Source organism: Sinohyriopsis cumingii, chromosome 5, assembly GCF_028554795.1.
Source record: "Sinohyriopsis cumingii isolate HCF-2022 chromosome 5, ASM2855479v2, whole genome shotgun sequence".
NCBI lineage: Eukaryota > Metazoa > Mollusca > Bivalvia > Unionida > Unionidae > Sinohyriopsis > Sinohyriopsis cumingii.
Window position 1 is genome coordinate 120,726,595 of NC_142965.1, and position 126,072 is coordinate 120,852,666.

At 38.1% G+C, this 126,072-nt stretch overlaps 1 protein-coding gene across 3 annotated transcripts; it reads right to left on the reverse strand.

Moving 5' to 3' along the window:
- Window positions 1-4,260: 4,260 nt before the first annotated feature.
- Window positions 4,261-78,489, reverse strand: LOC149800078 (transcription factor Dp-1-like). 3 transcript variants are annotated; one of them, XR_016421317.1, is made up of 13 exons: window positions 78,086-78,489; window positions 72,208-72,326; window positions 51,677-51,779; window positions 46,410-46,510; window positions 43,724-43,875; window positions 38,145-38,310; window positions 36,737-36,880; window positions 33,682-33,750; window positions 31,304-31,452; window positions 27,463-27,629; window positions 25,020-25,098; window positions 14,632-20,781; window positions 4,261-14,591 (listed from the first exon to the last, which is right to left on the reverse strand). XR_016421317.1 is itself a non-coding variant. In XM_089959638.1 (12 exons), exons 1-12 carry the CDS (start codon window positions 78,126-78,128, stop codon window positions 20,538-20,540), a joined length of 1,503 nt encoding a protein of 500 aa, XP_089815764.1. In that variant the 5' UTR covers window positions 78,129-78,489; the 3' UTR covers window positions 4,261-20,537. The 3 variants fall into 3 exon arrangements, 2 of the variants coding, with proteins under 2 accessions (XP_089815764.1, XP_089815763.1); XM_089959638.1 differs by having other exon boundaries at window positions 4,261-20,781; window positions 51,710-51,779; XM_089959637.1 differs by having other exon boundaries at window positions 4,261-20,781.
- Between the last annotated feature and the right edge of the window lie 47,583 nt (window positions 78,490-126,072).

Below are 126,072 nucleotides of genomic sequence, written 5' to 3' on the forward strand. Positions count from 1 at the left end.
ATTATCTTCACACCAGGCCAACCAGTCCTAACACTAACCTCTTAATGCTGAGTGCCAAGCTGTAGTACCATTATCGTAAGTCTTTGGTATGATTCGGTCGGGGATCTAACCCATGACCTCCTGCATGAGGTGGACGCTCTAACCACTAGGCCACCATAGCGGTTCAAAATGGATTTTGAACAGTAAGTTTACTTCAAAACTATGATTTGACCATTGGTCAAAGTATCTGAAACGAGCTGGTAAAAATCGATTAAGTCTATTAGTGCCTACATAGAGATGCTTAAACACAGGACAGGTATACATTGTGCTGTTTACAGTAGCATAAAAGGAATTGAGTGTTAACAAATATGGCTTGCATAAACATGGAATAAGTTGCATTTATGTAGTTTTTGATGTATGCTGACCTTGAGGGCAATTATGACTTCTCGGGCCTATTGACCAGTGTCCATTATCACATTACTTGTAAGACAATGGTTCAAGTAAGTATTCATGATCATGATACAATTTGGTATATAGTTGGGTCATTGTAGTATCCCGAACTTAAGATTGATAACCACTCTCCATGACTTTGTTGTTGTTGTTGTTGTGGGGTTTAACGCCATTTTTCAGCATACGATAGGCTACGCATGGCGGCCAGTATTAATGGTGGAGGAAGAACCCTGGAAAACCCCGGGAAGTACCACCGACCCACGAGAAGCTACAGGCAAGCTTTTTCACATACCCACATTAGCCGAATCCGTGACTCGAACTCACGCAGACAGAGGTGAGATGGCAGTGACCCGTAACTGAGAGCGCTTTAGACCACTCGGCCACTCGGGGCCCCCTCCATGACTAAGGTCAAGGTAAAGATCATGGTGTAGTTTCCACTGCATGAAGATTGTGAATAAGATCATTTCAAAATATAAGTAGATCTCGGTGAAAATTGGTATTTGAATATGCCTGAATTGTAAAATTAAGCAGGCATCAACTTGCTAATATGTTTTGCCCTCAAAAGTAAGTCATATTCAAAATAGGTTGCCAGAGATATTTAAAGCACAGTATCACTATTTGTGGAAAAATTGAATTCTTTTAAAACAAATTATCTTGTGGTACATCATCAAAAAGCATCTTATTTGATTTCAAGACAAAAAGCTTCTGATCACTAGATTGAAGTCAATACACTGAACAAGAATGCGTTCCACTCTCAGTGAACACTAGCAAGATATAGTGTGGTCGACCTTCACCCCTCAACAAGTATTTGGATTAGTTAGGTATGTCAATCCACCACTCTGGTGGCCTAGTGGTTAGAACGTCCGCCTCGGATGCGGGAGGTCGTGGGTTCGATCCCCGGCCGAGTCATACCAGAGACTTACAAAAATGGTACTAACAGCTGCCTTGCTTGGCGTTCAGCATTAAGAGGTTAGTGTTAGGACTGGTCGGCCTGGTGTCAGGATAATGTGACTGGGTGGGACATCATGCTACATGTCTGCAGCATGATGCCCCAGTGCTAGACATCACTATAAACTGCCACATTGCAGACATCGTAGCGACATGGCTGAAAAATTGTTAAAGCTACGTTAAAAATCAAAATCACACTCACAGGTATGTCAATCCTATATAGGAGAGACCTGGCACTACCTCAACTAACAGATTAGTTCTATATGAAGGAAGCCACTATATGGAATCTTCCATTACACAACGGGTGACTGCAGGATATATTTGGCTGCTTAATCTGCTGATGTGACTATGCGGCCAGCAAAATCCGGGTTCTGTACAACTTGAGATATTAACGGGTAGTCATATTTCCCATGCTTCCATTGGAAAGCGAGATGGACAATATGAAGAAAAATTTATATTCCGATATTCTTCATGGAAAAAGTGTTTCAAATTAGTTGCTATGGTGGACATGCTCAATGTCGGTTTGGTACCATTTTCAATTGGACAAAGTAGACATCACTACAAGTCTTTTTGGTGAAAACCATGTTATCATGATCACAAATTGGAGGGGGGGGGGCAGTAGTGATAACAAGATTTTCAAACAGCTGTCTTGGCAGCAATACTGGATGTACAATTGGCACCATTTTCCCTAAAGATCAACTATGTATCATAACAAGTTAAGAAGTCTATTAGTGAAAATTCCATGTTGATATAGCCATCCATTTGACAGGAGTAGAGCTGACACTATTTTCAAGATAGCCACCATAGTGTCCACATCGAAGGTTAGTCCTTTTATTTCGGACCAAAGAGACACGATAAGAACTCTTCCGATAATAATCCTATGTCAAAATGGCTTTCCATTCAAGAGTAGAAGTATAAACAAGATATTCAAGCTCGCCAGATATTGCGCGTCTGATCAACACAATCTTAATTTAGGATCAACAAAAGATAAGAATTCGCTTACTAAAAATTCCTTGCTGATCTGACCATTTATTCAGGAGATAGGAGTAATGATAACCACATTTTGAAACCAGCTGCAGTGGAAGCTATATTAAGACTTCAGATCGACACCATTTTCGTTTAAGACTTCATATGATAAGAAGTCTACCAACGGAATCCCCATGTCAATACTTCCAACGAAATCCCCATGCCAATACTTCCAATGAAATCCCCATGCCAATACTTCCAATGAAATCCCCATGCCAATACTACCAACGAAATCTCCATGCCAATACTACCAACGAAATCCCCATGCCCCATGCCAATACTACCAACAAAATATCTATGCCCCATGTCAATACTTCCAACGAAATCCCCATGCCCCATGCCAATACTACCAACGAAATCTCCATGCCAATACTACCAACGGAAATCCCCATGTCAATACTTCCAATGAAATCCCCATGCCAATACTACCAACGAAATCCCCATGTCAATACTACCAACGAAATCCCCATGCCAATACTTCCAACGAAATCCCCATGCCAATACTTCCAACGAAATCCCCATGCTAATACTACCAACGAAATCTCCATGCCAATACTACCAACCAAATCCCCATGCCAATACTTCCAACGAAATCCCCATGCCAGTACTACCAATGAAATCTCCATGCCCCATGCCAATACTACCAACGAAATCTCCATGCCAATACTACCAACGAAATCCCCATGCCAATACTTCCAACGAAATCCCTATGCTAATATCACCTTCTGCACAAGATTTTCCAGACTGTTGTGGTGGCAACCATATTATAGGTTAGGTCGACGAGTTAAAATAACAAGATATTCAAGAATGTCACTGTTTCGCGGTCAAATTGCACGTCAGATAGGCACCATCTTCATTTAAGACCAACATTATATCGACATCAGTCATTTGATGAAAACATTACGTCAATATCACGTTCTCTTCCGTTGAAGCGGTGTTGACGTTATTTGTTAAGTCGAGTCTGCGTGGCCAATGTGCGTTTGTGAGAACGCTTGCCTGTTGCTTCCCCTCGGTAGGTGGTTCTTCTGCCACTATGCATAACCAATAATACATCTTAAACCCTCAAAAACAAAATGGCTGCTGTGAGGGGCCATACTGGACGCCAGATAGACTCCTATTTTACTTATACCAACTAAACATCATAAGTTTCTTATAGTGAAAATCCCATGTTGATCTGACCATCCATTCAAGAAGAGTAGTGACAAGATCTTACAGATGGCCATTTTGGTTGCTATAGTGTCCGAGCAGCACCGATTTCATTTAGAAACAACTAGACTATGGGATGAATGTGTGCAATGTTTCACTGCAATCATCCAAGTAGTTATGAAGTAGTGATAATAACATGAGCTAACAGACAGATGGACAAAAGACCGCCCCATAAGCTCTTCTTGTCTATGACAAGCTTAAAATGCCTCAACAGTGATTCCCAACAGCATTTATATGATCTTTCCTGGCATCAGCCTACGAGAAGCAAAGTTAACCTTATTGATTTTCAACATTAATGTGTTTCAAAGAGGAGGTCAAATACTATTTGATACAGAGTCTATTCAGAAAAAGGAACTAAATGAAACTTTGCAGGAGTATTTTCCCTCCAGCTGAAAAAAAGATGGGATTTCTGAATGTAGGTGGGATTCCATAAGAAACAAATGTAGCTGTTGGTTTTAAGTGTCTGTAATTTTACTTACATCTGTTTCAAGAAACATTTCACCACTCAAGTCAAATGCACCCTGATAGTCTAGTGCTTATGAGGTGGGTGTGGGACACATTGACTTACTGGGTTACTGAGTTAGCTAATGTGAAACAAGCCATCTAACTCCAGATCAGGTTGTGGGGATTTACAAAAGATACAACAAAATATGCAACTGCATGTATTCTAATTTGAACACACATTTATTCTACAGCTGAAAACAAGTCTTTTCTATCCATATTAGGTGATGAATGGTATAGTGAAGTAAATTACAGATGACCTAGATGAAAGTTGAATGTGGTGTATGGATTAAGACAAACATGTTTTAATGCTTGTCCAATGGTTGGGACTTTACAACATTTTCCTTATGACAGACTAAACATACTTGCGCTAATGTCCTCCATCACTGGAACCTTGTTGGTACACTTCTTGAGAAATCAGTTCTTCATTCAAAATTACAACACATAATGGTAATCAAACAGTCAAAAATATGTTTATTTTGGAAGCTGCTATCTGTACTTGATTTATTTTTTATACCAAATCAAATCTTTCAAGGACGATTTGTACCGATGAGGTCGTTTTAAAAGAATTTGAGAATAGAAATATATTAAATGAATCATATTTTAACAATATTACAAAAATGGCCTCTATTGGAGTATCAGCTGCAAAAAGTATACACCCCTGCTATATCCATTAAGTGAATAACAATTATGTTATAAAGAAATCATTTTCCATGGTAACAACAGACCTGCAGATAAAATAATTTTTTTTCTAAACTGCTTCCCAAATCAAACACAAATCTGCCAACAGACTGGAAATGAGGGAATAACTAATGCGAATGATGAGAAAATTAAAAAATTTCTATATAAAAGCCCAATTTTACTTTTCTCACTACAATTCTCATACATAATCAGAAAATGACAAGTTGATTTGACATTTCACCAAAAAAAATAAGAAAGTGGTAACAATCCCTTAGTACAAAATAAACCATAAAGCTTGGTGCATAAAAAATGGAATTTTTGGAAAGTACAGTATCCACTCTTTATAATACGAGTTCAACTGCAAACAGCACAGAACCAGATCTGCTGACACATAATATCTGGGTCTGTGCAGTTTGTTAGGAGTAATCAATAGAATAGGAGTAATCATTAGAACAAACAACACAGACCCGTATCTGCAGGCACATTATGCCACAGCAGATCTGGATCTTTGTTCTTTGCAGCAACTGTAATCATGCATATACAGAACATTTTCTTACACTTTATGACTGAACTTTTTCACAAATATTTTAATAACAACAATATTAAAAATCAATCAGCTAAACTTTGATGTGAAGGAAATATACAACATCCAAGCATAACCTAAATATTGCCCTTTCTCTTTCACTGATGTGAATACAGTTAACCCAATAAACATTTCAGGAAAATGAAGAAATTACATCAAAATTTCTCTTCCCGTACAGTCCAGAGTACAGTGTGACTACATACCCCCATTTAGTTCCAAGAAGGTTAAATTTGTTCAGAACATATTAGTCGGCATCATATAAAATTCTGTACAAACGAAGATATTCCTTTACAAAAGGATTTGGAGAATGGATAAAGACCCATTATATTAGGTCATTTGTGAATATGTATTTACATATAATGAAAATGATGACATAGATACACCGGCAAAAACTCAGACTTTACAAAATTTTGGTGTGAATTTTACATCAATTGTGGTAAATATTCCATTTTGTGATTAAAGTGCATTCCATTCCTGCAGCTGATGCAGTTTAGGATGTGAAGTTTATTTGCTGCACCTTGACCAGTCATAAAAATTAAAATATCATGGAAATCACACAATTTTAAAAAAAATTACAAATCCTATTCGAGTTGAATCATTTGTACAAGCTATGGCATGTGCATTTTTTTCAAATAGAATTTTAAGCTTAAAAATGTTTTCTGTTAACATAATTTATATCTTTTACATATTTCCGTCTTATATGTTTTTTTCACACATAAGGGATAGATTCAAATCAAGCAGGTTTTGACACCTGTGACCATACATATGGTTCAGGCATGAAAACGACTAAGATATTTTGAAGACATTGAATGAATTGTAAACATGAACCCCTTTTTTCCAGTATAACCAAGGTTTCAACATATGCCAGTAACAAACTAATGGTGAACCAATTTTCTAGTCAAAGACCCAAAGCATGATTCCAAGTATTATGCATACATACAATACAGCTGTAATAACCATGTGCCCACTGCGAATGAATCGGTGCAACAGAAAGGAAAGCAATACAGTCCCATGTAAATCAAGACTAGTTAATCATGTGTAGTAAATAATTATATCTCCTGCTCCTATTAAATTTACTGAGTCATAATTCCTTTTAAATGGTAGTTTGTCAACTATACGATCATCTGAAAAGAAATGTATAGCTAAACTGTATGAAATTCTTGAAAATGATGTCTATGAATAAGTAATAATTTTTGTGGCTAACAATCATCTGGGAATATAAAATTGGAACAGAATTTAATTTTATGACCAGACATGGGACAATATGATGGATCTACAACATTTCAGTAAAATGTTGATTCAATTCTAATGTTCTAATGAGGAGTCCACCACAGCCTATACCAAGGAGTCCACCACAGCCTATAACAAGAAGTCCACCACAGCCAAAGATCATTCACCTGTCTGACATCTACCTAACAACCAAATACAAAAGCAGTTTGTTCAAGAATTCTGGGTCAGCAGGATGCTTTGTGCTGAAATTTATCCAGTGTTATTGATTCCATATGTGATAACAAACATTTCAGGTTTCTGTAATTTTTATATCTTTATCTACATCTGATTGCAGCTCAGCATCATTTTTCCAATACTGAAGGAAATCAGCATCACGATGCTTTGCATCCATGTTGGTCAAATTCTATCCACCCAACTATTCTTTTGACAAAGTCATGAAAATGTTTCTTCAACTCCAAACGTTGGCATAAATCCAAAAAATCTCAGTAAAGCCATCATGCATGAGCAAAGACAGAAGGATGGACAGAAAGGGACATAACCCATATACGGTCCTCTATGTGCACAACATAAATAATATGCCTGCAGAAACCATTTTCTCTTTCAGTCACAGGCTTTTTGACCATTTGCTCCCAAATCAATAGGCTTCTTCCTCAAGTGCATCCTCAATGTTTGGCTGAGGTGTGACACTGACCTTTAGGTTCCAACTAAATTGGGTTACATTGGCTTTTAGGTTCCAACTAAACTGAGTTTTTCCTTATCCCAAGTGGAGGCCAGACACAAAGACTGTTACTTGCTGATGAACTATATTACTGTGAGAATCCAACATTCCTTCAGTCTGAGTGACATTGACTTTTGTGATCTTTAGTCACAAATGATTCTTGCATACACTATGATAGTTTGCATCTGTATATAGTAATGGACTTCAGGTATTGTGTGGAGGGAATTTATCTTCTATCTTCAGTGACCTTGACCTTGGATATGTAAAGCCACATATCAACAGTGTTCTTTCTTATCCCACTTGCAAGCCATCCATAGTTACAGATGGACAAACTCAAGTTATTGTGGAGAAACAAAACTGGCAACAGATGAAAACAGATGGGTAGAAAGATAGACCAACAGATAACAACACTTCACCTTATCAACTGCCAATCTTGCTCTATGTGCCCCCCTCACCCCATCCTTTCTAGGCGTTGTAGATGAAACTGAACTAAAAATTGTCAACAAAAATTCTTAACATTCAAAACAATGATGCCATCGCATCCATAATGAGATACATATGTCTCACTTGGCAAGTCAAACAAAAATGTAGCTAGGAAATGATTATTCTCTTTATGGCTATGTTATAATCAATCAATCTACAAATTATACAATTGATTAATTAGTTACAAAAAGATTGAAAATATAGTAAGCTTTAAAGTAATGCAATTTTATGTTCAACTGTGTAGAAGATATAATTATATTTATATTATGTACCCTTATCTTCTATATACAACCAAAATAAAACTGAGACTGTACTTTGATAAAATGTGCTTTACAATGAAAGTTGACCCTATACTTTTTGAGTGAATACTGAGGAAAGTCCAGTATAAACTTTACCTAACAAAGTATTTCCTCATAAAACAGAATTAAACTTTACAGGTAAAGAGGTATTTGTGGCCATTCACCAAATATCAGTTTCCTAACCTCTTCATTTTAACTGCTGGCTATAAATGTCATCTGAGATCATTTTCAGAAACCACAAACAAACCAAAATTTACAAAAATCCATGACCACATGTTCAACCTAAAATATGTATAAAATAATGTTAATCCAATTTATGACCTTTGACATTAAGCCTAATGTCTTGGACAGTAGATCAATGAGCTAGGTCAGATCTTTTTTATAGTTCATCCATGTACCGAGTTTTCTACAAAATCAAATTATTACATTAAAAAGCCACTGCAACTCATCCCCACACCAAATTAGTATCTCTGACCTTGAATCTAAGGTTATATGAAGCATTGTTGCTTGTTGCAACTGTTCAAGGAATTCTTCAGTCATAACCTGGTTTCAAAAACAAACATATCAATTCAGACTTATCTGCACATTTATCTTCACCTGCTATTAAGATCCCTGACCTTTTAACTTGAACAAATATTACCAAAAGATGCCTATCAAACTAGTCAAACACCTTGATGAAATGTATGTACAAAGTCAGTCAAAATAAAATGTTTTGGTACAATTATTTTCACATGAAAGTAAAATAAAAAAAAATTATGACCTTTGCCCTTCACCCCAAAAATCTAAAGCAGCTGATATAAAAACCAATGCAAGTTACTGAGGTGCAAATGATAACATACATTATCTAAATCCATCCCTAATTATTAATGTCAGGGTGCTGACAAGACTTCGTAGTTGCAAACCCCCGTCACCAGCACTGACCTTGAACTCAAGGACACGCAGCTGGTGCATGAACAAAGTTGAGATGTTCTGTCATGTAAAGATCCATATTTAACTGGTTATAAGTCTACTGTAATGCAAACATTTAACATGTGACCTTTGACCTTGACCGTAACTGGTTATAAAATATATTCAAGATATTGGTTAAATACAGAAAGATACCATGTTTGATAAAAATCTGTTCTTTTGTGTTTAAATGATGGTATTTAAAGCCTGTTACAGTTTAAAGAACCACATCACAATCACTGACCTTGGACTAAAAGGTGACCCAATGCTGATTATGACTGTCACCCGAGATCCACCTGTATTTTAGTTAAGGGCAAAAAAACTACTGGTCGCATGGTCCAGAAAGGCTTGTTGTTCAGATCATTGAAGATTTACAACCATTACAGAATAAAACATGAATTGCAAATCACTGACCTTGACCCAAAGTCTTACAATGTTATTTGATACATTCAAGACTAGCTTGAGTTGAATGCACATACCAAGTTTTGTAGAGATCCATCATTCTCTGTCTTTGTTCTAAGAAACCAAGTTTGATCAAAACAGGTATATGTATCCATTTGTTCAAGTTATGATGAGCGTTCTTTAATCGATACAGCGTAAAATTTCGCGGTTGTGAACTTCTATCTTGATCCAGAGGTCACATCATGATGCAACTCATCTAAAATGTGGATCAAAATATCCCTTTTAACTTGTTTGTCAGTTTTGTTCCGCTTATCTTTAAGGTTGACTTTTGAAATAGTCTTAATTTTGAGTTAAAATACCCAGAGGGGACAATGGTTTCCAAGCATCTAAAATTACTAATGTATATCACAAATGTTAAAGAATTTAAACTTTTAGATGGAACATTAATAGAGAATAATAATATTTTTGTTTACTGAAACACAATTTTACATCAGAATCTTACAGAATTTAGAATGTTTCATGTATAATTAACTGTTTCTCCTTCTCCCTACACACTGACATAAGATGTACTAAACATCTCTGGCAACCTATTTTCAATATGACTTATTTTGAGGGCAAAACATATTAGCAAGTTGATGCCTGCTTAATTTTACAATTCAGGCATATTCAAATACCAATTTTCACCGAGATCTACTTATATTTTAAAATTATCTCAATCTTCATGCAGTGGAAACTACACCTTCACCTCAAAGTCATGGAGACTGGTTATCAATCTTAAGTTCGGGATACTAAAATGACCCAACTGTATACCAAATTGTATCATGATCATGAATACTTACTTGAATCATTGTCTTACAAGTATTGTACCAATGGACACTGGACAATAGGCCAGAGAAGTCATAATTGCCCTCAAGGTCAGCATACATTAAAAACTACATAAATTCAACTTATTCCAAGTTTATGCAAGCCACATTTGTTAATTATCAATTCCTTTTAAACTACTGTAAGAAGAACACTGTATACCTGTCCTGTGTTTAAGCATCTCTATGTAGACACTAATAGACTTAATAGATTTTTACCAGTGGGTTTCAAATACTTTGACCAAAGGTCAAAACATGTAGATTTGAAGTAAACGTACTGTTGAAAATCCATTTTGAACCGATCTGGTGGCCTAGTGGTTACAGCATCTGCCTTGGATGCAGGAGGTCGTGGGTTCAATCCCCGACCGAGTCATACCAAAGACTTACAAAAATGGTACTAACAGCTCTTTACGTGGCACTCAGTATTAAGAGGTTTGTGTTAGGACTGGTCAGACTGGTGTCAGGATAATGTGACTGGGTGGGACATCATGCCACATGTTTGCAGCACTGCAGACATCGTAGCAATATAACTGAAAAACTGTTAAAGCTATGTTAAAAATCCAAATCACACACACAGACAAAATCCCTTTTATTTCTTATTAACTTGCTATCACTGTGACTTGTGACCTAAAAATAAACAGGTTTTTATATGACCTAAGAGCAAGCCATCAACAATGTTTGGTCAAGGAAATTGCTCTAGAACAGTAGTTATAAGTTTGTTAGTGTCACAATGACCTTCATGTTTGACCTTTTGACCAAAAAAATCAATAGGACTCTTTGTACCCCAATTGAATGTCCTAATTAGCCTTTGGTCAAAGTACACGGTCTAAAACCAAGGCTACTGCACACATAAAACATTTTTCTTTCAGTCATTAACCTTGACCTTTGACTCCACAATAAACAAACTTTCTTACCCAAAGTGTAGGGCATCTACAACTTTTGGTTAAAGTATATGGTTGGTGAACGACTAAAAAAGTTTTGTTCAAAAACCATTTTTAATGTTTCAGTCACAATGACCTTGACCATTTAACTTTTGACACCAGCTTCAATAGGTTTCTAACTTATTCCAAATTCCATCCAGATATGTGATGCATAACAATAATTACTCCATGGAAACAATTTACTTATTTCAGTCAACGACCTCAGCCTTTTACCTATTCTGACTTCATAATAAAAAGGTTTGTTCTTTACCCAAATACAAGCCAGCCACAAAGTTTGGTCCAGGTCTGTGATGTTTTTGTTTCAGTCACAGTGACCTCAAACTCACCCCAAATGCAAGCTGTTTACAAAGATTGACAATCGTAAATGGTGAGGAACCTAATCATTATGTAAAAATCAAATGTTTTAACATGATATGCTCCATTTCTTGCAGGCATAATAAAGTTGATTAAATTATCCACTAGCTGTTAAATGAATTCAATATTTTCTTTTTAAAAAATGTTCTCAGATGTGACTTAGAAGAAACATTGAAGTAATGATGATAATGTAATCGTGGATAAAAACTAACATGGGGAAAAATGATGGTCAATCTCAACTCCTTGTGAGATCATAGTCTTATCACCTGAACACGAGAAAACACTCCCTCTAGATAAAATACCAGGAATATCTTAAACAAAAACAACTGTTTACCTCATCTGTTTTAATTGTTCCACAACAATCTTTTCACTGGGAAAATGCTCCCTTCAAGGGATCACTGTTAAAAAAATCATCATGTTAAACAAGCATTAGTAATTTAAACTAAAATTTATGTCAACATCTATGGATGCAACTTTTTTATTTTGAAAGAAAAGAGATTCATTTTTTAAAGGGCGATTTTATAACTGAAACTACTATTTTCATCAAACAATCAGAGTTCATTTTACAAACGTTTTTGATTACACAGCCATCAAAGTTCAACAGAATATTTTTTCAGCATTCTATCAAACATGAGAATCTGTATATTATAAAGTGGGTTACATTACACTACTGGCTACTGAGAAGGAGACCGAGTCACTCTAACTCACTGTAGGCATGACATGGAGTAAATCTGTGATTAAAACGTAAAGGAATAAATATATTAGGCCTTGCGGAATACACTGTCACTGCCAGGCATATCTTTAGCACAGTAATAACACCAAGTGGAACTTCTATCTTCCTGTCAATAAATTGTTTTTTAATTACCTCCTAGTCTTTTTCTTCCTGGCAGAACTTTGAGATTTAAAACACACCTTCACCGTCTCTTTGTAAACCTTATGTTTAAAAATTTGCATTGTTTACTTCACACACATTAAAATTATGATACAGCATCCATGCTTGGGTTAAGGTCCATTTGCATATTGCAAAAGTTCTTAGCATAGTAAAGATAAAATGGTGACAAAAAAATGTTGAACACATATCACAGCTCAAGTTTGTTTAATCAAATGACTGGTTCAGAACCCAAATCTTAGCATATCTCGTACAGACCTCCTCTCATGCCTATAAAATCTACATTTAAAATTACACTGCATGATTTGGAAGTCAAAGCTGTTCAGATTGGATGATCAATGACTGCTTCATGATATTTAATAAAATAAAGCAAAAACTACAAGTTTAATTTCTGATGCAAAACTTATATTCAATTCTGTTTTAGTGACATCATCTGAGATTAAGTTGTGATCCATGTAAATGACATGTCATGGAGTGAAAATCAAAAAGTCATTGTTGCTAATCATAAGCTAGCCATGGGCAGCATGTCAAAACTGCCATGAGCTTCAATAACAAGGGAATTTATTTAGTGTGAAAAAATTTAGAAACAAGAGTCACCTGAAAGAACTGATGCTCAACTGGGCAAAAGGAATTTCCAGAATTCAAGACAAGTGTTGAAACCATCTCTGATGTTCTTCAGCAATAACAAGATTTTCAAATTAGCTGGATGTCAGACTAGCACCATTTTTATTTATGACAAAGCGTCTCTGAGTGACAACCAATTGTCACAATGATATATTCAGGTTAAGTAGTGACACAAAATTTTTCACAAAAGCATGGCAGTCATACTGGGTTTATGACTGGCACCATTTTCATTTAAAAACAAACTGATCATAAGAAGCACTTTCGTGAAAAATGTTGAATTAAGCATCTATTTTGCAGTAGAGAATTGCAAGATGGCCACTATGGTGGCCATTTTGAGGGTTAGTCATTTTCATTTGGGGTCAAGTAGACAACAAAAGACTCTGTCTGCATGGGTTCAAGTCAAAGACTCGGCTAGCATGGGTACGTGGGAAAGCCTGCCAGTAACTTCTCGTGGGTCGGTGTTTCTTCCCAGAGTTCTCCAGGGTTCTTTCTCCACCATTTATACTGGCAGCTATGAATAGCCTATCTTGTGCTCAAAAATGGTGTTAAACCCTAGAACAACAACAACAACAAATCATTCTAGTTGAGCAGCAATAACAAGATTTTAAAAGTGGCCACTGTGTGGTGATGTACATATGCACCATGTTCACTGACGACCAACAGGACACCATAAAAGTCTTTTGGCAAAAGATTTGCCGAGACATAATTTGCAACAATTTCAAACACCAGAAACTGGCAGTTGTGCTAGAAACGTTTCCTAAAAAAGACGAAGAAAAAAAAATTGTGGAAGTTTTGATCATCAGCAAATAGCAAACAAATAACATTACTAAAATGACCTTAGCACTACTATATCTCTTACTAGGTTTATATACCTCTTGCAAGGCTTGTATACCTCTTGCTAGGTTTATATACCTCTTGCAAGGCTTGTATACCTCTTGCTAGGCTTGTACACCTCTTGCTAGGTTTATATACCTCTTGCAAGGCTTGTATACCTCTTGCTAGGTTTGTATACCTCTTGCAAGGCTTGTATACCGCTTGCTAGGCTTGTATACTTCTTGCTAGGTTTGTATACCTCTTGCTAGGCTTGAACACCTCTTGCAAGGCTTATATACCTCTTGCTAGGCTTGTATACCTCTTGCAAGGCTTGTATACCTCTTGCTAGGCTTGTATACCTCTTGCTAGGTTTATATACCTCTTGCAAGGCTTGTATACTTCTTGCTAGGCTTGTGTACATCTTGCTAGGCTTGTATACCTCTTGCTAGGTTTATATACCTCTTGCAAGGCTTGTATACCTCTTGCTAGGCTTGTATACCTCTTGCTAGGTTTGTATACCTCTTGCTAGGCTTGTATACCTCTTGCAAGGCTTATATACCTCTTGCTAGGCTTGTATACCTCTTGTTAGGTTTATGTACCTTTTGCAATGCTTGTATACCTCCTGCAAGGCTTGTATACCTCTTGCTAGGCTTGTATACCTCTTGCAAGGCTTGTATACCTATTGCAAGGCTTGTATACCTCTTGCAAGGCTTGTATACCTATTGCACTGGTTGATATACCTCATGCAATATACCTCCTGTAAAGGTTTATACACCTCTTGCAGACTTGCCAACTTGAGTGGCACGAAAATCATGATGCCAAAGTATAACAAAATTGGGATTTGAGGGGAAAATCCAGGATCAGTGTTTGCAACCATAGATCTACAAAATCTTTACAATGAAATTGACATCTCTACTGTCTTGTGCTATTTACTTGATGTAAAAATGTATGCTACAATCATACCATAAAAATGCATCATTTTTCCATTCTCAACCTTTATGCTGATATTTAGTGTCAATTCAATTAATGAACTAAATATCAGCACAAAAGATGAAAATGGAACGTGATAGATATTCATGGTACAACTGTAGTGAATTCCTCATGGAATTTCTGCATCATTTTTGCCCTCTTTCTACAGCCATCATGAATCATAAGAAGGGGGGGGAATGGCTATTTTAAATTTCAGGATTTTTTAAAACAAAAGTTAGGGATCATACCAAGTGGCAGGTCTACTCATGCAAAGGCTTTAATTGTCACCAAGTGGCCCAGAGGTCACAGTAACTTTTATTTATATCTAACAAGCAACATTGTATTTAGAAATTTTTGAATCACATCTTAGTAACTGCATCCATGACAAAAATTCCACATGGTGGAGTAAAGCTCCAGACCCAGACTACCACTGGGTATAAAATGTATGCCAATACAGGCTGTATACACATTAACAACAACAACAACACATCTGTGAGGTGCAGATCCATAAATCAGTAGTGTGCAGACATTTTTTGCAATGATAAATTAACATTTCATAATTTTGTATTTTGTCATTTCTAAACACCTCTCAATCTATTTCAATGAGAATTATGGAAAATTGCAATGAAGCTATTAACAGCTAATGCCGATACAGCTTGTTCCACTCCAACCTACCCACTTGTGCATCTTGTGAAAACACAATAGAATTTTTTTCGTCTAGTTTGATTTACATTCAAAATGCAATTTTTTTTAAAAAATGTGACCTCTGAATCAGGTAGAATGGTAATGATATTTTGCAAAATCTGTTTAAGAAAATGGAATACAAATATTCAACATGTTTGCAGAGACAGAAGCACACAAAATTAGTTTTCAATTTCACGTGTATAGGATGGACATGAAATTAATGGATATTTACAAATTTAAAAACTACAAGCAAAGTCATTTGGAAATTTATATTGTACTATGAAAGCGATACTTGACTTTATGTCCACTACCTACAGAGATCACTTATTAAATGGGAATGCAGTTGTTTCCGATCTGGATGGTATCTGAGACAAAAATGTACAAAACTGATGACAAAAAGTGAAAAGTGTACAACATTCACATCAAACTGCATGACCTTCATATAAAGATGGCAATCAGTTTTTAATAACAATGATGAGGACTTCTGTGACCAACTTGAACAGAACTATCAAAAATTGGGGGAAATTTTCAAATGCTTACGATCTTCATCGACTTTCTCATCTTGCATATATTACTGATGCAGACACCAAAATGGTCCACTGAAAACAATATCCTCCTTTTCAATTAATTGTACGTTGCAATTAAGAAATGAGGCTTAGCACAAAAATTCTCCTGTAAAGATTTCAACAGCACTTTAGAAACATTCTTTGGAAATGCTGCATATACAGTGAACAACATACATTTTTTGCTCTCAGCTGGCAAGAAAGAACAAGCCTAACATACCACAGGGATGTATTTTTGTGTCACATCAAAGCCTTCATTTTTTTTCCCTTGACTTGGAACAAAACACAAATGTGGTTTGCAATTATTGCATTCTCTCTCTTTACAGTGTGAATGAAATTCAAAATAATTTAGATTTATGAAAAATTCATTTTGGTGCTCGATTTGGAGACAGATTTAACAGATTCAGCCATACAAGACGTAATAAGAATCCAAACGAAATAGCCCAATTCAAACTATGTTGTCCAGTGAAAATATTCTAGTTGTAGAAGTCTCTTTTATCATGGCTATGTTCAGGTGTGAATTGGCAGAGATCAATGGCTTTATCAGTATGCAGTTCTGTCAGCTTGTTGTTTACACTGCAAAGTTATTTGCTGCCCGATGCAAATTCACACACTAATGCCCCTCTAAAGAGTCCAGATTATTAGATTTTAAACCTTTAATTCAAGAGTCACTGCAATGAACCCTTTCAATTAAGATATATGATTTATAAGTTTTTTGGCCCTGAATTTATGTAATATTCAAACAAGATGGAATTTTTTTTACACAAAAATAGATACATAATATTCCAAAGCTACTAATACAGTCATTAATTTTTTTTTATCTTTTCAGCCATTTTTCTCTCACAAAATATTCACGAAAATTTTAAAAGTTTTTGTTTAACACTTTGGATTCACATCAGTTACGTTTTGAGAAAAAAGTCATCCCTTTAAAATACTATAAATTCCACACCCAAATGCAAGTTTAACTGCTTGTATACAAAAGTATGCTAGCCATGAAATTATCTTTCTCTTGGATATTTTATGCCATGATCAATGCTATGAAGTAGTTTTCATATGTATGCAGTAGTTCTTTTTTTTTTTTTGGGGGGGGATAAATCAATCTTGACCAAACTAGAAGCAATAAAATTCTTACATTGTTTGTACAGCAATGTTGCATTCTTTGTGCAAGTTGTAAACATGGTACTTGTGTTGCCTAGCATGCTACTTTGTGTGAATATGTTGCTCTATGTTGAAAAACATTATATGAAAGACAAGTCATTTTGGTTTGGCTGGTGTTTTACAGCACAGCAACACAAGTAGGTTATCTGGTGTGAAGGCAATTTAAGTACAGTGCCTTGCTCAAAGATACATCAGAAATAACTGACCTGGACTGATCTAATGGCAGGATTCTTACCTGCATACTTTTGGTTCTAAGATTGGCATGCCAACCACTGTGCCACTTCAGCACATACCCCAGACTGACCTCTCTTACATGTTAGAAAATGTATCCAACATGAAATGCAGTACATGTTCATGTTACATACTATTTTGCAAATGGATTTAAAAGACTACTTTTTTGAAAAACTGAACACATTTTGTCTACTCACATTCAAGTCTAGAAAATGCAATGAATAAAAATTTGAGCATTCAATTTATCTCATATCTGTGAATGTTTTTGTTTATCTTCTGAATTGGAATCTATAAAATGATTACAAATTACACCAGCCACATGGGAAAGTCAAATATATTTAACAATGATAAAAAACGAATTGTTGTCGTAAGTGGGGGAATTTCAACAGACTGCATTTTAAAGCAGAAATGACTTTAAGGTGAAAATCCTTCTATAAATCCTGTTTAAATTTTCTTCAAGAAGCATACTTTGATTAATTTCTGCTAATTCTGGTCAGGTTTTTTCCCCCTAAGTTTTTTCACTTTAAACTTAGACCTGCCTTAGTGGTTTTGCTTGCATAGTATTCAGAAACAATCTCTTGCTTCTTAAATGACATACTTTCCACTTTTTCTCCAAATCTGATGCAGACGAGTACTTGTAAGCTCTCACCCATTGAGAATTTTTTGGGTCTCAACATTTGTTACAATATCATGCCATATTGTTCTTTCAACATGACAATTTTGATGCTGTAATGTAAACACAATGTCATAATCTTCTGTATGCCTTCATTTTTGTATTCAAAGCAAGTCAGCAATGTAATGCAATACAGAGAAAAATTTACTTCTCTTTTGTCTATAACCACATATGAGACAATCAGTTTAGGAGTGGCAATCAAACAAGGAAATCCTCCTTAATGCCAACCCCAATACAGATTATATCCAAGAACCATGTTATCGCCATGACATGTATCAAATCAATGCAGCACTAACAACTTTATTTCATGGCATTACCTAAATAGCTCATGTGATTAAATGTATTTGGATAAAAAATACCTCAGCCATCTGATATACTTGGATGAAAGTACCTCTAAGAAAAAAACACCTTTCTATATACAGTACAAATACTAACAATCAGTCCTAAGCTGCCTTGTATATTTTACACACAACAATTTAGAGAATTGGATATTGGTTGTTAGACTCTAGTCTTGTTAATCCCACCTTTGTTTCAACAATTATCCACTCTGATTTTAATTACCAAATTACATGCCCCTCATGAAATATTCTAGCATACACTTAGCAAATATCAAGAACTAATGTGATCCACCTAAAAGTTTATACTTTAATGACATGATTAATAATACTCTGAACATGGCAGTAACAAGAGGCATGCTTTACAAGTCATTGCCCATGGTGTCACTTCATCGAGTTGAGGTATTTTTTTTCCAAGAGTAGGTTGCAACAACAAAAAAGCAATGCTCTCCTAGGTGGGTGGGTGGGTGGTGTCTTTTCATCTAGTGAGAAGTTGCAATGGCCCCCGACTCTTAACATACCATGGGGTAAGGACATGCCATTTCCAATGGCAAAAGAGGTCATGTTGAGCAAATAAACAAATTTTTTCATGCAATTTCAGGATGTGTAACCTTAAAGTTATGGTCTGCTGTACCTGCATATTTGGGGAAAATAATGATTCTCAAAGATACAGAATTAAGTCTGGGTTGTTCCATTAAAACATATATGGGACCCAGGGAAGGCACTTTTAAAGTGGGGTACTCATCCATAGATGCAATTCAGAATTTTCTTACCATTTTAATTTGAACTCTGTAAAATAAAGTACCCTGGCATAAATTTTTTTAAAAAAAATGCCTTCCCTGGATAACATGTATGTTTAAATGGAACAACAAGCGGGACAACAACTGACATACATAGCCAGTGCACAAAGCCAAATTTATGGCCAACCATCTCTCCACTTCCAGCACAATCCTACTGTCAATTAACAGGGAAGTTGCCATTTGTAAAATAAGGATGACTGGGAAAGATTTTAGAAGATTACTATGAACGGTAGTTTTTATCAATGTGATTTTTGGGGGAGAAAATTCAGCTTTAATTTGATGAAAATATCATTTGGCAGGATATAGCTTTTTCGATTCATCTGTGGGCGGGATACAACTTTTCTAGCAACAATTTTGGCCAGATTAACAAGACACTGGCCTAACTTTATACCAATGGAACTTAAGTCACATGGAAAAGTTCAGAATTCAGTGATCTGATTGGCTGAAATATAAGTCCAACTCAAAACTGATCTATCAAGTGTTACAAGTGTAACTTAAGTTACAACCGAGGATGGTGAAATTACAGCTAGATTATAGGATGTGAATCGTGACATAACAGTTACCAGCTTTATCTGCCATGTGTACTAAAACTTAATGTCTTTAAAAAAAATGAAATATCACTCAAGTTGTATATTTGAGAAAAGAAAAATGCAAAAATGACTATCACATTTTCAACAAAACATGAATCAATCTCAACTGCTTCCAAAGAGTATGCATGTGGCTTTCTGATATCAATCATTCACATGTACACAATGTAAAATGATAGGATGATAAAATGACAGAACACATGTATATATAGATCTATATATAAAACTCAAAATGGTCCATCTTGAAGAAAAATATTTCGTACATCTTCTTACATGTAGTCTGTACATCCAACAACCCTGCCCTTATAAATAGCTCATCTTTGTCATTACAAAATAAATGCATCTATGCTTTCCCCGAGTTGAAGACCTCATTATAAAGTCAATTTATACCATAACTCAGCAGCAGCTTCCTTGTATCTCTCCTCTGAACAAATATTTTATCCACTACCATTTGCTCTAAAAGAAACATCCCGAAGTTCAGTTTTCCCTTGAAAACAGCTTTCTCCAGTCATTCTTACCAACAGTTCTTCTTCAAGGCAAATATGATCAACAGCCGACACTTAAACGTGTGGCACAGACACTTTTTGGAAAGAAAAAGTATAATTTCACACATTGTCCAATGGACTTGACCCATCATCATCACTGTCATCTGAAAAGTCCTCTGATGGAGTTTCAGTTGCTGCCCTTGAGTGCATGTCTGAAGATGAGCCCAAACTAGACTCTCGTGAAAGGCCTATTGCCATGGCAACCTCCATATCCATGGCATCAGCACTGTTGGAGGTCCCTGGCTGACCAGGCATATGCACTGCTAGAGGAGAGTGTGGGGCCACAGCCAAAGGCCTGTATTGGCTGAAAAAGGTGGATATATGTATGTATTGGGCTATATGACATGTAAGCACAACAATGACTAAAATTGTAGAGATAAAGAAATTAATAAACTTTATGAGAATAAAGCCTCTAAAATTAATGTAACACATACCACTACAAGACAAAACAAAGATTAGATAAAGGCAAAAAGTATAAAATCCTTAAAATGTAGTTTTAAAATAATTTTTGTAAACCACATTCTCTCAAAAAGTCCCAAGGTTTTCTCCAATGCTAGATATCAGTGTTCATCTTAGCTGCATCATTACACCACTGACCCTTTTTCTATCATTTTTGGGTGCAAGAGATTTCCTCTATGTTGCCCACAGGCTGAAGAAAAATGGCTACATAAAATAAAGATTCAAAATTGTTGCTGCTGATTTTTAATTCAATTAAGTACACCCAAAGCTGACTTAGTGAAAAGTGTACTACTTGCCCAAAAACATGATATCATAAATTTCATTGGATAACTGTTTACTGATACCTTTAAAGATCAGAAGAGGAAATCTTTATCAAAACAGTGCTGCATTATTTCTGAAGATAAAATTCTTGACAGAGATGTTTATTTTCACACACTGTTGAAGGTTTTAGTATGGAAGGCCTGCAGCAGAAACAGCTGCTGATGAAATGCACCAGAATTTTCTCAATAACAAGAGGGAGATAAAGATATTTGCGACTTTTTGTCTAAATGAACCAATGTCATTTTACTTAAAAGGGGGCTTTGGTCAACTTTATCTAATTCAAGACTAACCTTTGTAACCATAATGTTTCTTAATCAAGTTCACATAAAAACAACTTCCATTTCACAGGGTGGAAGCTGATGCACTTCACAGTATGTTCCAATGTCAGTTGACACTGGTATGGTGTTCACTCTGGTCCAAGTTTACCCTTTAGGAGCCTGGTATCCATACCCTACCATATATACTTGCTTATAAGACGAGTCTAACTGCAAACTGCATGAACCCAGATTTGCTGTCACAATGTGCCGACAAATCTGGGTCTGTGCAGTTTGCTAGGAGTAATCATAGATCCTGGTCTGCAGGTGAATTATATGGCAGATCAAGATGCTGCCAATGCTCCATTGGCCTAAGTGGACAGAACATCTGCCATGGATGCGAGGGTCGCAGGCTTGAACCCCCACTAAGTCACACCAAATACTCATAAAAATGGTACAGCAGCTGCCTTGCCTGGAACTTGGCATTAATAGGTTAATATCAGGACTGGTCGGCCTGGTGTCAGGATAATGTGAATGGGTGGGACATCATGCTACATGTCTCTGTCATGATACTTCAGTGCTAGACATAACTATAAACTGCCACACTGCAGACATTACTGATATGACCAGAATTTTTTTAAAGCTACATTAAAAATCCAAATCACACACACACAAGATGCCACTCCCCAATGATGGGTTACTTGATCCAATGCTTGTTTACAGAGTTTTCATTCCACATATTTTGCCATGTTTACAGGAGAATCCAGTTTCTATATTGTAAGTTAGTATTAGGAAATTTCCATACATGGGTGACTGCAGGGCACCTTTGGCTGCTTTATGTACCTTTTATTAATCATCAATACCAATGTGATGATAGAGCTAACAGTACAAAATACATTTTCCAGATTGAATAAGCAAATCACGTATCTTCAAGATTCTGGAATATTAACAGGTCGTCAAATTTTGTAGTTTTGCAAGGCTCTTTTTCTTTTAGAGTGCTCAGTTTAGTGCAAAGTTTTGAGTATGGTTGTAATTTTTCCAGTACAAATGGAGTTTGGATTTTCAAGGGGGGTTACCATTCAAAGGGAATAAAAGATAGTTACCACCCTTTATTTTGATTTAGCTAGATAGAACTGTAAAACTCGAACTGGGCAAAGAGGTTTATATTGATTATCTCCAGCAAAGAAACAATTGAGACAGGGGATTTTAGTAGGAACAGAAACTATCAAAGGTAGCAGATTGTTGGCCAGAAACTCAGTTGGCAAAGAGATAAGACTAAATCATAGATACAAAGCACATTTTCATGGACAACTCATGCCTGCTTGCTGATAGTAGTGAGGAGGAAGACTTTTAGGGACAAGATTCTCAAATGAAACTTGACTCAGGTGTTCATCAAGACATTTATAAAATGATCAAAGAATACACAACAGGTTCAACTTCTGCATTAATGAGTGTGACTGGTCTCTGGAGCTCAAAGTACCTAATCAGTTCTAATGACGTGCTAAGAATTTAGTGAAATCCTCCAAAAACTAAGGAGTAAGAGAGAGGTCTGTTCTAAAGCCTTTAATGATGGACAATGAGTAATCTTTATCTTCAAAGAGAAAAATAAGAAAATCTGCAACTGCAGTGAATACATTTCCTATTGGACCAATTAAAAACTTTCCACTTAGTACCATAAACCTTGCATTCTGGCATTTGGCAACCTTTCACGAAAACTTGACCTGGCAGACGGATCGTTTGATAGGAGAGAGATGATAAGGTAGAAAAGTTTAGGAGTGCTGTGCACATGGGACCCTCAAAAAGCCGATTCTTCATCAGCAGTAATTCCTTGGGATTGTCTACCAAAAGATCAAGGAGACTGCTGAACCACCATCTCCAAGGACACAGGGGAACTACCAGTGTGATCCATGACTTGAAAAGTCTCGTTCTGTGAAATAAAAAAATTATTCCAGAAGGGAGAATGCAGGAAAAGTGTAATCCCGTAGAACAACTTCCTTCCTCCTTAGGGAATGGGGAAGATCCAAAGACTTCCTTCCAGACCCCATCTGCCACCTTGATGTGAGAATGATGGGCAAAAGAGGCTTAGGAAAGAAATGGTCATTACAGAATAGAGGCATAGCTGCAAACCTTCCTGGCTCACAATTAGTGAAAAATACCATGTCAATAACTCCATCCACTCTGACCGTCAATACTACACTATATCAACATCGCAATATAAAACTAAAACACTATATATATGCAGAAATGTTTATTTATCAAGACACGATATTGTGGCAGACTTTAACTTCCTCAACTGCTTGATCGTAAATTTGTTTTCTAAACAATTCGGCCTTCTTGCCTGCTGGTTGATCTTGGTGACTAAAATTGCTGACAAATCTTCTGAACCTAAAGTGGCCCTAAAGTCTGTCTTATTTTTCCTCACTAGAGAAAATACTCTTTCGCTGTCACTGTTGCTGTGAGGAATGCACAGGAGCTGCAGCACTTCTGGCTCTTCCACAGGAAAATTTGGAAGCAATTTTCAAGTCCGGGAACATTTGTCAGAACAAATGTTTAGCATGGTCTCCAGCTGATAAAGGTAGATTGTGTTCGACAAGAAAACGCACAAATAATGCTACCGTGTTGGTAGCTTGCAGGTCTTCCGCCGATGGCTTAAACTGTTCCAGAGCTGAAATCTGTGAATTCTTAATTTTCCCAACTTCTATGTGTTTTTTGCAACTGATGTGCTTCCTCGGCAACTGATGTGCTTCCTCACATCGTCTCTGCGATGGCACATTGAGTGCAAAATGCACGATGAATATTAATGTTTAATGGCAGATTGCATGTCCAATTTTTTATATATTCCAAATTAAACTTCACTTTTTGAGCAATACGTTTCTTTTTCCTTGGTGGTGAAGACATTTTCATGATCTTACATGCAATGCTGAACGGTAACTCAAATCTGTGTTGGTGATGCATGCACGGAACAAAATTCCGGTTAGGCCCCACTTTCTCTCAAAAGCATTTGTAAAACTACTCTTATACATATTGATTAAAATAGGCTAAAATGCTTGCTACCATGCCAACTGTACTAATCGGCTGTAGATCTACTAATATCGCAACCAGCACTACTGGACCATTTCGGCAACTGCAAATATCACGACTAGCGCTTAACAGGAAATTGGTTATTTTATTAAAGATTTAAAATAATTGAGAATTCGTTAATTTTGGCTTGCAGCGTGAATCCCTGAAAAAGTTGTGAAATTCATGCCAAATTCGTGAGGGTTGGCAGCTATGTAGAGGCATTTCATTGCCTCTGCTGATATCTTAAATCCTGAGAAACCATTGGACAATGGACAAAAGACCATACCACAAGTTTTCCAGTCAATAACCAGGTAGAGTTAAAAAATGGCCAGAAGATGGTCAAAAATTTAACTTCACCCAGGTCTTCTGAACCTAAAACCTCAATATGGTGCTGTGCAGAAAAAACTCCAACTGAGATAAAAAAATATTGTAACCATTTTGTACATACCTGGGAATAGCAGGGATTCCTGAGGTAATTGGTCTAATTCCACTTGGGCCAGCATTTGCCAAGCTGCCTTTGGCTAAATCTGAAGCAAAAATGCTTACATATTACCTGCCAATCAAAGTATTTAGCAGACTCATGTCCTAGAAAGTCAAAATGATAGTAATTTTACTATTTCATTTAACAGATGGAAGAACGCATCTCCGATTATACCGTTATTTGTGGTCGTTTTGACTATATTATTCATGGTCTTTTGGACAATATTATTCAGTCTTTTGGACTATATTATTCACGGTTGTTTTGACTACATTATTCATGGTTGTTTTGACTATATTATTCACGATCATTTTTACTCTATTATTCATTGTTGTTTTGACTATTATTCATGGTCATTTTGACAATATTAGTCATGATGATTTTGACTATTATTCATGGTCATTTTGACTATATTAGTTGTGCTCAATTTGACTATTATTCATGGTCATTTTGACTATATTAGTTGTGCTCAATTTGACTATTATTCTTGGTCATTTTGACTATATTAGTCATGATCATGATCATTTTGACTACTATTCTTGGTCATTTTGACTATATTAGTCATGATCATTTTGACTATTATTCATGGTCATTTTGACTATATTAGTCATGATCATTTTGATTATTAGTCATGTTCATTTTGACTATTTTTCTTGGTCATTTTGACTATTATTTGAATATTTTAAACAATGGTTCAAATTATCATTAAAATATTTCTAATTTTCTTTTCTTTGTATCTGACAAGAGAATTTATATTAACATTTTCTTCAAGTACTCTGAGAATAATATCAAAAAGATCAGGTTTCATCTTTCACACAGCTGTACAGTACTAAATTTGAGTTGCCTCCCTTCAAATAAAATTGACCTTAAAAGACCAAAGGATGCTTTGTTACTAATTTTCAAGTTAGTCTTATTATACATATAAACGAAACTTGAACACTAATCAAGATTTCAGCCCATACAAATGTGACATGACCATACCGGATGACAAATTATTGCTTTCATTCATTTCAGTTTAAGTGGCTAATGATAATCAGGAACAAAATGAAGACGTAACCAATATAAATGAGTGATGACGAGTCCCTCTCCGTCCTGTATACATATTCTTCTTGAACATTAGATTTAAAAGCTTCAAATATTAAAGCCTTGTGTGTATCAAGAAAAGGTTAACAATACCAATGCATGAAAAATGGATCATCTTAGCATATACGCAGTATACCTTGAGAAAATAAATTGTTACCTGCATAAATAAATAAATTGTTACCTGTTGAATTTCCAATTGATGTATCCGTATCCTGTGTTTAAACTTTTTTTTTTAAAGAAAAAAAATCTCTTTAATAAAATCATTATACAAGTGATATCAACAGGTGCTATTTTAGGAATGAGAGTGCTCATACCAACTGGCCCACATGCTTTATCAAAGGGTGAAGTAACACAATGCCTTTATAAAAACAACACAAACTATCTTTACCTTTAAAATCTGAACATAGCAAACATTGTGTTTAAAGATCTTTCAAATATGTACATCCTGAGAGAAGTAGTGAACAGACCAGACACTAATGCTAATATGACTTGGCACACAGCCAACTGAGTGGACCTGGCACATCATTTCTCAAATGTTGCTGATGCTTGCTTAAGACATCCTTGTTGAGAACGGACTTCAAAGGAATGTCAATATGTAAAAAACTTAATGCACACACGCCACTTCATCTCTATTACTATTCGCAATATTTGCATGAAACTGCATTAAAAATATTCCTGCTCTTTTTAAAATAATATGTTTAAAAGTAAATTTAATGCCTGAATTGAGGGGCCCCGAGGGGCCGAGTGGCCTAAAGCGCTCTCCGTTACGGATCACTGCCATCTCACCTCTGTCTGCGTGGGTTCGAGTCTCAGATTCGGCTAATGTGAGTATGTGAGAAAGCTTGCCAGTAGCTTCTTGTGGTTCGGTGGTTCTTTCCCAGGTTTTCCTGGGTTCTTCTTCCACCATTAATACTGGCCACCATGTATAGCCTATCGTGTGCTGAAAAATGGCATTAAACCCTACAGCAACAACAATGCCTGAATTGACATTTTCCCTATATTATGGTCAATATGCATTTCAAGCATTCAGATAAACAAACAACTGTCCCAAAAACAACAAAAAATGAAATTTTTCTCATCAACAACTTGTAAGCAATCTACAAAGTCCAATTTTGTTAGCAGTTAGTAATACTTCTTTCGATTCTAGATCCACCTTATTTAAGTTTAATGTGAGCAGAAAGCCACATAATTTTATTCCACTGACACAAAAGTCAAATACAGTACTCAGCAAGATGATGCCTATCCTCATCAAACTAAAAAAAAGGCAAAACATTTGTGACATAATATGCATTAACCCGTCTGTATATAATAACTTGTATAAACAACTCACCTAAAACATAATGTTCCAATGACTTGGGCACCAGTTTGAGACACTTTTGTAATTCTAATGTTGAACACTGTCCCTTTTCCAACCCGTATGCCATACCCATCCTCTTCAGAACCTCTATATCATCATGAATCTCAAACGTGTTATCAAAATTGAATAAATATTCATCCCTAAAAAAGAAACAAACATCTAGTTCTAGAAGATAGGTTAAAGGTGATTAAAACTAAGTAGGTAGGTAGGTATGCATTAATGTTTATCTGTGTAGGTATAATGGTATCCAAGACAACTTATTCAATACTGAGGTCATATTTCCTGGAGTACAGTCAAAACTGGATGTAACAAACCTGACTGCATTTTTTTTTCTTCTTACAAAAAACATTTCATCCTTTAATGTCTGTGGTCTGAAAGTACACATGCAGGGACCGGGAAAACTACTTGTCCCAGGGCTTGTGTTTTGTAAAATGCAGGAGATCTGTGAACATCTCTTTTAGAAGTGTTGTGGAGAGTTATTTCACTCTTCAAAATTATTTGCAACATCAATGTTTATGGCACAAGATGTTCTGAAAGCAATTTTAGGAGCACAATGGAGTGTGAGAGTAATCGTGCTCCTCCAAACACTAGCCCTTTTGTCCTCTCATCCCGTTTATCTATATTTTTGTGTAACCTCTGGTAAATGATTGTATCTCTAACTTCTGTTCATGAGTGTAAATTGTAGATCATTTATAGACAAAAAAAATGTGCAGCAAATTTATTGTCCACAGGTATAGATTTCATTTTAAAGATACTGAGCTATAAATAGGCATTTACAAATTTAATTCAACATATATTTTGGACCTATTAACAAGTTCAGAGTTATTTCTCATTGGCTAGTTAGGTCAGGTGGGTTCTTTGAAAAAAAAACTCCAGTTATTTCCTACTGGATAGATCGGTCAAGTGTGATATTGTAAAATGTGTGGGAGAAAATGGCATGTTAGGCCTGTATGTGTGTATACAAAAAGAGAACAGAGCACTTTTTCCCATTTTAGATTCTTATTTCGTATGTTGTTAGGGTTCAGTAGGATTCACAGTTGCTGGGACCACACTGTCTGGAGCAGGAGTAGCTTATGTATCAATATCTCCAGGAGATAATGCAATGAATAGACATCTCCAGGAGATAATGCAATGAATAGACATCTCCAGGAGATAATGCAATGAATAGACATCTCCAGGAGATAATGCAATGAATAGACATCTCCAGGAGATAATGCAATGAATAGACATCTCCAGGAGATAATCCAATGAAGAGACATCTCCAGGAGATAATCCAATCAATTGACATCTCCAGGAGATAATCCAATGAATAGATATCTCCAGGAGATAATCCAATGAATAGACATCTCCAGGAGATAATCCACTGAATAGACATCTCCACGAGATAATCCACTGAATAGACATCTCCAGGAGATAATCCAATGAATAGTTTGTTGATCTTGTTCTCAATTCCCTGCACTTCTTTTGAGTTTGTAAAGTGTTCAATTAGTGAGTTTGTACAGTGTTCAGTTAGTGCAACGACACCTTTGCCTCTATAACTTATTATGCCTTCACAATGTGATATCAATGAATTTTGTGCAGAAGTTCTAAATGCTCTAAGACAAAGTTCAAGTCGCTAATTATTAGTCAGAGCAAGTATATGCAGGTAAGATACAATCAAACCATATTCATGTTTAGATCTAAGACCTATATAACTGTATCAACACCATCTGATTTGCTTCTCAATCTTTATCTGCTATGCCTCTCAATTAATGCTATTCAATCCTGTCCTTTTTTTACATTTGTCACTGAGGTATCAAGTATACTAAAGGAAGGTTAGATAATGGTAAATTAAAAAAAAAAAAACAAAGAGCTTAAAGTTAGGTCTCCTTCACAACTATTGCTTACATTTAAAGGCCAGAGTATATGCCTCTTAAGTTCTTCCTCTGAGCTTCAACTTTGAACTTTGAAAGTTAATAGTAACAAATGGCAAATGCATACAATGTACACTGGATGAAGAATCATAGCATAAACTCACTAATATGTATCTTAGAGGCACAGAAAACTACCATGGACATTAAAGAAACATGAAACATATATTCTCCTATTTATCCCTCCATTCAGCATTTATACATTCAGTGATGCCAACCCTTATGAATAGGAAACAGGAATCAGGAATATGAACATTGCACAAGCATCAATCGAAGGGACCGATGATCTAATGGGCAAAATAAATGTTTCCAGGAGTTCAAGACAAGACCCTCTCTCCTTTCAACTGCTAAATGGTGAAGTCATCTCTGATATTCTAGCAATAACAAGATTTTCAATTAGCTGATGTGGCACCATTTTCAATTAGGACAAATCAGACACCTTGGGAAGTGTTTTGGTGAATCTTCTATGTCAATTGATCAACTATTTAGAGGGTGTAGAAAAAGCAAGATTTTCAAGACAGATGTCATGGCAGAAATACTGAATTTATGATTGGCACTATTTTCACTCTGGATCAAAAACATATGAAAAGTCTACCAATGAAAATCTCATGGTAATATAACTTTCCATTTGGAAAGAAGTAATATGACAATATTTTCAAGGTAGCCACCATGCTGACACTATTGAGTCATACTGCATCATTTTTTATTTAGAACCAACACCAGGAAATCTCTTCCGATGAAAACCTGTTGTCAAAATGACTTTCTGTTTAAGAGTAGCAGAAATAAGATTTTCAAGATGACTACCATGGTAGCCATAACGGACACAGATAAGCACCGATTTCGTTTACAACCAACAAGATACTATAAACGTCTTCTCTGAAAACCTCTTGTTGACACGAGTTACCATTTTGTAAAAGAAACAATAACATTTTCGTTAAGGACCAACTAGACGTCATAAAAAGTCATTTAGTAAAAAACCCATGTCCATCCATTCAGGAGCAACAATAACAAGATTCTCAAGGTGGCAACAGCGACAGACACATTAGCTGTGAAAGCACTTTTCACTTCGACATCAGAAGGATGCTAGACATTATAAACCTCGTGTCAGAAAGTTTTAAGGAGGAGCAACAATAACAAGATTTTCAATATAGCTGCCATGGCATCTATAATAGATGTCAGATTGATAATATTTTCATTTAGAACCAACTAGACGTCACAAGATGTCTTGTAATGAAACCCGCATGCTAATATGACCATCCAATTGGAGGAGTTGCAATCAGTATTTCAAGATGGAGAATAGGGCAACCATACTGGATGTCCAAGTGGCACAATTTTCATTTAGGACCATCTAGATCATGCTATAAATATCTAGTTTCAGGTCAATTCTCCAAACTGTTAGGGAGACGTAGCAACAGCAAACATGTGCTAACAGACTGAAGGATGATAGAAGACAACATATGAAAAACCATCCAATAAGTTCATCTGGTCTATGACAACATAAGAATCCAATTCTGAACACTAAAATACAGGAATACTTGAAATTTTTATCTAACAATTAATTTAAGGCATTAAACCGTACTGATTTTTTGTTGAAATATCTTTTTATTCAACCACTATATGGTAAGACCATCAAGAAAAGAATGCAAAAGCATGGTAGTCTTCCAATGTTGATGCCTTGCACAGCATTTTTTCCCATCTAAGTATATCTTTATTGGTCATCTACCATCTAAGCCTTTTGATTGGTCAATATTCAATTGCTTTTGTGGCATGAACATGTAGGTAAGCATTCACAAATGAATTTACAATCTGACATAACAAGATATAAAAAATACTATTAGACCAGAAAATCTTATGCTGTATCATTCATTAATAAAGAAACAATGGCCTCAGCATGCTTTACTTACTTATCTTTTGATATACTGCAGTCTATCACAGTCTTTTTGCTTGTGTTTACAATGATAAAAGGTAGCTGGATGGCAGAGTTTGGTGCTGGTGGGCCCTGAGATTTTTCCAAGTCTCGATTCCTTTGTACCAGGTTCTTGAATGCAATTTGCTGCATAAAAATAAAACAAGAGACATAAAAAAATATTTTTTAAAAAATATTATCACTTGCATATATAAACAGTTCAACAATTAATTTAAAGATAAAACTGAAGGTATGATTATTACACACAGTGCAGTACATTACAACCAATTTTGTCGCATAAATAACAGCATCAATAACATTTAAATATGGATTTAACATGGATCTTTACAAAATCCAAATCAAAGTACTGGGAATAATGATGGCTCAGAGGGATAAGTGCTACAAATTTACACAAGATCTTGTTCTTTTTTGTTTTTGTGGGGACTAATGCCAATTTTCAGCACAAGACACATGGTAGCCAATACAGTTTGGTGGACGAAGAACCCCTGGAAGCTTTCTCTCGTACAGTGAAAATGAAAGATTTTTTATTTAAAAAAATTAAACAAAAAAAAAAATCAGATTTTCACGCTTTCTACAAACACATTACAGAAAACAGTGGGTACCAGTCTCCTAGGGACCAGGAATGTTACACTAGTGCAGTGATGTGTAGTCAAGGAATCATTGCCATGATGGTCGTATCAACATGGGATTTTCAATACATGACTTATGATGTCTAGTTGGTCCTAAATAAAATTGTACCAATGTGGCATCTAATATGGTCACCCTGGCACCCATATTAAAAATTGTCACAACTCAACTTCAAAAGAAAGTCATCTTGACATGGGGTTTTCACCAAAAACTTGCTATGCTGTCCAGTCGATCGAAAGCGAAAATGGTACCAATCTGACATCAAGTATGGCTGTCTGAGCAGCCATCTTGAAACTCTTGTTACTGTAAAGTAACAGCTTGAAAATATTACCCCTATTACTCTCCAAATGAAGGACTTTATCAAAATGGGGTTATCACAAATATTCTATGATACCAAGCTGGTCCTAAATGAAAATGGTGTAAGTCAACATCCAATATGGCTGCCACAATGAGCATCTAAAATACTAGCTGTCACTACTCCCTCTGAATAGATACGATCAATATGACACCAAAAGACTTCTAATGATATTTTTTTGAAAATATGCTAAGCTGTACCACAAAAGCTAATCTGAAAATTTTTTTTTATCGCTAAAGAATATTAGAGATGGTTTCAACAAAAAGTTTAGATATTCTTATCACAAACTTCTGGAAAATTCTTCTCTCCCAGTAGTGTCAGTCTTTTTAAGAGACTCTTATTTCTTAAAGCTAAGATTTTCTAATTACACCAGTATGACAGCAAGATCTGAAGAAAAAACCACGTGAATTTAGTATATCTTCATTTTCTTTTTTAAACCAGTATTAGTAGGCAAATTTAAATGCACAAACACCACGAAGTGAATAAATGTCCTGCTGATTTCTACCTCTCCTGCCCACCTCCTTCCAAAGAACCTTCAATCATTCTCATTATACTGCAGTATAGTGCATAAGTGGTTGGCAGTTTTTGACTCCAGCTACCACATTATAATGAAGACGAGCTACATAATGAGGTATAACTAAAATTAATGCAGTTAAAATAAGGATGAAGGTTTTCTTTAAAAGTCAAATAGTTTTTTGTGCACTAAAATGCACATTTATGTACAGATATGGCTGAACTATAAAAACTGTCTCCTATGAAACATAACCCTGAATTTCTTTTATGAAAGGAAATTGCTTTCTTGGAAATGAGATCACTTCCTGGACAGATCTTTTCTCCAAATAATGATAGTGTTGGATAGATATTTCCAAACCTGTGAATGAAATGTTGAGCCATATACCATTTCCCCTTGAAAATGTTTGTCCTAGTCTGCTGATTATTATTATATATACCCATAGTATTACAGTAGTATACACTAAATGAAATAAATCAGTGCCAAAATTAAGATTTGTTCGCAATTATGCATGTGTAAATTTGGCAGTCATGCACTTTTAAAGGAGTTTAAGTAATGATTTGCTGTTTATCACTGTACAATTTGGCACTTGCAAAAGCTTATAATCTCAACTTGCATGTTCCCAAATTAAATTGCATTTTGCAAATATGCAAGCATTTAACTTGAGCCATAATAGTTTCCAAGCTGACATTGCATATCTTTATTGAAAACATATTATTCAACAAAGTCAATGAAGTCAGTATCCTGTGTTGGCTATGAAACTAATATCAACATCTCACATTTTTCTAAACATGTGCCCAATATAATTCATCATCCTGTCAAATGACCAAGCAGAAAACTTGCTTGTAAAGCGAAATCATACCTGCAGTATTAATTCCTGCAACTGTTGCTTTTTATGTCGTATCCTTTCCAATCTCTTCTGTTTCTCTATCTGAAAAATAAAGTGTTACTAATAATGAAAGAACAATAATGCCACGTTGGTTTATAGCAAATATAACAACCTACAGAAGCCAATTTACACAATCCTAACCTTTGCTCTTTAAGTACAGCAACCATTTAACCTTCTTATTCCTGTGTTCACCCCTCAAGTGAGCATGATTCATTACTGGCTTAAGGTATGAAAGCAATCCCTCAACAACTAAAAAGCTTACTGATCATACTGAAAAACATATGATGAATCGTACACCGGATAACCTGCCCCATAATAGTGCTCTATGTCAAGCTTACACACACAGAGATGCTGCCAGGGTTTTTAACAAAAGGAGGTTGTCTACCTCATCACACAAAAAAATAAGCATGCAAAAAAAGAAGGAAGCAGGGTGGGAAAGGAAACAGTCATAGTTCAATAGTTACCTAACATTTCAATATCTCTCTTCCTTTCTTCCTGCTCCACTCTGTTTGCTGTTTGAGCTTTATTGAAATCAAAGTCTTTTCAAGAAATTTCTTCTGGTTGTATAAGGATTAAACTTCATTGCTTGTGAACTTTATTCTGTGCCTTATCTGTAAGAATACTGTTCTGAGCTAAGACCTACCACATTTTCAGTCATAGCTTGGGAAACTATTCTTTATGGTTGTTATGTACAATTTTCCACAGCTCATAGATATTGTCTTATGGATACTTCTGCTCCAAAATAACAAACTCTGGCCATGTTTTACTTCTTATATCACTGTTTTGCTGATTATTATACCAGATTCCTTATCCACTCCATAATGCTATATTAGGGTTTTATGTTCATCAATGCCAGTGTCCTTTGTAAGATGGATATATTTTGTTCAAATAAACATCTTGACATTTTAATTTCATTTTGCATTTTTATCTTAAAAATTAAAGGGCAATGTAGTTTTGTAGCACAAGATCCCACAGGATTAAAATGTGGAGAAAAAAAATAGAAATTAGATTTTACTTTTATATTGTTGGTATTTTAATTAAGCTTGGTATTCCGACTTTTCAACATTTAATATCAAAATAATACTGAAAGAGGTGTTGACCTGCATACGTTTTTCTCCATCCAGCAGGTACATTGGACATGTATTCGACATCATTTTTTGGGTTCAAAATCACTTGTATCTTCATTGAAACTTTCCCAGCCCCAATAATCTGACAGCTTTAAAAATCACTGTTAACAACCATTCATGTCAAAGCCATAGATGTGTAAACAGTTGCCTACCTCAAAAGAGATGTCGCAAAAAGCGCTATGACATACTGGAGGTATGGCTCATGTCCTGACATAGATGTGTAAACAGAAGCCTACCTCAAAAGAGATGTCGCAAAAAGCGTTATGACATACTCGAGGTATGGCCCATGTCCTGACATAGATGTGTAAACAGAAGCCTACCTCAAAAGAGATGTCGCAAAAAGCGTTATGACATACTCGAGGTATGGCCCATGTCCTGACATAGATGTGTAAACAGAAGCCTACCTCAAAAGAGATGTCGCAAAAAGCGCTATGACATACTGGAGGTATGGCTCATATCCTGACAAGCACTTTAAGAGTTAACAGTTAACTAAAAATTGTATGCTGCACAGAGTACATTTTTATATGCACAGCTTAAAAAATGGGTGCAGGACTACTCATGCATCATTGCTCTCTAAGTGTGCAAACTTGTACAATTTTTGTATGATTCCCACAACCTGGCAGCATCTCTGCACAGGTAAATTGCATCATTTTCAGCTTTATGAAGTAAAAAAAGTACACAATCAATAAAGTTGGTGCCTTATGCTGTTAAAAGGGTTTGGAATGTTGGTACAATCAAAATTGCTGACCAAAAATGAGCGATCTACAGTTTGCAAATATTTTGTTTGAAAACAGTGAAAAATATAACATGAAATGCAGCTTACGTGCAGCTCACTCAGGTGAAGTACTGGCAAAATGTAAAATCATCTAAAGCACAAATACAAATCCCTTTATTCAAGTTGATCGAAAAAAGGTCATCCCAACAACCAACTGCAGCCTTTAAAAATCCCATACTCTCTTCAATGTAAATCTAGTCATGATTTGTGCCATGTGACCCAAAACCTCTCAGCTTAGTGGAGTATCCACATATCTCACCTATGCTAAAGCTGGGAGACAAAAAATGTGATGACATTAAAGTGCTAAAAGTAGATCACAATGACCAATATCTAGTATGGTGCTGTACAATTCCTCCGACCATATGCACATATCAAATTTATGACTGTACAGGCAACATTTAAGAAACTGACACAATTGTGAATTTGTACACTGGTCAATGGTATTGCCAAAAAAAATTCCAATTAGTGTACAAAAGCTCCAGCATAAATTTATAGATCCCTCGGTATGATACACCAAATTTACTACAAACCTCTGTGATTTTAATGGTTTTAGTCCATTTGAGGTCATTGCTCTTGTGTCCTTTTACAAGTTATCTGATTTAGCTCTAGTCAAGTTAGTGGATACAAGCAACTAATGGGAGGATGAACTGCACCCCATCTTGGAGGAGTCTTGTATTCTCAGTCACTTCACACTGTTGAAAGCAAGTCAAGTACTGCTCTTGCGGTTCCACTTATTTCATGAAGACATTAACACTGAGCTTAATGCATAATCTCTCTTATAAAAGGTTATAAATAAACGTTATAGTAGCAATAATGGCAAAACCTAAGTCATCCGATAGTAACACATTGCCTTAGTCCCCTACTTTTAATAACACAATTTACGTATTACTTATGACGAATTCATTTCCATGATAGCTTAGAAAATGCTGAATGCCTTAACGGCTTGAAAGTCCTGCTCTGGAAACAAAAATGATTTCTGAAAGACAAACCATAGCTATATTCCATTCAAACATGCTGGGGAGGAGGTAGAGTGATGAAAATTTACCACTTATGGTGCTAATAAATAAACAGAAATCCATACAAAGACATGTCAATATCCATCAAACAGTAACAGAAGGCTTATTACCTCTAAATTTTGACATTCCTGAGCTGAATTTGTGGGCAGACCAATCCACCGAATTTCTTTCTTTTCTTTTGAAATAATGTTCATAGCCATAAGCACATTTAATGCATCATAAACCCGCCGCCGTATGTTTTTCTGGTCGTATGCCTGAAGAATAAAATGCAAAATCAATAAACGCTGCCAAGACAAGAAATAAACCATTGTTCAAGATCATACTAAATCTGCAGACTACTACTCCTAAACTAAGAATTGTTAAGACAGCAACTCAAATTTTTCATTCCAAGGTGGGTCTGAAAATTGCTGAAATAACATGTAAAAAATTTATAATCTTCATTTATATGGTAGTGTTGGTGTCGGTGTGAAGAAATGGGAATCAATAAACTACATTTCTGATATTATGAGCATTATAGATAAATCATATGCTTATAATGTCGATCAGTTGACAGTGATGCACCCTTTTGGTCTCGTGTCTCCCAAATCTTGACTCCTAGGTGCCCCTTGGGTGCAGTCATTGACCATTACTTCTAACTGGATCAAATAATTGTTCCTTTGAAACTGTTTGTGTCACCCAGATTTGGAAGGCATGGGAAAACATTTCCCCCCAAGTCATTAAAGCCTAGGTGCAACCCTCAACAGGTGTTAACTGAGTTAATAGCCATCATAGAAAGGCCTTAATTAGACACCAAAGAAGTAGAAATAAGCTTGCCTTGCATTAGTTACTGTGTTTTCAAGCATTTAACATCTATTAAAACAGAGTTTATGATTATTTTCCTTCATTAGCAAAACACACCTAGCATATCTTGAAAATGTTTTAAAACAATATACAAGAACAAAGAACCAATATTTAAATACTCATTTTATATTCTCTTAAATTTAAAAGCGCTTAAATAACAATCTTTAAATGATTTGATTGATGAAACTCGTGTAGTATAAAATGCAATACTTCACAAGTCCGAAGTAATAGACGCTAACCAGAAACATTGTCAACATGCCTTGTTGAGAAAAGAAGGCAGCTGGTTTGGTTTGGTGTTTTATGGCACATCAACACTTTCAAGGTTATGTTGTGCCGAGACAAACAGAGTACAGTGCCTTGATCAAAGACAAAACAATAGCCAGTTTGGGCTAACAGAGTACAGTGCCTTGATCAAAGACAGAACAATAGCCAGTTTGGGCTAATAGAGTACAGTGCCTTGATCAAAGACACAACAATAGCCAGTCTGAGCTAATGTGATGGTGGAAATCAAACCTGTATACTTCTGGTCACAAGTAAATGCCTTAACCATTGAGCCACCACAACTTATTTTAACTAAAAGTGCTACATAGGAGGGCTGGTTGTGCCAGGTAGTAGTAGTTCTCCTAAGGTATTATGATTAGGTAACATATTTAAAGAATTCAGTTCCTACTGTTTTACCTGATCTGAAGGTGAACTCAAGTTCCGTGGATCACTAAACTCTGCCACAAGTTCATCAGCCACTTCATTGTAAGATGTAACTCCTTTTTTCTGTACCTTTTCACATACTTTCATAGAGAAGTGCCTCAACCCCTTTCCCCCTTTGTCTCCTTTCTTAGACCTTTTCCTGCCAAACGAAAACCAATTATGATATATACTTGCTGCTTACTATGAACATACGAGTACACTTCAATCACACTAGATGCGATAATATAACTTCATAAAAATTCCCCAACTAAATGTATATTATTCATAATGGTAATGACAAGTTTTTCATTATGTGTGTGTGTGTGTGTGGATAAATATAAATATATATATATGGTGAAACAATACACCTCTGCCACATATTGACATGATTCGTGATACAGTGTACAATATGATACACGAATGATCTTGACCGTCTTTTCATCTTTAGCTGGTCGCCAAGCGGTAGGGTAGTGCCATTTTTTTGTGTTGAGATATTTGTGTGTTCTAGCATGCAGATTACAGACAGTCATAGACTAATTATCTGTTTGTATGCCATTCTCATCCTTGACAAGACAAAAATATAAATAAAAAATTCATCATGTTTTTTGTTTTGCATTGCATAAATGATTTACCAATGATAAGTCTTCACTTAATTTGGAAGGTATTATGGTACACTTACACATTTTTTATTTCCTTATGTAAACTGCTGACCTTTTGAAAAAAACATCTTTATTTTCTTGCCTTAATAATGATCAAGGTAAATAAGAAACAACTTGCAAGGTGTTGTAGAGTTTCTCATGCGTGAGGATGAATAATTATAGGTATGGGAAAATATGAACGGGTTTTTGGATGGAATACTGCATGACCCAGATAAATTTGAACTTAGTCGCGTGCTCGAGATAACTTTCAAAAGAAAATGGCATGTCTACTTAAAATTGAAATTTGCAACTTTTCCATTTGATCTGGAATGAATATATTTTGGTATTTTGTTTTGATTCGACGACAGTTTGTGATTTTGGACTAGATTCATCTGTGCAAATTATACATGAAATACATCGGATTGAAGTGGCGCGGGAGAAGCGTGTTTACGTCTGCAAATGTGTTTCTGTTTCTGTCACTGAATTAACGTGGGGAAAAATATGAAGTCTTTCAATTGCAATTATCAAAAAGACGCTATGGAATTTAATGCTTATTTCATTTTGAGTGCAGTAAAGAGGATGCAATTGCACTTATCATCGAAATTACTGCACAATTTTGAAATGTGTAATCCAGACTGAAAAACTGTGACATGGCTCATGTAATTCGGATTTGCAGAATTAAGAAAAAACATTCTGAGGAAATTCAGGATGTAAAACTAAGTATATTTTATTTTGCCATTCTTACCACCAGATAAAGAAGACAGTATATGCCTTGTCACTTGTATGTTATTTGTAAGGGCCTAACCTTCCGTCTTTTATATAATGTAGCTAGTCAAAATCCGTAACATTGTATCAACGCGGAATGTGCCAAAACAGCTGGGGTTTTTTGCAGTCCACGAAACATGTTTTAGTTCATTCAGAAACAAATTTAAACAACCACAATGTAAAGGGCCTCTTACGCGAGTGTATATGATTTGTTTACAAATCAAAAGTGCTGGCGTATGCGTCATTGTTTGTTTACAATAGAAAGTAGTTCCTTTATTCACGTGAATGCTATATGTGTATTGTCGCGCGCATTCAGTATCGGGGAATATTGAACGATTCTGACAATGTAAAGTTAACGGGGAAAAAAATGAGCATATAATAAAGTATGGTACATAATTTATACTCATTCACTTTTAAATTCTGGACTAGAAAGAGTCTTAAAAGAGCAATAATCCATTTGTTGTCCTTGACTAACCATAAAATTCTATTTTCTCAGAAAATCTGATGTCCCGGAAATTATAAAACTGATATTTTTAAGTTTATTCTTGGGCTTGTGCAATTTTTACCAGAGTTTTTAAAGACCTTGTCCAGATTTTCGCTCTATACATCAAATAGTTCTCAACATGCACTCTGAGGGTATTATTATTATTATCACATTGATGTTGCTGCTCAACAGAACAAGGATAAGATGAGATTGGTGGTTGTACTACAGGGATCAATTTAGCCACAAGCCTGCCCGCCCATGAATTGTAGGTTTTAAAGAGGGTTAGTTCATATTGACAGCCAGCTGCAGGGCTAATTAAATTTTCGAAGTCACAATTACTTAAATTATATCATGAAGTTTCATCTGAAAAATATTTTGCAATGCCAAGTACATTCCATTGTTTAGTCAAACATGTTTTCAGAATACACCATTTGAATATATTATTGAAATTAAAAACTTTTATTGAGAAGGACAGTTGTTTTAATGTAGGACCAGCTGATTTCCACGCAAGCTTGTCCAATACGCCAATGGGAAAATCTGCAAAGCTGACTCCTGGAATAGTTTAACTCAGGGTGGTCCAAGATCTTTAACACCATTTGCCACATGGACCAAAATGTAAAGTTCATGGGCCATACATACATTTTATTTGTAATAATAACAACGGAACTTAATTTCTGTATGTGTGGGCCACATTGGGGCTGTAGACCCGTAGTTGGACAGCTCTGGTCAATCCTGTAATGCTGTGCATGGTAGTGTAGCACTAGTAGCCATGAGATCAATTCACCCAAATAAAGTGCATGGTTTCTAACTTGCATTGTTTACACTAGATGATCCACATGGCCATTTCTTCTGTATGGCCAGTTGTGATAGAGTAATATGAAAATGATGATAACATGGAACAAATATTAGCTTTCCAAAAATCTTAAAGGCTCCACTATACTTAATTCATTGTTTGGTCTGGAAAGAAAGAAAAAATCTTTAAAATAACAATTGGCTGAAGAAATAGATTATCTGTCCTTTTCATGCTGAGCTGGTGTGGGATAATTTTAGGGTGGGCTTTTCTATCTCATTATTGTTTCAAATATCATATTTTGCAAAGTTCATGCAGGCTAACTCGTATACAAGCACTTCTGGTTTTTGATGCAACAAATGTAATGTGGGTTCCTGGTGACCTTTAAAGCATCACAGAAAACATTACAGAAAATAGTAGATGTTTTATGTATGGGGAGGGGAAGGGTTAAAGCAAGCCAACCAGCCCAGAATGATGCTGTCCATCCAATTCTTATCCTGTACTGGCAATTGTTACTACTATTAAGCCACTATAATGTGGCGCTGGTACCTGACAGGCTATTAAACTAATGGATATAGATTTTCTAAAGGGATGTGCAAAAAAAACCCAGCACTTCTAGTACCATGCTTACATGCATTTTTCACAGTGCACTATTTCAAGAAGTTATAATTTCATTTAAGTACTTCACAACATGCATTTTATTTTTCTGCCATTTTATGTGTCAATGAAAAATTTGCAAACTGATGTACAGGATGACTTATTTAAAATCTTTTTTTATTTATGATAAAGGTGTAAAATTGCTGTACACGATCTGTAAATGGATCGGCTAGTACTATCACAAGTTCCCTCCCTTATATGTTTATTCTAGTAATATGTCGCTTTTGCATACATATTAGGGGCAGGCAATATCTGGGCTAAATGACAATAGAAATTTATTACAAGGAATAGGTATTTTAAGTATGGAAGATTAAAAAAGAAAGCTGAAACAGAAACCTACATAGCTGACCATTAAAAAAATAAGGAGAACTAGTTCAACCAACTTCGGCATTCGTTAGTTACCACTGGTCTTCAACCAAGTGAAATGGCAGTCAATATATTTTGAAAAACATAATCATCTGACTAAAGGTATTGGCTTTTCTTCAATCAGGAAAAAAACAACAAAGTACAGTCATGATTTTGGTCTTCCATAAAAAAGAAAAAACCTGAAAAAAATGTTAAGGGGGTTTGGGGATCCTCCCCCAATGGGGTGTTGAGGTTCAGCACCCCCTATCAGGGGGTCCAGGGGACTGAAGTCCCCTTGCCAAAAATAAATTTTACACTCATAAAAAATTGTTCCTGGTGCAACTTATGATCACAAAATAAACCAAAATAATCATCTGAAAAATTAATAAACTTACCAAAAATGTTCAACTTTACTTCAATAATTTCACAATATTTATAGTCACATGAATTTGTTCTCCAATACTATTGATGCTGAAGTTATTTCATGTGCATGTCAGTGTTCACATCATAATTAAGTCATAATAATTTGTCAATTTTTGCAGCAAATATATTATGCTCCTCTCTTTTCATAACAAATCTGTAAACTAAACACCCAAGTACATTAACTATATACAAATCATCCCATACATTCACTTGTCTTTTTCTCCAATGGACACAATCTGTTGATATGCCAGTCGAGCTCTTTTTGTGACTTTGGCAAAGAGTTTTTAGCCTTCCTTTTTGTCACCACTGAATTTTTTGGCTCAATGTGCAATCTTTTCTTTTCTTTTCTTTCTCAATAAGAGCCTTTTAGCTTTCAAGCTGCTGCTTGTATTGACGACATGCAGTGCACATATACCAACAGAAGGCTACATCTGTTCTCACGTGCAAAAAATCTTTCTTCTTATAGTAATTAACTGTACTTTTCCCAGATGCCTTCTGAGCTTCAAATATTTTTTCATGCTTCTTTTCAAGGTGCTGTTCCAAACTCTTGCAACTGTGATGACCGTAATTCATATCTTTCTTGCAGAGGTCAAAAAATGCCAGTCCTTTTCACTCCAGCCATTCCTATTTCCATACGTTTTTTAAAACTTTATCGAAATGTTTCGTGTCATGCTCTCTCTCAACAACTTGGGATGCCATGTTTTACAAGCATGCTTCTTCTTTCCATTGCCATCAGTTTCCATTACATGAAGATGCACTGGATGAACTTAAAAAATTTGACTGATCAGAATACTCTTTACAAGAGTCATGTGCTAGCTAATATATGGAACTAATAATTTACAAGGGTCGTTGCAGAATCGTACTGGACAGACCGTTAAAAAAAAAAAAAAACAGATCATAGATGATAAAAAATGGTTTATATTAAGAAAAATCAGATTCAAGTCAAGAGAAAAGCGTATAGTACAACTAGTGCAGTTAGACACTAAGCTGTGCAACAGTGTTAATATGGGCAGCCATCTATGAGATATTCTTGAAAATCTAGTCTCCTGTTCCCCCAGTGACACGAGCTAAAGGGGCCCCGAGTGGCCGAGTGGTCTAAAGCGCTCTTCGTTACGGATCACTGCCATCTCACCTCTGTCTGCGGCGGTTCGAGTCTAAGATTCAGCCAATGTGGGTATGTGAGAAAGCTTGCCAGTAGCTTCTCGAGGGTCGGTGGTTCTTTCCGGGGTTTTCCCGGGTTCTTCCTCCACCATTAATACTGGCCGCCATGTATAGCCTATCGTTTGCTGAAAAATGGCGTTAAACCCCACAACAACAACAACAACACGAGCTAAATGGTACCAAATATTACACAAACACGATGTCCATCCTTAAATTCCACATATCTGGGTTTATGTCTTCCATTTTATGCCATGATGTTACAGCATCAATTATGTTAACCGAAAATAACAAATCCCTCATAATTACATACCCTTCAGAAAAATCAGGATCAACCATGAGTTCTTGTGACTGCCGTTTCCGCACTGTCCATTGTGAGTCTGTTGTGAGGATAGGCGTACGAGGGCTAGCTGCTGTAATAATCTGTGGAGAACCTGCCATTCTTGGACTTGCTGTTGATATGATCTGTATGATGAATCATTATACAGGTAAACAAAAATTCTGTTTAAAAAAAAATAATACATTTGTGATATGTATGCCGCCCCCCCATGTCCACTGCAACAAGACTAATCTTTGTCTCAAATATTATAAATTTGCATTCAACTTTACAGAATAAAAATATTAAGTTTACTCTGCTTAATATGCTGGTGTGAAAAAACAACTTTTAGAAATGGGTTGTTCTAACTTGACAAGACGCCCTTAAAATGAAAATAAAAATTCATTTTAGTCTGCTTGGTGACCTAACCTCTCCTGATGCAATCATTGTCAAGTAAGCACTGAGCATGGGATTCTGCACTGAATACTGCCAAGTAGATTTTTTACAAGGTCTCATAAAATCCATTACATTGACAAGCTGGGTACAGGAGTAATGGCAAATTTTTCTACTGACAATAACGCACTATATTCCCAACGTGAACTACCAAATAATAAGCAATGATACTTCACATTTTTAGCAACTTTACATATCAAATGGGGAAGTGAGGAAAATAAGCTTTGTTATTTTTGTTATTTTTCTCTTAAACTTATCAAGTTGTATATTGCAGACAATATGCTGGCACAATGTAGTGCCAGACTGATCTTCATACCTTGCATTTAAGCAAACCAATCTAATCACCTAAGAGCAAGGATTGATCATCCAGCAATTGTATTGCAACAGACACATGCCTTACAAAATAATAAATTTGCTAGGCCTTACATCTTTGTACCGTTTAAGCCAATATGTAAAAGCTTTTAAGTTGCTTTTCTGATTCTTTATTTTTTTGGTTTTTTTGTTTTAGTTGTCCCCAGTTGCCTTCTACTATGTCACTGATTTGTGTTTTCTTGATGTGTCTGGTTCCCGTAGTGGTGTTTAATATTATCCTGCCCAATCGGGAGTCCCAAGAGCAGGGAACTAGACTAACTGCTGATACACCACAAAACAAGATTCCTTTTCTTCAAAAACATGTGACATTTATTTCTTGAGACAATCGTCTACATCGAAACTTTTGTATTATTCAATTAGTACACTAATGATGCTGAGATTTCATTGGAAGTAATAATGAAACTTCTTATCATCCTTGAGGATATCTGTAAGTGCCAGTTCAAGAATTCTCTGAAACTTGCTTGCCCACAATGGTCCATATCTGTAAAATCAAGCTCATTATTTTACAAAGTATTCATTTCGCTTGGCTGCCTTGTTATCTTTGATCACAGTAGATTTTAAGTTTGTAGGATTTTCATGCCTTTTAACTTTTCTTGTATTCCACCTCCTTTATTTGATTCAAAAGACATAATTAACTTGATAATACAAAGGAGGCCAGCTTTCAATTCAGTACACCAATACAATAAATACTTCCGGAAGTCAGTTATCAAAACATTGTCTGCACTTAATTAGGTTCTCACATAAACACTCACAGACATAGCTATTACGGTAGAATGACACATTTTACATTTAATTACATAAGGAGTGTGTGTGATTTGGATTTTAAAAGTAGCTTTTAACAATTTTTCAGTCATATCGCTACGATGTCTGCAGTGTGGCAGTTTATAGTGATGTCTAGCACTTGGGCATCATGCCACAGACATGTGGCATGATGTCCCACCCAGTCACATTATCCTGACTCTGGGCTGACCAGTCATAACACTAACCGGTTAGTGCTGAGTGCCAAGCGAGGCAGCTGTTAGTACCATTTTTGTAAGTCTTTGGTATGACCCGGCCGGGGATCAAACCCCCGATCTCCGGCCAATTACAAGATGACACATTGCATTTATGACGATTACACTTAAAAGGAACTAGAACACAAATTTCAACTGATGAAAAAAATTATTTCATTGGTATTTATTTATTAAAGTACTGCCTCCACTCTGCATAAATGAAATTTTCATTGATCAAAATTTCTTTACATATCGTTAAATGTGGTGTACAAGGAAAGTCGTTTGGAAAGAAAATGTAAAATATTGTATGACCTATTTTTAAATTTGATATTTCATAGTGTTGATTAAAATTTCCAGATCATATCTACCATTTTCAACGATAAAAACAAGCAATATATCAAAGTTTCCATTACCAATTTTGATCACGATTTTCTTCAAGTTCAATAAATAGGAATAAATTTTTGGGGGTAGTTTCTGGTTTAAAAAGTGGGATCCATGCCTGACCCCGCGTTATAAGCGGATTTGCGACTTATCAAGGGTGTGGTGTAGTTATCATCCTTCTAAAGTTAGTCTGGTTCCCTTATTAACTCCACTAACTCTAATATGAAACCCGGATCCAAATCAATTACGGACAAGCCAATTATCTGGATTGTACTGCAACAACCTTGTTCCATAGTTTTACTGTCATTTCCCCAAGTCCACATTTTAAATGTCATTTTTGTAAGTCTTATGGCACAATTTTAAGGGTTGGCAGGTCTGCATTGTATCAGTACAGCAGTATGGTAAAAATACTGTACAATGCCATCAACTAAATTTTTTTTAAAAAGGCACTCAATGACAAGTGTACCAAGTGTAAAGCAATTTACCTGATTTGTATGCATGGATCTTGGCAACAACTGCTGATCCACCTTGTAGGGTGACATCTTTGCTGGGGAATTGGATATTGGTACAGCTACCAACTGGATGGCTGGAAGAAGTAGAGTGTCCGTTATTTAATTTTCTTAGGCAAAAATAAAAAGTGTTTATGGAAAGCTGACCATTCCTGTTATTCATTGCTGACCCTACATGTTACTTCTGATTTTCGACTGAATCGAGCAAATCCCATGCTCACTGAGTAGACTGCATTCCTTTCCAATGCAGCACAAAACTCAGAACATGATGATCACTAACAGAAAATGCAGAGAAGAAAAGACGAAATCTTAAGCAAAAACACTACTTCATTTCGAAAGCAGCAACGTAGCACACTGGGACAAAACAGACTCAAATTCTCAATATATACTAGAAGGGAAAATCTACTTGAGCATCAGGAATTCAAACCACATAAGACCTATGGAAGGCACACGACAAGCAAGGCTAATAACTTTCACTGGTATGTGGGTAGAAGAATTATTATTTTCTGCAATAAATATTAATGTTTCCAGCATTGTATGTTCTATATTCAGTTGCTGTCGAGTCTATCTATAGCAGTCTCCTTGTCCATTTGAATAACCATGTCCTGAACAGTAGAACACCACACTATAGCTTCTTCAACTCCGCAACAAGAAGCATATATTGCTGGCAAAAGTTAATATTTATAGCAGATATAATAATACGAAGACCAGGTACAACTGATAATAACAAGCAATTGACATTCTTGAACAGGCAAGAAATGGTAAGAATATTTATCAACCAAATATTCATTCCACCCTGTGTTTTTCTAAATTACTCCACATTTTGACTTGGACATTGGGTCCCACTTTTTCCACTTAGGGAATGAATGTACATACCTACCAGGCACAAGTATAATCTCAGTGGTAAAAAAAAAAAAACAACAATATATACAAGGTTGCAATATATTTCCTACAACATTTGTTTTAAAATTAAGATGGGTAGGTATTTATTTTTTTAAAACATTATATATATGTCAGAAAAGAGACACAAGATCACCTCATTATTATGCATGTGCGTGTGTATGAATTGGATTTTTAACACAGCTTTTTAAAAAATTCAGTTATATTGCTGTGGAAGTTTATATTGATGTCTAGCACTGAGACATCATGCCACAAGCATGTAGCATCATGTCCCACCCAGTCACATCCTGACACCAGGCTGACCTGTCCTAACAATAACCTCTTTGTGCTGAGCACCAAGCAAGGCAGCTGCTAGTACCATATTTTTTAAATCTTTGCCATGACTTGGTCAGGGTTCGAATAGACGACCTCCTGAGCGGTCCCTCGTAAATCAATTTCACTTATTATCAAGCAAGGCAACATCATTAAATGTAGCTAACAATATATAATTTGTTTCACACGAAATAGTTAAAACTGGTTACGTAGCTTTAGCTACATTTAATGACCTGAAAATGTATTCGAGTTAGGCCTGCATATAAGATAAAATTGACCATGCTTGAACTAGATAATACCAAAAAGCTCGACATCATATATGCGTGCCTTTGTCTCTCTTGAAATGTTTTTGTATGGTATGTTCTCAAAGATGGATTTACCTTAACTTACTATGTTTCTGTTACATATTTGTTGTGGTTGTTGTTTGATTTTAGAAGAACTACATCGGACAAAGCAGAAGACAACAAGGGTTTCTGTTTTTTAAGTAGTTCTAAGCGTGTGGATACCTTGACCGAGACGACTGGGACAAGAAAAATGAGGTTAGCAAAACAGCTATATTTCTCTGTCGCATGGGTGAAAATATAAGCAAATACTTCATGACTGATTAAAATTGGACCCGAAATTTGGTCTTTGGAGTTTTAACAAACTGAGCCTGATGCAAGATAAATTCATCAATATGCATGGACCACATACATTACTGAACTGAACCGCTTCGGTGGCCTAATGGTTAGAGGGTCTGCTTCAGATGTGGGAGGTTGTGGGTTCAATCCCCAACCAAGTCATACCAAAGACTTATAAAAATGGTACTAACAGCTGCCTAGCTTGGTGATCAGTATTAAGAGGTTAGTGTTAGAACTGTTCGGTCTGGTGTCAGGATAATGTGGCTGAGCGCTAGACATCACTATAAACTGTCACACTGCAGACATTGTAGTAATATGACTGAAATTCCAAATCACACACACATTACTGGATTCATCTGAGTCTTAATGCAATATGCAAATATTCCAAGTCTGATTAAAACTTGATTAGAAATATGGTCTCCAGAATGGCAACAAGGTCAGCCAATCACATGCAAGATCACCTCATTTATAAGCAATGATCTATATCAAACACTATGATCTACACAATCATGGAGTTTTAGAACAAATGTTTTCTTGACTTGCAAACAAATATCTATAATTAGGCAATACAATAATATTGCACTGTTTTTAAAATTAGAGTCAGTAGATAGTATTTTTTCCTTTAAACACTATATATATATATATATATATATATATATATATATATATATATATATATATATATATATATATATATATACTAAGCATGTCAAGTACGTTGCTAAACCAGTTCAATTAGACAATTCAATTTCAGGAATTTTTTTGAAGTTCTTGGGTCTGCAACGAAAAAGAGGGATGGTCAGAAACATTTTTGCGGCCTTATGCACAGAATTTCTGCTCCTTAATTACAACAGTACAAAGTTATGCTATTATGCTACTGTACATTTTCTCCATCAATATTTCTCATTTTTACTGATCTTTATTTAAAACATTAGTTAGCTCCCTTTGTTTGTAACTTGTTCAACAGAAATTACACATCTTTTATTCCAAAATTCATATTTTATATCTGGTTTGGATCATTCCTGCAAGGAAAGAACTCTGTCACCACAAAGCTGTGTCTCAACAGTCAACAGTATACATTACTTTTATTAATTCTGAGAGAGAGAGAGAATAAGTGAGTGTCAGATAGAGAAATGTAAAAGTCCCCATAAACTCTTAATTGATGCAAAGAACTATTTCTGATTTTACTAATATGCATAGATCTTGCTCATAATAAAGCTCATTGGATATCTTGATTGAAGTCTTATAACAAAGGAATACACAATCATATCATCAAGAATGCAAGATCATTTCATTACTTTGTGGATTTTGCTCATTAGTGAATTCTTCTATCTTAATCTTATTATGCCGATCATCCAAATTTTATAAATCGAAAATGTCACCGGGAGTAGTAACATGATGAAAGAGCAACTCATTAATATAGATTGATCTTAGTCTAATAAACTTTCCGAGCAGCTCGATTATATGGATTATATGGATGCATGGATTCCACGTCTGATCCAAAATCACATCTGAATTAAGGCTTCCAATGGTAACAACAATCCTAATTATATGCAAGATCACCTCATTAATATCCATGTATCTTGCTCATTATCAACCTTGTTTGAGATCTTGATTATGCCAATACTTATTCCAAGTCTGATTGAAATTAGATCAAAAATATGGCCTCCAGAGTCATAGCTAATCAGATACAAGATAACTTCATTAATATGTTTAATTGTTGTTCATCATCAAACTTGTCCAAGACCTTGATGATATAAGCACAGGGCTGAGCAAATCCCATAGCTCGAAGTCCCAGACTAGTCATTTTTGCAGTTGGACAAGTAAAATTTTCCAAGTCGCTAGTCCGGGACAAGTGCTTTTTAAAAAAGTCGGGCTAGTCCTTATTTTTGTGCTTTAATCACTATATCTGCCTTTATTTGGCCAATCATGCCCTCTGGGCATACTGAATACTTGATTCTATCCCTCTTCGTGTATACATTTACAGCTTGACTGCATATTGGGCTAAGCGACCAAATTATCGGCAAATCAAAACACGTCAAACAAAAGAAAGCCAGTATGATCAATTAGCAGTGTTGTAAGCGGTTTTGTTGCAATGAGTTTACTCAATCTAGATCATAACGAGCGGTTCACTATGATTTTAATCTGGCGAGTCAGTGTAATTAAATTAATGAAAGGTACTTTAGTGACATCAGTGTTGGTTTCCTTTATCAACTGATTAAATGACAGTAATGATTCTTTAATTAAAATTGATTATACAGATGATTAACTCCATGTGCGATATTGTGTTTGAAGTGAAACAATTACGCTAATTAATGAGCTGTTTCAGTTCGTATTTAAAAGAGAAAATTGATGTTATGATCACTTTAGAAATAGTTGTCAAGCAAGCTGATAGTTACTGTGGATAAAATGAGTTTGCTAAATTATTTTCGCAAGTAAAGTAATAACGGCGATTCGGCGAAGGTAAATTTGTTTGAAAATGAAGGGATAAAACGTAATACGGATACTGAGTGTGCGGTAGCTATTTCTGAGTGTGAACGAGGATTTAGTTCAATGAACTTAATCAAGACTTCTTTACGGAATTCCTTAAACCAAAAGAATTTACAAATGCTAATGAACATTTCTGCAAATGGACCAGAGCTTGAGGACTTTAACCCAGACAGAGCTATCAACTGCTGGCTTAGTGCTGGTGCAGGTGGCAGACATATACATGGACATATTTTCAAATCCATTAGCTAAAACATATATACATGAACCTGAAGAAGCCAAATGTATAACAACCAATGTTTTTGAAAAATTAAATTCTTTTAAGAAATAATTATGTTGTATATCGTTTTGTTTGTTTTTTCTATGGATTAAGCATATACATCTTAATCTCGGCAAGTGATTACCATTTTGGGACCAGTGAAAAATAAGGTTGTACTAGTGACGAGTAAGGTGGGACTAGTGAAGAGAAAGGTGGGACTAGTGAATTTTCTGAAACCACTTGTCCTGGACTAGTGGTTTAAAAAAAATTTGCTCAGCCCTGAAGCATATATTCAATTTAAATCAGACCCAAAATATGCCCTCAGAAATGAAATGAAATGTGACATGGTCACCCAATTAGATGCAAGATCAGCTCATCAATATGAACAGATCTTGCGTATATTCACACTTGTTAAAGGTACTGACAATGTAAGTCTTTTTTTGGAGTTTGATAAAATTGGAGGAAAAACATTGCCTAGAGTGTTGATGGACAGATGACAGACACATGGTCATACAAAGGCTTTAAGTCCTTATAATAGGCGTTATATCCTTATAATGAGTCAATGAAATGCCTTAAGCAACATGCTCCATCTCTGGTCAAAGGAGAGGAAATGCATATCTGTTTCTCTCTCTCTGTCTCTCTTTCTGTCTCTCTCTCTCTCAAACCTCTGCCCTCAGATGTTCTCAGGAAAATCTTACTAGCTGTTTTTGTCCCTGCTTTCTGATCACAAAAGCCTATCAAATCACCATTTGCATCAATTAAGCCAACCTGAAATAAAAGAGTGAAAGGTTGTGAGAAGTGAAAATGCATACATGTGATTCTACTGGTGGTAGGCTAAAAATACGATCTGAAAGACCATCTACCATACATACTGTTTTATAGTCAAAATCTATCACTTCTGAAAATTAAAAGAATGTTTAATTTATTTTCATGCATTTTATCAAGAGTAGCAAAACCAGTCAGAACCAGTTTACTGGGGACCAAGCAATGTTTCATCAATTATGTGTGATGATACATGGATGCATAAATGGATTAAAATTATTCAAAAGCAGCCAACATGCAGACAAAGCAAGCTGATAATTTATTTCCTTAATGTTATAATGAAGAAGATTGGCCAACCTTTGGCTGCGGGGAGATAAAAAGGATACCAACTACCCACCACCAAAAATTGAGTAAGCATTTTTTTTATTTATTTTTGTCTTGTTTAATTGGTATTATATTATGTTTTAAAAGAAATATTTAAGGACAGCTCTTACCTATTTATTGAATTCATGCCAAAATGCAGAAATCCACTTTCTTCCAATGGTAAAAACAACAAAATATTATTGCAAGTTCAACAATGCTTAGATATCCAAGTTTAATGTGTGCAGGTGAGCAGCAGAGGTCACATGTTTGCATAACATTTTATGCTAAGTGAATTCCAAGATACCATATAGAGGAAAAAATCATATCACCATGCATATCCAGACATGGTCGCAGGGGAACAATAATTCTTCTTTAGTAAAGACCTTTTATGAAGGTCTTATTTAAAGCTGCATCCAACATTGATAATGTGGTGCACTTGCACAGACTTAGCAAAGTTTCTGGCAAACTTTAAATGCATACCTCATTATTAACCCTTTACCTCATGCAACCGTCTTTGGATGCCTCTACAAAAGTCCCATCGAAGCGCCTTTTGACGCCTCTACAAAAGTCCCATGGAAGTGCCTTTTGACGTCGGCTGTAAACATCAGCCATTTTAAGCCGGTTTTCGTAGCGCCACCTTCGGGGAAAACCCCTTATTAGATACTACATTCATTTCTGCGAATGAAAATTACTTAAGATCACGTGGTCACTGTTTATGTACTGGTCGATATCTGCTATTTAAATTAACTGGGTTGTAATCTCCACTCTCCAAAATGGCGGTCACGGATTTCATTCAGTACTTACGAAGTTTTCACGATTAGAATCACAACTATGAAAGATTCAATAACCTAGGTAAAGGCTCTCATATTGATATAGGCAGCAATTAGTTTTTATAAATTATCAAATTCTGATGACTTAGTGATGTAGACACAGACGAAAAACTTGTAAATTTCGAGTATGAGAAATGGCTGCTACGGTTGTCACACGGCCTCACTGACATGACGGTGATCGAGTTCTCTCCAGATTTTAAAGCACATAAATTCTTCCATGATAAATAATTACACAGCTATAACAATCGGACTTTACTCTTAAAGTGTTCCACATATAATAGATGTGTACCAATAATGTAAAATGGTTAAAATTGCTGTTAAACGTAACATACACTACATTGCTTAACAGTTCACAGGCAGGCCTATGCATATGCTGTCAACTAGGTAATAGGTGTTCTATTTATAGCATGCTGCACTTTGTCACTATGAGGTAAAGGGTTAAAAGGGCATCTTATTTTATCATGAATTGCTGCTGGTGTTGCTAATAATAATAATAATAATAATAATAACAACAACACTGATAATTAAATGAGGTGCACTTTTGAGAATGATGTACATGCTTAAAATGTTCTTTTTGGAGGATAACTGTCCTGCTTTTTTTAAGTTCTGTGGGAAACACTACCAATTCCACCGCTTTCACAAAATGCATGCTGTTGCAATATATTTATAACGCTATATTGAGACAAATGATGAGTCAACTTCAATTTGGGATAATGCCCATAGACATAGTCCAATTGTTTTCGCTTATCATTAGTCTTCCATTTTACTGCACCTGTGTGTAGCTCTCTAGATGGAGGTTTAACCAAAATCGATCATTTAGTATGGAAGATGGCGTACAATGAAATGGCTAAAATTCTTCCAAATGCAAGATAATAATAATTTTCTTGTAAAAAGCAATTTCATACTTTTATAAATATCAGCCAGCGTCTTTATTTTGACGTTTTAATAATTGAAGACGGAAAGAATTGAAAACACTGGTGATCCATAGGCATGCATAATAGGATGTCCCAAGACAAAAATCATAAAACAGGCTCCATCTTACCCATATTTAACTCTTAAAGATGTGTGATAGCTTGTTGCAAAGGAAAGTTCCAACACATAGATTGCAAAAAGTTTCACTGTAAGCACAACTAACACTAAGAAATCAAAGGCTATGTGTGCAAGTTCAATTTTTCAAACCTTGTCTTTTGTTATATGTTTATATAAGGAGCTATTTATTAGAACAAAATATTTTTATGATTTGGACCCCATTTTTGTGTCCAACTTGCATGTGGGTTTTTTTTATAGTAAAAACTCAGAAGTGTAGTGGAGAATTGACAAATTTTGAGTATAATAAGGATAGGAATGAGTAACTCTTGCATTTCACCTAATGCAGGGTGATGAATGCTTCTCAAATATTTTCTGAGCCCTGTACTGGAATTTATTTCCTAGGTTGAATTAATGATAAAAGGGACTGGAATGAAATTCTTGCAGAGATCACAATCATCACTTAATTAGTTTAACAGGAAAAATAATTTTTAAAAAAAATAGGATTTGTTATAATAAATGCTGATAGATAATGAGTGAATACTTGTGAGCAAAATCTGGAATAAAACATTCAATATTGCAGCTTTAAAAAAAAATCTGAACCAGATAGTAAAAGATGTTTCTTTTTCTTCTTTTTTGTTGCTATTTGAACACATGATAAAACATTACAATATCGCATGTATCCAATGTCCCCAGGGGTGGCAACTAAGGATGGCAACTCTCAAGTTGATGGCTATATCAGTATATGAAGGGCAGCATTACCACAATGTTTTATGCAATTTAGGAGAATGTGTTAATGAACAGAAGGAAGGATGGAAAGACAGAGACATATATACACTGGATTACATCAGCCAGCTAAACAAGAAGCACAGACAAATATCTACAGGAACATTATAATGAGCAATCCCACTCCACCGATTATCAGTCAAATCCTAACAATCATAATACAGCTAATATGCAAGGACTGTGCTGCTCTCAATACCACATGTTCTGTGACCCCAAATCCCTTTGTTGACAAATAGAGCTAACTGTACACCTATTGTAATCCTATTTATGTGTAATTAGTCAGTATAACAATCAAGGTCTGTACTAAACTTAAAACTAGGCATATATTTGAACTCTTTACCTGCTTAAGAGCAATCCAAATGCACAATACTGACAAGCAGGCAACAAATAAGTACTTACCCATGCTTCTTTCTACATTTCTGCACAACAATGTATACAGAGGTGAAGAGACCTGCTGAACCACTTCCTGTGCTAGAGAAGCTATAGTTTGTTTCAATGATTGCATGCATGTGGTTTTGCCTGGAATCACAAATCAATTACATTGTCCAATAGGATTTCAAGGTCAGACTAGTTTCACTTGTGAGCAGGATAATTACAAGAGTAACCCAAACTGAAAGTAAATATTTAACTTTGTTACAAGATGAAAACATTAAAAGTGAAGGTATGGGTGAATGGGAGCACTAGGGAAGTGGATAAATCTAATTAGTGTTTCCTCTTTACCTTCATTTGTGCATCAGAGACTGCCAAATTTTTAATCTGACCCCTGTTCTTACACCAAGGTTTGTTTACTACTCAATTTGACCAACAGTTGTTAAACCATGGGGATTTCTTTACTCTCAATTTTGCACCCAAAGGGAAAAGACAGCTAATCCCAGGAAATACACTGCATCTATTCCAATGTTACCAAATATAATTCCAGAAACAAGAACTACAATAACTGCAATGTCTTGTCATTGCAAACTCACATTATATTTCACTGCATATTTCAAACAAAATTGCCCTCTACACCCACCCCACCATCCCCAAGATAATGCATCCCCAAGATAATGACTCTGTGTCTTCCAGCTATGACTGCATATATGTCACGTTGAAATGTGAAATTTTTGTCAAGGAAAACTCCTCTCTTGCAGATTGTAACACCAAGGGCAGCATATTACATATTTTTGCAAATTTCCCTCAGTGTTATAAGGGATATAGCAGTAATGGACAGAGTTATTTAATCAAATTATCATACAACTAAAACATGTGTCTAAATGTTGCAGAATCAAAATCTCAGGACAAGCTGCTTTTTGCTGATGGTGTAAACCACTATAATTTTTTTTAGACCTGTCTAGTTAGAGCATCCAAATTACCATTAAGTGCTTATCCACACTTACTGGAAGACATGGATTTTGGCAAAGCAGGGCTCCTAGACAAATCTGATTCTTCTTCCCCTCAAGACTTCCATGACTTTACCTTCACAAATGTTGGATTTTCCATGACTAAATTCTTTAATGTTTATGACGATAAGGTTGGAAAGTTGTATTTGTACACTATATAATAACACTACTGATCAAAATGATAAGGAAAGATAACCTATTGGGGGGGGGGGGTTAAGATAGCCTTCCCCTACCTCTACTTTCCCATTTCGGCATGACAAGCAAGCAAAGGGAGATTTTCAATTTTTGGGCCAATTTCAATGTCTTTTCCATTACTTTCATGGACCCTTCATCCCAATTTTTCATGACCATTGGAACCCAACAAAACAAATGGTATCTTTTAAGCACGATAATTATTGTATCTATGCACATTCCTATTGTCTGTCTGATCATTAGATAACTAAGTATAGATAATGGATGTTCTTCTGTAATATCATTAAATATTGTTCTAGATGACAAAATCCTCATTACTACTGTAGTCTGCATCCATTAGAAAATCCATTTCAAGTCATTCAAAAGGGACTGGTGCTCCCTGGCAAATCCAATTCATTCCTCATGTTATCGTTTTTGTTGCAGTGTATTAAAACCATCTCAGACACTTTTGAGAAACTCAAAAACATCAAATTTGGTAACAGAAACATATTCAAATACACCTCTCCATCAACAACTTGAGCACAAAATGGTCCAAAGACATAGGCTTGGGGCAGCTAGCGACACTGTATAATGACCGAATACTCATTTTATAATCCTGCAGGTTAGGCCTACCATTTGATTTGACGATGAAAACTAATGGCAACTTTGAAACTTAAAACATTAGTATCTAATTAGTAATTTGTGCTTTAAAAATAGAATTGGTGAAGTACACTTTCTAATTTAAACAAAAATTATTAAGATTTTCACAGCCGTGCTTGTGTTATTTTCTTTATAAAATCAGTCTGAAACCATAAGTGAACCTATAATGTCCGACAGCAGTGTCACAGAAAACACACTTCATTAAGATTGTTGTCATAAATCACTGGGCAAATAGATTAAGGGAAACATAAAATTCACATAAAATCAAGTCAAATATTCTGTGATAGAAGATTTAGCCTACAATTGCAATCACGTAGGTCAGAAATGTATAGGACAATTCTATGTTGTGGAATTCAAAACTACAGTATGGTCAAGGTTGTTTTCTAACATCACTCATTTTTGAAAGCAGTGAAGCAAATATTATACAACTAATGCCAAATGTTACCATAAGAACTTATGCAAATCGAGGAACCATAAATCTGCAATCCTATCAACAGATTTTGGTAACAAAATTTTTAAGTGAGTTGTTATATAAGGAAAATGCCTCTTTCTAAAAATAGATGCACTGACATGTTATGCATCATGCTATACTGTTCTTGGTTGCATCAATTCAGTTGGAAAGATGGGTCTAGTCTGTTCATATATCGACTTTAATGCATGAATAGTTACAGTAACGTTTTATCAGAAACAATGCAATTAGGACAAGTAGTATGGTGTGCATTTGCAGCCCTGTACATGTTACAGGGATTTTGTCAAACTAGTTAAGATCTTTTTTACTTCAATTTATAACGAACGTTCAGAAAATAAAGATTTTTTTTATGTCGTGCCTGATTAAACATTTTTAACTTGCAATTATAATAATGTAATCTCATTACTCCTATCAGTTAAACTTAATTAAAATTTACCGTTTATGTTGTGATATTTTCAAGTCATATGACCAGAAGCACTGCATGCATCAAACCACACTTTCAATTAAGAATACAATCATATGAGGATGACAATTTTTGTTGTTGTTCTAGGGTTTAATGCCATTTTCAGCACAACACAGACTATACATGGCGGCCAGTATTAATAGTGGAGGAAGAACCCGGGAAATCCTCGGAAACAATCACCGACCCTCAAGAAGCTGTACATGTACTTATAACAAACATACAACAGAGAATTTTCAACTTGAAAAATTAAATATTGCTTAAAACCAATGTTATATGCTTACTGAGAAACAGATGTCATAATCTGACCAACAGAACGAAAACACACACACAAATGTGTGTGTATATATATATATATATATATACACATACACATACATACATACATACTGCATTTCTTGCTTTACTCCTACTTTCCCTATTCAACTCTCACTTGTTAAAACTCTTCAAAAGAAAAAAGTTACTTCTCTTTACACAACAAAACAGATTCCCATTGTTCACAAAATACAGACGTTTGTTTCATGAAAAAATCCTCAATGCTGAAACTACATTTTTGTTCATGCTGTGATTTCTGCTCATCCTTAAGCAAATCTCCAAGTGCCAATTCAGAAATGTTAAGTTCAATACAAACGTTTGAATTTCCTTTTCTATAATGAACCGTATCTGTCAATTTTAATTCACTGGGTATTTCATTTGCTTGGTTGCCATGCTATCAATGATCAAATTTGTGAACAACTATGATAATTTAAGGCAGTTTAATTGTTACTTACACAAAAATATTTATAATGGTGTTCAAGTCATCAGCTGAAATGTGCTGACCTGACGCATGAATGCTAGGTCTTGTATGCCTTCAAACAGTTTCCTTATACTGTAAGCTTTATTTTACTTGATTACAAAAAAAAGGAGTTAACTTGATCGTACAAAAGTTTTCTTTTAATGGAGGCTAACAATTCAACAAATTTGTCTGCAAATCAGAGATCAAAGCACAGTTGGCAGTTAATTTGGTTATCACAGAAAACAGCTGCAACAGTAGACTGACATATTTCATGTTTGAATACAAGACGGAGTATCACATTAATGATTGCACTGAAATCAAATTAAAATAAAATACAAATTTCACCTGACAAAACTTTATTCATTGCTTTTTATTTCTTAATATTGCCAGTGATAGGCACTGGTGATATTTTAGTTTAAATTTTATCAAAGATAGTTATTAAACTAAACTGAACATTTTACCTTGTTGTAAGTTGAGAATTTTATGATGTTGATTCATATATCCATGAAAAAAAAAAGAGTAATATATCAGAGTTTCGTACCAATTTTCATCATGTTCAACAAATATAGGTCAATTCTTTTAGCATTTGCTACAGAGAACCATTCTTTATGGGGTAGGTGTAACTAGATTTTCAAGAGGGCAAATGTGCCACCTGTATTAGACATCAGTCACACTATTTTTCATTCATAATCAGCTGGACATCATAAAAATCTTCTGGTGAAAAACTGGAATCAATGACTTTCCATTCAGGAGTATTAGATTTGTCAAGAAGGCTGCTGCGGTGGCCATACTGGATGTCAGATCAGCAACAATTTTATCTAGCACCAACTAGACATTGTTGTTGTTGTTGTAGGGCTTAACGCCATTTTTCAGCACGCGATTGGCTATACATGGCGGCCAGTATTAATGGTGGAGGAAGAACCCGGGAAAACCCCGGAAAGAACCACCGACCCACGAGAAGCTACTGGCAATCTTTCTCACATACCCACATTAGCCGAATCCGAGACTCGAACCCACGTAGACAGAGGTGAGATGGCAGTGATCCGTAACGGAGAGCGCTTTAGACCACTCGGCCACTCGGGGACCCCCAACTAGACATAGCAATAAGTTTTTCGGTGAAAAACCCCATACTGTTATAATTATTCATTCAGGAGGAGTAGCAATAACAAGATTTTCAAGACAGTTACCATGGCAGCCATATTAGATAGTTTTAGCACAACTTTAATTTAGGACCAATTAGACTTGGTAAGAAATCATTTAGTGAGAATCCCATGTTGATATGACCATTTATTCTGGAGAAGTGATAAGATTTTCAACATGGCTGCTATGGAGGTCATACTGGAAATCCAAGCAACTCTATGTTTGTTGTGGACTATTTGGACCATCGGGATGAATGTGTGTGTGCAAAGTTCCATAGTAATCATCAAAGTCGTTTACAAGGAGTAGTCATTACAAACATGTACCAATGGATGGCCAGACAATGGATGGATCACAAACAAAAAACCACTGCAAAAGCTCTTCTGGTCTATGTTGATACCTGTGTAGCAACGAGGTTTTATAAATGGCAACCACGGCAGTTGACTTTGAGAGTAATCAGCAAATGATAAACCTCATTCTGCAAGAAGCATTTTAGTGAAATCCCATGTTGGACATCCACCCACTAAAAAGGCGAAGTTACAAGATTTTCACCATATTCATTGTAGCTGCCATATTGAGACGCCATCTCAACACCATACAGTGCCATCATCGATATTAGACTGGGACCTTGCTGCATTTAGGACAATAAATAGACCAAGATGTTGATTTCATTTATACAACTTGGCTATATTACACTGTTCACTCATATGCTTTGCTAATGGTGATACATGCAAACTGAGCTCAAATATTCCTAGAAACCGGCACTAAATGACCTAATTATTTTTTCTCTAACTTTATGAAACATAGCAAGTTCATGAAACATGGCAGATAACAAACTGCTTGATCTATTTGAATGGATTAACAATAGAAAGTTATTAAAGCCCAATTCCCAGTCCTTACTAAACACTTATCTCTTACCATGAAAGCAAGATAGATAATATATTGAGATGAGTTCTAATATGGAGAATGCTTCAAATGCCATGACTGAGAAAACAGAATGTATTGCCAAAATGATGTTCAAATTTTACACTTTGAAAAACAAATGCTTGAGCTTGACACTACAACTTGGGAGGATCCCCCAAAATATGCAAAAATTGCCACAATCCCTTAGACTTGTTCAGGAATTTAATCACAAAATTTAATTATTCTGAATGCTGCTACAGGTCTAAAAACTGAACAACCTACCTTCAAAATGAGTTTATCAAGGCAAGAACTTGTGTCAAATATGTTTACCACTTTGTTTAGGGATCTGTGTGCAAGAAGAGTTGTTGATCATATCAACAGTTTTAATTGCTGCCCAAACAGGAATCCACACAATAATTAGGTGTCAATGTGGTTTCAAGAACTTTAGAACTAAAACATTTTTGTTTAACATTCCAGTTTTAATCTTTTATTTTCTGTCTGTACAAAATACACCTGATGTCCAGAAGTGCATGAAAATAACAACAAATTTAGAAAATAATGTGTCCAGAAAATGTAAGAATGGATATCTTATATTAATGACAGTGAAGTGAAACTGTAGTTGTAAACAGCTCTGAAGGAGACAGTAGCCAGAAGAAATAGTCATATTAGTTTATTCCTAATTATTTTTTTGAAAATTTTACATGCTTCATGTGCATTTTTCAATGACTTCCAGCAATAAGTCAGATCTGACTGAAACATGCACAGACCAAGAGCTGCTGCAGATACGAATCTATGCAGTTTGTCTAAACTAATTGGTAGAACAAACAAGAGAGACCAAGTTCTGCAGGTACATTATGCAATTGCAGTTTAGAGTCTGTGTTGTTTGCAATTGGACTTGACTTATAAGCAAGTACAGATGGCAATTGTAGAGAAATTTATGATATTCAAGAATGTCCAAATACTGTTGCAATTTAGTTGCATATGCATGTATGTTTCCTATTGCACTGTTTTTAAAATTGGAGTAGGCAGTAGGTACACACATATATGAGTATGTATAATGAACTAAGGACTTCCAGAACTGGGCTAACCAGCTCAATTAGATGCACAAATCTATTTTGGGATGGGGAGTGGGTTACACTGGGGGCGGGTGTGTGAGTGTGTGTGTGTGTGTGTGCTAGGGTGGGCAATGAAAAACAGAGATAGACAACCAGAAACATATTTTTGGGGCAGGGAGGTCTACTCAACTCCAATGATATAGGCTACCTCTATGTGTGCATATACAGTTGCCACCCTTCTACAGTCCCTGTATTGCTAGAGTTGTACATGACTTGCTTATAGATATGCAAATGATAGCAGGTGGAACTACCAGCCCCGCTCTTTGTCAGGCTCACTGAAAGCTCTGATAAAACAGGTCTTTTAAATGGGTCAGCTATACCCTCTGTGAAGGAATTCTCTGAGAAAAAGAGATCCAAACAAAGGAATGAACCTGTTACAGTCTGTTTCAATTTCCATCTGTTCAGAACACATCCTGAATATTTTACCGGGTGGCCAAGGTGAACATCCCTGTGCATAAAATCAAGTTGCAATTCTTTCCTGCAGCAAAAGTTTCAAAATAGAAATGTGAATATATACAAATATTTCTGGGAAATGCATTAGGGAAGATAATTTTCAACAAATAGTTGTATATGATAAATGCTTTAAATAATGTCAATAAAGAATTATACATAATGCCTATGTAACTGACTAATGTAACGTTGTTTGACCTAGCCCTCTTCTGACTGCCATTAAATGTACACAACAAATATAAACTTTTTAACAAGATTCAACGGGGAAAACTATAAATTTCATTTGTATACCAATTATCTAAACCATTACAATGCAATTATTTTTTAATAACTGAAAGAAATGGATAAATGACACAATATCAATTCTTAAACTTCATTTTCTGGGTTGATCAGTCATTATACATACTTGTAAAAATACTGATTATCAACTTTTCTGTAAGATTATGTTGATGTTTGTTTTTTAAAGTACAGATTCAAAGTTTCTATTAAAGCATATTTTGGGGTATCAAATTGGTATATTGCTTAATAAACTAGACAAAGAATATACAAAGATCTCCACATTATATGAACACATTTCTGTATGTGTATGTGATTTGTGTCTGCATTGTGGCAGTTTATAGTGACGTCTAGCACTGCAGTATCATGCCCCACCCAGTCACATTATCCAGACACCAGGCCAACCAGTCATAACACTAACCTCATATACTGAGCACCTAACAAGGCAACTGTTAGTACCATTTTTTTATAAGCCTTTGGAATGACAATGCCAGGGTTCAAACCCATGACCTCCTGCATCCAAAGCAAATACTCTAGCCATATAGGCCACTGGTGAGGTCCCACGCATCTAAAAAAATCTAACATGTGAAATAAATCAGTACATGACACATTTAATCAGCTTTTATATACACATTTTACAAGCAAAAATATTTAACCATTTCCTAGTCATTTTCTGGGCCGAGCAAAAACAGAATCCTCTCAAGCTTCACTAATATGAAAGAAACCCCAACAAACATAGAAAGAAATGTAGGATAGACATACATCACTCCCTTGAGAACTCGCGCCCTGATAACTTGTGAACCCGCTTATAATGTGGGGTCAGGGGTGGATCCCATTTTTTAAACCAGAAAATTCAAAGTAAATTAATCCCTATTTGTTGAACTTGAACAAAATCATGACCAAACTGATAACAGAAACTCGTTATTTCATTGAAAACGGTAAATAGGACCTGGAAATTTTAATAAACATTATAAAATATCAACTTTTAATAAGAAGTTATATTATCTGTTACATTTTCTTTTCAAACTACATTCTTAGTACATTGCAATTAATGATATTCAAGGACATTTCGATCAAAGAAAATTTCATGCCTAGACTGGGCGGTACTTTAATAAATAAATACCAATTAAATAATTTTTTTATCAATTAAAATTTGTTCTATTTCTATCTTTTAGTTCCTTTTAAGTGTGATCGTTATAAATGCAATGTGCACTCTTGTAAATAAAAGTAAAATGTGTCAATCTACTGTAACAGCTATGTATTTCTCTGAGAACCTAATTAAGTGCCCACAGTGTTTTGATGTAAGACTAGCGGAAGCATTTGTTGTATTGTTACATTAAATAAAAAGCAGGCCAATGTTTCTATTATCACGGTAATTATGTCTTTTGAATCAAATAAAGGAGGTGGAATAAAAAAAAGTTGAAAGGCATACAAATCCTATATGAAATATTAGACAGCAAAGCATCACCTGTAAATAGCTCCTGAACCCCACTCTGACGCATATATGCAGTGTCGATAAGCCTAGTTTACTACCCCAGTGTTGCCTATGTGCGTATAATTCAGCAGTACTTGAAACCCCAGTGTCGATTCCATGCGGACGTGACTGATATGTTAACTAAGCGTTGATTGGTTGGAAGTACAGAAGTTTACATATTTTTTTGATTATCATTACCAATGAGAGAACTGTTTACTCAACATTTTGATACAAGATTGAAAGCTGAGAGCTTAAATTTAGACACACTGTCGGGGCTTTTCTGCACTTTACAAAACACATGTTGTTGAGATAAAGATGGATTCTAATCCAGATATGAGCAACTTTAAAGGGTTCAGTACAAGCGATATTGAAGAGTTTAATGGTTCGTTATGGATCGGATATTAATATTAGTCCTGTTTCAACACCAGATGCAAGTGATTTTTAATCAGATGACAAGGCGGACATAGTCCAACTTGCACAGTGGAGTTATTACCTCACCATGTTCAAGATCAATGATTTTGATTCTCATCTTGGTTCAACAATCTAGCTTGGACTACTAAGCAATGAGAAAGTTTTTTTTTTCAAGTTTTTGTGTGAATGTCTAGTGGAATAGCTTGTGAAAGAAATAAGCCATTATGCCAAGAAAATGGAGGAAACAAAAACAAGACCTGAAATGGTATGAAATCAGCATCACGGAGATGTGGGCATATCTTGGAATATACATCGTCATTTATGTGTGAACAATGACGGTTTTGAGAGGTACCACGAAGCATATTGAGTGGAAATATATGAATAACAGACATGATACAAGGTAAGCTGTTTTTTTTATATCAACGAATTCTAGCAAAAACTAATGAAATAATGAATATAAAAGTAACCATATTTTTATTGTCAGTTTCTGTAGTCAGACATGATGATGCTCTAGTATTCAGCCTAGCAACCAGCCTCAGTAGTCTCAGTAACTGATATAATATCACTCAGCAGTAGTGAAACTGCACAACAACTGTTGTATCTAAAGGGTTATCAGTATCACTGCTGCTATGCCCCAGCAGCACAAAGCATTGTCCAGCTGCTTGTGCCCCAAAGAGGTTTTTTTTATGTTTGGAACATTTTGTAAATATTATGCCCATGCATTCACTCTTACCTTAATTTCTCTTCTTATATCCAGTAAAAATCCAAGAAAATTTTCACCAATTATTCCAGATGAATTTGTCCACAAAGTGGTGTAAATTTTTTTCCTATCTGTCCAAGTTATTCACAAATTATTTATACACTATTTACAAAATTATGTGCATCATTTTTAGAAATCTCATGTATCAGCCCTACCATCATCCTCTTCTTCTGATGATTCAATCTGAGAAACTTCTATGTCCAAATCTAAATCTCACAAATTATCAAACTGTCAAATATATCTTTCCTCTGCTTGCTCAATATTTTCAAAATCAAACCCAAGAAACTCCACATTTTCACTCTCATCATCATCAAAAATCACTCTCATGTCCGCCATCATTTACAATTTTTCATGAACAGAATATGTGTAGTGAAACTACTCTCAATTAGTAACCTTTGGCTTCTGAACAATTCAATCCAAATTTGCACAAAGGAAAGTAAAATCATTTCTGATTGGTTTAATATTGGTCTGATTCTTGGAGAAAAAGAAAAAAAACATTTGTAACCAATCAGAGATGTTGTATCTAACACACATACACCAAGATTGGAGACAGGATCGGCTAATTAATGCAGTAAACAAACCATGACTACAGGCGGGCTCAGCCATTGAATGCAGAAACTAGATAACGCGTGCAGATGGGATCAGGGCCAATTGAGTGGCCCCGGTTGTATGTTGGGTAACTCATTTCAGTTGATCAATCAAACACTGCTATAAATTTTATTGTGCACGTAATCTAATTCAACTACCTTAAATTAACCTACTCAATCATAAATGTGATTAAAGATAGCAAGGCAACCAAGAGAAATGAGTACTGTGTAAAATAAAGAGCTTTGTTTCACAGATACGGACTACTGTGGGGCAACAAGTCTCAGAGGATTCCTGAATTCACACTTAGAGATATCCTCAAGAATGATAAGTTTCATTATTACTTGCACTGAAATCATGGCATCAATATTTTACTAACTGAAAAATACGAAAATTGAGTTTGGACATAGAAGATTGTCTCACGTAATAAATGCTGCTTGTCTTTGATGAAACGGAATCTTGTTTGGTAGTATATCAACAGTTAGTCTGGTTCCCTGCTTCATAGACTCAGTTTCGAAAATACCATTACACATCACTCCTGGAACCCGATTAATCAACAACAAAAAAGCTGTAACATAATACACAAATGTTTTTGCGTACTGTGTTTGGTTGTTGAAACCACCTACAATCATGTTATCCATCTTTCAGAAACGGGACATTTTGAAAGTAAATATAATTTACAGAGAATAACAAACTTCATCAGAAAAGCGTTTTAGTGACATTTTTTTGTACTCTTATTATAAAATGAGGATTCACCCATTAAATCTACCACCCACCCACCCCTTGGTTTTCTGTATGTCTAACAGGTTTTTTGGAGGTCACGCGGTCCATCGCTTACAGTGCGATCTGTGTTTTTGGACCCCGACGTGCATGAGTTGTCAAGGAAGAGGTGTATACTGAACAACAGATAGAAAACATCACGATATTCCCTCACATCTGCATGGATTTTGCTGGATGCTGACAGTAAACAGCAGGACATGAATGTTCACAAATCAGAGATGTTTCTATTTGGGATGCTGAGCAAAGTACCAAAATCTGGAGGCAAAATGCCTACATAAAGTTTTACTTAATCTTCTCATTTTCTGACAGTTAATTTGTATAACAAAAACCAATATATATATATATATATATATATATATATAATGTTTTTGCACCAGGTGGGTGGGTGGGGGTGTCATCAGATTGGTGATATAACCATCCATTTCAGAGTAAAGACAATCAATATTTTTAAGACAGTACTCATGGGGGCCACATTGAGAGTTAGTCATATTTCGGTCCAAGCTGACACCATAAGAACTCTTCAGATGAAAACTCCTTGTCAAAACAACTTTCCCTTTAACTCTTTACCTTCTGCAAGTAATTGCTGCCCTGCCTACTAAGCCTGATAAGCAGGCTGATTTTTTAGCACAAGGGAGCAGTCATTTTAGTTAGCAGTGTGCTTAGATCATGTACAATTTCCAAAGAAATATCATCCACATTACATTAATGTAGCATAGAGGTATGCCAACATTCTCTCCATTGTGCATGTTTTAAATGCAAACAACTTCACTTTACACATGTCACTCTCTCAAAAGTACACAATAACTGGTGAGGGCCCCCTTAGGACTAAGTAGACTTCATAAGAAGTCTTTTAGTGAAAACACCATATTGATATGACTGTCCATAAAGGAAAAATGGCTTATATTTGTCTAAATCACTGCAGGGATACACTAATGGACATGATATCATTACTATTTTCCCTTTGGACCAACCGATATGACAAGAAGATTTTTGTGAAACCCCATGTTCATATCAGCATCCACCCAGAGGATTGGCAATTTTAAGATTTACAAGAGTGCTGCAGAGATGGCCATTTTGGATGTCAGATTGGCACCATTTTCATTTAGGACAAACCAGACAAAATAGAAGTCTTTCAGTGAAAATCTCATGTTGATATAACAATAATGTCAAGAGTAACAAAAACGAGATTTTTAAGATGACCACTGTGGAAACCACGCTGAATGTTATCATACAGGTTCAAGTAGACCATGGGATGAAATGTGTCTATAAACATTCATGGCAGTCCTCTATGTAGTTTAGGAATAGGGATAACAAACATTTTGTGCTAACTGATGGGCAACTGACAACTGAATAACTTATCAACCCATAAGCCATAATTTTTTTTAACAACTCCGTTGTGGATGAGACTAAAAGTTGCATTCAGTCACATGATGATTCAAGTTTTTGTGTTCTGGTAGTGTTAGAAGACTTTAAAGCAAATTAAATCGTACATGAATACTAAATTGTACTTGAATACTAAATCGTACTTGAATACTAAATCGTACATGAATACTAAGTTGTACTTGAATACTAAATCGTACATGAATACTAAGTTGTACATGAATACTAAATTGTACATGAATACTAAGTTGTACTTGAATACTAAATCGTACATGAATACTAAGTTGTACATGAATACTAAATTGTACATGAATACTAAGTTGTACTTGAATACTAAATCGTACATGAATACTAAGTTGTACATGAATACTAAATCGTACATGAATACTAAGTTGTACATGAATACTAAATTGTACATGAATACTAAGTTGTACTTGAATACTAAATCGTACATGAATACTAAGTTGTACATGAATACTAAATTGTACATGAATACTAAGTTGTACTTGAATACTAAATCGTACATGAATACTAAGTTGTACTTGAATACTAAATCGTACATGAATACTAAGTTGTACATGAATACTAAATTGTACATGAATACTAAGTTGTACTTGAATACTAAATTGTACATGAATACTAAGTTGTACATGAATACTAAATTGTACATGAATACTAAGTTGTACTTGAATACTAAATCGTACATGAATACTAAGTTGTACTTGAATACTAAATTGTACTTGAATACTAAGTTGTACTTGAATACTAAATTGTACTTGAATACTAAATTGTACTTGAATACTAAATTGTACATGAATACTAAATTGTACATGAATACTAAGTTGTACTTGAATACTAAATCGTACATGAATACTAAGTTGTACTTGAATACTAAATCGTACTTGAATACTAAGTTGTACTTGAATACTAAATCGTACTTGAATACTAAGTTGTACTTGAATACTAAATCGTACACAAATACTTAAATTCCTAATATATAAACAATGACAAACGGATCTTGTTCTTCGGCTTTTTTTAAAAATTATTATTATTATTTTTTACTTATTCGAACAAATTATTTACTGAAACCAATGTCAATGTATGCATGTATTGCATGACCAGGTACATGTTTTAGCATCAACCACAAATGGAAGTATTATACAAACTCTTTGTAATCAAGACCCTCACTTTAATTCTCAACTCTGCAAGGGACATAGTCTTCAATGCCTTTACATCTCCCACTTTTCATCCACTGAATCCTATGTTCACTAATGGAGATTTCCGATTACAAACAAGCTGACTGCTCCTGTAGCCTAGTAATTAGAGCATCCGCCTTGGATGCGGAAGGTCATGGGTTCGATGCACAGCAGAGTCATACCAAAGACTTATAAAAATGGTACTAAAGCTGCCTCACTTGGCACTCAGCATGAAGAGGTTAGTGTTAGGACTGGTCAGCATGGTGTCAGGATAATGTGATTGGGTGGGACATCATGCTACATGCCTGTGGCATGATGCCCCACTGCTAGACATCACTATAAACTGCCACACTCCAGACATCATAACGATATGACTGAACAATTGTTAAAGCTACATTAAAAATCCAAATCATACACACACACAAACAAGCTATTCCCAAACTTTCTGAAAGTGGTATTTGCCTATAGTCTTATCACTGCAGAGCTGCACTGGTCTGAAAACGTAGTATATACAAACGTAGTATATACATGTACAAAAATAAAATTCTTTTAAGTGATGCACAAGGGAAGAAAATAAAAAAAAAATTAGGCAGCAAAAAAAAAAAATTTAACAAATAAAATGCATTCAAAGACATACAGAAAATAGTCCTCTTCTGTGACAGCCATAATTGTACACTGACCCTCACATAATGTCCAGTCCTCCAGCTGTACCCCATCCCACAAAATAAATGCCCTAAGAGTCAAATCTTTGGGGGATAAAAAAAAATATAAATTTTCAGTTTACATTTTCTTAAAAAATATGCACAAGGATGAGACACTATTTCAAACTGATACATAAGTATGCAAATACAGTGCAACCCTGCTATAACATGTCCAGCAATAACGCATATTCGGATATAAAGCGGTCGTGTTGTGGCTCCCAAAATAACAATTTAGCCAGGTTCTTGAAGTGTTATGCCAAGATAAACATTATCAGAAATGTTACTTATTACTGATCCATTAGTAAAGCCAGTAAGTTGTCTTTGTGACTGTCTTCAATTAATTCTGTATACAATCGTTGCTCAAACAACAGCCAACATGTGTTTCTTCTTTAACTGCATATACAACCAAGCAGCAGACAATGTGGTGGTTGATAAAAGATTCTCACAATTTAATAAACATCCAAAAACAAAAGCCGCCAACATGTTCGCTGGGCTTGGCAATGTTATTAAACACAATCAGTTGACCAGTAAATAATGTCCGCTTTATATGCTGGAAATTGAAATGGTATGAAATTGTACATGCATTCAGCTTAAAAATTTAATTAAAGTGACTCGTGACCACTGCAGGCCTACTGCACTTAGTTCTATGGTTTTACATGGGTATGGTGTTTGCTTATGAACTCGTTATTAATTTTCTATTTTTCATTAAAATATTTTACCGTTATGGAAAAGCAAGTTCACAAATGCAAGTCGTTCTCTGCACTTTATGCAATGATTAGTATAGTCGTTTTCACATGTTTCTTTCAATATTCACAAAATCTGAAGTAAAAGTTATATGCACGCTAAAAGCATGTGATGATCATTAATTATTCTTGCTGTAGTTGTTCAAATGAAAAGGTATACAAGTGTTAATTATTAGAAATTTACAATGGATAAATTTACACAGAAACGCATATGAGAAACATTTAGCAGTATGAAATTTGTACAGGCACCGTTCAAAGACCCTGGAATGTAATGAACCCTACACATGCTTCGTCTTTCTTAGCCGAATTTGGCTGTTAATTTAATTTAGACACATAATGATGTGTGACAAAAATGTTGAATTAAGACACAATGATCCGGGACAAAATTTATTGAATACTGATAATCTGTGTGCAATTTTTCAATGGAGTTACATGCATTATGGATGAACTGCATGCCACGACGGCACAATAGTAAACGGTGTTGATAACCTATTCATCATATACATTAGACATGAATACATGTACGTGTCAATGAGCTGTTCTCTGAAAAAAAGTAAAATACTGTAAAACCCTGCAATAATGTGACCCAGATATTAACGTGATCCAATTCTTTGGAAAGCAATTATCACATTATAGTGCAGTTCCACTTTATTTCATATAGTAACTTCTAACTACATTATAGTTTTTTATACACTATGACAATTTTCTTCAAAATGTTATGGGCATAAATCAAACAAATTGCCTTTATAACTATACTTACATGTGCATGTATCTTTCCATGAACTGAAAGTGGTCTACCTGCCTCATACAATTGAAAATGCCATAAGGACAAACCAATTTTTCAATTTAAAAGATAATTTGCATATGGCAAATTGGATTAGTGTAAATTCTCAGTTCAACCCTGTGCAAGCTCAAATTATTTGCCCCATATTAGTCATCTCAGTGCAGATCATAATAAACAAATAAACCACTGGTAAGTACAATCTGGGATAAATGTATTTGTGTTCTAATTTGCTGACATAAAGGTATGATGGTAGTTATGCTGTCTGAAATTTTTTATTATGGCAATTAAACAGAGAAGTCAATAAAACATAATTGTGATAGTATAACTGCCTGTATATATCAGCAGTTATGCCTACAATACAAAATTTGGAAAACAAGAGGCCAAAGTAGGTGAGACTGCTTACTGGCTGACATCCGACAAATAGCTAAATACAAATGTAGTCAAGAAAATGGAATGTAGGTGCTTTCTATACAAATCTGAGCGAATACTGTTGATTGTATGCTATTAAAATATATCAGTAGTACTGTTTAAGGCACTTCAGCACAATTGAAGCTACATGGTACCAGCTACAGGTAAAATTCGAATGTTTATAAAATGGGCAACACAAAATCCCTTAAGATTTTCTTGTCTATGATCAATAGAGCTAAAAACCAGTTCCAAGTTTGTAAATTATATGCCAATAGGTGCATCAAAAAACTTAAAACCTATGATTCTGAAATATTTTGAAGCAAGTTTGATATATGTGGTAAAATAAAGTTCGACAAATGATAGTTTTGCCATGTTAAAGTAATTTCTATCCAGGCGAGCTAATAAAATTTACCTCTTTTGCAACATTCTCAAGACCACTGTCTTTGTAGAACCTCACTATTTCATCCTTCAGCTCTGTGCCATTACTGTTTTGGGATGACGTATGTAGAATCTTAATGGGACTTGACTGTCCTGAAATTAAACCAGGGGAACTATTATTTTTTTCTGACCAATGAGGCATCACATTTTTTCTGGTTCCCTGACTAACTTCTCTAAGTCTACGATGAAACCTGGATCCAAATAAAACACAGATGAACCAATTATCCCGATTTCTTGGCAATGACCATTTTTTTCATAGTTTTTGCTAGTATGCCGTAAGTCCCTATTTTAAGGGTAACTTTCATAAGACTTACAGCAAAATCATAAGAGATGGCAGGTCTGCAATGTGTCTTTAATCTGAGGCCAAAACAAAGTGTGTTTACGGCTGGCCAAATGTTTTTCACTGCCAACCCTAGCACTTGTTTTGGCCCATTTAAAATGTTTTTTTTTTTAAAAAATGACCTGCCTGTCATAATTTTAAACCAGTGCAATTGGAAACAAATATTGTTTCTTGGCCTGACAGATTATAAGAAACTACAACACAACTAAACAAATCAAGCAGCCTACTTGTCCATGAAACTTGTGGTCCAATTGTCATATAAATAATAAACACTTTCCAATTTTGTTGTATAAAAATTCTGAAACTATTGTGAAAGTCACAAAATATTTGTAAAAAAAGAACTAAACCATGCTTAATTCTCAATATATTTTTTACAAGAACAATGACCAGAAAACTGTCACTGTCCAGTAACCAGGAGAAAACTAGGTTCGTAGGAGCACATTTCAACACGGTAGTCATGTGATACCAACAAAAATTTTGCTGACAAGTGCTCTATGCTACATGGATCTTTCTCCAGGCAGTGGGGAATTTCAATTTTTCAACAGCCAATTGGCTCTGACGACTTTACTTCAACGTATACATCCAAGTAACTAAAATAGGGTAGGAAGGATCAGAGGAAACTCAGATTATATAAACCCATTCTACAATCATCACTCTCAGTCACCAACTTAATAAACACTATAACAACTTTGGTTCAGAGTAAACTATTAAAGTAAACAGTTTAGGTGCTCACATGAACCACATAAAATGAGTGAGTGAAAGCCTTCAGCTTCAGCATGGTTTTTAATATCACACTCTTACTGGACCTTGAAGATCAGTCAATATTTATTGAAACTGGTGCTTAAAAATGCAGCATACAAACCTGCCTATATTATGTCCCAACCCAACTATTTTATTTGTGTTCCCCTACTTGGCTTTTGAAACTTTGACAGGTATGCCGGATTCCAATTTCCACAAGCCCAAAATTTCCCGTTTTTCAATACTGTGTCACAATGTTGCAATAGCTACAATTCGAATACAAATTTAATAAAAATGAATTACACTTAAACACAATTCCCACAACTGAAATGATCATCAAATTAACATTGTAGCTGTTCACATACTTGTCAAAAATATAATGCGTACCGGCTAAAACATTTTCATTCAAGGCAATAATATTTAATAACTTTTGTTCTTGTACACACATCTATCAGCTCTGATTTACCGATGTTCCACATCCTGATCCTACCTATGCAAATTAGCACAATGGGTTCACCAACTGCAACCTTAAACAAATCTCACTAGCTATTGTCAGCCAGTTAATGAAATCTTTGGCTTTATAAACTGACCTCTTTTCATTTAATTGCAGCTATTTAAACTGCCCAAGGGACAGGTTTATATCAGTTCCAATCATTACAGATTAACATTTATAAAGAAAAAGACTGAATTTCTTTAAATTTATATATTTTTTTTTAAAGATTACTGAAAATTGTGCTTTCTCGAAACACAACCTTGTCAGGGGGTCTGGGAGTACAGAATCATATTTTAAGCAGAGCTTCCATTTGATTAAAATCATATCTCAAATTCAAGTAGGACAGTGGTAATCTGATTTAGACTGCATCTTGTTATGGCATGTATGTCAACATTTTGAAAGTTAATTTACTCATATCATCAGCATGATCAAAGTTTTCTCAAACTGCTTTTTCAACAAGCCCAACAGGCACCTCACTTGGAATACACAACAGTCCCGAACTAAAATTAGAGGGGCCCTGGGCATCGAGCTATTCGATTTTTCCAGCACTGAGATGGCTGCCATATATCTCACACCAGTACCATTATTATTTAGGTCCAGTTAGACATAAAAATCTTTAAGTGAAAACTGCCATGCTGACATGACAATCCATTCAAGATGACTGCTTGATGGCCATATTGGGTGGAAGATCAACATCATTTTAATTTAGCCCCAACAAGATATCATAAGAAAAACTGAAATGAAAATCCCATGTTGATCTGACGATACATATGTTAGCAACTATTGCTGCCCAGTTTCCATAAGTTATCATTTCATGATGAAAACATACCAACCGATGTTATAAAACTTAAACATGAAGAAAAAAATTAGGATTTTAACTGCAATATGCTCTTTTAACCCTTTACCTCATCCAAGCGCCTTTGGACGCCTCTACTCCATTCGCATGGAAGCGCCTTTTGACCAAAATAAACTCAATATGGCAATTTTTATACACATACCACATGTGTTTATAATATAAAACAGAAAACTTTCTACTGCAAAATGAAGTAGTGCTTAAAACCAATGTTAAATGTAGATCCGAATACTGAGAAATGGAGGACACAATTCAAATAAGTGTTTCTTCATTTGCGCCCATGTATCCCTATACTGTCCCAAAACAGGAAGGTACTTATCCATAAAATTCAAGTCTAGCTCGGCCCTTGGACATTATTAGCAGACTTGGTGAATGACCACCCACTTGACAAGTATATATAGCTATATCAAGATTATTTTAAATGGCCATATTTGATACAAGCCTGCCACCATTTTCATTTAGGACCAACAAGACATCCTGCACAGATAATGACAATCGAGTATGGAGTAGCTTTCAAGAGGGCTGCCATGTGGCCATTCTGGATGTGACACTGACATTATTTGCATTCAAAAGTTTTCAGATCTATACCCCATGCAGGGTTGGCACTGGCTTTCAAAAATGTGTTGCAAAAATAAATCGCCAACCTCAACATTTTGTTGTCAATTTCATAATACAGTTCTATCCGTTTATCTCCAAACCCGGAGCATATGTCCCACCAAGTCACATTATTCTGACATAAGGCTGACCAGTCCTAACACTAACCTCTTAATGCCGAGCGCCTAGCGAGGCAGCTGTTAGTACCATTTTTATTAGTTTTTGGTGTGACTCAGCTGGGGTTCAAACCCGCAACCTCCTGCATCTGAGGCGGACACTCTAACCACTAGGCTACCGGAGCAATTATTAAATAATATATATATATATATATATATATATATATATATATATATATATCCATGAATTCAATTATTTGATCATCTGTTAGATAATTCACATATCAGTCAAATCCCTTTAGAAAACAACTTTGTGTGCATATATATAGATATATGAATATGAATGGTGTTCCTCTTTTGATCTACATCCCAATGTCAACAAACACATTTTACATGTACTTAAATTGGCACAGATTCTGGTCAGCCAGAAACAATAGCCATAATGCTGATGCTACAGAGGAGATGAGGCTATTCATAGGGATATAAAAACGTGAACAAATGAAAAAGTTTAGCAACCATTTTTGTGAGATGTCCTACCTTCATTTAACTTGACAGCCAGATATCTACTGTTTCAAAATATTGGAACTTTAATTTGTTGTTTTTTTAAAATGCCAATGGCGGCAATCATAAGCATGAACTGTTGTATTACAAACAGGAAACTTTCACAGCATAATAAAAATATTCCAATCAAAAAGAAAACATACTGCCATCATCTGGTTGATTGCAGTCATTTAGAAGTGGTTGTCTGTAGTTAGTCAGGTAGCGTGATTATTCTGGTCATTTTACGGCATACAGTAAAGTAGTACTAAGGCCAGGCATCAGCATAAGCCGATTATTACATAACAATGCAGTGTTAGGTTGGTCTCTCAATATGAACAAATGATTTGTTTATGTAACAATAGTACAATTTTATATCCAAATTTGCGGCTTCCCGTCATGGTGCCTTTGAATTTCTCCACTCAAAACCCAAGACTGTACATAAAAATTTTAACCGGCAAAAGTGTTGTTGCAAAAAAATTGCCAGATGGTGTATTCTGGGAACAAAAATCATAATTTGCAACACTGGTAAAGCCCAGCATAATCCCTGCCATGTCAATATGACTTCCCAATTAGGAGATATATATAGTAACACATTCCTCTGAGCTCAGTTTTTCAGACGGCCTGCAGGTTTTTTGACCTCAGGGTCATGAACCAACTTTTTTAAATAGTGGCCATATTTGACATCATCTCATTTCAGACATTTTGTATTTCTTGTCTTAGTCCATCTTATTTTTGTTCAGCTCTCACTTCTCCCTACTCTGCCAATCAAAAGGATATGTCACTTCTCCTTAAATTTCAAGTCTAGCTTGACCTCTGCTAAGCCTTGACCTTTAAATCCTGAAATTAATCAAGTTCTTCCTTACCCCAAGTACAAGCCATCCACAAAGTTTGGTAACTGGGATTAACTGAATTATGAAGCTGTTGTGCAACAACTAATGTTTTTCTTCACTCTGTGACCTTGACCTTTCATCCAGAAATCAATGAGAGTGAATGTTGCCACAAGTGTACGACTGCCAAAAAGTAAGGTTTCCAAATGATTTCCACACAATTTATGGACATTATGACCAATTTTTCCAAAACAAAAATCAATATCATGTAACTGCATGTATCCTCGCATACATCCTGACAGAATGGGGCGTGTTAAAAATCAAATTGAGTACATTTCCTAATGGTTTAAATCTATTTTTCATGGGGTTTTTCATCTCAAGTCTGAACATTTGTTTTCATAAGGTGAAATCTGAAGCAAGAGCAGGGGATGACATTACACATACACACATAATAGACTTATGATTATGAACACACCCCAACCTGGATGTTCAGGTAGGTGTAATAAAAAAGCCAAGGAAATTGCCACAGAAGTAGCTAATTCAACTTGTTTCATACATTTCAATTCAAATGAGCACTTGTATTTATCAAGTAGTCAGTACTGCCCTCACAAAGCACCCTGGAAACCTTCTACCATCAGTCCTAGGAACCTTGTACTGTCCCTATCTACTACTGGATACTGTCCACGAAAAGCTCAAATGAGGTACAACTATTAATAAATACTATTGATTAAACACGCAAATCAGCAAAAACAGACAATAACATGACTGTATCCAGTCATGCACAGCTGGATGGTACAAACTTTGACATGAAAAAGAAGCCTACCCTTCAAAGAAACATGGAGTCGAATGCATATACTGCAAATAATTTGCAGGAACCTTCATTAAGTGTGATACTTTTTCTTCTAACAGCTTTGTGATTATTAGGGAACTTATGTTTGGAAGACTACCACACCCACCCTTCCATATGATCCAAACGGTCGCTATCGCAAATATATTACAACCATCTTATAAAAGATAAAACGAACAAAAAAAGCATGATCTTAAAGGCACACTTCTCAAAACAGAAAGGACTCTGGGAAGTCTACACTCCACCTGTCTAACAAGAACTTGTCACTTGCAATACGAAGCTCAGAGGGACAAATTAACATTCAACCTGGAGTGATAATGGAGTATTTCTCACTTTAACTTCATCAAAGCTTTAAAGAACACACAAGGATGGTGGGGATACCATATATATAACAAGATATAATGGCTCAATGAGCTTTGTAAACACAGATCTTAACGGAAAGGAAGCTTTTATCTGTGATCGCTTCCCCGAGTTTTAAGGACAAGATCGAAACGTGAACTTTACCATCATCCCACAAACTGGCCAAAGTGGTGTTGGAATTAGCCATAACAGTCTCAAAATACTTCAAGCCTAGCTCCGATCTTGAACTAAAAATCACGTAATGGTTGCAAAAGTCTGGCTTCGATGTGTATTGCAGTCCGATACATGCAAGCTAACACACAAAATGGCGTCCATTCATCTGTGTTATCATCCGGTTGAAGAACAAAGCAAATATTTCTCTTTTAGATACAATGATCACCATTTTCTGTTGTACCGACACTGACTCCTTCGATATCTCCACTGATTCATGTCGGCAATTTTTTAAGGTGAACTTTCATCACAGAATAATCACCAAATAATTAAACTTTCGCTATTTCCCTGAAAAACGAGATTGGCGGCGTGAATGACAGAATTTCTTTGATTGGTTATTTAAGCTACATGTGGTAATATTGCGCGTGCGCACATGCTGCCTCGAGGTCAGCATTTTTGCAACTATAATCTGTTTCAGAATGTACTGTTACCAGCCTAATGGCCTATAAATAACGTTCGTTCACATGCTTCACCTGTAGCCTGCAATTGAAATGCAATTTACAACATTCATTTTTTTAGGCGATTAAAAGGGCTATTTTTCATATTAATTTTCTACGTTTTCTTTTAACCTAAGAAAAGAACTTGCCATGTTTATTATCTTATGCCTATTTGAGTTGAGGAGAATAGTATTACGTACTGATGAGATAGATTTATGTGCAAACTCTTGCCATTGGCTTTCTCGTCTCCTACACACCCACACATCACCCACCTTTGAAGATTAGAGAATATGTAAAACTCATTTAATAAAAAGATGTAAAAACTCATTATATTTCTACGCGTCGGAGAGATCCGTTTCAAAATCTGAAATATGACCTTGATGTAATTATTACTGCATTTTTAAAGCACTAAGACCTTAGCGGAGACTGTGATCAGAAATGTGATTTCGTACGTCCTCTGTCATTAACTTAAAAAAGTGTACCATACGAGCAAATCATGGCCCACGGGCCGTAGAGAGCGATCACTGTCCCTTGGGTAAGAAACACCCAGGCCTCTCCTAGTTCTTGTTCAAACAAAAAAAAATCTTTTATAAAGTTAAAAGTGTTGCGCCGCCCGAGCCCCATTACGGGCCCAGGCGCCGGGAATATATCCCTGGTTGCCCAATCTCCCCGACGGCCCGTCATTATTACTCCATTATTAAAAGCACTATGAACTTAGCGGAGACTGTCAACAGAAATGTCACTCCGTCCGTCCTCTGTCGCTCAACACCCATTGCTAGATTAATAATTGTTCATCTGAATACTCAAAATTAAATGGATTTTGGATCCTGAATGCAGTCTGTTGGTTCTGGAGCATTTGGGGGAGGGGGTCAAAGGTCATGTGTAATGTGGTAACATGCTTATAAACAAAACTTATTTCACGTCATGTATTGACAGAATTCGAACAAATTTGGTTATACCAATTCCAAGCATAATATGCAGACACCATTAACCAAAGAAAGATTAAAATATAATTTCATGATTTTGATCTGAGCAAAAAGAATAGTTACAGCAAAGAACGGATTAGATGAAATTTGTAATATCCAACATATGTCAATGAAGAAAACTCATTCTACAATTAAATTATTACGAAAAATGTTAAATATAAATGTTTAATGCTGATATTGAGGATGTATTTCATGTACCAAAATGTCTTAAACCTAAATGAGAGAGAGAGAGAGAGAGAGAGAGCTGAATTCTACAGAAGTATGCATGATAATACTAGTCAGAATTATTATTTAATACAAATAATGCTTTCATACAGGTTAGAGAATTCTTAATTTGTACCTATGAAGATTCGAAACCCAGGTCTGCGGGGTAAACGGCACGCATCGTTTTGCTTGCACGCGACAGTCCATATTTCATAACGCCAAAGTACACATTACCAAAAAATGATGCGACTTAGTTGGTGTTTTATTCATCCGGATAAATTCGCATAGCGTTCTAGTAAATAATTAACACAGTTATTCCGGATTATAATGGAAGAAATCGAGGTATATAGGATTCATCAAAGAGAATTACAAATATACACCAAACAGAACGGAAAATGCTATCCCTGGATTCTACAGGAGAATGCTTGATAATAATAGGCATAATTATTATTTAATACAAATAATACAGGTTAGAAAATGTGTGTGTGTGTGTGTGTGTGTTTGTGTGTGTGTGTGTGTGTGTGTGTGTGTGTGTGTGTGTGTGTGTTAGGCTTTTTAACATTTAGACAACTGGATATCAGGAAGTATCTACATTTAACTTTGTGTTTTTTTTTTTAAAGTGATGGCAGCTCATTTAATATAGTAAAACAAATATATTGCATGTACAAATATTCTATAAATACGAAGATATATACATATGTATTCCCATGTACAATCATGCATGCATGCGTACACATTATACCTACAATAGATGTTCGAAAACAGAATTTGTTCAAGACCCAGTCAATAATATTTGGCACAGAATACCTCACAGCGCTAACAGAACTGATGGCAAAAGACATGAGAGGCACGAAAGGCAGTGGGAAAAAAATCAATTTAATGTAAAAACTTGCATAAAGCTTACACCTTTAGTACACTAGTATCAACTCAGTCTGTACAAGCGTCACTGCGTCCATTTCAGAGTCGACTGACTTCATTGGTTTCAATAATAGGCAACTACGTTTCTAGTGAACACAAAGTCTGGGTTATTCTGAGATCCAGTTAATGATTGCAATGAAATTATAGTTTCCAGATTGTTATCAGAAGAATTATTCTCCCTCATTGAAGATAATGTTAAAATTTGTCATTGTGCCGCTAGGTATAGAAAAATCATATTTGTCCATTTAAAGACGTTATAAATCTAGTAGAATTGCGATTTGCTTCAGGTTGAATTTGCTGAAAAGGGGGTGTATTTTATCACACGGCTGGAATTCTTCCTGTTGGAGAAGACGGTACACAGTTGCGAATTTCCGATAAATATATGGTCCAATTAAATCTAGTTTCACTATGGAGTTATTAAAAAATTATAACAAAGTTACCGGAACTTACAAATTATTTTTCACACCACTTTTGTTTAACAGACTGTGAAAAACAGGTAAAAATTTATGATGCGAGAAATCGTTAATTCGACAGTCTAGGAGAATTTTGTTCTTCGCCCTTAAAATGGAATTTGGACAATGTTTATATTGTGTTTTTGTTATTTCGCAGTCTACGTATAAGCAAAAAAGCAAAAAGAACACAGAGAAGAGAGCAGTCTCCAAAATTGCAAAAAGACACTGAAAACACTAAATCTTCTCTCTCTCTCTCTCTCTCTCACACACACACACACACACACACACACACACACTATGTTCAGCGTTCTTGTATGGCTGTAAACGAAATAATGATGTGGTGATTTTGTAGTCTTATCGTCAATCGATAAAATGAAAAAGACCAAAACGATGAGATCAACGGGGACATAAATGGTGTATATAAAAGATAATAAAACAAACAAAAAACAGAGATAATTTAGATTAACAGTATACCTGCTGATTACAAATACTCAAAAGAAATAGGTTGCACACAGGTTATATTTTAGAATTAATGGTAAATTCTTTTAAGAAATTTAAAAGACAAGTTACAGTTCCTGTATCAAAAGCTCCTTCATGTGCTGAACACTGTAGTAACGATTGCATTGAATATTTGTTTTATAACTGTTTTAAGTTTAATTAATTTCACCGTAACTGTAGTTCGTCTATGTCCGATGTGAACATCCATCCATCCATCCATCCATCCATCTTTAACGGCACAGCAACGCTTCTAAAGTTGTGTCGTGCTGTGACATCTTGAGTAAACAGCATGCATCCTTATGGGACCGACCGCTCCGGTGGCCTAGTGGTTAACGTGTCCGCCTCTGAAGCAGGAGTTCGTGGGTTGAAACCCCGGCTGAGTCATACCAAACACTTACAAAAATGGTACTAAAAGCTGCCTCGCTTGGCGCTCAGCATTAAGGGGTTAGTGTTAGGACAGGTCGGCCTGGTGTCATGATAATGTGACTGAGTGGGACATCATGCTACGTGTCTGCGGCATGATGCCCCAGTGCTAGACATCACTATAAACTGTCTCATTGCAGACATCGTAGCGATATGACTGAAAAATAGTTAAAGCTACATTAAAAATCCTAATCACACACACACACACCCTTCTGGGACCGCTCCGGTGGCCAAGTAGTTTTAGCGCCCGCCTCGGATGCGGCAGATCACGGGTTCGAACCCCGGCCGAGCCTCGCTAGGCACTCAGCATTAAGAGGTTAGTGTTAGGACTGGCGGCTTGGTGTCTGGATAATGTGACTGGGTGGGACATCATGCTGCATGTCTGCGGCATGATGCCCCAGTGCTAGACATCACTATAAACTGTTACAGTGAAAACATCGTGGCTGCATGACTGAAAAATTGCTAAAAGCTATGTTAAAAAATCAAAACCACACACACACACACACTTCTGGTCATGAATCCAACGACTTAAACGACGAGCCAGTACTGTTCTTTGAATTTATTAATATTATAATGTGCAAACTGCCACTGCGTTAGATATATATATATATATATATATATATATATATATATATATATATATATATATATATATATATATATATATATATATATATCGTTTTTGACGACAGTTTCACGTTACTTGACTGAAAAATAAAGAAATTATTCGACATTAATTTGTGCAAGTGCTAACTGCCATGGTGTCTAACCTTCTGAACAGTAAACATACTCCTAATAAGACAAACTTAGCACAACAAGTGACATTACATAAAAGTCGGAGTTCCAGATTACCACTAATAGAGGCAAGCATATGACTTATGACCGGTCGACTAGAAGAAACTTGTTTATTTTAACCGCCTTACACGAGGGGTAATAAGAGCACTGGTCACAAGCGTCAAAACGCCCATCAGATCATGATAACAACAGGTCTTGACGAAACCTGACGGAAAAGTGCATCCCCCACCCCCATCTTAGCGTGCATTCCGCTTATAACGGATCACACTTTGTATGGAATAAGTCTAGCTAGCGGACAAATGGAATCTTAAAATACGCGACTAATGACAGACGGTTGTTGGTAAAAAGCAACGTTTTAGAATTCGTCAATATTGCAAGCGAAAAAGCCGTACAATGAATAATCTGTACACGTATGATCTCTTTTGCAGGTTCGAGTCACTGCCCAGAATGTATGAGAACACAATTTTATTTAATCACACAAAACATGGAAAACATAAGATAATTTAGCAAAAATGTCATAAATGACGGCAAAATGCACGAAACTCTCTCAAGCACGCACAGCATTCAAGATAGGTTAATGATCCCACCCACCCGGTCCCACCCTTACCCCTAGTGCATTCTACAAACCGCAAATAATATATATATATATATATATATATATATATATATATATATATATATATATATATATATATATATATATATATATATATATATATATATATATATATATATATATATATATATGTATATATGTATATATATAGTCCGCCTCGGATGCGGGAGGTCGTGGGTTTATATATATAAACCTGTGTTGGTAGTATGCGAATACCAGGAAAAAGAAATGATGCAGTTAAAAACGTTGGATCATTATCTATCTACACGTGTGCGATCACAGACATCGCGGAGAAACGCTACAGTACCTTTCCTTTGCGAAGTGAAGCTGTCTTACTGCTGCTGTGACGGATTGCAAGTAGAATACAGCTCCCCGCCAACAGCTATAGAGTCTCTTGATTTATAGCAGTTTTGAAACCGGGGGAGTTCTAGCTGTCTTTGTTTAATTACAGGTCAAGAAATGGTCTGGAAAGTTAGTAAACAATAAAAGATGCCAAGATAACTTGTCATCATTGTATTTCAACTGATATTCAGATATTGTCGGTGATATTATTGACATAATTGGCATGTTAAATTGTAACCTTTTCTTTAATTTCTGTTCTTTGGCTAAGTGTTTCCGTTTATTTTGCAATCATTTACTGCAGACGTGTGTAGACTATTTTAACTGATTTTTGCATTTATTTTATGAACAAAAGAAACAATTCTCATTTTGATGTTGCTCTTGTTGTTGTAGATTTATTGCATTTTTTCAGCACGCGATAGGCTACACACGGCGGCCGGTATAGTAGGTGGAGGAAAAACCCTGTAAAGCCTTGGTAAGAATCACCGACCCACGGGAAGCTACTGGCAAGCTTTCTCACATACCCACATTGGCTGAGGCCAAGAATTAATCCACACGGACAGAAGTGAGATGCTAGCGATCGGTAAAGGCGTAAGTAGTGAATGGGGGCACCCTACGTACAATGGGAATTAGCATTACAGACCCCCCTGGGCAAATCTACGTACAATGGAAATTTAACATGGCGAAAAATCGTGGGCAAATCTACGTACAAGGGGAATTAACATGGGAATAAATCGTGGGCCACTTTACGTACAAGGGATATTTAACATGGGGAATAGAGTTTGGGCTTGTTTAGGGACAAGGGGAATTGAACATGGGATTTTTTTTTTTTTTTTTTTAAATTTTTTTTGAAAAAAAGGGGTAGGCAATTGAAAAGTCATTCTCTTTTCGAGAAATATGGCTGGCCCTGAAAAGGGCCTTTGGGTTTATGTTAATGTATCCATTAACATAAAGGGCACCGCATTGGTCTTTTTCTTGTCCTTAGGCTGCGTCTCACTGTTGGCCCGTAAATCAGGACTCTTTTGAGGCATCCTTGCCTCTCCACGTAAATCCTACGTATCCACAGGCTGGTGTCCGTCCTATGGACAACTGTCCACTTGGATCGGACATACATGGGTATGTCCGTCCGGAACATCATGGAAGACACAAGCGTAGAAGATTGCACATCGGTCCACATCTTGAAGCGACGAGAACAAGTGAATCAATGCAGTGAACTGCGCTTATTTATAGGTAGAGGAAGGATTGAAACGGATTGAGTTTGTTGACCAATCCGAAAACGCGTTACAAAATTCAGTCAGCGCGCATCCAATCCGAAGAGAGTAGTCTGTGACGTCAGTTGGTCTATATAGATTCGCTAGCGCTTATGTGCAGTCAATCTATGCGACAGTGATTCAACATGACGGAAACTCAGAAAACGATCCATTGGGGTGCACCAACAGGGGAGACCGCCCAAGGGAACCCGGACTTACTTTCAGAAGAGGTGAATTGGGATTTTGTGGATTTTCTCTCCTCGCAAGAATTTCTTCCGGAACCTTCGTTACCTTCTTCATTACCGCAAGTGGAGAATTTTAGACAGAGACAAAAAGAAGAATTGGAGAAATTTATACAACGACAAAAGGAAGCGGAACAAGCTTTTCTCCTACAGCAACAGCAGCAATAAGAAGAGGTAAGAACAAAACAACAGCAACAACAGCAAGAAGAAGTAGCGGCAACAGCAAAGAAACAAGAGGGTGAAAATCAAACGGTCACGGTACTGTTGGACATTTTAGCGGAGTTAAGGAGTCTGAAACAAATGTATCAGACTTCTTTATTACGACCGAAGAGAATACGACCTTCCCGAGCTAAACACGTCAACCCTGTGACTAAGCCTACCGTACCACCCTTAGTGATTTCAACCCAATCATCATCAACATTACGCAGTCCAGAAGTAGGCCTTGGCCGTGGCAAAGGCTTAAGGCAGTTAAAGTTGATTGCTTAAACTCACCCCTACACCATAAAGAAAAAAAGGCCCTTTTCAGGGCCACCCACATTTCTCGAAAAGAGATAGCCCTTTCAATTTGCCAATAACTCAACAAAAAAAAATAGTAAACAGCCCATTTTACCCCTTATAGTACGTGTCTTTGTATGAGTGCGTGAATGTAGCTTCTTATTTTAAAATCAAAACTCAAAGACACTTACCTTATATCATTAATTCATTCTTTTATCCATTTTTTTACAATCCAATTCACAATTCACAACACAACACTTTAATAAAAAGTTCATTGACTTCTTCTGCCTCCTTGTTTAGTCTCTCTGTTTTTTGAATTTCTTCACCGTCTTTTCCTCATTTTCTTCTCTTCTTCTTTTCTTCTCCTGTTTCTTTGCCTCTTGTAAATAGAATTGTCTTCTTTCTTCCTCTTCTTCCTCTGAAGAATCCCTCTCTTCTTCCGAAGAATCCCTCTCTTCTTCTGAAGAATCCTTTTCTTCTGACTCCTCTTGTTTCTCTTTTGGGCAATCTGGAGACCAATGTCCTTTTTCTTTACAATAATAACAGGTATCTTGACTTTTGTCTTTTTTAGTCCCTGTTTTTTTTCTTTTTTGACGGTCTGGGCACTCTGAAGACCAATGCCCTTTCTTCTGACAGATATAGCAAGTATCTTGACTTTTATCTCGAAAGGAAGGAGAGTAGTCCGTGGGCTGGTCTGAAGAGAATTTTCTAATGACCCCTCGCAAAGCTCTGATGAAACGTTTTTTTGAGGTACTATACAGAACATGGCACCGAACGTCCTAAAGTCACTTTGAACGGAGCCAAAATCATTTTCATGCAAGTGGGACAAGTGCAGTTTAAAGATTCGATGAGTTACTTGGCCATGCCTTTGAGTCGAATGCCTAAAACGTTTGGAATGACAGAAATGGCTAAAGGTTATTTTCCTCACTTTTTCAATACGGAAGCCAATCAACACGCCGTTCTACCCCATTTGCCTGAGGCTCACTATTACGACCCCGACAACATGCGTACCGAACAACGAGAAGCTTTCTACGCTTGGTACCAGGCTCACGCCTCGGACCCTTTCGACTTTCAGGAAGGAATGCTAAAGTAGTGTCGTTCCGACGTGGACATTTTACGGCGTTGCTGTGGAAAATTTCGAGAACTGTTCATGGAACACGGAGGGGTCGATCCGTTGAAAGAAGCTTGCACCATTGCCAAAGCGTGTTCCTTAGTGTATCGACAACGATTCATGCCTGAAAACACCGTGGCTGTCATCAGCCCTCAAACGACCCACTTTGTCAAACGTCAATACTCGGTCAAAGCCCTACGTTGGTTACATTACTTGTGCGACAAGGAAGACAAATGGATTCAGCATGCCCGCAACGGAGGGGGTGAAAAGACCATCGGAACGTATTCGGTCAATGGCTGGGACTTAGAAAACCCCAAGATCGTGTACGAGTTTAACAGTTGCTTATTTCACGGATGTCCCGTCTGTTACCCTGATCGTAGCACTAAAAATCAGTTTTTACAACGAACCATGGAAGACTTGTACCAGGACACTTGTCAGCGGCGCCTAAAGTTAGAACAGCAAGGATACCAAGTGGTGGAAATGTGGGAACACGAGTACGATCACCGTATGAAAACCGATCCCGAGTTTAAACGCCTCGTGGAAAGTTACCAGTTCATGGACCCGTTGAACCCGAGGGATAGTTTGTACGGAGGAAGGACCAATGCCACCTGTTTGCTGTACCAAGCCGACGAAGAGAAAGGAGAAGAAATCAAATACTTGGACGTGTGTTCGCTGTATCCCTACGTGTGCAAATATTGTCGCTTTCCTGTAGGGCACCCGCAATTGCTGACGGAACACATCGACCTGAAAAACATTCGACAATACGAAGGCTTGATCAAGTGTAAAGTTTTGCCTCCCACGGACTTGTACCATCCCGTCTTACCTCACCATTGTCAAGGCAAACTGATGTTTCCCTTGTGCCGTACTTGTGCCGAAACGTGCAACCAAGACCAGCCTTGTCAGCACACCCAGGAAGAACGTGCCTTGACGGGAACCTGGGTCAGCGTAGAATTGTTCAAAGCTCTGGACATGGGATACCAACTGTTAGAAGTGTACGAAATTTGCCACTTTCCCAAGGCACAACAATACCACAAGGGTGACCCCAGTCAGAAAGGGATTTTCGCCGACTACGTGGATGCCTTTTTGAAACTGAAACAAGAAGCCAGCGGCTATCCTTCCTGGTGTCACACTCCCGAAGACCAAATACAATTCAAAGAGAAATACCGGGAACAAGAAGGCATCTCTTTAGACCACATCGAGAAAAACGAAGGCAGGCGATCGTTTGCCAAAGTGATGTTACATTGCTTGTGGGGTAAAATGGCACAACGACCGTGTTTACCCAAGACGGAATATTTGACAGAACCTTCCCGCTACTTCCAGATGATTCACGACAAAACCAAATACATGAAACACGTGGACGTCGTTCGAGAGAATTTGATCTTGGTCAATTACGAAGAAGATCTGGACTTTGTACAAGACGACCCTTTTGGAAATGTCATCATTGCGGCTTACGTGACAGCTCATCCTCGCTTAAAATTGTACGAAGCTTTAGAACTGTTAGGGGAACGCGTCCTGTACTTTGACACCGACAGTTGCATTTACATCCATCACCCGAGTCAACAGCACCCTGACATCGAAGGAGACCGTTTAGGAGCCTGGACAGACGAGCATCCCGACGACAAGATTCTAAGTTTCGTCAGTGGCTGCCCCAAAAATTACGGCTACGAATACCGGGACGAACAAGGAGAAGTGAACACGACGTGCAAAGTGAAAGGACTGAATCTGAATCATCGTACCAGTCGTGTGGTCAACTTTGGGGTATTGAAAGAAGCCTTGCAATCGGGACAGGATGGAAACTTTAAAGTGACCACCTATCAACCGAACAAGATTGTACGTTTACCCACTCACCACATCGTCAGTCGACCCTTGGAAAAAGTCTATCAAATCGTGTACCAGAAGCGAGTGCGACTTCACAATCATTTCACCTTACCGTATGGACACGTTGATATAAAACATTGGTTGTAAGAGGATAGTCACCCACCAGAAAGATGACTTCGCCACAGCAAGAATCGAGTGAGAAACCCGATGAGAACTCCAAGTTCAAACCCTACCATTTTCCAGTCTTCTTACCTGACTATTGTGATTGTGCCCGTCGATTGGACACGTTTCAGAAATGGCCTACGGATAGGGAAGGATTACCTTCTTCGCATGTTTTAGCTAGAACAGGATTTGTCTACTTGGGACCTGAGTCAGGATTGGGATACGAGGTACAGTGTTTCGCTTGCGGACTGAAGTTACGAATGGATCTATGTATCTATAAAGATTCAGCTATTCTGGAACATACTCGATGGTCTCCGCACTGCCCTTACCTTTCTATGGCCTTTCCACCCATCACACTACGGTACAATGTTGACGGTACCTTAGAGACGGTACCTTCCAGAACAAGACATAAAAAACGTAAAAAAGGAAAGATGTACAAGCTGGAGACTGCATTGCGACTAGTATAAAAAGGGGGCTATGGTCAAGATCGATAGTTCATTGTGACTACCAAGACCGAGCGAACAAGATGAATACTTTCAGAGAAACACAGAACAAGTTGTTTAGAAAGGCACAATTCAAGTGTGAGGCTTCGGAAGTGGAATGCGATTGTGAGCCTTGCGATGGGTACGATGCTGTACGTTGTGACCTTAGCGATGCCGTAAAGCATCATGGGAACTTTAGTGTCACTACCCCTATCATGTAAAGTGATGCTGTGCGTGTCAAACCTGAGGGATGCGAAAGCGATGCCGCTCGTCCTCTTGGACATTTTACTGGGTTTCGTTTTAAAAGGGAATGTTCACCTTCACGTCTACCCCCCTACGGATGTCATCCAGCCCTGAGCAAACTCCTGCCCATGTCACCCAACCCTCATCAAAACGAACCTGTGAAAAACGAATATTCGTTTCCTGTGCGTTTGTCGGAATACTGCGACTTTGAAAATCGTCTTCAATCGTTCAAAGGAAAATGGCCTAAGTATCTGGGAGGACCGACCCCCGAAGAATTAGCCAGAGCCGGATTTTTCTACTTGGGTGAAGGAGATAAAGTCAAGTGCTTCAGATGCGGTGTGTCACTTCACCACTGGGAACCGCAAGATTCGGCCTACGTAGAACATGCTCGATGGTCACCGAATTGTCATTACTTACCCTTAGTGGGACCGAGACATTGAAGTAACTTACCATAATCTGTTCATGGATACTTTACAAGAGAACATTCGTGCTTTGCCTGTGGAGTTGAGAGAACGCATTTACCGAGAACTGGTGAAAATACAAGTGAAACGAAAAGAACAATTGCATCCGTTACGTCACCGGTGTTTGAACCACTGGTACCTGAAGGCTATACAAGGACTGATTCAATTGAAAGTGTTCCATTGGACATACATTGATCAACGATCCCCTGGTTTTAAAAAGGATTGGTTTGTTATGGACGATTCTATCTACTACATCATTGTAAACTTACTGCATCGAATTCCAGAGGAAGAGTTAACGAATTACCAACATCTTGAACACAATGTCAACTTAGTGAAAGAGGAAACTTCTGAACGAATTGTAATGTGTAGATTAGTGACTAAACGACTTAAATTCGACACTGAAGTAAAACCATGTTTGTGCAAAGAGTACATTTCTTGTGTCAGACCAAAGAGGATTTAGTATGACCTATTCATGGATACTTTGCTAGAGAACATTCGTGCTTTGCCTGTGGAGTTGAGAGAACGCATTTCCCGAGAACTGATCAAAATACAAGTGAAACGCAAACGCAAAGTTATTCAACCGTTTTTAAATTATGCTTTGTTCCAAAGTACAAGAAGACTGATTATGAGTGGATATTACATTAGGCACAAAGTTAAACGAGGCTATTGGCCACCACCCAACGATTCCAAAAACAGTGTATATACTTATGGATACTTTACAAGAGAACATTTTGGGCTTGCCTGAGGAGTTGAGAGAAAGGATTTAGCGAGAGCTGTATTGCTTCCGAAACAAAGAGACTAAAAAATTAGGCTGCCATGCCACGGCTTATGTCACAAGTGATTGAACAGATTCCGTGGAAGGAACTCAATGACCATATTCAAACCGTGGATCATTACCATCGATTATTACAAGAACTGTATCCATTCAATTTGGGACGACAAGTGGTGTGTGTCTTAGTGACTTGTTTTCTGGGATTTCGTTTACCAGCCGATTCCTTGTGGACTCTTTACGATCAGTACTTACCACCTCAATGGCCTTAAATGGTCACGAAAAACTCCTTTTGCTCAAAGCCTTGCGTTTTCATCTGGATACTTCTCGACCTCTACGGGAAAAAAAGATTCGTCAACTTTTAGCTACCCAAGACGTGTATGACGATGTGTGTGTAGCTTGTGACTTACATCCCCATTGGACAGATGTCCGTGCCTGGAAAGAATGGGATTTTGAGGCTTGGACCCAAGAAGTGGCCCAGTATGCACGAGAGTTGTTCAAGGAAAAAAGTTACTTTTCAACCCGTGTTAGTGACGGTGCCAGAAGAACCCGTTACCCAGGACGGGACTGTCGTGGACAGGCCTGAAAGACCCTTTCGGGAGGACACTTGTGTGACCTTACCCCCTACTATAGAACTGGTTAGAACATTACCCAAAACATGTTGTTGTACAGACACTTGTGTTTATTCCACGTTAATGGTTATCATGTGCCTTTTATCCTTGTACTTAAGCCTTTGGCTTTTATGTATTTTTGTCTTTCGTATTCATGTTTGAAAAAAACATTCAATAAACGTGTTCTGAAAAAGTATATAAACTCTTGTTTTGTTTGTTTTCGTGTCACAAGTGACATTTCTCACACAGTGGCTACCTCTGCTGTCTCTGCTCCCTCTTCCTCTACTGTCAAAGTCATCGACGAACACTTAGATCGTGCCAGTTGGGAGGCTTTGTATCTTCGCCATCCCTTTAACATGCTCATTGCTGGACCTAGCGGTTCAGGCAAAACCGAATTCGTCAAACGTTTGATCGAGCATAAACATCATTTGATCGATCGGCCACCTCAACGGATCGTGTGGTGTTACAAAGAGTGGCAATCGGCGTACAACCGCTTGCGAGAAAGTAAAGGCGATTCCATCGTGTTTGTGGAAGGCATTCCTAAAGAAGACGACGGCATCGTCTCTGACTCCCGTCAAACCCATTTGGTCATTTTCGACGACATGTTAGGAGAAGACGAAGAAGAAATTAAACTGTGGTTCACGCGCAAAGGGCATCACCGTAATGCCAGTGTCGTTTACATCACCCAAAATTTGTTTCAACAAAGTAAAGCCCATCGCACCATCAGTCTCAATGCGCATTACGTGGTCTTGTTTAAAAGCCCTCGAGATAAATCGCAAGTGCAAGTCTTAGCCAAACAGTTAGGAACGCCTTGGCTGACTCAGGCGTACGACGATGCCACTCAAACTCCACACGCCTATTTACTCGTTGATTTGAAACCTACGAGCCCCGAGGATTTGCGATTTCGTACTCACTTGTTTCACCACTGGTGCCAAGACGGAGGGCCTGTCCTGTACACGTCTCCGTCCTCGACGTCATTTCACTCCACATAAAAAAAATCTATAAAAACCTCAGACCCTTTTTCGTCTGTCTCACACAGTGTGAACATGACGTCCCTTCAGTCGCATCTTCCCATCAAATTGATTCGTGCCTTGTATGGCATCAGTCGAGAAAAAAATCCACAAATACGAGCTCGTGTCTTAGAAGCTAGTCTCAAAGAAGTCTTACGATGGTTCACGGTGACGGCACGTCAATTACTCCAAGGAATCATTCAGATTCCTCATCAAACCAAACGCTTTTTCGATCGAAACAAAGTCGCTTTGGTCCAACTGACCGATCCCCGCATCGACACTCAAACCAAAAAACAAATCATTTTGAAACCTGGAGGGAGCGGTACTCTAGGAGGGGTCATCATTCGCTCTCTCTTAAGATGGGATCCTAATGCCCCCAAAGTTATCCCCAAGAAAAAAGTCCAACGAAGCCCCAAGAAGAAAAAGAAAAAGACCAGGTCCCCAAAAAGAACTTCTCCAGTGGCGGGACCCTCCTCTGACCAGACACCACCCCGGAAAAAGAAAAGAAGTCCCCAGAAAAAGAAACAGAGAAAAAGTCCCCAGAAAAAGAAAAGTCCACAGAAGAAAACTAGTCGCAAGAGAGGCACTTCAGCCAGGACGCAACTTTACACTCGCAAACCACGACCTGCCACGGCAGTGACTGCGTCTCCGGCAGCCTCACGTTCATCCACTTCTCCGTTGATGACACCAAGAACTGAAGAGTACTTGGAGACGTTGATTACACCAAGAACTTCTCCGTTGATGACCCCAAAAAGAACTTCCCCAGTGGCAGGACCCTCCAATTTAGTGGCAGTGGCTGCTGCTCACAAAGTACCTTCTCCCAAAATCAAAGTTCAAGAAAGATCGGGCATGTTACAAAGTTTACTGGATTTGTCCAAGCAAGAACTGGCTCGATTTAGTCCGTTACGTACCCCTGCACGACGTGTCATGCCTGTCCTCAAACTAATACGACGTAAAGACAATCAGTGGCGACGCGTTCCAGTATAAAAAAGGCCTGTGACCAAGTCGGGGTTATCAGTGTTTTTTGGTGCTCCTAAAGACTCAAAGATGTCACCCTCCAGAAAACCCCAAGGAAAGAAAAGGAAAGGACTACCACCACATTTAGTCAAACATGGGGACATGTTATCTGTCCTGTCCAAAGCTTCTCCACCTCTACGAAAAAAACTCATTCAATCGGCCTCCAAAGAGGCCATCGATACCGTGTGCGAATGTTGTTTGAACGTCTTGAAAGGCACGTTCCCTTTGTCCAAACACCAGAAACAATGCTTAAGCAAACATCGTCACGTTCTTCGCCAAATGGTTCAAAAGAAAATTCCCATTCGTCAAAAGAAGAAGATGTTGGTCCAACGTGGAGGCATTTTGCCTGTCTTGTTAGGCCCCTTACTGAAAGGAGTCTTGGGAACCATGTTGGGAGGACTGGTGGGAGCAAGATAAACTAGCTTTAGTGCCTTACAAACGATGGATGGAATACCATCGGTGGCAAGAACAACGCACACCACATTTACCTCCCAATCCCAATTTGAGCGAAATGTCCCAGTTACAACACGAATTGCAGTCCTTGATGGATCGCCAAGATTTGTCCGAAACAGAAAAATCGCAAAAGTACGGTCAACTCTTGCAACGACTGCAACTCTTTCACCAGAAAGCTTTAGACGAAACAGCTCTACCCACTCTGAAAGATTTTAAGACCTTGATGAAAAGTCCAGCACCATCACCAGTACCAATACCAGTCCCACCACTACCAGTGACCAAGACAGAAAAAGGAAAACAAGAAGAAGAAGAAGGGTTTCAAACTCCACCAGAAAAAGTACGCAAGTTAACAACACCACCTACCTCCAGAATTGGATGGATTAAAAAGATGATGGCCACCCCTTCTTCATCACAAGAGAAAAAGAAAGTGAAGACAGAAGTGAAACAAGAACCGATATCCCCCGCTCAGACATCCTCCTCCTCTTCAACACCTATTGCCGGTCGCACACGCAAAGCATTGCAATCCAAGAAAATACCCCAAGAGAAAAAGAGTAGCATCCTCCAAGAGTGGGTGTCTTATTAACACACAAACACAAAAAATGGAAAAAGTCTTAGCCAGCATTTACTACGATCCCTCGCATCCTGCAGGTTACGCAGGAGTTCAAAAATTGTATCGTGCTGCCAAAACTCGATTGAAAAGTCTCCGTTTACCTCAAGTGCAACGATGGTTACAAGAACAAGCTACCTACACTTTACACAAACCCATTCGACGCAAGTTTGCCAGAAGTCGCACCCGAGTGGAAGGCATCGATCATCAATGGCAAGCCGATTTAGCCGATGTCTCTCATTTGGCCAGCTACAATCGTGGCTACAAATATTTGTTTTGTGTCATCGACGTCTTTTCCAAATTTGCCTGGGTCGTGCCCTTGACTTCCAAATCGAGCAGCGAGTTAGTGCGAGCCCTGCAACGGGTGTTGAAACAAAGCGGCCGTCACCCTCTTCGATGGCAAACGGACAAAGGCACCGAATTTCTGAACCAAGCTTTCCAAAAAGAATTAAAGAAACGTGACATTCATTTTTTTACCACCGAGAATCCCGAAACCAAAGCCAGCATCGTGGAACGTTTTCAACGCACTTTGAAAGAACGCATGTGGAAATATTTTACGCATCACCACACTCTGAAGTACATCGACATCTTACCGCACCTGGTGGAAGCGTACAACCAATCTTACCATCGAAGCATCGGACGTGCCCCGCAGGAAGTGACTCCCGAGAACGAAGTGTTGGTGTTTGAGCGCCTGTTCGGTACGTCCCCGACGAGGGCTGTCCCCAAGAAAGTGGAGAGTTGACCGTAGGAGATTGGTTGCGCATGGGCAAAACCAAACGCACTTTCGACAAAGGTTACTTACCTAACTGGACGACCGAATTGTTTCGCGTCACTGGACGAGTGCATGGTCGTCATCCTACCGTCTATAAATTGGAAGACATGAACGGAGAAGTGCTCAAAGGAACGTTTTATTTGCCCGAGTTACAACGTGTCACCAAAAAAGAAGACGACTTGTACGACATCGAAAGCATTCTCGAACGCAGAACCCGTAAAGTGGGCAAACGACGTGTCAAAGAAGTCAAAGTACGTTGGAAAGGATATCCACCCAGTTTTGATTCTTGGATCGACGCTTCGCAAGTCATCGACTATAAAAAGAAGTAACCATCATGCCTTTTCACACAGACGCAGCTACGTCGACCACTCCTCCTTCACCTAGTTCTTCTGTGCAAGATTTACAAAAACAACCCTTGTGGGTGTGGTGTGGAGAACGTGTGCCTAAAACGCAAATCGTCTTTTTCTGCCAAATCTTCGTGGTGTATTGTGTCATCGGGGCAGCCATTTCCAATTTGAGTTTGCAACAAGGAGACAAACAATTGTAGACCATTTTATTGAGCAGTTGCATCGGTTACCTGCTTCCAAATCCCTCCCTGAAATTCTCTTCCAACGGGAACCACGGGAACCTTGTGTCCAGTGCCAGTGTCAGTCACCACTCCAATAACAATCAGAACCCCATTTTGGGCGGAGACACGCCTCTGACGTCCACTAACCCCTCGGACAGCCACAGAACTCTGGAATTATGAGTCACGAAAACCAATTTTACTTAACCTTACCCAGTGACAGTTCCATGGAAGTATTTCCCAAGAACACGTTGTGCTGTTGCACGGCCAAAATACCTCAGGCCATCCCCTTAGATCACGAAGCCCATTGGGAAGTGGTTTTAGTAGAAATGATTCACCCGACCCAAGTCCTCAATGTCCTTCCCAATCAAAATAAATTTGATGTGGAAGTTCATGACGAACAATTGCAACAATCGATGGATAACCATGGCAAATATGACAAGAAAACCCCTGGCACAAAAAATCAAAGGTACACCACCTATCACTTGTTCATTCCCCCAGGCTATTATTTTAGTGGTCAACATTTGGTCAACACCATAGCCACCAGGTTTAATGGCGTGTTTGGGAAAGCTTTGGAGGATGCCAAAAGAGGTGTCGTCACCCTGGAGTACCACAAAACAGCTCGTCGCTTCCTGATGAAATTTCCTGAGGGGGTAAAATCATGTCTTTCTTATTTTGTCCTGAATTGTTTGACATGTTGGGCGGAGACATGGAGATGAGAAAGAAATAATAGCAAAAAGGTGAGCTAGCAGTGATTTACGACAACGAGTCTTTTAGCAAGTTCTTTCGTACCCCAGTAGAACTGAATCAAGGACTGAATTTGATGTTCGTGTATTCCGATGTGGTGGAGTACAACGTGGTGGGACACACCTCTGCACCGTTACTGCGTGTCATTCCTTTCAAAGTGGATTCTGCCGCGAACGCTGACGAGGAAGGTGGAAACACTTATCACGTCCACCGCGAATTTGTCCATCCTCACTATTTGTCGGTCAGCAAGTCGTATTTGGATACGGTCAACATTACTATAAAAGGAGATTTGGGACAAAATATTCCATTCACCAAAGGAAAAGTCACGGTGAAACTCCATTTTCGAAAACGGTTCTCTCACGACTCGTAAGTCATGTATCCAGTGTACCGAGGGGTTGCTCGACAGCGAGGACACGGTTTAGGAGATATGCTGAAATCGGCCTTTCGTTCGGTGGCCCCGGTGTTGAAACCGATGGTGACACGCGGATTGCACGCCTTGAAAGATGCGGCACTGACGCAAGGCAAAGAAATTTCTCCAAAATGTCATCATCGACAAACAAAACCCTAAAGAAGCCTTCATGAGGGCAGGCAAAAATGTCTTGCTGCAAACGGGCAAAGACATTTTAGGCCGACGAGACACACCTATAAATGCCCTGCACGCTACCGAGTCAGGCATTCAGCAAGGACAAGGCAGAAAGAGACGACGAAGAAAACACCCTTTCACCAGACTTCAAGCTAGAAAGGCCAAGAAAAGAAGAACCGTTCGAGACTTAGACGTTTTCGATTATTGAGAAAGAGACAAAAAATGATGCACCGAGAGTCTTGCGCTTGTTCCAAGACGGAACTGGATCTGTTTGCCATGCCCCCCACCATGATGACGATGCAAGAATCCCAATGGGTGGAATTTCACCCCGTCTCCTCATTGACAGCCTCAGCTCCCATCGAGTTTGAAATCAAAGGACAGCCCGAAGATTACATCGATCTGAATAGCAGTTACTTGTACTTGAAAGTCAAAGTTATCGATGAGGATAATTCGCCCCTAGATGGCGATGAGGTAATAGCTCCCGTCAACAATTTCATGCATTCCTTGTTTAGCGGAGTGGACTTGTACTTGAACAACAAACTGGTCAGCAGCAGCATGAATACTTACCTTATCGAGCGTACCTGGAAAATCTCTTGACGTACGGAATAGACGCCAAGAACACTCATCTCAATGCCTGTGTGCTATGGGAAGCTGACGATGCAGGCCAGTTTGAAGAATTCGAAACTAATCCAAAGAGTACAAACAATGCGGGATTTGTAGAACGAAGAGACAGAATCAAAGATGGACAGAGTTTAAAACTAATGGATCGTTTGCATTTGGACATGTGGTTGCAAGAGAAATATTTGCTGAACGGGGTGAATGTCCGCCTGAGACTGAATCGTAGCAGTGCCGCTTTCCATTTGATAGGTAGTACCGCTTGCAAAACTGTCATCGAGGAAGCCAGGCTCTACGTACGACGCGTGGAAGTGTTACCTAAAGTGGGTAACGACATCAGTCAGACGTTGAGCAGAACGACCGCCAAGTATCCCATACGACGCGTGGAAGTGAAAACGTTCACCATTCCCAAGGGACAGCGATCCATGATCGAAGATCATCTGTTCCAAGGACAGCTACCCAAACGTTTAATCATTGGTATCGTCGAGAATGAAGCCTTCAACGGAGCTATCGCTAAAAATCCTTTCAACTTTCATCACTTTGGCGTGTCCAAGATCGAAGTCAGTCGCGATGGCAAAACCTTGTGTACCCGACCTTTCGAACCTGACTTTGAGAAGAAGAATTACTTGAGATCGTACTTGTCCCTGTACGAAGCCACGGGCCAGTTAGGAACCAACACCAGTCACGGCATTACGTACGAAGATTACGCAGGAGGCTACGCTTTGTGGGCTTCGATTTCACTCCAGACCAAGGCAGCGACGAGGGACATTTCCACCCTATAAAATCTGGCCAGATTCGTGTGGAACTTCAGTTTGCAAAAGAACTACCAGCAACAGTGAACGTCATCCTGTATGCAGAATTCGATAATACCATAGAAATCAACAGTTTGAGAGAAGTCATTCTAGATTACTAGAAGCCATGGAAGACTGTTATCCCTCTTTACCTAGTGGAGAAACTTTAGACATGGAATGTGAGGAGACCGTGAAAAAAGAAGAAGTGATCATGATGAAGTCGAGATGGCCAGAACAAGAAGCCCATTTAGTCTCCTGTTTTGCCAAACACTTGGTCGACAAAATGACGGAATTGATCAAGAAAAATTGCTATGGATGTCAAAACGATCATCCCAGTCAAATTCAACACGACAAATGCCTGATGTTGAGTCAAGAAGAAAAATTGGACGAGTATCTGGACGAAGCTTGGAGTCTCATCTCGGACAAAGACGTGTTACACCAATGGTATAAAGACTTGCGTGAACATTCCTGTCCACCATTAACCACTCAAGAGATCCATCGTATCGAAGCTCTCCTGAATCAGAGTGAGGAGACGAAACGAAGAAACGGTTATTTGTCAGACATTTTCAAGCAAAAAGTCAGAATCGAATTGACGACTTATTATTACCTGTGAAGAAGAAAACAACACAAATGGATACCTGGGAACTTTATTACCTTTTGAACCACAGTTCGTATACGGCTTCTTGGAATCCTGTCGTCTGTGCTAAAGATGAACTCCCTCATCGCAAACCTAAAGACCATCTAGCTTACGTGATCAACACGGACGACAGTCATCTCCCAGGAACCCACTGGGTAGCCGTCTACTTTCCTCAAGAAGGATGTGTGGAATATTTCGATTCGTACGGATTGCCCCCTTTGGAAGACGATATCATCGACTTTATGAGAAGAAATGCTCAGACCACCCGATTCAATAATGTGAAATTACAAGGCACAGATTCCTTGGTGTGTGGACAGTACTGTGTGTATTTTCTGCATCATCGCAGCCTGGGCTATTCCTTAGAACATTTAGTGACTCATTTTGATCCTCGTTCTTCTACTAGAAACGATGTGAAAGTAGATAGATGGTTTTGTGACCATTATGCTTATCTTTTGTCTCAAGCTAGGAAACGTAGTGTCCATCAATGGCCTAATGACTTCCAACAGTGGAAATCACAATTTCATTCACAACGTTGTCAGCCCTGTTTAAAGTAGACTGTAAATTGAAAAAATGTTTGTAATTTGAAACAATTGCTTGATGTTATATTGTTGGATTATTGTTAAAAATGTTAGAGTTGTTGTTTAGTGTTAAGTGATTTTTGAATAAAAAATGTTGTGTTTTGAAAAAAATGCCTTTGTCTTTTGTTTAGCTATAAGAATGTTGGATTGATGCTCTTTAATTTCTTACTATCCCTCTCATGACACTCATTGAACGTTGCGACTCGAAAACCGTGTGGGGGATGTTTTCCTTCACGTCCGCGCTTTGACTTTAAGAACCGGGTTGATTCCAGTCTAACCATCCATTGTCGACTCATCCTCCTACGAAGATGTGCTCCAAACTAGCTAAGCTAAACGAAGCCTACGTGAATTTGCATAGGGTCAGACACAGTCTGATACCGAAGCCAGAAGAAATAGAGAATGTGAGAATGTTAAAAGTCACTGAAGACCTGATAGAAGAGCTCTTCAGAGAAGAAGTGAACAGGAAGAAAGAAGAATGGACAGAGAAGTACAGACTTCAGATACAGCAGCAACAGCAGCAACAACAGCAGCAGCAGCAGCAGCAACCTGAAGCTGACAGAGGCTTTGTCGATTGTCGTATCGACACCAAAGAGTTCTTCTTCTCTTTCCGAAGAAGCAGACCTATCGCCAGAAAGTCTATCCTCAGAGGACATCGCATTCTTAGAAACTAAAAAATGATTGCCATAGCAAACAAAAAAAACAGCCCTTTTCAGGGCTACCCAATACTCTAGAAAAGAAATAACGATAAATTTGCCAATGTGTGTAGGTAGAGTAGTGTGAATATAAACACTAACTCTTTATTAATAGTGGAAGTGTATGTGTTTGTGCGTTTGTGTTAGTAAGTGGTTAAGTAAGTTGGTATGGATAGTAGATTAAAATGATGTTTGTTTTTTTGGCTGTTAGAGGTGTATATTTGGGGTTAGATTGGATTGCTTTGCGTATGTGGATAGTCTATTGAAGTGATTTATAAAAAATTTTAAAATAGTGATGGGTAGCATAAAAAAGTGAGTGAGTGTTTCTTTTAGGTCCGCGCGTTGTTTTTTTCGTCATGATCTAGGTAAGATCAATTTTATGTTTTTTAGGGGGATGTTTTCCTTCACGTCCGCGCTTTCACTATAAATTGAAACTCGTTCGGCAGTCTAGCTACCCTTGTTGATTGATCAACACAAGAATGAATAGCAGAATAAGCAAACTTCTTGAACTCCAGATACATCTGGAATATGTCAGGCGCCTGTTAAATGAACTGGCCGCGAAGGCTATAGTAGAAGAGGAAAGAATAAAGAAGGAAGAGGAGGAGAGAAGACAGAGGGAAGAGGAGGAAAATAAAATAGGAGAGAGGATGTCGTACAATATTCCCGAGACAGAGGATTGGGGTGCTGAAGCGAATCATCCTCCCTCTGCGCTCCCCAGAAGAAAGGTGAAAGGAGACTGGGGAAGAAGATGCGTGTGTGGCGCCAGGCCAGGAAGGTGCCATCATTAGATAGGTGCATCTGGAGTTAAAAAAAAACAGCCCTTTTAAGGGCTACCCAATACTCAAGAAAAGAAATAACTATCAATTTGCCAATGTGTGTAGGTAGAGTAGTGTGAATATAAACACTAACTCTTTTTAAAAAATGTGAGGGTATGTGTTTGTGTGTTAGTGTTTGTAAGAGCTCAGGTATGTTTGTGTGAATAGTAGATTATGGGTTTCTTAGCGTATGTGGAGAGTATAGTTTGGGTTTTATTATATGAAATGAGAAAGTAGGGGGATGTTTTCCTTCACGTCCGCGCGTTGCTTGGTCATGATCTAGGTAAGATCAATTTTATGTTTATAGGGAATGTTTTCCATCACGTCCGCGCTTTCAGTATAAAACTAACAGTGTTGGCCATTGGAGCCCATTCTACGGAATAAGCAAACAAGAAGATGCTAGCAGCTTCAGCTTTATACAACGATCTTATGGGAAGTTGGTATTGGATGGTGGATGGATTGAGTGTAGCAGAAAGGGTTGAACAGGAATGGAGGTATGCAGTGACAAAAGACTTCGTCTCAAGACAAGTAACCAGCCTCCACTTATCCGTAAATATTGTAAAAGAAATGATAGAGGATGAGGAGAAGAGAATCAGAGGTTTAATTAACCCACCGTATGTGAAAGTGGGTAAGTTAAAAGAAGCGATAGTTCATGTGACGAGTGCAAGGTGCTTTCTAGAAGACATTGTAGAATGGACAGATTGGTGTTTCGCGAAGTGGGGGTTAGAAAAACTTAAGAAAGCGGAAGAAGTAATGAGGAATGTGCTGACCGAAGAGGTCAAGAAGATCAAAGAAAAGTGGTCAAAGGAAAGAAAAGAAGAAGAAAATAGAAAAAAAGGAAGAACTAGAAAAACTAAACGCAAACTGGATGAAAATCCAAGAGAAGTTCCGGGCCATGGGCCACCCGGACTGGATGCCGGAAACAGAAAAGAAGAAGAAAGGAATGATGGACAAAATAAGAGGATGGTGGAAGAAGTTAAGAAGTTAAAAGAAGAAGAAGAAGAAGAAAAACCCAAAGGCCCTTTTCAGGGCCACCCATATTTCTCGAAAAGAGAATGACTTTTCAATTGCCTACCCCTTTTTTTTTAAAAATTTTTTGAAAAAAAAAAAAAAATCCCATGTTCAAATCCCCTTGTCCCTAAACAAGCCCAAACTCTATTCCCCATGTTAAATTCCCCTTGTACGTAAAGTGGCCCACGATTTATTCCCATGTTAATTCCCCTTGTACGTAGATTTGCCCACGATTTTTCGCCATGTTAAGTTTCCATTGTACGTAGATTTGCCCAGGGGGGTCTGTAATGCTAATTCCCATTGTACGTAGGGTGCCCCCATTCACTACTGGCGTACGATTTAAACTAAGGCCGTTCAGGGACCCCTTCGTACGTAGTAATACGGTGAATAATTAAGAACCGATTTTGTCAGTGGTGTAATACAGTGGATAATTAAGAAATTGATTTTGTCAGTGGTGTAATACAGTGAATAATTAAGAATTGGATTGGCGAATGGTGTAATACAGTGGATAATTAAGGAATTGATTTTCTCAGTGACGATGGGACTTTTTTCTTTTAAACTGTAGCAGCTGGAACGATTTTATACTTGTCCATTTTATTTATCCCTCTGCTTTTCACTAGCATTCAAATATTTTTACGTGGCAAAATCAGTGTCTTTACAATGCATGTCATCAAAATATCTTTCTATAATGTTACATTTTATATGGTACCGCATATACCGAGCCTAAGCTGTAGCACATTGGGCACTAAACCAGCAAGGAAAAATGGATATGCATGAATCAACATGGGAGTGAAGCCAGAAAGAGGTCTAATATGGTTAATCATCATGTCAATCAAAGATCGACATACACAAGGAGTTACTATGCGTGTTCCTCCGTTTGCATGTTCTGTTAATCCATTTAATAAGAATGAACTTGCACCAAATGTCGACTTTGTAATGCATTAATAAACATTGCAAAATCTAAACTTTCAAACTTTTTAAGCCTTACTGGTATCAGATTTAGATAATTATGCCTCTCACTCCTCATAAGTTCCTGAAAACATACAATCGTTCGCGCACAGTGACAGAACTTGGTTTTGACGAAAGATCTGGCACTTACAAGAAACAACAGTTAGTGTTATTTTTTTAAACATATTTTTAGTAATGACCTAGCAATATTCTGTGAAGTGGGAATAGTTCGTCCGTCACGAATTCTCTTTCCGTACTTTAGCTTTGAAGGGTTTTGTGTATGTTAAGCCACTAAATAAGTGCCCTGCTTCTTACGATTTACGACACAATTTGAGGACATTATCACTACTCCTACCAGCTTGTCAGATACGCATGTATGTTAAAACAGCAACAAAACAGTTCCAAATACTTAGACGTTTTACATCGTTTGCTGTGATGACTTGATAAGGTCCATCTAATACCGGTCTGTTACGATTATGTGGTCTTAAACTAAGTAGCAGAATGAAAGCGAAACAAAAAAGTTGAGTAAAATTCAACAAACAATTTAATTCCCTAGAATACAAAGTGAAAATTTAAGAGTAACTTACAGTATTGTGAATTCAATTCCAAATAATCATCAATGTAAAATCAGAGGCCCAAAAGAATAGAATGTTCGGAACGAATTACAAAAGTCTTGAACGTGCTGATATAACAATAATATTGAATGTAATGATATATCATTAGCCATGAAGCATCACAGTGATATAATCCAGAATGTCTTTGAGTTCCCAGTACCCCCAAAGTACTGTTTTAGTCCAAAAAGTCCATGAGCGCTTTGTAATTTCAACGAATAAAATAAACAATTTCTCTCAAATTATAACTCAACAGAACAGTAAATTATTCCATAGACTGAACTTAAAACGGCACGAATAATTGTTTAAAAAATCCTTTATTATACATCCTCAGGTGACCTTTGTCGCAATAGCGTTTTCTGTAAAAACTAATGTAAAATTGAAAATTATTGTTAACAAGTACCCTTTTTAGAAAATACCAAACTCGTAAACAAGGTTAGGCCAGGAGCTCAAATTTTTAGTAACTATCTTTAAAAGAATGACAAGTCATGTAGGTCAGAACTGTACCCTTAATCACCAACAATGGTCAATCACACCATATAAATTAAATATACATAACATGATTGTAATTTAAACTTAGTAAAACTCTTCATAAAGGGTATTAATATGAGCTTTTGCAAAACATAAAATCTCAGTCTCATTGGAGCACTTCGTTGTCAAGACCTCACGTTCGGCGGTTGGTAATTTTTGCACGTTGTCAAGCTCTTCAGTTTCGGAGGTAAGTAAATAATGCATGTAGTCTGCAATCCCATAAAGCCTAAAATGAAGCAATCGGTTTTTAAAAAAATACAGGGACTTTTTATTTTGGGGGTTAAAGCCATGCAAGGTTTGGGACTTATTGAGCTATAGCTAATAGTTGGCCCGTGTATCATGACTGTTTTTGACGGACTTAATCGGTTCAAACTGGTTTTTCGTAAGATCCTGGTAAATTTCGTACTTTACTCTTTTGTACCAGATTTTGTTATGGCCGATGTTTTATATCTTTGCATCGTGAATATGGTTTTCGCTCAAGAAATTGTGAAGGACTTTTTGGAATGAAACCAAATTTGGAATGGAGCTTTTGGACAGGAAGATATATGTCATGGTTGGTTTCCCTCTAATTTTGTAAAAATTTCATAGATTTTTTAGCTCCTGTTATTTCTACAAGTCCTCCTCTCCCAACACACACACACACACACACACACACACACACACACACCTCGGTCCTTGGATAATTCTTTGACAAAAACTTCGTTAGCTGATTTAGAATAAATTGTAAAGGCAAGTATGCAAGTACCCATTTATTGATCAAATTGTCAGACTTGTTACCAGAACATTGCTCCACCTCACCAGGGCCGGCGCCAGACTATCTGGCGCCCTAGGCAAGGTTAGATTCTGGCGCCCCCCCCCCCCCGGAAATAAATATAAATTTCAAAATTTATAAACAATAAATTTTGTTTAAAATTTTTTCAACATTTGAGCACAGACCAAAAAAAAAAAAATTACCCCTCTGTGCTCACATGTCCGGACACCTCAAAAAAAAGCACTAACTGAAACTTTTTTATTTACAAAATTAAGTCAGCCCCTTAATTTGTTCTGCTTTTCGTTTGCGGTACTGGGCTCTAGAGGGTTTTTTCTTTCTTTTCCGCCATGGCACGCTGGAATATATATATATATATATATATATATATATATATATATATATATATATATATATATATATATATATATATATATATATATATATATATATATATATATATATATATGTGTGTGTGTGTGTGTGTGTGTGTGTGTGTGTGTGTGTGTTACGGCCAATCTGTCAAATTGCCCAGTTCATGAAATTGGCAAATTTGTCTGACCAATTCTTTCCTTGTTTATGCCATTAAAATAAGGAGTTATCCCCCCCCCCTTTGGTTTCCGCAGCAAACTGAAGGTTTCATATACGCGTGAGTCCACGGAAAAACTGGTGGCCTATAAAAACACGCGAACGCAATTACGTCCTGAAAGTTTCGTATCCGCGCGATTTTCACTCACTCATTTTGCTTGTTCCCGTCAGCCTGGTGTTTCGGTCAGACTGAATCTACCCGATTATTTGTCCCTGTATGAAATAAACCAGGATAAAAAACGACCCTCGATAAAACTGAAATTTATTTATTTATTTTTAAAAACTGTTGCTGATTTGGAGAAACGCGCCCCCTGAAATCAGCGCCCTAGGCGGCTGCCTAGTTTGCCTATATGGTAGCGCCGGCCCTGCACCTCACACACACACACACACACATACACACACACACACACACACTTCTGCAAAGGAAATATTGCTTCCCCCTCCAGACCCAGTAACGGTGTATTTTATTCGAACAATAATAGATCTGGCTGAAACAACGAAAGACAAAATTTGAATATGTTTAGCGATTTCCCAGGCGCCAGGTGACATTAGATATTGTGCATTTGTCATAGTATGCTGAGTGGTACAATTAATTATATCAACAGCATACAGTTTATTACGCAAAAAAGAAATGAAAACATTTATGACAAATATTACTTAACTAGATTTAAATTTAAGTCTGGAATGCAGTAATTTGATTGGGTGAAATTTAAATCTGTTTTAAGTATAAACTAGATTTAAAATATTTATGCTGATGAAAACGAACCCAGATGAACTCAAGTCATGCAGCACTTTGCTCCGTGTAAAGGCGCTGGGGAATACATTAATTTTGGCCATTTTAATGTAAATATACCATTTATCCTTATAATTAGTGAAACCTGATTGACGAATATAAAAAAGTACACTCCGCTTGAACGACAGTTAGGTAATCAAAAGCCCCGGTCAAAAGGCTGACTCAAAACGACGGTAGACGATGGCTTCCTCGCCTGGCTTCAAAATGTTTAGAGACAGAATTGATTTCATATATGCTATTTTTTATGTTGCGCTGTTTTGTCGCACTTAATTATTAGCGTGGTGAAAATGTATGTTCCAAAATATGTTTTGTTGGTTAATGAATGTAAGAACATTTGTGTGCAGCAAAAATATGGAGTAATTCCGAGAAATGGGAGACAAATCCCAATAGCGTCTGGAACAACAGGTTAGGACGCAGTGTTAGGCCACTATGCACGCGATGCTGTGGAAACGCTCAGACAGCTAAGACGAACTGGAAGCAGTCTGAGCTTCTAATCAAATGTCTATAAAACATATTCTTACACTATTTACAAAAATGTGAGTTTTGTCTATGTGTAAGTGTGTGTATGTGTGTGTACGTGTGTGTATCTATGTTTTCAACTCAAACTTAAAACCCTTACAAATTCCATTCCTCGTCGTCCTTAGAAAACTCTTGTCCCCATGTCCCCAATAGGCTATCCCATGTAAAATTCCCATTTACCCACAATAGACTCTTCCATGTTAAATTTCCATTGTCCACCTAGTTTCTCCTGTCCCTCATGTGCATCACTAGGTCAACTACAACACTCTTACTAAGTCAACCCGTTGGAGTCAACCACTTGTAACAATATTATCGTCTGCCACACACTTGTAACCCTGTTTCCATTTATCCACCAAGTGCATATCCATGTTAAATTTCAATTGTCCCTCGACGATTTTCGCTATCCAAGGTTCCGCTACGATAACCTGATATACACCTTGACGTATCGAGCAGATATGTTTATGCCTCGGGAGTAGTATATAGGGATACCCTACGGACAATGGGAATTAGCATTACAGAACCCCTTGGGACAATCTACGGACAATGGAAATTTAACATGGCGAAAAATCGTGGGACAATCTACGGACAAGGGGAATTTAACATGGGAATAAATCGTGGGACAATCTACGGACAAGGGGAATTTAACATGGGAATAAATCGTGGGACAATCTACGGACAAGGGGAATTTAACATGGGAATAAATCGTGGGACAATCTACGGACAAGGGGAATTTAACATGGGATTTTTTTTTAAAAATTTTTTTTAAAAAAGGGTAGGCAATTCAAAGACTATCTCTTTTCGAGAAATATGGCTGGCCCTGAAAAGGGCCTTTGGGTTTATGTTAATGTATTCATAAACATAAATGGCACCGCATTGGTCTTCTTCTTCTCCTTAGGCTGCGTCTTACTGTTGGTCCGTACATCAGCACTCTTTTCAGGCATCCTTGTCTTTCGACGTAGATCCTACGTATCCACAGGCTGGTGTTGGTCCTGTGGACAACGGTCCACTTCGATCGGACATACATAAGCAAGTCTGTCCGAAACATCATGGAAGACACAAGGGTGGATGACTCAACTGTAGTCCACATCTTGAAGCGACGAGAATAGGTGAATCAATGCAGTGAACGGCGCTTATTTATAGGGACAGGAGGGATTGAAACGGATTGAGTTCATTCACCAATCCGATCACGCGTTACAGAATTCAGTCAGCCCGCATCCAATCCGAAGAGAGCAGTCTGTGACGTCACGTAGTCAATATAGATTCGCTAACGCTTGTGTGCAGTCAATCTATGCGACAGTGATTCAACATGACGGAAACTCAGAAAACGATCCATTGGGCTGCACCAGCAGGGGAGACTGCCCAAGGGAACTCGGACTTACTTTCAGAAGAGGTGAATTGGGATTTTGTGGATTTTCTCTCCTCGCAAGAATTTGTTCCGGAACCTTCGTTACCTTCTTCATTACCGCAAGTGGAGAATTTTAGACAGAGACAGAAAGAAGAATTGGAGAAATTTATGCAACGACAAAAGGAAGCGGAACAAGCTTTTCTCCTACAGCAACAGCAGCAAGAAGAAGAGGTAAGAAAAAAACAACAGCAGCAACAGCAAGAAGAAGTAGTAGCAGCAAAGAAACAAGAGGGTGAAAATCAAACGGTCACGGTACTGTTGGACATTTTAGCGGAGTTAAGAAGTCTGAAACAAATGTATCAGACTTCTTTATCACGACCGAAGAGAATACGACCTTCCCGAGCTAAACATGTCAACCCTGTGACTAAGCCTACCGTACCACCCTTAGTGATTTCAACCCAATCATCATCAACATTACGCAGTCCAGAAGTAGGCCTTGGCCGTGGCAAAGGCATAAGGCAGTTAAAGTTGATTGCTTAAACTCACCCCTGCACCATAAAGAAAAAAAGGCCCTTTTCAGGGCCACCCACATTTCTCGAAAAGAAATACAATTTCAATTTGCCAATAACTCAAAAAAAAATAACCCACCCATTTTACCCTTATAGTACGTGTCTGTGTATGAGTGCGTGAGTGTATCTTCTTATTTTAAAATCATAACTCAAAGACACTTACCTTATATCATTCATTTATTCTTTTCTCCATTTTTTACAATTCAATTCACAATTCACAACACAACACTTTAATTAAAAGTTCATTGACTTCTTCTTTCTCCTTGTTTAGTCTCTCTCTTTTTTTAATTTCTTCACCGTCTCACTCTTTTCCTCTTCTTCTTCCTCCTCGCTTTCTTCCCTTCTTCTTTTTTTCTCTTGTTTCTTTTTCTTCACCTGTCTTCTTTCTTCCTCAGAAGAATCCCTCTCTTCTTCTGAAGAATTCCTCTTTTCTTCTGACTCCTCTTGTTTCTTTTTTGGGCAATCTGGAGACCAATGTCCTTTTTCTTTACAATAATAACAGGTATCTTGACTTTTGTCTTTTTTATCCCCTGTTTTTTTTCTTTTTTGACGGTCTGGACACTCTGAAGACCAATGCCCTTTCTTCTGACAGATATAGCAAGTATCTTGACTTTTATCTCGAAAGGAAGGAGAGTAGTCCGTAGGCTGGTCTGAAGAGAATTTTCTAATGACCCCTCGCAAAGCTCTGACGAAACGTTCCATCTGGTCAGTCTCTTCCATCGTTGTGTTCGGCTTGAGAGTGAAATGAATAGTGAAAGGACAAGACACACATCCTTTTATATACGCTGGTCTGCTATGACTATAAAGTAGTTTATGGTGTTTGAACTTGAGTCATTTGACTTTTTGCTTTCAAGATGAAACGATCCCATTCATTCGAGAAGAAAGAAGAAGAAAGTAAGAGGCAGAAACGTGATCTATCGCCTCGTACCAGGGCTGAAATCTTGGCACAAATTCATGCCAGTGATTTTGAAGAGGACATGAGTGAACCAGAATCCGAACCCTCTAAACCAAGTTCACCACTTTTAGTCAACCCAGAAAAGTACTATTCCATTCGAGAGACGGAAAAGCGCTCCTCTAGAAAATTTAGAACCACGGCTTACAAATACACGGTGAAGTTTAAAGATTTCAAGGCTGAAGTGCCGTTAGAGAAAGCAGAAGTGTTCATCACCGAGGTGTGGGATTCTTTGCTCACTTCACTCAAGCAGCAATGTCAACCCAAAGAAGACGATCGCTTGAGACTTTCCATACAACACGACGGTTTGAAATCCCCTGTTTGGATCGAGTTTAGCACCCCTGCAGAATTGACTGCTTCCAAAGTCATGGACAAGATTCAACACGTGCAACAATCTAATGACCAGTTTGACATCACCGATGGTAAAGCCACACTGGACATGACCCACGTCTCTCCTCCTCAAGGGACTGGACGCAAAAAGATGTTATTGGTAGACGACCTTCGCAACACCAAAACAAGTCTCGTCCGAATTAACAACCCTCAAGACCAGATGTGTTTAGCCCGTGCCATCGTGGTGGGACGAACCTATGCCAACAAGAACGACACGGTAGAATGGAAAAGAACCTGTGACACTATTCAACGTTCCGACCGAGCCAAACAACGAAACGAAGCAGAACTCTTGTTACAACAAGCCGGATTGCCCAAAGACACACCCTGCGGCATTCCTGAGATGCAAAAATTGCAAGATGTCCTAGCTCCACGATACACCTTGAAAGTGCACCCTCAAGAAATGCGCGGACCTCTATTGTTTCGAGGCCAAGATTTTAAGGACGGAAAATACATTCATGTTTATCATCACGATGACCATTTCGATACGATTACCAGTATCACCGGATTTCTGGGATACGGTTATTACTGTGAGAAATGTGACCATGGTTATAATAATCGAGAGCAACACAAGCATTGTGGATTGAAATGCTCAGGATGTTTGGCCTCTTCACCCTGTCTGAGCGAAGAACCAGTGCCTTGTTCCACTTGTCTGCGCACGTTTGTCAGCCCTACATGTTACCAACAACATCTGAAAACGCAAGGTTCACAGAAGAAATGTGCTTGTCAACTCCTGAGATTGTGCCCTACGTGTGAACAAGTCATATGTACCAATGCTGCCAAGGCACACGTATGTCGAGGAAAGAAAAAATGTCACATTTGTCACCACATCGTGGACTTGGAACACCAATGCTACGTGCAAAAATACCAACCCCCACCAGAGAAAGAGGACGGTCACAAGAAGAAAGGCAATTTCATCTTTTTCGATTTCGAATGCATGCAAGAGACCGGCATTCACATTCCTAATTTCTGCGTGGCTCATCGAGCGTGCGAGAAGTGCATTCAAGAACCTATCTTCAGTCATTGCCCTCACTGTAGCAAGATACCCGGAGGGCGTGAAAAAATCTTTCGGGGACCAAACACGTTAGCCGATTTTGCCCAATGGGTCTTAGACCCCGTCGACAAGACGTGGAGCCAAGAGGACATCGAACGTTACGGAGATTGTCATTGTCATGCCACGGTGATGGCTCACAATTTCTCCGGATACGATGGACAGTTTCTTTTGAGGTACTATACGGAACAAGGCACCGAGCGTCCTAAAGTGACTTTGAACGGAGCCAAAATCATTTTCATGCAAGTGGGACAAGTACAGTTTAAAGATTCGATGAGCTATTTGGCCATGCCTTTGAGTCGAATGCCTAAAACGTTTGGAATGACAGAAATGGCTAAAGGGTACTTTCCACACTTTTTCAATACGGAAGCCAATCAACATGCCGTTCTACCCCATTTGCCTGAGGCTCACTATTACGACCCCAACAACATGCGTACCGAACAACGAGAAGCTTTCTACGCTTGGTACCAGATTCACGCCTCGGACCCTTTCGACTTTCAGGAAGAAATGCTAAAGTATTGTCGTTCCGACGTGGACATTTTACGGCGTTGCTGTGGAAAATTTCGAGAACTGTTCATGGAACACGGAGGGGTCGATCCTTTGAAAGAAGCTTGCACCATTGCCAAAGCGTGTTCCTTAGTGTACCGCCAACGATTCATGCCTGAAAATACCGTGGCTGTCATCAGTCCTCAAACGACCCACTATGTCAAGCGTCAATACTCGGTCAAAGCCCTACGTTGGTTACATTACTTGTGCGACAAGGAAGACAAATGGATTCAGCATGCCCGCAACGGAGGAGGCGAAAAGACCATTGGAACGTATTCGGTCGATGGCTGGGACTTAGAAAACCCCAAGATCGTGTACGAGTTTAACGGTTGCTTATTTCACGGATGTCCCGTCTGTTACCCTGACCGTGGCACTAAAAATCAGTTTTTGCAACGAACCATGGAAGACTTGTACCAGGACACTTGTCAGCGACGCCTAAAGTTAGAACAGCAAGGATACCAAGTGGTGGAAATGTGGGAACACGAGTACGATCACCGTATGAAAACCGATCCCGAGTTTAAACGCCTCGTGGAAAGTTACCAGTTCATGGACCCGCTGAACCCGAGGGATAGTTTGTACGGAGGAAGGACCAATGCCACCTGTTTGCTGTACCAAGCCGACGAAAAGAAAGGAGAAGAAATCAAATACTTGGACGTGTGTTCGCTGTATCCCTACGTGTGTAAATATTGTCGCTTTCCTGTAGGGCACCCGCAATTGCTGACGGAACACATCGACCTGAAAAACATTCGACAATACGAAGGCTTGATCAAGTGCAAAGTTTTGCCTCCCACGAACCTCTACCATCCCGTCTTACCTCACCATTGTCAAGGCAAACTGATGTTTCCCTTGTGCCGTACTTGTGCCGAAACGTGCAACCAAGATCAGCCTTGTCAGCACAGCCAGGAAGAACGGGCCTTGACGGGAACCTGGGTCAGCGTAGAATTGTTCAAAGCTCTGGACATGGGATACGAACTGTTAGAAGTATACGAGATTTGCCACTTTCCCAAGACACAACAGTACCGCAAGGGTGATCCCAGTCAGAAAGGCATTTTCGCAGACTACGTGGATGCCTTTTTGAAACTGAAGCAAGAAGCCAGCGGCTATCCTTCCTGGTGTCACACTCCCGAAGACCAAATAAAATTCAAAGAGAAATACCTGGAACAAGAAGGCATCACTTTAGACCACATCGAGAAAAACGAAGGCAGGCGATCGTTTGCCAAAGTGATGTTAAATTGCTTGTGGGGTAAAATGGCACAACGACCGTGTTTACCCAAGACGGAATATTTGACAGAACCTTCCCGCTACTTCCAGATGATTCACGACAAAACCAAATACATGAAACACGTGGACGTCGTTCGAGAGAATTTGATCTTGGTCAATTACGAAGAAGATCTGGACTTTGTACAAGACGACCCTTTTGGAAATGTCATCATTGCGGCTTACGTGACAGCCCATGCTCGCTTAAAATTGTACGAAGCTTTAAAACTGTTAGAAGAACGCGTCCTGTACTTTGACACGGACAGTTGCATTTACATCCATCACCCGATTCAACATCACCCTGACATCGAAGGAGACCGTTTAGGAGCCTGGACAGACGAGCATCCCGACGACAAGATTCTAAGTTTCGTCAGTGGCGGTCCCAAAAATTACGGCTACGAATACCGGGACAAACAAGGAGAAGTGCACACGACGTGCAAAGTGAAAGGACTGACTCTGAATTATCGTACCAGTCGAGTGGTCAACTTTGGGGTATTGAAAGAAGCCTTGCAATCGGGAGAGGATGGAAACTTTAAAGTGACCACCTATCAACCTAACAAGATTGTACGTTTACCCACTCACCACATCGTCAGTCGACCCTTGGAAAAAGTCTATCAAATCGTGTACCAGAAGCGAGTTCGACTTCCCAATCATTTCACCTTACCGTATGGACACGTCGGTATAAAACATTGGTTGTAAGAGGATAGCCCCCCACCAGAAAGATGACTTCGCCACAGCAAGAATCGAGTGAGAAACCCGATGAGAACTCCAAGTTCAAACCCTACCATTTTCCAGTCTTCTTACCTGACTATTGTGATTGTGCCCGTCGATTGGACACGTTTCAGAAATGGCCTACGGATAGGGAAGGATTACTTTCTTCGCATGTTTTAGCTAGAACAGGATTTGTCTACTTGGGACCTGAGTCAGGATTGGGATACGAGGTACAGTGTTTTGCTTGCGGACTGAAGTTACGAATGGATCTATGTATCTATAAAGATTCAGCTATTCTGGAACATACTCGATGGTCTCCGCACTGCCCTTACCTTTCTATGGTCTTTCCACCCATCACACTACGGTACAATGTTGACGGTACCTTAGAGACGGTACCTTCCAGAACAAGACATAAAAAACGTAAAAAAGGAAAGATGTACAAGCTGGAGACTGCATTGCGACTAGTATAAAAAGAGGGCTATGGTCAAGATCGATAGTTCATTGGGACTACCAAGACCGAGCGAACAAGATGAATACTTTGAAAAAGACATCGTTCCAGTTTGGGGATTGTAAAAAAGTTGTATCTTCCTCTAGTGTGACTAATACTGGATGGATAAGACCCATGCATTGCGACGGAAAATGTCCGGAAGGAAACTGCGATTGTCCATGTGGTTACCATTGTAATTGCGTAACGGAGTTTGCAGACGAGTGCGATTGTGAGCCTTGCGATGGGACCGATGCTGTACGTTGTGATCTGAGCGATGCCGTAAAGCATCATGGGAACTTTGTTCTCACTACCCCTGTCATGGAAAGTGATGCTGTGCGTGTCAAACCTGAGGGATGCGAAAGCGATGCCGCTCGTCCTCTTGGACATTTTACTGGGTTTAAAGGGGAATGTCGACCTTCACGTTTACCTCCCTACGGATGTCATCCAGCCCTGAGCAAACTCCTGCCCATGTCACTCAACCCTCATCGAAACGAACCTGTGAAAAACGAATATTCGTTTCCTGTGCGTTCGTCGGAATACTGCGACTTTGAAAATCGTCTTCAATCGTTCAAAGGAAAATGGCCAAAGTATCTGGGAGGACCGACCCCCGAAGAATTAGCCAGAGCCGGATTTTTCTACTTGGGCGAAGGAGATAAAGTCAGGTGCTTCAGTTGCGGTGTGTCACTTCACCACTGGGAACCGCAAGATTCGGCCTACGTAGAACATGCTCGATGGTCACCGAATTGTCATTACTTACCTTTAGTGGGACCGAGACATTGAAGTAACTTTTTTTACCATAATAATCTGTTCATGAATACTTTACAAGAGAACATTCGTGCTTTGCCTGTGGAGTTGAGAGAACGCATTTATCGAGAACTGGTCAAAATACAAGTGAAACGTAAAGAACAATTGCATCCGATACGTCACCGGTGTTTGAACCACTGGTACCTGAAGGCTATACAAGGACTGATTCAATTGAAAGTGTTCCATTGGACAGACATTGATCAACGACCTCCTGGTTATAAAAAGGAATGGTTTGGTATGGACGATTTTATCTACTACATTGTAAACGTACTGCATCGAATTCCAGAGGAAGAGTTAACGAATTACCAACATCTTTCACACAATGTCAACTTGGTGAAAGAGGAAACTTCTGAACGAATTGTAATGTGTAGATTAGTGACTCAACGATTTAAATTCGACACTGAAGTGAAACCATGTTTGTGCAAAGAGTACATTTCTTGTGTCAGACCAAAGAGAATTTAGTATAACCTATTCATGGATACTTTACAAGAGAACATTCGTGCTTTGCCTGTGGAGTTGAGAGAACGCATTTACCGAGAGCTGGTCAAAATACAAGTGAAACGTAAAGAACAATTGCATCCGTTACGTCACCAGATCTTTAACCACTGGTACCTGAATGGTATAAGAGAACTGATTCGTCAGAAATTCTTTCAATGGTCAGACATTGTTCAAAACTTTGAGGTCGCTAATAATCGACATGTTCATGATTATGGTTACTTCGAGATTCACCTACAGCAATACATTGAGGAAGACAAGTTAAAGGATTACCAACATATTTTACGTGGAATCTACTTAGAGGAAGAGGAAACACCTAAACGAACTCTGACGTTTCGGTTACAGTATGCAAGATTTAGATTCCCTACTGGAGAACGAAGATCTCTGGCTAGAAAGTACGTCTATTGCATCCGAAAAAAAGAGAATATAAAAACAGGCTGTCATGCCACGGTTTATGTCACATGTCATCCAACAGATTCCGTGGAAGGAACTCAATGACCATATTCAAACCGTGGATCATTACCATCAATTATTACAAGAACTTTATCCATTCAATTTTGGACGACAAGTGGTGTGTGTCTTAGTGACTTGTTTTCTGGGATTTCGTTTACCAGCCGATTCTTTGTGGACTCTTTACGATCAGTACTTACCACCTCCATGGCCTTAAATGGTCACGAAAAACTCCTTTTGTTCAAAGCCTTGCGTTTTCATCTGGATACTTCTCGACCTCAACAGGAAAAAAAGATTCGTCAACTTTTAGCGACCCAAGACGTGTATGACGATGTGTGTGTAGCTTGTGACTTACACCCTCATTGGACAGATGTTCGTGATTGGAAAAAGGGGGGTTTTGAGGTTTGGACCCAAGAAGTGGCCCAGTATGCACGAGAGTTGTTCAAGGAAAAAAGTTACTTTTCAACCTGTGTTAGTGACGGTGCCAGAAGAACCCGTCACCGAGAACAACCACTCGCTTCAGGACAGGACTGTCATGGACATACCTGAAAGGTCATTCCGGGAGGACACTTGTGTGACAATACCTCAAGTAGAGACTGTAAGAACATTACACACTGTCCCTAGGACATCTTCGTTACCCAAAACATGTTGTACAGACACTTGTTTATATTTCACTTTGATTGTTTTGCTGTGTTTCATATTCCTGTACATCACTATTTGGGTTGTATGTATTTTTGTCTTTCGTGTTCATATTTGAAACATTCAATAAACGTGTTCTGAAAAAGTATATAAACTCTTGTCTTGTTTGTTTTTAGTGTCACAAGTGACATTTCTCACACCATGGCTACCTCTGCTGTCTCTGCTCCCTCTTCCTCTACTGTCAAAGTCATTGACGAACACTTAGATCGTGCCAGTTGGGAGGCTTTGTATCTTCGCCATCCCTTTAACATGCTCATTGCTGGACCTAGCGGTTCAGGCAAAACCGAATTCGTCAAACGTTTGATCGAACATAAACATCATTTGATCGATCGACCCCCTCAACGGATCGTGTGGTGTTACAAAGAGTGGCAATCGGCGTACAGCCTCTTGCGAGAAAGTCAAGGCGATTCCATCGTGTTTGTGGAAGGCATTCCTAAAGAAGACGATGGCATCGTCTCTGACTCCCGTCTAACCCATTTGGTCATTTTCGACGACATGTTAGGAGAAGACGAAGAAGAAATTAAATTGTGGTTTACGCGCAAAGGGCATCACCGTAATGCCAGTGTCGTTTACATCACCCAAAATTTGTTTCAACAAAGTAAAGCCCATCGCACCATCAGTCTCAATGCGCATTACGTGGTCTTGTTTAAAAGTCCTCGAGATAAATCGCAAGTGCAAGTCTTAGCCAAACAGTTAGGAACGCCTTGGCTGACTCAGGCGTACGACGATGCCACTCAAACGCCACACGCCTATTTACTCGTCGATTTGAAACCTACGACCCCCGAGGATTTGCGATTTCGTACCCACTTGTTTCACCACTGGTGCCAAGACGGAGGGCCTGTCCTGTACACGTCTCCGTCCTCGACTTCATTTCACTCCCCATGAAAAAAATCTATAAAAACCTCAGACCCTTTTTCGTCTGTCTCACACAGTGTGAACATGACGTCCCTTCAGTCGCATCTTCCCGTCAAATTGATTCGTGCCTTGTATGGCATCAGTCGAGAAAAAGATCCACAAACACGAGCCCGTGTCTTAGAAGCTAGTCTCAAAGAAGTCTTACGATGGTTCACGGTGACGGCACGTCAATTACTCCAAGGAATCATTCAGATTCCTCATCAAACCCAACGCTTTTTCGATCGAAACAAAGTCGCTTTGGTCCAACTGGCCGATCCCCGCATCGACACTCAAACCAAAAAACAAATCATTTTGAAACCTGGAGGGAGCGGTACTCTAGGAGGGGTCATCATTCGCTCACTCTTAAGATGGGATCCTAATGCCCCCAAAGTTATCCCCAAGACAAAAGTCCAACGAAGCCCCAAGAAGAAAAAGAAAAAGACCAGGTCCCCAAGAAGAATAACTTCTCCAGTGGCAGGACCCTCCTCTTACCAGACACCACCCCGAAAAAAGAAAAGAAGCCCCCAGAAAAAGAAACAGAGAAAAAGTCCCCAGAAAAAGAAAAGTCCACAGAAGAAAACTAGTCGCAAGAGAGGCACTTCGGCCAGGACGCAACCTTACACTCGCAAACCACGACCTGCCACGGCAGTGACTGCGTCTCCGGCATCCTCACGTTCATCCACTTCTCCGTTGATGACACCCAGAACTGAAGAGTACTTGGAGACGTTGATCACACCAAGAACATCTCCGTTGATGACCCCCAAAAGAACTTCCCCAGTGGCAGGACCCTCCAATTTAGTGGCAGTGGCTGCTGCTCACAAAGTACCTTCTCCCAAAATCAAAGTCCAAGAAAGATCGGGCATGTTACAAAGTTTACTGGATTTGTCCAAGCAAGAACTGGCTCGATTTAGTCCGTTGCGTACCCCTGCACGACGTGTCATGCCTGTCCTCAAACTGATAAAACGTAAAGACAATCAGTGGCGACGCGTTCCAGTATAAAAAGAGCCTGTGACCAAGTCGGGGTATCAGTGAACTTGTAAAAAAGATGTCACCTCCAAGAAGCCACAAAAGAAAGAGACAAAGGCAGACGCGTCATCCGACAAAGCGCTTAGCCAAGCATCGACATTACCCTAAGAAAAGACACAGTCGTTCCAAGAAAAAGAGGTGTCAACAAAGGGGAGGATTCCTTGGCGATTTTGGGAAAAACATTGTCACCTTTATGACAAAGCGATAGTCCCAAAAAAAGATAAAAGGGTGTGCGTTAAGTCATCGACGTTAGTGTCTGTTCGGTGAATGTCCCGGAACGCACAAGCAAAAATGTCACCCTCCAGAAAACCCCAAGGAAAGAAAAGGAAAGGACTGCCACCACGTTTAGCTAAACATGGGGACCTGTTATCTGTCCTGTCCAAAGCTTCTCCACCCCTACGAAAAAAACTCATTCAAACGGCCTCCAAAGAGGTCATCGATACCGTCTGCGAATGTTGTTTGAACGTTTTGAAAGGCACGATCCCTTTGTCCAAACACCAGAAACAATGCTTAGGCAAACATCGTCACGTTCTTCGCCAAATGGTTCGAAAAAAAATTCCCATTCGTCAAAAAAAGAAGATGTTGGTTCAACGTGGAGGCATTTTGCCTCTCTTGTTAGGCCCCATACTGAAAGGAGTCTTGGGAACCATGTTGGGAGGACTGATGGGAGCAAGATAAAAAGGCCTTCGAAAGTCCCAAGATCTCAGAATCGACCCCTGACAACCCCATGGAAGGACGAAAACTAGCTTTAGTGCCTTACAAACGATGGATGGAATACCATCGGTGGCAAGAACAACGCACCCCGCATTTACCTGCCAATCCCAATTTGAGCGAAATGTCCCAGTTACAACACGAATTGCAATCCTTGATGGATCGCCAAGATTTGTCCGAAACAGAAAAATCGCAAAAGTACGGTCAACTCTTGCAACGATTGCAACTCTTTCACCAGAAAGCTTTAGACGAAACAGCTCTACCCACTCTGAAAGATTTTAAGACCTTGATGAAAAGTCCAGCACCATCACCAGTACCAGTACCAGTGGTCAAGACAGAAAAAGGAGAAGAAGAAGAGGAAGGGTTTCTAACTCCACCAGAAAAAGTACGCAAGTTAACAACACCACCTACCTCCAGAATTGGATGGATTAAAAAGATGATGGCCACCCCTTCTTCATCACAAGAGAAAAAGAAAGTGAAGACAGAAGTGAAACAAGAACCCATATCCCCTGCACAGACATCCTCCTCCTCTTCGACACCTATTGCTGGTCGCACACGCAAAGCCTTGCAATCCAAGAAAATACCCCAAGAGAAAAAGAGTAGCCTCTTCCAAGAGTGGGTGCCTTATTAACACATCAACCAACACAAAAAATGGAAAAAGTCTTAGCCAGCATTTACTACGATCCCTCGCATCCTGCAGGTTACGCAGGAGTTCAAAAATTGTATCGTGCTGCCAAAACTCGACTGAAAAGTCTCCGTTTACCTCAAGTGCAACGATGGTTACAAGAACAAGCTACCTACACTTTACACAAACCCATTCGACGCAAGTTTGCCAGAAGTCGCACCCGAGTGGAAGGCATCGATCATCAATGGCAAGCCGATTTAGCCGATGTCTCTCATTTGGCCAGCTACAATCGCGGCTACAAATATTTGTTTTGTGTCATCGACGTCTTTTCCAAATTTGCCTGGGTCGTGCCCTTGACTTCCAAATCGAGCAGCGAGTTAGTGCGAGCCCTGCAACGGGTGTTGAAACAAAGCGGTCGTCACCCTCTTCGATGGCAAACGGACAAAGGCACCGAATTTCTGAACCAAGCTTTCCAAAAAGAATTAAAGAAACGTGACATTCATTTTTTTACCACCGAGAATCCCGAAACCAAAGCCAGCATCGTGGAACGTTTTCAACGTACTTTGAAAGAACGCATGTGGAAATATTTTACGCATCACCACACTCTGAAGTACATCGACATCTTACCGCACCTGGTGCAAGCGTACAACCAATCTTACCATCGAAGCATCGGACGTGCCCCGCAAGAAGTGACTCCCGACAACGAAGTGCTGGTGTTTGAGCGTCTGTTTGGTACGTCCCCGACGAGGGCTGTCCCCAAGAAAAGTGGAGAGTTGACCGTAGGAGATTGGGTGCGCATTGGCAAAACCAAACGCACTTTCGACAAAGGTTACTTACCTAACTGGACGACCGAATTGTTTCGCGTCACTGGACGAGTGCATGGCCGTCATCCTGCCGTCTATAAATTGGAAGACATGAACGGAGAAGTGCTCAAAGGAACGTTTTATTTGCCCGAGTTACAACGTGTCACCAAAAAAGAAGACGACGTGTACGACATCGAAAGCATTCTCGAACGCAGAACCCGTAAAGTGGGCAAACGACGTGTCAAAGAAGTCAAAGTACGTTGGAAAGGATATCCACCCAGTTTCGATTCTTGGATCGACGCTTCGCAAGTCATCGACTATAAAAAGAAGAAGTGACCATCATGCCCTTTCACACAGCAGACGCAGCTACGTCGACCACTCCTTCTTCCCCTAGTTCTTCTGTGCAAGATTTACAAAAACAACCCTTGTGGGTGTGGTGTGGAGAACGTGTGCCTAAAACGCAAATCGTCTTTTTCTGCCAAATCTTCGTGGTGTATTGTGTCATCGGGGCAGCCATCGCCAATTTGAGTTTGCAACAAGGAGACAAACAATTGTGGACCATTTTATTGAGCAGTTGCATCGGTTACCTGCTTCCCAATCCCTCCCTGAAATTCTCCTCGAACGGAAACGTTGTGTCCAGTGCCAGTGCCAGTCACCACTCCAACAACAACCAGAACCCCATTTTGGGCGGAGACACGCCTCTGACGTCCACTAATATTCCCTCGGACAGCCACAGAACTCTGGAATTATGAGTCACCAAAATCAATTTTACTTAACCTTACCCAGTGACAGTTCCATGGAGGTGTTTCCCCACAACACGTTGTGCTGTTACACGGCCAAATTACCTCAGGCCATCCCCTTAGATCACGAAGCCCATTGGGAAGTGGCTTTAGTGGAAATCATTCACCCAACCCAAGTCCTCAATGTCCTTCCCAATCAAAATTTTTTTCATGTGGAAGTTCATGACGAGTCATTGCAACAGGAGTTGAATAAGAAAGTCATATATGACAATAAAACCTATAATGAGAAAACTCAAAAGTGGACCTACCACTTTTTCATTTCCCCAGGCTATTATTTCAGTGGTCAACATTTGGTCAGCACCATAGCCTCCAGGTTTAATGCCGTGTTTCTGAAAGCTTTGGAGAATGTTAACAAAAGTGTCACCATGGAGTACCACAAAGTAGCTCGTCGCTTCTGGATGAAATTTGAGCGGAGTAAAATCATGTCCATTTTATTTTGTCCTGAATTGTTTGACATGTTGGGCGGAGACATGAACCTGAGAATGAACATACTCAAGAACAACGAATTACCCATCGTTTACGACAACGAGTCTTTTAGCAAGTTATTTCGTACCCCAGTAGAACTGAACCAAGGACTGAATTTGATGTTCGTGTACTCCGATGTGGTGGAGTATAACGTGGTGGGACACACCTCCGTACCGTTACTGCGTGTCATTCCTTTCAAAGTGGATTCTGCCACGCTCGCTGACGAGGAAGGTGGAAACACTTACCACGTCCACCGCGAATTTGTCCATCCTCACTATTTGCCCGTCAGCAAGTCGTATTTGGACACGGTCAACATTACTATAAAAGGAGATCTGGGACAAAATATTCCATTTACCAAAGGAAAAGTCACGGTGAAACTCCATTTTCGAAAACGGTTCTCTCACGATTCGTAAGTAAGTCATGTATCCAGTGTACCAAGGGGTTGCACGACAGCGAGGACACGGTTTAGGAGACATGTTAAAATCGGCCTTTCGTTCGGTGGCCCCGGTGTTGAAACCGATGGTGACACGCGGATTGCACGCCTTGAAAGATGCCGCACTGACGCAAGGCAAAGAATTTCTCCAAAATGTCATCATCGACAAACAAAACCCTAAAGAAGCCTTCATGAGGGCAGGCAAAAATGTCCTGCTGCAAACGGGTAAAGACATTTTAGGCCGACGAGACACACCTATAAATGCCCTGCACGCTACCGAGTCAGGCATTCAGCAAGGACAAGGCAGAAAGAGACGACGAAGAAAACACCCTTTCACCAGACTTCAAGCTAGAAAAACCAAGAAAAGAAGAACCGTTCGAGACTTAGACGTTTTCGATTATTGAGACACAGAAAAAAATGATGCACCGAGAGTCATGTGCTTGTTCCAAGACGGAACTGGATATGTTTGCCATGCCCCCCACCATGATGACGATGCAAGAATCCCAGTGGGTGGAATTTCATCCCGTCTCCTCTTTGACGGATTCCGCTCCCATCGAGTTCGAAATCAAAGGACAACCCGAAGATTACATCGATCTGAATAGCAGTTACCTGTATTTGAAAGCCAAAGTGATCAAAACTGACAACACCAATCCTGGAGCCAATGATAGGGTAGCGCCCGTCAACAATTTCATGCATTCCTTGTTCAGCGAAGTGGACTTGTACTTGAATAACAAACTGGTCAGCAGCAGCATGGATACTTACCCATATCGTGCCTACTTGGAAAATCTCTTGACCTACGGAAAAGAAGCCAAGAATACTCATCTGGATGCTTGCGTGGTATGGAAACCTGACACGGCAGGTGCAGGCACGTTTAGCGACACAGCCCTGACAGAAGATGACAATCCTCACAATGTGGGGTTTAACACACGTAGAACTAAAATTTTGCAAGGACGTAGTTTAGAACTGATGGATCGTTTGCATTTGGACATGTGGTTACAAGAAAAGTATTTACTGAACGGAGTTGATATTCGCCTGAGACTGAATCGTAGCACTGCCGCTTTCCATTTGATGGCCCATGCCAACGAATACAAAACTGTTATCCAAGAAGCCAGACTTTACGTACGCCGTGTGGAAGTGTTACCTAAAGTGGGAAACGACATCAGTCAGACGTTGAGCAGAACGACCGCCAAGTATCCCATACGACGTGTGGAAGTGAAAACGTTCACCATTCCTGTTGGACAGCGATCCATGATCGAAGATCATCTGTTCCAAGGACAGTTACCCAAGCGTTTGATCGTTGGTATCGTCAGGAATTCAGCTTTCAATGGACTTCACAACGAAAATCCTTTTGAGTTTCGACACTCTAGCGTGTCCAAAATCGAAGTCAGTCGCGACGGCAAGACCTTGTGTACACGACCCTTTGAGCCTAACTTTGCCCAGAACAATTACTTGAGATCGTACTTGTCCCTGTACGAAGCCACCGGACAGTTAGGAACCAGTACCAGTCACGGTATTACGTACGAAGATTATGCAGGAGGCTACGCTTTGTGGGCTTTCGATTTCACTCCAGACCAAGGCAGCGACGAGGGACATTTCCACCCTATAAAATCTGGTCAGATTCGTGTGGAAATTCAGTTTGCAAATCGAGACCCTGCTGATCCAACGTTGAACGTCATCCTGTATGCAGAATTTGACAATACGATAGAAATCAACAGTTTGAGAGAAGTCATTCTAGATTACTAGAAGCCATGGAAGACTGTTATCCCTCTTTACCTAGTGAAGAAACTTTGGACATGAAATGTGAGGAGACCGTGGAAGGAGAATCCCAAGACAAAGACGAAGAAATTGTCATGATGAAGTCGAGATGGCCAGAACAAGAAGCCCATTTAGTCTCCTGTTTTGCTACAGTCCTGGCAGATATAATGAAAGAATTGATCAAGAAAGAGTGTTATGGATGTCACAACGATCATCCCAGTCAAATTCAACACGACAAATGTCTGATGTTGAGTCAAGAAGAAAAGTTGGACGAATATCTGGACGAAGCTTGGGGTCACATCGAGATAGAATTCGTGTTGAACGAGTGGTATAAAGGGTTGGATAAACATTCTTCTCCTCCATTAACGTCTCTGGAGTGCCGTCGCATCGAATCTCTCTTGGACCAGAGTAAGAAGTCGGATCTAAACGCCTCTTACTTGTCAGACATTTTCAAGCAAAAAGTCAGGATCGAATTGATGACTTATCATTACCTGTGAAGAAGAAAAAAACACAAATCAATGGATACCTGGGAACTTTATTACCTTTTGAACCATAGTTCGTATACGGCTTCTTGGAATCCTGTCGTCTGTGCTAAAGATGAACTCCCTCATCGCAAACCTAAAGACCATCAAGCTTACGTGATCAACACGGACGAAAGTCATCTCCCAGGAACCCACTGGGTAGCCGTCTACTTTCCTCAAGAAGGATGTGTGGAATATTTCGATTCGTACGGATTGCCCCCTTTGGAAGACGATATCATCGACTTTATGAGAAGAAATGCTCAAACCACCCGATTCAATAACGTGAAATTACAAGGCACAGATTCCTTGGTGTGTGGACAGTACTGTGTGTATTTTCTGCATCATCGCAGCCTGGGCTATTCCTTAGAACATTTAGTGACTCATTTCGATCCTCGTTCTTCTGCTAGAAACGATGTGAAAGTAGATCGATGGTTTTGTGACCATTATGCTTATCTTTTGTCTCAAGCTAGGAAACGTAGTGTCCATCAATGGCCTAATGATTTCCAACAGTGGAAATCACAATTTCATTCACAACGTTGTCAGCCCTGTTCAAAAAAATAGTTAGTATTTGAAGAAAAAAATGTTTGTGATTAGAAAAAGGTTGTTAGATGTTATAGTGTTGGATTATTGTTAAAAATGTTAGAAATGTTGTTGTTTAGTGATAAGTGATTTTTGAATAAAAATGTTGTGTTTTGAAAAAAATGCCTTTGTGGTTTGTTTAGCTATAAGAATATTGGATTGATGCTCTTTCATTTCTTACTATCCCTCTCATGAACGTTGCGGCTCGAAAACCGTGTGGGGGATGTTTTCCTTCACGTCCGCGCTTTCACTATAATAACCGGGGTTGTTTCCAGTCTAACCATCCATTGTCGACTCATCCTCCTAAGAAGATGTGCTCCAAACTAGCTAAGCTCAACGAAGCCTACGTGAATTTGCATAGGGTCAGACACAGTCTGATACCGAAGCCAGAAGAAATAGAGAATGTGAGAATGTTAAAAATCACTGAAGACCTAATAGAAGAGCTCTTCAGAGAAGAAGTGAACAGGGAAAAAGAAGAATGGACAGAGAAGTACAGACTTCAAAAACAGCAGCAACAGCAACAACAAGAACAGCAGCAGCAGCAACCTGAACCTGACAGAGGCTTTGTCGATTGCCGTATCGACACCAAAGAGTTCTTCTTCTCTTTCCGAAG

What these genes read in the sequence shown, in the direction of transcription:
- LOC149800078 (XM_089959637.1), bottom strand. Translation starts at nt 78,128, where the DNA reads ATGGCTAATTCCAACACCACTTTGGCCAGTTTGTGGGATGATG. An exon ending in GAGAACATCTGAGGGCAGAG is followed by an intron (nt 46,511 to 51,676) that starts GTTTGAGAGAGA and finishes TACTTCTTCCAG; the next exon opens with CCATCCAGTTGGTAGCTGTA. An exon ending in GATCCATGCATACAAATCAG is followed by an intron (nt 43,876 to 46,409) that starts GTAAATTGCTTT and finishes TTCATCATACAG; the next exon opens with ATCATATCAACAGCAAGTCC.